Source organism: Euprymna scolopes, chromosome 24, assembly GCF_053919585.1.
Source record: "Euprymna scolopes isolate OS-2025 chromosome 24, ASM5391958v1, whole genome shotgun sequence".
In the NCBI taxonomy this organism is placed as follows: Eukaryota; Metazoa; Mollusca; class Cephalopoda; order Sepiida; family Sepiolidae; genus Euprymna; species Euprymna scolopes.
The window spans coordinates 207,360-317,106 of record NC_136505.1 but is presented as its reverse complement, the minus strand read 5'-3'; the positions used below and the strand labels follow the sequence as shown (position 1 = coordinate 317,106).

Genomic DNA, 109,747 nt, shown 5'->3' with positions numbered 1-109,747 from the left:
GGTACATCAGCGGCGGAGACGCGGGGTGATTTGGTGTGATACCAGCAGTCTGGCATTGGGCATTGCATTAGAGATGGAAGGTGTAACTGTGGAAGATGCGGCGTGGTTAAGGAAGAAAACGACTATTCCCATATCAACGTAGCCAAACTGGAGGCCACTATGAAAGGAATCAATCTGGCCCTGAAGTGGAGATTGAAAACGATTGAAATCAAATCCGATTCGGCAATGGTAGTTTCATGGATCAGTTCAGCAGTGACGCAATAAGAGAGTTAGGACCAGAGTTGCTGCAGAAATGCTGATCAAGCGCAGGCTTGGAGCACTTGCAGATTTGATATAAGAATTCCAGTTGAAGGTATCTGTAGTGCTGATCCCATCAGAAAAGAACAAGGTGGATTCAATGACACGGGTAAAGAAGGCCTGGCTGCAAGAGAGAAAGGAGGTTTCCTCAGTATACTGTGCAGGGGAGGAAGTTAAAAAGTTACATGAAATGCACCACTTTGGTCGAGAACGGAGGTTATTCTGGGCAAGAGAGGTAGTGGAGCACTGTTAGGAGTGGCAATCGATAGACCCCGGACCATCTAGACATGAAGTAGGAGAGTTACACATTGCAGAGGACTGGAAGTGATTGGCCATTGATGTGATCCATTATCGCCATAAGCTGTATCTGTCGATGGTCAACTGTGGACCGGGGAAGTTTGTTATATGGAGATAGATCAGGGCAGAAGCTGCATGGATGATCGGAGGGGTCATCGAAGAAATATTTTTGGAAAGAGAGCCGGTTGAGAACTGTTAATGGACAATGGCCCCACTTTCCGATCAGAAGCCTTTAAAGAGGTGTGTGATAGGTGGGGAGTAAGGCAATTTTTTAGGGCAGCGTATCAGCCGAGTGGAAATCATCGCACCATCAAGGCTGCTGCGGAAAAAAGCAACATTTCACCCATGGAGGCGGTGTTTTGGTACAACATCTCACCAAAAACCAGACAAGATGAGACAACTGTGCCTCATAGAACCATCTTTGCATATAAGTGGCGGTATCCGTGCAACAAAACGGTAGGAATTGAGGGTGAAGAAGCTACCATTAAAGTGGGTGAAGAGGTGTGGGTAAAGCTCCCCAATGCAAAATGTACCACTCACTGGGGGAGGGAGGTCGTAAAAGGAACGCAGTCAAAAAACAACGTGATGGTGAATGGCGTTCCCCGGCATATCCTAGACCTGCATCTTGTAACCCTGCTGGTGCGAAGTGATGGCAGTGAAGAGGAGGAAGTCGATATCCGCCAAGAAGCTAATGATGCACCCCAATTCGTCTTACCCCCACATTGTGGTTCTTTACAACTGGACGAGTATGTCTGTAGTGAACCTGAAAACGTCAACCCTGAACCTGAAAACGTCAAGTTGTCCCCCATTGGCCTCAACTTGAGAGGAGGAGGCCTGCTTGGATGAAGGATTATGAAGTGTCTTATTGATCTCAAAGATAAGGGTGGCGTGTGGGGTATATGGTTAGAAAAGAAAAAAAAAAAAAAAAAGAAACGTACCGGGCGTATCGCTCTTTGGGAAAGAAGAAGGAAAGGATGGCCAGTGCATTTCTCTGCACTGAACCACGATCCTACATTGTGGAATCCTCAATAGGACAGGTTCTTTGCAGAAACCACAAGCACCTCAACCTGACACGGCATTTCTGCAAAATACACACCCCGCATAACACACAGCTCACACAACCTCATATTCCAAACATACATCCTGCAGAAGTTTCCTACACACACACACACACACCAGAATCTGCGCTCCCTCTACAGAAACACACAAATCTGCACATGAAACAGTCCAGCAACAGCAAGCCAGGTGGTATAGTTACGAGATCAGGTCGTGTTGTACCCCCCCCCCCAAAGTATGACCTATAGGTAAGGTTCATACCTGAAGCTCGTTCCAGTGAACGCTAACTGATCGTTCATTTCTTTTATGAAGGAAGGATGTCAACGTATGGATTATCTTCCCTTGTTGGTTGTAATTCTTGCTGTTCGAGTTACGTCCCTTAAGAAAATAAACATGTCTTCCTTTCGTCTCAATATAACACATTCGTACTAATAATATTACAAAAAGGTACAATGGCACATGTTGCGAGGCCATATAAAGCATGTTCACGACATAGTAATAAAGAAAACTATCTTATCGGTACATATATAATAACCTACCCCTCTTCTCGGGGGGGGGGGGTCGGGCCGCATCCGTCGCTATCCTGGTTCACGGGAGCATACTTATGATGTACTGCTGGCCGTGTTCGTCGCTCCCAGCTCACAGGACCATAGATGCAACCCAGCAGGGCTACATTCTTACTTGTCTAGTGGTGGACCCCTCAAGGGTGACCAGACTCTCACTGATTCAGTTGTTTCGAGACAAAGGTCGACAGTGAACTGATTGAATTCAAAATTCGACATTTTTTATAATAACTTTTGAAGCTTCTGATTGGTTGATTGTTATAACTGTGGTTATAAAAATGATCATCGAAATCATTAAAGTCATACCCTCATTAGAAGCCCAAAACATTTTAACACATTTTAACTCTACTAAATACGTCACAATAAGTTTTCTTCTTCAGCTTGTTTGTACATGTGTTTTTAAACTTGATGCGTACAGTAATCATAAGCCAAAGACGTAAGGCTTCTTTTTCATGTTTATTTAAATTATTTTTTGTAAATGAAATCTTGATGCCATTTATTTTGTATTTTCTATCGATTTCATATATAACTAAGATAAGCCTTTTGTTTTGATCCATCGCTCTATGAAAGAATTAGTGATTATAGTTAATAAAATATACAATAGCAACATAGATAAACCTATAACAGATTTTTACATTAAATATTTGAAACAGTATCACGAAACCCATTAATTTATTAATAATATGCATATATGGGACATATGCCAGTTATAACAATCAACCAATCAGAAGCTTCAAAAGTTATTATAAAAAATGTCGAATTTTGGATTCAATCAGTTCACCGTCGACCTCTGTCTCGAAACGACTGAATCGTGACTGCATTGATTCTTCGCTGCCATCTTTGTTACTAGGAATTACTTGATACTCAGATCCAGACTGTATAGATTCTTCGCCGCCATCTTTGTTACCAAGAATTACTCAACACTCAAAATCCTGACTGCAGTGATTCTTCGTCGATTTGATTTACTGCCGCCATCTTTGTTCCACATAATGTCTCAACACTTAACAGGTTATTGGCCCAGCCATTGTCTTTTATTTGACCAATCAGATCTAAATTCGAATTGTGGCAGGTGAAACTGCTGGGGTATTTAAGGATACGAAAACTACACAAAGTTATACAATCTCCACCACAGAATCCTAACAACTCTGAATTTCTCAAAAAGAGCACGACTGTTTTTGCAGAACTTTTTTTCTAGACCTTTTTCAATCCACTTCCCCTGAGCTATGCTCATGTTCCGTTCTATCTCCTCTGGGATCCTCCAACCACTGCGTCGTATCAGTTAAGATGAAAATGAAATATGATAAATCTACAGACGTACCTCTCCACCGTATTGTATACCGATACTCAATGGCGGACTGGGATAGCTTCCGTACATTCATATCTGATCTTCCTCTCCATTCCATGTTTAAAAAGGATGTGTCCTTTATAGTATCAGACCTGACCGAATGGTTACTTGTAGACATAGACCAATTCATACCATCTAAAAAATTCCAACAAAAACCTAACAGCCAGCCATGGTTCTCCCCTGAATGTGCTGCTGCCATCGCACACAGAAATCACTTTTTCCGTAGTTACCAACATAATAGATGCACTGAGACTAAAGCTGCTTTCAGGACCGCCAGCAACCACTGTAAAAGAGTAATAAAAAATGCAAGAGAACTATATGCTCAATCCGTTAAATCCAAAGTAGCTGAGCAGTGGCTTGGTTCCGACCAGTTCTGACAAAGAGCTAATAGGATCCTGAACAGAAACGTGCATTCTATCTCAACCATTATCAATGGACCAGAGGTCATCTCGGCAGCATCCGACAAGGCCAAACTATTTGCCAAAAACTTTGCGGCAAATTCTACCCTGTGCGACGAAGGCCATCAACTCCCCATATTCCCTCCTATAACAGACAACACGCTATGCAACATACAAATATCTGTGCGTGAGGTCGCTAAGCTAATCAAGAACCTTGACCCCAGTAAAGCAACTGGTCCTGACGATATTCCAATTATAGTGTTAAAAAAATCACAACCAGAACTTGCCCCCATACTTACCAAACTGTTTAAGCATTGCCTTAAGGAGAAGTGCTTCCCAACACCCTGGAAAACCTCATCAGTATAGTATATGTATTTAAGAATTCAGGTGATAAGTCATCCCCCTCTTATTACAGACCAATAAGTCTCCTGTGTGTCATGAGTAAGTTACTGGAATCCACAATAAATAGAGAAGTAGTCAACTACCTCAGCAGAAATAACCTTCTTAGCGATACGCAATATGGTTTCCATTCTGCTAGATCTACAGCAGATGTGCTAACGGTTATATCTCATAGGATTAGCGAATCCCTCGACAAAGGCGTCATTTCTAGGGCAATTGCTCTCGACATATCAAACGCCTTTGATAAGGTTTGGCATAAAGGCCTACTACACAAGATTTCCAACTACGGTATAACTGGAAATGTTTTCTCAATCATTAAATCATTTCTCTCAGATAGGCTCATAAGAGTAGTTGTTGATGTGCAGAAATCAGAGGCCCACAGTATTAATGCTGGAGTCCCTCATGGATCCATACTGGGCCCAACTCTCTTCCTGATCTACATATATCAATGATCTCCCAAAACACATGATTGATGCACTATAATGTGAATAAAGTAAACTAAATTTAACAAAAGCTATAAATTTTATGCATTAACCTAACCTATTCTATTACTTTCGTAAATTGGTGCAAAAATGATCGGATGATAAAAAAAGAAAAATACAAAGGTTCAAAATTGAAATAGAAAAAAATTTTTTTTTTATTTTTCAGAAAGAAAGTGATCAGGTCGTAAACTGAGAGTAACATTCTCCACTTGGAGATAGACTTTGAATAAAAAATAAATATAAAGGATATAGAAAATATGATAAATGAAAAAAATTAACAAGTGGAAAAATGGAAGTTTGGGTTATTGCTCATATTTCGTGTTGTCGCATTTTGTTGCTTAAAAGAAGAAAAATATAGACTGTTTTTATGTTTAAATGAGACATAAAAAGGTTTATGTTTATGTATTTGTTGTCTGTTGTGGGTGATAATATGTGTTATTGTATTTAATTACATGTGTTAGATGCCTTAATTATCTAAATTTTGTGTGCTGTATATGTTTGAAAAATGTGAAGATATCTGCTCCTCCTGGCGATGAGCATGTAGTCTTTTGTTTGTATGGTACTTCTTTATTTTAGTGTCATCATTTTTCAAAACATTGTTTTTTATTCAAGCCCAGAAGGGTAATATGAAGAGTGCGTATTTTTGCATTTAAACTTTGATAAGGGTACATGTGGAAAGGGAGAGAAACATTTGAAACAATGGTCAGGTACTTTTAAGTGAAACTTTTTTCCTTTGTTTACAGCCTTGTGAGCTTTTGTTCATAGAAAAGTTTTTCTTCATTGGACTTGAATATTTTTATTATGATTGAGATGTAACTGTATTTCGTATTATTGTATATCTTTTTTATACAGGACAGAACCTGTGCCAAGTTATATTTTACTTTTTATGGAAATCACTCAAGACAAGGCAAGGAGTTAACAAGAATTAAAGATAATTATTGCAAAAATAGAAGATTCCAATTGACGATGGTCTTGAAAAGACCAAGGAATTTATTTTACCTTTCGAGAGTTAATTGAGAAAAACACTAAATTTCGAAATAATTTAAGAATAATCGTTGGAAATGAAGAGGTCAATTAGAGGTGTTTAGTGTGATTTGATTATATATGTCGGTTATTATTACTGGCGGTTATTATTTTTTTTCCTGGATTTTTAATGAGTTTTATTGAGATTGAATTTGGTTTCATGGAAACCCAAACAGTGGGCTTGTAGTAGAAAATCTTTTTCCATAAAAGTCCATAGGAGCAACTTTGCAGAGCTATCAAGCATTATGTTGTCTGTCAAGCATGAAGCTCTTGAAGCTTGGTTGTGGTTACAGAGTTAGAGAAGATAAATCTTATACAGACACTAAGTTACTCTATACATGTGTGGGATAACTCTAGTTGTGCATTCTGAATTATTCCGGTCTGAATATTCAAAACGATTGCTCACCTCTGGCAATGGGAATTGTAGTTAAGGCTTTACCCGCAGGGGCACTGTTGGTATGAGCGCAATGGTTTATATCTCCATTACATTTGGCTCACCTTTTATGTTTTTCCAGTATGTTTTCGCATGTGTAGTTTTAAGGTTGATTTAACTGAAAATGATGAGCAACACACGTCACAAGCATAAGGCTTTTCTCCAGTGTGTGTGCGTATGTGTATTTCCAAGCTTGATGTATCTGAAAAAGATGAACCACACACTTCACATGAATAAGGTTTATCTCCAGTGTGTATTCTCATGATGTGTATTTTTAAACTGGATTTCTGTGAAAATACCGATCCACATACGTCACAAGAATAAGGTTTTTCTCCAGTGTGTGTTCGCATGTGTTTTTGTAAACTTGATGTTTGTGAAAATGATAAACCACACACTTGACAAGGATAAGGTTTTTCTCCAGTGTGTGTTAGCATATGCCTTTTTAATTTGTATTTGTCAGATGAGGAAGCGCCACACACTTCACAAGAATATGGTTTCTCTCCAGTATGGATACGCATATGAATTTTTACTTTTGATTTTTCTGAAAATGCTAAACTACATATATCACAAGAATAAGGTTTTTCTCCAGTATGAGTTCGCATGTGTGTTTTTACACTTGATTTTTGTGAAAAGGATGACCCACATACTTGACAAGAGTATGGTTTTAATCCACTGTGTAGTTTCATATGCCTACGTAAATTTGATCTATCTGCAAATGATGAATCGCATATTTGACAAGAATATGGTTTTTCACCAGTGTGGGTTCGTATGTGAATTTTTAATGTTGATTTCTCTGAAAATGCTGATCCACAAACTTGACAAGAATATGGTTTTTCGCCAGTGTGTGTTAACATGTGGATTTTTAAATTGAATTTAGTTGAAAAGGTTGAAGTGCACTCTTTACAAGGATAAGGTGCTTCAACTACTGTTTCCATATTATTTTTAATTGTGCTCTACTAAATACTTTACAATAATAATTTTTTAAAATTATTTTTGTAAAGTAAATCTTGATGTCATTTATTTTCTATTTCCTTTTGATTTCGTATATAACCTTTTGTTTTGATCCATCGCCCTGTGAAAGAATTAGTGATTATAGTTAATTAAATATACAATAGCAACATATGTATAGCTATAACAGATTTTTGCTTTAAATATTTGAAATCATGAAACCCATTTATTAATAATATGCATACATGGAACATATGTAAGTTCTTCGATACATTGATAACAATAAATACAATCTCATTACAATGAACAAATGTAAAGTCTGAAGAAAAATCATATTTTTCTATTTCTTGAATATTTGATAAGAACAGCATGACCTTTCGATATGATTTCAATTTCAAGAACAGGATGTTATATAATTTATTACGAATATCAATGTGACCAAATGAGACTGGTTGGTTAATAGTTTAGTATAAATCAATTATGAAAGAATAATTAAGATACAAATTGTTATGCAACACTTAGTTAATATTTTGATGATGACATAAGCAGTGAACAATAAAATAAATTTTGTTTTCAAATTAAATATTGACCACTCAAAAGAATTGTACTGAAACCTAATTTAATTAAAGCAAAAATGTTGTTTCATCTGAGGCAACCGAAGTGTTTTAAATAATATAAACAGAAGAAAACAACAAAGAAGTTGCTTAACACAAACGGGACTCAAATGAGAGAATACAGAAAAACTTGATATACGAGTTTAAGATGAAAATAGATATACAGAAAACATCAACTTGGATGAACATGATTATTGTCAAATTAAGATAAGTGGAGGAGACAAGCATTTAAACACCTACCATCATCATGACTACAGGAATGCATCGCATCAGTGGATGCATCATCAGTCGGTTTGCGATTAAACTGTTTTGTTCATGCATATATCTTCTTGATAAAGCTGTTAAAGAGAAAAAGCAATAATCTCTTTATATATATATATGAAACAATATATTGTTAAATTGTAAAGATATCATATTGTGTTGATTTTTAAATACATGTCCAATTAGAGTATCAGTGTTAACTACTGATATGAGGCTAAAATAAAACATTTTACAAAAAATAATACTGATCAAAAATGAAATAATAGTTAATTTGAACGAAGCTAAGACAAAAAAAACACTGCACTTGAGTGAATTTTAGTTTTATTCCTCAAATAATGTACACCATAACACATGACTAAACCATTTAAATCATTGTACGAAGATGAGGTGATATTAAAGCAGTTACATTTCAAAGAGTTTGCCACATTTTATCGATATTCTTATCTATTTTCTTCCAGATGACAGACCGAATTAATCCGCCATGCAAAGAAAACGATGCCTTTGTGGATTATTTATTTATTTTTAAAAGTTTTATTTCGCAAATAAATAAATATTAATTTCTTTCCTGAGTTTTTGGAGTATTTGCTAATATTAATTTTTTTACTGATTTTTGCAAGTTTTTTTTTTAATTTGTATAGAGTTTTTTTTAGAGGTAGCAAATATTAAATTAAAATAAATCACAGAAACATATTTTTATGTGGTTTATTCCAAAGATTAATGTTTGTCATTTATAATTTAAATACAATTTCGGGTATATAGCAATACAGATCGAGCATATATTGCACAATTTAGGGGTCCAATTTTCACAAACTCTACACATTCAATTAGGTAGTATTTTGGCAATAATGTATCGAATGTTGTTTTCCAAGTAGTTTATTGTGTCTTATTGTGCCACTTAAACCTATATTTGTGTGTAGGAGGAGGAGATGCTTTACATCTAGTTTTAGGATTAATGGTTGGATTAAAGAAGGGTATATTTTGTTTTATATGAAAAACAATAAAATTAGAGTATTCATAAAAATTAATTTTAAACATAATAAAAATTAAATATAATGATAATTGTGTGTCCAATAAATCAAACTACCAAGGCTGGTACAATATTAATAGAAGCCTAATACATAATTATTAATGTTAATTTCCATTCAAATATAGAGACAAAAATAAAATTATTAAATATCTCCTCCCTGACTAATTGTAACGCCCTGATTACAATTTGAAAGTAGTACATGTCAATAATTTAGATGATTCACTTATCTGCTCTGTCTCTGTCACAAAAGCACAACAGATGCCGATAAAATATGGCAGCATCTTTAGGAGCTATCCACTTAAATATAGTTTATTTTGTTATCATAAATCACATTTTTCTTCATTCTACATTATGTAAATTCTTGAAATTAAATAAGTTGTAAATACATAAAAAATTATTTTGTTATCTACAATTCATCTAAATTAAATTTAAAAAATAAATTAATTTTTAATTATACTTTTCAAATGTTCGTTATATATAAGTTCCAAGTGCTTTTTTTTAGTTTTTTATTTCATGTTTCAGCTGATCGTATTTCTAGACAATGCCCTGAAAATGCTTCTAATTAAGATTTACCAGTTTTAAAACAAACAAATCACCTTGGCTACTTTTTAGAATAACTAAATATTTTTAAAGTGGTAAGGGTACTTTCCAGAGCATTAATCAAAGAAAAATAGTCAGAACAAACCGAGAGTAAAAAAAGCAAAATAAAACAAAAAAAAAGCATGCAAAATCTGTTGAAACACAAAATGTTGTGGTGTAATCTAAATATAAGCAACTTTGGGCAATTCTGTTTACATTTAATGGTGTAGCATGGCACCACAGTGCCTTCTTTTGAATCAAATAAGTAAATTCAACATTTTGTGAGAAATTCCGCGCGCATTCGTCATTTTGTTTTGGCCGCCTAACATGCTTTGCTAGCCAGTCTGTCATTGGTTCAATTTGAAGGCGCCAGTCTGGCGCTAATTTTGTATACATATGTGTTACATTTTCAGTCTGTAAATGGAACACTGTTAGAGCTGACTCAACAGTGGAGCTCTGATCCAGAGCGCCAGGATTTTACCTTCATTGGACACCATGCAGTGGGTGGACAAAGGACATTTCTCTAAATACAGAGACAACAAAATTGCTGAAGTAATTACCCAATGAGGATATTCTACAGTGCTAGGCCTGATATATTTGATTATAGGAAATTATTCCTATTTCTTTCAGAGACCATGAGGTCCCAAATATGCCCTACTTGGGTGCATACCTTCACACCATGTTCACCATGTACAACATGAACCTCCTTCTAAGGAAACCCTGAACTAATATTCCCACAGAGGAATCGAACTAAAGGCTCCATGCATATGGATAGCAAATTCAGCCACTGTTTTTGCAAGGACTTATCGCGAACTAAAGAACTTTCATTTACTGATACATCATGAATAAAATTTAAGTTTTAAAGGTATAGCTTTGTTTGTGGAAATTCATTTGCTTTCTGCTGGGAGGAAAATTGGGTTGTGGGAAATAAATTTTTTATAATTTAATTGGTCCAGAAAAATAGAAATAAAACATTTTTAGATTAAATTTAGCTATTATGAACCAATTAAAGGGAAAATTAAAGCCTAAAATACTTATTTTCACTATAATTTTCATTTGAAATAGTTTAACTAAAACCCTCACATATGATCAAACAGTAGGTACATGCAAAATGAATAGCCATTGCTCAAAATGTATAAACATTTTGACCCATGCCTTTACTTAAAAATTCACCAAAAATCAGGATATTAACTAATTTTAAGGAATTTTCTGTATTTATCCAATAATAACCACAGAATATAATGAATTATCCGATTTTTAACCGACCAAGAGTGGCGCGGACGTTTAAGCAACTCAAAATATTAAACCCAAACTCGACATGAAAGGAAACAACAATGAAATTCTCACTGTGTGTGGTAGATACTACACAGTTTTTCTGGGTAAACAGGAGTTGCAACAAATTGCCTCATTGCTTACAATGACAACTCGTCCTTGTAATAGTAACAAAGAAAGGTACAAATGGACTAAACAAATAGACCAACCAACAGATGGACTATAGGGGTGTTTTTATAATCTGCTAGTCGATCCTATGTAAATGTTGCCACAACTTATCTACATGAGTGGACAACAACATTCAGTCGATCAAACATTTGCAAATTTCTTGCTTGAATGATTGCCACACAGAATTTCATCACTTAACCACTTCAGACTGAGTTCTGGTAAGTAAGAATTACCACAGAACCCATTATTTTTATTTGAATCTGAGTAGAAATGTATTATTTTGTTAAAACAAAAAACGCCTTTAATAACGCGATGATTTTCAGTAGTAAAAAAAGAAAGCAATTAATTTATTTTTGATTTATTTATGAAAATAAAGCACCTTAATTTGTAACAATAAAAAAGAAAAAAAATTCATTTTTTAAGGAACATTATGAAAAAAGGCCTTAAAGTCTATATTAATGAATTCAATATAACTCGAAGAAAAATTAATTTCTTGAACTATCGATATGATCATTGAATTAAACATTGTTTTTTTTTATATTTTCACACAAAAAATTATATTGCAAAAAATATTTCTACTTTTTGTTTAAGATTACGTGTTTTGCGTAAGATTTTAATATTTTCCTTGCTTGAATGAACGTAAATCTTTCGGTGTAACATAATTTTTATATAATCTTGAAAAATTAAATTATTTTAATTTAAAAGCAGAAAAACAGAAAATAATTACATTAAAAAATGGTAAAAATTATACAAATGTTCACGATAGGAATGTACAGATGCACAGCTAGAGAAAAAAAGAAAAAAAAAACAGTACTCCCTACCTCCCTCCAACTACCTGGCGTCATTTTCAGAAGCCTTTTGACTTTCTGGGCTAGAATTCATGCTTAGTTTGTTTTGTTTGAGCGAAGCCAGCATTTCTCGCTTTTGGGGGTTAATAAAGTGATTTTTTTGTACAAAGAAGGTGTGTTTTTTTTTTTTATTTAATTCAATATCTTAGGACTTGACTTTACTAATTACCTTTGAAATAAACACAGAAAACTTATGTTTATCATTCAAAGGATTTTTAAATGGATTTATTTAACTTCAAAATTTAGCTGAATTTGTCAGCTTCTGAATGTTGCAGTGAAAACATTTTTCATTACAATTTTTTTTTTCATGTGCACAAATATATATATATTTTTTTCGTTTTGGAAATAAACTATAGGCTTTATCTTTAAAATACAATCAAATAGTAGTTGGAAACCTACAAAAAATATGATAAACCGGCTTTCAAAACTATGTCCCCCTATCTTCTCCGCTATTATTGCCTGTACATTTCGAATGTGATTATATAACTATTGGATAAATTTTTAGTTTACCGACCCCTCGGCATTCACCTTTAATTTGTCGACTTATTGAGGTTTTCAGATATGCTTAGAACGAATATCCCATTTATTTTTTATGCCAGCAAGTAGTTATCCATGTTTGAAACATTCAGTTTCCAACGTCATCACTATAGTTTTTAATGGTGGCCATCTTCTTTTCCAATAACGAAAAAACGCCAAAAAAGGCCACATATGCTACATGTAACTGGAATCTCCCCTCCCTACTACCGGCGTTGGCGCAAAAAAAGTAAGGTTTATTGGAGGGGAAGGGGAAATTCCAAGAGATCTTGAATGGAAAGAAAGAATGTAAAGAAAAGACCACAAATTAAAACAGTATTTAGAGTAATATTTATTAAAATAAATTAAAAGATAAATATTCACAAGCGGTTTCCAAAAACATATTTTTATGCTTTCCATTCTGTTTTTGGAGGTGGGTAGGTGTCCAATCATAGAACTTGTGTAGTTTAACAGGTGCTTCTGCAGTTTAATTTACCGTTTTTCTGTAAGTAACGCGCCAACATTTACAGAGTAGGATGTTATGGCGACCGTTGTCACAACACATCTACTCTCACCCTCTCCAGCGCCCTCCCCCAAATGTAAACACAGAATTTCTGTGAAATGTTAAATGGTGTTCTACTTGGTATACGTCGGCATATTATTTAAGTAAAAACGGTTAATTAAACTGCAGAAACACCTGTTAAACTACACAAGTTAAATGATTGAATACTCACCCACCCCCCAAAAAAATAAAAAAACATAACGTTTTTGGAAACCATTCGTGAAAACTTACTGAAAGCATTATTTTTACTATTATATGAGGTGAAAACTTTTTATTTTATGAAAAATATTTGTCATTTAAAATGTCCGCCATGTATTCATGCACCTTGTGAAACATTAAGTAACTACATGCGTGTGCATGCATTTCAGTAAGAAACCGATCATGTGTAGCATAAACGAAGATGGTGAACTTGTGCAAAGGAGTCTTTGGGTCCAAGGGTTCATACCATGCAAATGGGAAATTTGCGACGAGTTTGATTATCAGACACGTTGTCAGCAACCTCAAATACTCATAGAAAATCAAATTAGAGTGGTCAATGTTCTGTTGTAGTGTAAGGTAATATTTATCAATGAAATTAAGAAAGTGAAAAAATGAATATAATTATGAAAGTGAAAAAATGAATAATTAAGAAAGTGAAAAAAGATTATCCGTTTCGATATCGGGAAGCGGAAAAATACTCGGAGAGGTGGGAGTGGGGGTGGGGTCATTTCAGCCTTAAAGCTAAAAAATGTTTTTTTTTTTTTGGGGGGGGACATGTTTTGGCCTCTTTTGGCTCCGTTTGTTTTTTTGGGGGGGCGTTTTTTTCTAAATGGGAAACAAGATGGTCGCCAGTAAAAACTATAGTGATTACATTGGATACTGAACGTCTTCAAATATGGATAACTATTTGTTTGCACAAAAGATAAATGCGATATTCGTTCTCAGCATACCCGAACACTTTTGAAAGTAGACAATTCACAGATGTATGCCGAAGGATCGGTAAATTAAAAAAATACCAAATATTGCTTGTTAGATATCCATCCAAACTTAATAAAATAAAATGTTTTCTAATAATTACAGGTAAATGTTTATTTTAATTGTAACACAACATCGACCATTCCAGTTTGTGTTTTTAGAGGTCATCAGTCTTTTGTTTTTCGTTCTTTTTTGAAGGAGAGTATTAATTATAGAAGTTGTAAATTTTTTAACAGGTGCTTCTGCAGTTTAATTAACCATTTATCCATAAGTAATGCGCCGACATTAACCCAGCAGAAGACTCGTTTAATATTCCACACAAATTCTGTTTACATTGGGGGAGAGGCGATGGGGGCGGCGGTGTTGTAACACGTTATTTATGGTAAAATGATTAATTAAACTGCAGAAGCACCTCTTAAAAATTTACAACGTCTTATGAAAAAACGGTTGATTAAAATGCAGAAGCATCTGTTAAAAACTATGCACGTTATAAAATTTAATATCCCCCTCAAAACTAAGAAAGAAAACATAAAAGTATGTCTGTGTAAACCACTCGTGAAAACTTGAATTTTTAGATCAATTAAAAAGCTTTTAAAACTACTAGGTACGTGCAAAATTAATGCCAATGCTCAAAATGTATAAACATTTTGACCCCTTCTTTTAATTAAAAAAAAAATCACCAAAAATCAGGAAATTAACCAATTTTAATGAAATTTTCAGTATTTATCAAATAATGATCACGGAATATAATGAGCACATTATTTTTATTTAAATCTTAGTAGAAATGTATTATTGTTTAAACAAAAAATACCTTGACTAAAGTTATGGTTTTCAATAGTAAAAAAAATATGAATTAATTTATTTTTTGCTTTTTTATGAAAATAAAGCATCGTAAATTATAACAATAAAGAAAAAATTATTTAATTTTTACAGGAACATTATGAAAAAATCCCCTAAAGTCTGTATTAATGAATTTGATAACTCAAAGAAAAATTAATTTCTCAAACTACGGATATTATCATTGAATTAAGCATTGTTTATTTAATATTTTCACACAAAAAAATTATAATTGCAAAAAATTAATGATTTTTATATGTAAGATGTTAATATTTTCCTTGCTTGCATGAATGTGAAACTTTCGGAGTAACATAATGTATATATATATATATATATATATATATATATATATATATATATATATATATATATATATATATATATATATAAATGGAATGTCTGGTTTGTGCAGTTTGAATAAACTAGAAAACTACAGGTCCGTTTTCTATCATATTTTGCAACAGTGATTGTATCTAATCTAACTGTGTTTTTAAATATTAAAAAATAAAAATATTACCATATTAAAAAAACTTTTATTCGACATCGTTTCTTTTCGGTCAACTATTTTGAAATGATGGAAAATTATGATTCTGAATACACATGCGTATAACACAAACTTTTTAAAGAATTGTTTAAAGAGTAAAACAGAAATTGCTAAATTCAAGAAATAAAGCATAACTAAAAATAAAAATAAGTTGTACTTATGCATTTAATGAACCAGATGTAACTCAGCATTCGACTCGTATTTCTCCGGAACATGATGTCCACAGCTCAGGTTTAGCTGCTGCTTGACGTAACATTGAAACCAGCCAATCACAATGCCATGCGCTGAGAATTCTAATAGCAATTGGAAGAGAGAAAAAAAGAAAGAAAGCTAGAAACAATTTGATTGTTGGATACGTGTTCCTCCCTGGCATAACAAAATAATAAACTACTCGCCGGGATTCTGCAATTAATATATATATATATATATATATATATATATATATATATATATATATATATACAGTGATGATCATATTTATTGGCACGGTAAAATAAAAGTTAAATTTTGTCGAATAAATTCTAAAAAAGGGATTAAATTAAAGAAAATAACAAAGTATATTATGTATTTTTAACTGGCTTTTCCGATGCAGCAATCGGATTTTAGAAAAAATAAATAACAAAGGAACAACAAACATAATTGCAAAAAACCCTTGTTCAAAATTATTGGCACGGCTTTGTTTTTCTTTTAGTATCAGTATAATATCAATCAATTTCCGGTTTACGTGCTTTCTGAACTTTTTAATAGCCATATTATGCTTGTTTAACGCTAATTCAGTGAATAATTTTTTTCAGATAATTTTTAGATAGCGATTTATTTAAACTATTATAAGTGACTAAATTATAATTTTCAATCGCCATGGTTAAAACTAAGGAACACAGCGAAGACGTCAGGAAGCTTGTTGTAGCATGCCATACCAATGGGGAGGGCTATGATAAGATTTCAAAGAAGCTAAACCTTCCCAAATCCACTGTTAGAGCCATAATAAACAAGTTCAAATCGCAAGGCCACGTTATGAGTTTAGAGGGTAGAGGGAGAAAAAGGATTCTTTCCCCAAGAGATGAACGGAAAATTGTTCGACAAGTAAAACAAAACCCAAGGATCTCTGTTGGGGAGATTGTTGATGAACAGAGCACCTCTGGGGTGAATGTATCTCGACATACAGTTGGTAGAGTTTTGAAGAGAGCTGGTTTAAAAACATGTCGTCCGAGAAAGACTCCCTTATTGAAGCCTATGCACCTGAAAGCAAGGCTAGCCTTTGCAAAACGTCATATTGATAAAGATGTTGCATTCTGGAAACGTGTTCTATGGACTGACGAAACGAAAATAGAGTTATTTGGCCATAATAAAGTGTCTTATATTTACAGAAAATCTGGCGAAGCTTTCCTGCCTAAGAACACCATACCCACAGTGAAGCACGGTGGAGGCAGTTTGATGTTTTGGGGATCCTTTGCTGCCTCTGGACCAGGGCGACTTGTTAAGGTCACAGGTAGCATGAAAAAGGAAGATTATGTTAAAATATTGGATGAAAACCTGAAAGACTCTGCTAAAGAGCTCTCACTTGGTCGTCGTTGGTGGTTCATGCAAGATAATGACCCAAAGCATTCGGCTAAACTGACTAAGAAATGGCTTGAGGACAATCATATTAATGTTTTGGAGTGGCCATCACAAAGCCCAGACCTTAATCCAATTGAAAATTTATGGAGAACATTAAAATTGAGGGTAATGCAAAGGAAGCCTAAGAATCTTATTCAATTGGAGGATTATTGTCAGGAAGAGTGGGCTAAAATTACTACTGAAGAGTGCAACAACTTGATTGTAAACTATGAAAAGCGACTGAGGAAGGTAATCAAGGCCAAAGGCTATACAATTGATTATTAAATAAATCGTGCCAATAATTTTGAACAAGGGTTTTTTGCAATTATGTTTGTTGTTCCTTTGTTATTTATTTTTTCTAAAATCCGATTGCTGCATCGGAAAGGCCAGTTAAAAATACATAATATACTTTGTTATTTTCTTTAATTTAATCCCTTTTTTTAGAATTTATTCGACAAAATTTAACTTTTATTTTACCGTGCCAATAAATATGATCATCACTGTATATATATATATATATATATATATATATATATATATATATATATATATATATACAAAGCAATTTTGTTTGTTGTTTACATAAATACTTGCAAAAAAAAATAGACCAAAAAAATTTCACCTTTTCTAAACTACAAGAAAATACTTTAATAAGAAAGTTGCTGTTTAATTTTTACGACTTGCTCCAGTGTATTATAAACACACTAACCTCCCCATGTTAAAAACAGCTTTTAGATCTCCCCCCCCCCAAAAAAAAACCCCTCGAAAACCATTCTAAACATGGAGAGGTGTAGGTGGGTTATTCTGAAAGTCGTTTTTAACATGAGGATGTGGGGGGAGGTGTTTATAATACACTGAGGCAAGTTGTAGAAATTAACAGAGTTGCTATTATTGCAAAAATTGTTTAAAATATATTTGACAAAAAAAAAATGACATTTTCTACAAACATTTTATAAGAAATACAAACGAACGGTAGGTTTGTTTTTTTTTAAATTTGACTTTACTTTTCCTAGCATGGTTATTATTTCATTGGCAACGCTCGGTTTTATCCAGCTGTTGACATCATGAAAGCCGAGCCAAACGCTGAGAAAATAATTACACAACACTTAAAATTTAATTCATTGTGGATTTATTCAAATAGTCCTGTGGAAAATAAATATTTAAAATCTTATGCACTTATGTTATCGTGCTATTTTTAAAATAGTATTTTTGTGTTAAATTCAAGTTTTACAATATCTTTTTGTTTATTAAATTGTTAGGTGAAAGTACAGATAACCCGGTTGGTTTCTAATGTGTGATTGGTTTCTAGTTTGTGGGAAATCTAGCTCCCGAAAAAAGGGTACTCTGGATAGTAACAAAAATTAAAATTGCCCCAGTCTCAAAGGATTTCTCCTTTACTGATTGAGAAAAAAACCCGGTGAAGTGTTGTTCACCCTGTTTCTCTCTTCCTCTCTTAATATCTCTCTCCATCCATCTCTCTCTCTCTCTCTTAATCTATCTTTCTCTCTATATCACCCTCTCCATCTCTCTTTGAGCCCATTTCTCTCTCTCCCCTTCTCTCCTTTCCTTTCTCGCTTCCTCTCTGTTTCTAACTCTCTCCCTCTCTCTGTCTATCTCTCAATATCTCTATTTCTCTCTATCTCCTTCTCTTTCTCTATTTCCCTCTCACTTTCTCTTTTCTATCTATATATCTTCCTCTCTATCTGTCCATCTTTAATCCCTCATCCTATTTTAATCTCTTAAATTAATTACAGTGAATAAGGGATTGTCAAAACATGGATAAATCTTATTTCAGTCACTTAATTTACTTACTATGAGATTAGAAGTTATTTGGAAATTACTGCTATTTTGAACAGCATCAGGAGTAACTGGTAAAATCTTTCTAATCAAATTGATTTTGGCAGCCATACTGTGACAAAATGACATAGCCTTAGCCCTTGCTGCATGTGGAATACCTGCGACCTTGCTACCAAGTGGAAAAACTACTTATTCTACTTTGAAACATTCAATTTTTCAAAAATCTCATGTTCAACATATCCAAAACATCCAGTAGGTGGAAAAATATTGCAGAAATGCAAACTTATGGTTTGCGATGAATGCACAATGGTATGTAAAAAATAACTTGAGGCTCTTGGTTGATCCTTGCAAGATTTGTGTAGCTATGTCAGACCATTTGGGAATGCAGTGATATTGCTTGCAGATTTCAGATAAATGTTACCTGTAATTCCTCAATCAACACTAGCAGATGAAATAAATGCTTGCTTCAAATACTCTACTTTTTGGTGCCATGTGAAGACATTAAACTTAACTCAAAATATGCGTGCCCAGTTGCAGACTTCTCAATCGGCACAACGGGAAATTGGGTACAGAAAAGTGTCAGCTGATCTGGGTTAAGGGCGAAATTCTTTGACTTTTAACTTCTGCAATTTTATTACATCAAAAGAAGAGTTGGTTTAAAAGTTTTTTTTCCAGATATTCAAATTAATTAGATGAATTCCACTTGACTGAGTGAACGAGCTATTCTTGCTGCTCAATACAAGGACGTTCATGAACTTAATGCTATTATTCAATGTAAAATTCCAAGTAAGGTAGTCAAATACAAATCCATCGACACTGTTGTGGAAGCAAATAAAGTAGTTAATTATCCAACAGCTAGATTCGCCAGGGATGCCACTGCATGTACTGCAACTAAAAATTGGCATACTAATTATCATGTTGTGAAATATAAACTAATCCAAGCTTTGCAATGGCACATGGCTTGTAGTAAAAAAATTAACAAACAATATCATAGAAACAACAATCTTAACAGGACCTTTCACAGGTGAATATATCTTTATTCCACACATTCCTATGATTCTACCGGATACACCATTACACTTTAGGAAATTGCACTTTCTAATTTTATTGTCGTTTGCAATAATCATCAACAAAGCTCAGGGAAGAATCTTTACAATTGTGTGGCTTACAGTTACACACTGACTGTTTTTTCACATAGACAATTTATGTTACTTGTTCAAGAGTCACCAAACCAGAAAATCTCTATATCAGCTAAGTAAATGGAACAACAGAAACTGTCTACCCATACAAAATAGGAAATTAAACCTATAAGAAATATGCTTTTTCTCATTTTGGAACTTTTTCCATTGCGCCAATTTGACCACAGCAACGCATGGCAGGGTACAGCTAGTTTTTATATAATCTTGAATAATGATTAAAAAATAAATAATTTAAAAACAGGAACATAGAAAAATAATCTAATTAAAAAATGGTATAAATGATACAAACGTCCAGGATAGGAATGTATGGGTACACGTCTGGGGAAAAAAACGAAAACTAACACCCCCTCCCTCCGTTTTAATTATATGCCGTCATTTTCAAACAGCCTTTCGACTGGCTGAAATTTTGTGTTTACAAACTTCTGTTTGTTGCGATTTTGTGAGAGACCGATTGCCTCGGTTTTTGAGCTAATTAAGCTATTTTTTTTTATTCAATTCAATATCTTAGGACTTTGCTTTACTAATTATTTTTGAAATAGACCCAGAAAACTAATATTTATGTGGTTAAAAGTAAAGAACCTTCCTCATGCATCGTGTGGCTCGTGTTAGGAAAGAAAAAAAAGAGAAAATAAAAATGGCCACCTCCTGATATTTATGGACTGAAAATCACGTGATGTGACAACAGGGGGTAGGAGGTATACAAATAAGATGTGGTTGGGTCTCTCTATAAAAGAGCTGTCTTCTTTATTTTGGGCGTCAGTGTGGAAAGCGCAGAGAGAAGAGAATAGTTGGATTTGAGTTTGAGACTTTTGATCTGAGGTTGAGTTCAAATTTAACGTCAAGCTATTTCGGCACAGTGACAAAAATGGGTGACCGAGTAAGATTGAGCAGCGATATCCTGAGGCTATTTACTGGAGAAAGTGACTTGGTTGTGTGGCTTAACAAGCTGAAGTTGGTGGCAAGGCTGCAGAAGATCGAGGATGTAGCCACGTTAATACCAATGTATTTGGAAGGAAGTGTTCTAGTGGTCTATCTAGACATGGGAGAGATGGATCAGGCCATTGCTGAGAGCATTGAAAACCGGTTAAAGACCGCATTTTCCAAGAGCGCGTTTGAGGCTTACAACAAGCTCAAAAGAGTCACCTGGACTGGGAAGTCTGTGAACGTGTATGTGGCAGAGATAAGGCGACTAGCAGGATTGGCTGGATATGGGGGGCGCAGCCTTGAGAAGACTGTAAAGCTGGCGCTTGTAACTGGTTTCCTTGATCACATCTCCATGGAACTGCAATGACTTACTGATATTGAAACCATGGAGGTGGAGGAGGATCTAAGGCATGCTAGAGTTTTGGCAAAACAGCCCAGTGAGCTGGGGGCAGTCGTGGCTGCTGTGGCAAGCAGAAAGGAGCGACCAGTGATGAAGCAAGGCCGTGGATTTACCGGTAAATGCTTTCGATGTCAAAGACCACACCTGATGAGAGACTGTAGGGAGCCACGGCCAGACATTATCTGTTTTCGGTGTGGCCAAGTAGGGCACATTAGTAGGAATTGCCCTTCGCTTCCGGGAAACGAGTAAAGGGGTACTATTGCACCAGTAGTCACCCCTTTTATACTGAACAGGCATATGAGAGTTTGTTGCCACAGTTAGTGATCACAATCAATGGAAAGAGGGCTAGAGCTCTTGTTGATACTGGATGCACAACAACACTTATTACTACGAGCGTCGCCAACTCTTGGAATGGAACCAGCAATGTTAGAGCGGTGGATGGCAGAGAAGTGGAATGCTGTAAGGAGGCCGATGCAGAGATTGTAGTAAGGAATATGCTATTGCGACTAAGAGTGATCGTGCTGGATAGACTGGTTGCAGAAATTGATGTGGTGCTGGGCTTGGACGCGATAGACTGACTGGGAGAAGCTACTATTGCTAAAGGTCAGGTAAAATTTGGCAATCAGAGTGCACTGGGAATAACAGGAAGTGTAACCAGGGGTGATACCAACCAACCGACCGTCGAAACCCCGACCATGTCTGATTGAGGATGATGACTTTAGAGCCTACTTCGATGGCGAAAAATGGATGGTAGAATGGCGATGGACCGCAGAGCCACCTGTATTGACGAATCGGGTTAGCTGCTACAACAGCACACTGAAAGGAGCTGTGGAGCCGCAGTTTGAAAAAGTTGAGAGATAGATAGATGAAGGAATATAATTGCCGTGGTCAGGGAAAGTTGAAGGAATTTTGCCACTCATGGCTGTGATCCAACCTATTTAGAAGAAAGTTAGGCCAGTGTTGGATTTCCGTGAGCTGAACAAATTTGTTGCTTGTCACACAAAGGACGGAATTGACATGTGTGAAGAAATCGTAAGAAAATGGAGGAGGATGAAGCAAGCAACTAAAATTGTGGACCTGAAGTCAGCCTACCTCCAACTTCATGTGGATGAGAAATTATGGAAATATCAATTGGTAGGGTACAAAGGTCAAGTTTATTGTCTGACCAGATTAGGATTTGGTCTGAACTCCGCACCAAAGATAATGACGGCAGTTCTTAAGACAGTGTTGGCCAAAGACAATGCAGTGAAGAGAGGCACCTGCTCTTACATTGACGATGTATTAGTGGACGAAACAGAGGTGACTGCAGAAAGGATGAGAGAGCATATCAAAGCATATGGATTGTCGACAAAACCGCCTGAGTCATTGGAAAATGGAATTGCTTTGGGATTTCGACTACAGAACAATAAGGCAGGAAAATTGATGTTTGGGCGAGGAAATGAGATCCCTGAAGCTAAGGTTGACCTAGCCAAGAGAGAGCTTTTCTCTATATGTGGAAAGCTGGTTGGCCACTACCCAATAGCTGGATGGCTGCGAACTGTGTGCAGTTTTATTGAAAGGCAGACTGGGACAGACAGTTGGGAAGATGCAGTTGATAAAGAAGTGCTTCTCATGATACAAGAAGTCATTGCAGAAGTGAAAAAAGTGGACCCTGTGGGAGCAGAATAGCATGTAAAGGAGGGCTATGAAGGAGTGATATCGACTGATGCTAGCAGTGTAGCATTAGGGGTATTATTGGAAATAAAAGTGGCTGTTGAAGATGCTGCTTGGCTACGCAAAAAGGATGATAGCGCCCATATCAATGCTGCGGAACTCGATGCTGTGATGAAAGGCATCAATCTGCTCTAAAATGGGGGCTACAGATAGTGAATGTTAAAACAGACTCTGCAACAGTGGTGTCGTGGATTAAATCGGAGCTGTCTGGTGATAAGTGGATCAAAACAAAAGGAGCAGCGGAGATGCTTATCAAGCATAGACTTGGAGCGCTGGGAGACTTGGTTCGAATTAAAGGTAACTATTACCTTAGTTCCGTCACAAAAAAATAAAGCAGATGGGCTGACAAGAGTCAAGACAGCCTGGCTACGCAAGGAAAGAGACGGGGCTCCAGCATGTTGTGCAGTAGAGAATTTAAAAGGCCTGCATAACCTGCATCATTTTGGAAAGGAATGGACCCTTTACCTGGCAAGAAAAGTAAACCCACACGTCACAATGCAAGACGTCCAAAAGGTGGTGGAACAATGTAGGTAATGCCAATCAATCGACCCTGCACTGGCTAGACATGAAAAAGGGGAACTGCATATTGAAGAGAATTGGCGGGGATTGGCGATTGACATCGCACATTATCAACATGAACCGCATGTAACTATGATTGATTGTGAGCCTGGGGGAGTAGCGATATGGCGGAAAATCAAGAATGAAACAGCAGAAGAGGTAAAGAGAGTTGTCGAGGAGGTTTTTATGGAAAGGGGGCCAGTAGAAGAGGTGTTCGTGGATAATGGTATGTCTTTCCGCTCAGAAGTTTTTAGAGACTTATGTGGAATGTGGGGCTATATTTTAGAGCTGCATACCGTCCAAGTGGAAATGGAATTATAGAAAGGCACCATCGCACTATAAAATCTGTGGCATCAAGAAGCCAGATTTTGCCCCAAGAAGCAGTTTTTTGGTACAATATGACGCCGAAGGCTGGTCAAGATGAAAATTCAGTGCCGCACCGGTCTATTTTTTCTTATGAATGGCGACATCCATTGGCTGTAACACAAAGAGAACAGGCCTGCGTGGACATCGCAGTTGGTGAAGAGGTGTGGGTGAAACCACCCAATTCTCGTTGCACGACTCGTTGGGGAAAAGGTATGGTGACTGAAGTGCTCTCCAAAAGCAAGGTAGCGATTGACAGAATGCCTCATCACATTTTAGATATATGGAAAAGTCTCCTTGCCATCAGAGGAAGGGGAGGTTGATGCTGATGTTGAAGTGTCTGAATAAGAGCCTCTTCAACAATCACACCGTGAATGAAGACGCTCAGCGTGGATGGCAGACTATGATACTAATTATTAATCTTAGAGATCAAGGGAGCGTGTGGTTAAAAGTAAAGAACCTTACCTCATGCATCGTGTGGCTCGTGTTAGGAAAGAACAAAAAGAGAAAATAAAAATGGCCGCCTCCTGGTATTTATGGACTGAAAATCACGTGATGTGACGACAGGGGGTAGGGGGTATGCAAATGAGATATGGTTGGGTCTCTCTATAAAAGAGCTGTCTTCTTTATTTTGGGCGACAGTGTGGAAAGTGCTTTTGACTCTTGTCTCGTGCGTTATTCTATCAGCGATTTCTACCCTTTTATTTTTATTACCATCGGATTTTTTTTTCTACACGACGCCTTTTTTTTTCTTTGTCTTACTGTTATTTTTAACAGTTTTTTTTTTTTGGACTTTCTTTTAACCGTTTTTTTTAAGGGTTTGGCTATGGCTGCTTCTGCGAGCCAGACGCCTATTGTCGTCGACATTTTTGAAGCGGAAAACGGCACTACTTCTACGCCAAACACCTGAACCAAACCTCCGAAAGTGGATATTAATGTTAATGAATTCATTGAAAAGGCAAAACAATGCCTGGAACTTGTCACCAACAAAGGATTAATTGTCAACGTGCCAAGGTTGGAGGAAATCCAAAAAAAGTGTCTGACAATATTTGTAGTCGACAGAAAGTTAAAAAAAAGTCATAAGAGCAAGTGCAGATATCGTCACCAACCTTTTGGCTACAGCAGGTTTTAGACCTTTACGCATCGTTAAGTGTAAGGGCTACAACACATGGAGCGTACTTTTTAACTCCCCAGAAGATTGCCTAACTATCTCACAAAAAGAGATAATCACCCAGCACTTTATACTAAGATCAGAACATATGGGAAAACGTCAGACTACGGTGTCCGTTTTTAATGTACCTCACAACATTGAAGGAGAACACATCGGCGCCTTCCTTCTAAAATATGGCGAAATGGTTTCGGTGCAGGTGGACGAGTTCCATGGCATATGGTCATATGACATCCTCCTCGATAAGGTAAACTTCGATGCGATCCCTTTCTTCCTCGAGGCAAAGAAAAACTACCTATAATAGTAACTGGCAGAAGACCGACCTGCTGGAATTGCAGCGAAATTAGCCACCTTACGTGAGAGTGCCCCTTAAAGAAACCTCCACCAAACACCAAAAAATCCATCGGACAACACTTGGGATCCACATCAAAAAGCGTTCCCAAGCCTCCTACCAATGAAACAAACGAAACAAACTCAGACGAAATCCTCAGAGGAGAACCCTGGCAGATCGCCCCTGGGAGAAAAACCCCTGGATGCCTGAGCCTTGACCAAATGAAAGAACAGGCAATGCTGCAAAACGACCCCGGAAAAGAGAAATACCTGGAAATTGTTAAACTAAAAAAGAAATTAGACGCTCAACGCCCATCACCCAAATCCCCATGTAAACCCACTTCTCCGAAACCAAGCCCCAAATCTTTAACCAACCCTATCACCCAGTCTCCTACAAAGCCAAAAACTCCTTCCCCCTTCAAAATGCCTCCTCCAGTCACAACTCCGGTCCCTCATAAACAGCCTAAACTAATACCCTTAAGCCCTTCAAAAAAAACACAAACCCTCCTCTCCCATTCCATTCACCTCTGCAACCACTCACAACACTCCCTTTGCATCTCCTTCTAAAACATTTTCTAACACACATTCTGCTATGGACATTACTCCCTCGCCTGAACACAAGAAAAAGACTCTCTACCTCCATGGCAAAGACATTTGCATACTAAACCAAGCCGCCATTAACAATCATAAGAACTTCAAAGGAACTGACCTCACAAAACTAATTGAGTTCAAGGAGGTGGGGGGGGGGGAAACTAGTAGATACCCCTGTTAATTTTCCAAATGCTAAAAGAATCCTAACCGTCGTTCGGAAAAAAGAAGAGGCCAAGAACCTTTGGCAAATGTTAGAAGAGGCAAATAAAGCCTTCAACCTTCCCACTCTCCTTGTTGTGTTTAAAGATTCTGACATACAAAACCTTAAAAAATGTTGTGTTGGGAGGGTCCCGGTAAAAATACACCCCTCCCTATATAGGATAGCAAAACTAACCCATCCTTTGCATGTCGGTGGTATCTCTCGCGACGGCCTCATCGATACTACGATGGGTACCTATTCCCTCACGAGAGCCGTTGGCATGCTCACGACCGCGATGTTCGTTCCTGGTTCCCAACCCTAAGGCACCACCATGGATCTCAAGCTTGCTAGTTTAAATGTCCGAGGGCTACGGGCCGACTCGCGCAAATGGCGCTTGAGTTTGGACCTGCAGCACCTCGGAGTGGATATCTGTTGTGTGGAGGAAACCCACCTTATTCCTGGTGACCATTTGCGTGCACTGTCTACGACCTTTGAGGCTTACTCAGCGCACTATAATTCTCGCTCGAGAGGGGTTTCCTGGCTAGTTAAAAGGTCTCTAGATGCGTCGTGTGACCCGTATTACTTGGATCCGGAGGGAAGACTATGTGTTTTGGATGTTACCATAAAGGGTAGGGCATTACGGCTTATTGGGGTTTATGCGCCCAATAGCCATACTGGGCTGGCTGGCTTTTTTCGGCAGATCGAGCAGTTCATAGATGTTTCCAGAACGGTTATCTTAGCGGGAGACTGGAACGCCGTCCTGGATCCCGAGTTAGATCGATTTGGGTTAACATCTAGGGGAACTAACAGAGATCGGGATGCTGTTTTATTTCGTGAATTTGTGGATAAGTTTGATCTTATCAACAAATTCCGAAATGAAAAGCCCGTGACTTAGTGTGGACTTGGACAGGTAGAGGCGGCTCCGATTCAATACAGCTCTCGAGCTATATCGACCGGTTCTTAGTTAGGCGAGTCGACGTAGGAGTATTGGATTGTCCAAGTTTCCACAATATAGTTTACTCGGATCACAGACTTGTTCGTGTACGGGTAAACTTAGATAGACCTAAGCCTAGATTAGCCGGTTACTGGAAGCTCAACACGTTGTTGTTCGATGTGAAGGGCTTCCGTGACGGGCTATTACTAAGCCTACAGCGGGAATTGACGGGGGCAATTATTGGGAATAAGTGGTGGGTAAAAATTAAGGAAGCCATTAGGTCCTTTGGTGCTGACTCTAGCAAAAGACTCAAACTAGATTCTAGGGCAGCTAAAGTGACACTAGAGTCTAGACTAGATCGGGCGGTGGAGGAGGGGGATAGTGCTAGCGTTAATATAATTAGGGCTTGGCTTGTCTCCCTTGCTGAAAAGGAGCACCAAGCTTTAGTGATTAGGGCTAGGTTAAAAAGAATGCCCCAGGAAGCAACAAACATAGCCGCTGAACTGCGTGCAGAGGAGCTTAGGCAAGCGGCTGATAGGCACATTGCTCGTGTCACATTGCCGGACGGGCGTACTGTGACCACAAACCAGGGTGTGCTGGAGGCGTTTAGATCTCATTTCCAGGAGCTTTTTTCCATGGAACCCGGTCTGTCATTAGAACAGTTCGACACCTATTTTGCTGACTTTTCTCGTCTTTTGACGACCGAAGCGGCTAGGTGCGAAGGTGGCATAACGGAGGATGAAGTCATTGAAGCCTTAAAGCGGGTAGGCCTTAATAAGTCACCAGGGATCGATGGTCTTCCCTACGAAGTATATTTGAGGTTGTCGCACATCTTTGTCCCTTTACTGACGGTTTTGTTTAACTCATGGTTTAGGAACGGCTCAATCCCCAAGTACTTTACCATGGGTGTGAAAAAACTTGTTCGTAAAATCAAAGACGGTGGGGATGGGTTAGGTAATTTCAGGCCCTTAATGATGCTTAACGCTGAGTTAAAGATTTTGGCCAAGATTCTCGCAAATCGTCTGCAGCTTGTCCTGGATCGTCTTATTAGCCCCGAGCAAACGTGTGCCGTGAAGGGCAGGACAATCCAGGATAACTTGCACTCGATACGCCTGATGATAGAAAAAGTCGACGCTGAGGCCGCGCTGATCAATTTAGATCAGTCCAAAGCCTTCGATAGGGTTGACCATCGGTACTTGGGGGCTGTTTTATCGGCGGCCGGTTTTGGCCCGCAATTTCGCTCTTGGGTTCATCTTCTCTATGCTAACCCCGCGGTGATGGTAGAAGTAAATGGGAAGAGGTTGAGACCCTTCAGTTTGTCACGTTCCATTCGTCAAAGGTGCCCGTTATCACCCATGCTATATGTGCTTGCGATCGAGCCATTTTTGCGCAGGCTAAGGGTGAATCCGGTCCTACACGGAATCACTTTGCCATGTGCGGATGCCCAGGCGAAGTTCTCCGCCTATGCCGACGACATAACTGTGCTTGTAACGAGCAGTGCTGAGATTAGTGTCGTCGGTGTAGAAATCAGATTGTATGAAATGGTAACAGGGGCCAAAATTAACTGCGACAAGTCTTCGGGTTTGCGCATTGGTGCCTGGAGGGGTATGCCCCTTCAGGGGCCCTTTAGTTGGAGCGATGGGCCTTGCAAGATACTCGGCGTCTGGTTTGGTCCTGACCTCCAGCTGAAGAAAAATTGGTTGGAGGTTCTGAAAGCGGTACGGTCTGCAGCTTCACGGTGGATCAGTAGAAACCTTTCATTAAAGGGGCGAGCGGAGGTGTGTAATACTCACATCTATCCAATCACTATTTATCATCTATCAGTGCTTCCAATCCCGTCAGATACAATGTTATATTTGCAGAGGGCTCTTTTCAACTTCTTATGGCTTGGAAAGGCCCCTAAGGTCTGTCGCGATGTCTGCTACCTACATCCTTCTGAAGGCGGTCTAGGTATGCCAAACGTGGAGATTCGGCTACACACGCTATGGCTCTACTACCTAGATCGGATGTGCACACAAGATAGGGAAAATGGTGGCCTCTGGATGGAGGACACCAAGAAAGCCTTCCCGACTTTGAGAGGGGTCCACGACTCCGAGGGGGAGGCACACAGGTTGCCTCGAGGTGAATGTCCCTTCTATCACGAGTGTCGGCGCGCACTGAAGTCCCTCTTAAGAGTGAAGGAAAGCCTCTCTAACACTCTGCTGTTGTCCCAAAAGGCATTATATCGGGTTTTAGTGAGGGGATCCATAACGGATGTCATCGGTGAGAGGCTCCCTTTGACAATCTGGCCTTGGGCGCCTGGGTCAGGATGCCTCACTAACGACGAGGCTTCTTTGACCTGGCTGGTAATTCGGGATGCTCTCTGGGTCGGTAAGAGACTCCACTCAGCTGGCTTGGTAGACTCGCCTATTTGTAAACGGTGCGGCGATGAAGACGAGACTTTATGTCACGCCTTCGTTTATTGTCGCATCGTGGCGCCGCTGATTGAATTTTTTACAGGTCTCATGGTCCGCATACTGAATACATCCTCATTAACCTTGGTTCCTATCAATGTCTGTAACAATTGGGCTCCGACACCGGATAGGCTCAGAAAAGAATTGTTTAACCTTGCTAGCAGTGATGAGAGGTGTTATCTGGAACACACGTATGAAAGTGGTCTATGGATCTGAGGACTTCGCTCCCCTCGACCTTATACGATTCTTCCGTCATTATTTGAAGGATCGTATCAAGGCCGAGAGAGATAGACTCTCTTCGTCAGACTTTGTTGAAAGGTGGGTGTCAGTTGCGCGTGTGTGTCGGGTGAGAGAAGCAAGTCTTGACTGGTTCTTGGATGTTCCTTAAGAAAAAGAATTTTGGGTAACAGAAACGAACATCAGCTCTGATGCGTTTTTAGTCCAGAGTAGGTCACGATATAGGAAAGAGTAGGACCATTATTTAGGCTTCTGTGTTCATAACCTAGCTAGTGTGTGATAGCGTTCATTAGGCCCCTTTTTAAGTTTGTCCCTGTTTTTTTTTTCTTTTTTTTTTTAACCCCACTCCCCTCCCCAATTAGGTGACAGATCGCTTGATTCGCCAGAGATGCGGGTTCCCTTTCGAAGTTTTCGTAAGAGGTGTTTTAAATAAAGCGTTCGGACCCGCATCACCCTTTCGACTGGCGAATCGGTGTATCTGCCATAGTTTAACAACGGGGGGGGGGTCTTTTGTTACTAACATTGTAAATATTTCATTTTTATTTTATATATAAAATTTTTATCTTCCCAAACACCCCTTTCTTATGGGTTTTAATTAGGTTATCATGGTATGATGTTCTTATGGTGATTGATGAAGGATGTATACGCTGATGGATGTATAGTACGAATGTGGTATTATGGTGTAAGTAGAGTGAAAGTAGGAACTATTTAGGTTAGATTAGTTAGCACTAGTCAGAGAAGATCGTCCTTTCCCCTCCCCCATCTTCGGCCTTGTGCCAAATTTTTCTGATTTTTTACCTTGTAAATTTTCTGAAAATAAATATCAGTGTGGAAAGTGCAGAGAGAAGAGAACAGTTGGATTTGAGTTTGAGACTTTTGATCTGAGGTTGAGTTCAAATTCAACGCCAATTTAATTTTTTTTTTTAAAGGATTTTTATAATAGTTTTATTTAACTTCAAAATTTAGCTGAAGTGAGAACATTTTTCATAACTTTTTTTTTTTTCACAGGTAAAAATATTTTTTTCCTTTTGGAAATTAACTTTAGTCTTTAATCTTTCAAATACAATCAAAAAGTAATCGGAACACCACAAAAAGAAATATGATAAATCGGCTTTCAAAACTAGGTCACCCTATCTTTATTCATCTATTTTTGCCCGTACATAAAAACTATTTAACAATGCAAAAAACTGAACACTTTTTTTATTTTTTGAAAACTTATTATTTCAAATCTTAGCAAAAGATTCCTTCACAATGCGAATATGAGAAGTCACTTGTGCAATGTGCATGCGCGAACGCATGTTAGAAAAGCGTTAATAAAAGTGATGAAATGGCGCAAAATAGTCCTAGGCTCGAGGGGTTAATACCATGCAAACGGTAAATTTGTGATGGGTTTAAATGCCAGATTCGTTTTCAGCGGCTTCAAATAACCCCTAAAAACACCAACTAGAATGGTGGGCGTTATGTTACAGTTAAAATAAACATTTACCTAATTACATATAATAAAAGTTGAAAAGTGTTGCTATTTTAAGATGTATATTTTTATTTAGTGATCTGATTTTCGGCGCTATTTGTATTTCGCGTATTAATTTACTTGAAATTAAATAAGTCGTGAATACGGAAATAAAGTAATACTATGATCAAAGAATCTACCTTAAAATATCTTTAAATACTTTTGGAAAGTTAATAAAAACACATTTATAAATAAGCAAGCAAATTAAAATTACATTATACTTACTTATCTTCTTTCGTTTATTTGTTTTAAATAATCAAGCGACCAAAGAATATTTCAAGTTACTGTTGTGATAATTTAAGCCAATCCCGCAGTTAAAATTCAAAATGGCGACTTTTAAAATTGGTTATCCTCAAGCCTGTCGGTAACCGGTGAAAACTTTGAAAAATCCCCTCTGTTTTTTTTTCTTTTTTTTTTTTTTTTTTAGATAAAACTAACTAGGTGTTTTGATTAAAATGTTTGTATGTAAATGTTTCCCTATTTAAATAACAAAAAACAAAAAAATTATTTAATTTCAAGTAAAACAAATGGTACCTACGTAATTATCACGCCGCAAATAGTAACACATTCACAATTTACGGAAAACAAGGTAGAAAATTAATTAATGATAAAAAAGACATTTGTAAAATCTAGCGATTTGGTTTCAAAGTATTATGATTCGAATTGGAGAGTTAACACAGGAGGTAATTAAGTTTTCGATTTATCGGAAATCTAATGCCAAAATTCAATCAAAAAGAATAAAATCCAAACAGTAAAAAAATATTTTTTTTTTTTTTGCATTCGTAAATTATGTGGTAATTACGCATAAAAGGAGACCCTAACGTTCAAACACCTCGCCAGGTGGCGCTCGCATCTATCAATTGAGGTATGGAAGCTCAAAATGCAATACTTCCGCTATTCGTTGCTTATGCATTGTGTGGAGAAATGCGTGACTTACCTGGATAGACCACGTGCGGGTCGGTCACCAAAAATAAATAAAAAGAAAGAAAAGAAATGGTCAAGACTCTTATTTATAGAGTAGTGATCACGTGAGTTAGAAGAATATGCAAATAGAGGTGAACGATTTTGCGATATAAAAAGCCTGTGTTGTTAAGAGGAGGGGCAGACTGTTGGCAGAAGTCAGTGCTGTCAGACGTGCTTTAGAGTTTTGTTATTATATGCTGTGTTCGATTGTTGGGAGAGAGAAAAGAGAAGAGGAGGAACCAAGAAGACATTCTGCAGATACTTGATTTTGTGTTGGTTTTAAGCTATTTCGGCGCTTGGTGTGCGGTTACTAACAATGGACAGATTCGACATTCGCTTAATACCCGAGTTCGACGGATCTACCACTGGACCGGCTGTCGTTGAATGGATTGAAAAGGCAGAGAAAATCTGTAAACTGTGCAAAATTAAAGAACCAGCCACAGTTATCCCTTTGAGGCTAACCGGAGGGGCCTATGCAGTCTACCAACAACTCGGGGATGAACCAGACTGGGATGAAATCAAGCAGAGCCTGTATACAGCGTTTGGTACAGATCCATTTGTTGCGTGGCAACAGTTCACGAGTCGGACACTTCAACCCAAGGAAACAGTCGACGTGTACCTAGCCGACCTGCAAAAATTATCTGTACTGTTTGGTGGGGTCAACGATAAAATATTAAGCTGTGCTTTTTTGGTAGGCCTACCCGAGGAGGTCAGTAAACTGTTGCGGGCATCATCAAGAATCGATGAATTGTCAACTGATGAGTTATTGGCCCGAGCTCGAAACATCTGTAAGGAACAGGAACCAATTGTAGCAGCAGCTCGTTTTCGACATGGAGGCAATGTGGACTCTCTTCCAGATAGTAATAAGCATGCCACCCCAGTGTGCTATAAATGTGGGGAGGCCAATCATTTTGCTAAAGAGTGCCGGAGTGATAGGAGAGGTGTATATCCACAATCAAAGAGACCAGTGCAATGCTATCGCTGCAATAAGTTTGGGCACATATCTCGCAACTGTTCGGGAAACGAAGTTGGGGGCAAGGTACTATCGCTACCCTTGCCCCCTGCCAACCAATAAACACAGGATTGCCTGTCATTAGCGTTAAACTTGATGATGTGCAGTGTTCAGCACTTATAGACACGAGGTGTTCCCGGTCTATAGTTAGTGCCCATTGCTGTCCGGTGTGGCGGAGGAACCCAGTTGGCGTTATGACCATCAATGGCTTATCACGGGTATGTTGTGGTGAAGGGACAGTCACAATCTGCACTGAGAAGGGTGACACAGCTAAAGTTGACGTTCTGGTGATGCAGGAGAAACCCCTTGGCTACGACATGTTGCTTGGAATTGATGCAATACAAGCACTAGGAGGCGTTACAATCACAGCAGCTAGAGGTATCAGGCTTGGAGAAGGGAAAGACGTCTGTGCAGCCATGTCGATTGAAGAAAACAGCAATGAGGAAGTGCTTCTTCGAAGGAGTACCCGCCAACGACGATTGCCCGCATGTCCTGTTTGTGATCATGAGATCAGGGGGGAGTGTGGAGAAATGCGTGACTTACCTGGATAGACCACGTGCGGGTCGGTCACCAAAAATAAATAAAAAGAAAGAAAAGAAATGGTCAAGACTCTTATTTATAGAGTAGTGATCACGTGAGTTAGAAGAATATGCAAATAGAGGTGAACGATTTTGCGATATAAAAAGCCTGTGTTGTTAAGAGGAGGGGCAGACTGTTGGCAGAAGTCAGTGCTGTCAGACGTGCTTTAGAGTTTTGTTATTATATGCTGTGTTCGATTGTTGGGAGAGAGAAAAGAGAAGAGGAGGAACCAAGAAGACATTCTGCAGATACTTGATTTTGTGTTGGTTTTACATTGTACAGTCTTTTATGGTGCATTTGTAAATAAAGCGAGAGTGAACGGCCATTTTGTTTTGGCATGTGCTAACAGATCATTCAGGTACAATGTTAATCTTGTGCGTTTTTATTCATGTTGATATTTATTAATGTTGATATACTTTAATTGGCGATGATGAGGAACTGTAGGGAAACACGTGACTTATCTAACTAGCACGTGTGCATAATTCAACGGGTTGGTCGTGGAATGAAATGAATGAAGAAGAAAGAAACAAAAATGGCTGCCTTATCTCTTTATATGCCTGCAATGTGACCACTCGATATGCAAATGCGATGCTCCTAGTTGGAGATAAAAGAGCGTTCATTTTGAAGTGGGATTTCGAAGAAGTAAGTTAGATTGGCAAAAGTGCGTTTGGAGTTGAGAGAAGGTGCGTTACTGCGTTACGTATACAGAAGTTTGGAAGTTTGAAATTCGGACAACAGTGTCAAACTTACCCAGGAAATTATTGGTGTGACGGGCAGAAGAAATAACACTCAAGTTATTGAATTTTAAGCTATTTCGGCTCTCGGTGTGTGGTGACTCAAAGGGGCGAAAATGGACAGATTCGACTTTCACTTGATACCTAAGTTTGACAGATCTACCACTGGACCGTCTGTCATCGAATGGGTTGAAAAGGCTGAGAAGATCTGTACACTATGCATAATTAAAGAACCAGCCACAGTCATTCCTCTGAAGTTAACCGGAGGAGCCTATGCAGTCTACCAGCAACTCGGGATGAACCAGACTGAGATGCAATCAAGCAAAGCCTGTATACAGCGTTTGGTACAGATCCGTTGTTGCATGGCAACAGTTCATGAGCCGGCGACTTCACCCCAAGGAAACGGTTGACATGTACCTAGCCGACCTACAAAAGTTATCGGTACCATTTGGTGGGGTCGACGACAAGATATTAAGATATGCCTTTTTAGTAGACTTACCTGAGGAGATCAACAAACTGTTGCGGGCATCGTCACGAATTGATGAATTGACAACAGACGAGTTATTAGCCCGAACTCGAAACATCTGTAAGGAACAGGAGCCAATTGCAGCAGCAACTAGTATTCAACATGCAGCAGTCGAATCGCATGGAAGCAATGTAGATTCTCTCCCAGGTAGTAATAAGCATGTAGGCCCAGTGTGCTATAAATGTTGGGAGGCCAATCATTTTGCTAAGGAGTGCCAGAGTGATAGGAGGTGTGTATATCCACGAGCACAGAGAACAGTACAATGCTCTCGCTGCAATAAGTTTGGGCACATATCTCGCAACTGTTCAGGAAATGACATTGGGGGCAAGGTACTATCGCCACTCTTGCCCATTGCCAACCAAAAACACAGCATCACTGATCATTGGCATTAAAATTGACAATGTGCAGTGTTCAGCACTCATAGACACGGGGTGTTCCCGGTCTATAGTTAATGCACATCACTGTCAGATGTGGCAGTCGGTATTATGACAATCAATGGCTTGTCCCGAACATATTGTTAGTGGATTCCATGAACAAAGCTTCTTTCTTAGAACTGCACACCCGTGGAACTCTGTTCCGTCTGCCTGCTTCCCACCAGACTACAACTTGGATGCCTTCAAGTCCAACGTTAACAAATTCCTAATGAACCGCCCCCTTAAGTAAACACTTCATCAAATCTCCACACTAACGTAATGTACTTGCAATAACCCTTATCCCTGAGTAGCTTCCGGGCCTTGATAAGTGGTGATCACTGTAAAAAAAAAAAAAAGGGACAATCACGACCTGTACTGAGAAGGGTGACACAGCCAAAGTTGATGTTCTGGTGATGCAAGAAAAACCCCTTGGCTATGATATGTTGATTGGAATTGATGCAACGCAAGCACTAAGAGGCGTCATAATCACAGCGACTGGAGGTGTAATGCTTAGAGAAGGGAAAGAAGTCTGTGCAGCCATGTCTATTGAAGAAAAGGACTTCTGTGCTACGTTTGACAACAACGAAAAGGCGTGGACTGCAAAGTGGAAATGGACTATGAGCCAGACACCAGATCGGTTGTGCAACACCATTCCAGAGTATGCAGTTTCCACGAAGAATAGGGCCGCATATGAAGAACTTCAGATGTGGATTAATAACACATGGTTAATACCGTACCCACAGGAACGTCTGGGACCACCCAAAGGATTAATTCCGCTCATGGCTGTTGAACAACCTACTAAAGACAAAATTTGGCCCGTAATGGATTACCGAGAATTGAATCAACATGTTGATGCTTTCACTGGAAACGCAGATGTGTGTGCTGCTAAACTAAGAGAGTGGCGTCAGAAAGGGAGTAATGTAGCAGTCACTGCTGGATTTGAAGAGAGCCTACCTGCAGATACGTGTCCATGAGTCATTTCAGACTGTGATAATCAAGGGAAAGCGATATTGTTTGACATGTTTAGGTTTTGGCCTAAACGTAGCACCCTTAATAATGACAACTATTATTAAAACTGTTTTGATGCAGGAGGAGACCACAGCAAAAGCTGCTTCAGCCTACATTGAAGACATCTACATTAATGAGAATATAATGTCTGCAGATGCGGTTCGAATAAAACTGGAATCATCTGGGTTAATAAGCAAAGACCCTAAGCGCCTAAAAGATGGGGTGCCCATGTTGGGCCTAGAGGTCTGGGAGGAGGGCAATACTTTGCGATGGAAGTGAGGGAGCGTGATTCCAGAGTTACTCAGTGTATTGACAAGATGCATTGTGTTTCGTATTTGTGGTAAATTAGTAGTACATCTACCTGTCTGTGGATGGCTCTGATCGTCAACAGGAGTGTTAAAAAGACGAGTAACTGCAGTAACTAAAGGATGGGACGACATGATGGATAAGAAAATTCGTTTATTGAGCATGAAAGCTAGGCCGGTAAGGTTACATTCGGGCCTATAAAAGGGAGGTAATTGGTTTAGTGCATTACTACAACATCCCCTGTTTAGTTTATTGTGTGTATTTGTGTGTGTGTGCGTGTGTGTGTGTGTGTGTGTGTTTTGTTTTATTTTTGTGTCATTGGTTTGTGGAGTGAGGTCAGTCATTGTATCGTGAGGTTGTTCTCATAGTTCTGCCAGATTTGGTTTGGAGTGGGCCATACTTGCTTTTGTCCCGTGGGGGTGTGTTGCTGTTGGTTTCGTTGGTTTTGTTCTCAGCCTTTGTTTCCTCTGGCTTGGTCATATCATGTGGGGTATCAGGTTCAGGGATTTGAAAACGCACTTTCTTAGTTGCTGGGAAAGGTATGCCAGGCAGGTGGGAGTCTTGCGCCATTAGGCGTTTCGACTATATAACTACTGGGTCCCTCATAATTTTTGAGGATGGTCCCCTTGACTTGACTATGTCTCACATGTCTTTCCACAAAACCATTGCTTCTGGCATAGTGGAGTGAGCTTGTCACATGTCTTATGCCCCAGGATTTTATGAAGTTTTGGAACACATGTCCAGAGTACTAGGGGCCATTGTCAGTCATAATTTCGCCCGAGCGACCAAAAAGTGCGGCATAGTATTTGATCTTGTCTGCCACTACTTTGCTGGTTATAGGCAATGTCATTTCATCGACGATGGGATATTTAGAGTATCTGTTGACAGTGAGTAGATATTGTTGTCCATCAATTTCAAATATGTCGGATGCAAGGAGCTTCCAAGGCTGGGATGGAATGTTGTGTGGGAGCAGTGGTTCGCGCTTGTGCGCATCCTGGTACTCTTGGCATAGTGTGCACGACCTGCACATCCTTTCAATGTCCTTATTGATATTGATCCAGTACACGCATTCTCTGGCAAATCGGTGGGTTTTTTCAATGCCTTGGTAGGCTTGGTGGAGCTGGTGGAGAATGTCTTCTCTCATGGTTTCTGGGATGAGAACTTGTCTGCCTTTAAATAAAATTCCCGATTCGACAGCAAGTGCATCGTGGAAAGACCAGTATGGCAGATCCCTGTAGGTAAATCGCGGATGTTGTCAGGCCATCCTTGGTGTATGACCTCCTTGAGGAGATTCATAGTTGGTTCTCTGACAGTTTCCATCCATAGCATCTTCTACTTTTCCAGTGAGAAGTTGATGGTTGACATGGTTTGATCTTTGTTGACCTCTGCGGTTAGGTTGTCAACCATCTCATCCAGCTCAATTGATTTGTTGTTGTCAGGGTTAGGTAGCCAGCTTAGGGTATCAGCGAATATCACTTCACTGCCCGGTCTATACATGATGTTGTAGCTGTACCCCTAGATATTTAGCAGCATGCACTGTAACCGGTATGGTGCTGAATGCAGTTGCTTGGTGCAGATTGTTACCAGTGGCTTATGGTTCGTGATGACAGAAAAGGCTTTTCCGTGGAGGTATGTATGGTACCGTTGAATACCATGCATCACGGCCAACATTTCCCTTCAATGTTGCTGTACCGGGTTTGTGCATTGGTAAGCGTCTTCGATCCAAATGCAATTGGTTTGCCATTCTGGATCAGGGCTACTCCAAGGCCCTTCTGCGAAGCATCCACCTTGAGCGTTATAGGCTTGGCCTGATCGTAGTACGACAGACATGTGTCCTGGGAGATCATCTCTTTAAGCTGGTCGTAGCATCTTTGGTATCCAAGGTCCTTGTGTGCTTGGGATTTAAGAAGACAGCGTAGTTGGTGTGCCTTCTCAGCATAGTTGGGAATGTATAGGGACAGGTAGTTCAACATACCCAAGAAGCGTTGCAGTTCCCCTTTGTTTTGTGGGTTTGGCATCTTCTTTATATCACGTACCTTGTCCGGGTCTGGCTTTATTCCATCAGGGGTGTAGATGTTCCCCCAAAAAGATATGGTGGGCAGTTTTATGAAGCGTTTCTGGCTGTTAAAAACAAGACCCGTTTCGGCTGCTCGGGTCATGAGCTTGCGTAGATTGATGTGATCTTCGTCGTTTTGGCCAAATACTGCCACATCATCAGCAATACTGGCCACACCATCTAGGCCTTCTAGGATTTGGCCCATTTTTGCTTGGAAAATATCCTGGGAGACGTTAAGGCCAAATGGTAAGCGTCCGAAAGGTGTCCTGCAGGTTGTCAAGAGCTGTGACTCTTCATCCAGACGTATTGACCAGTATCCAGCCTTGGCATCGAGTTTGCTGAATACTTTGGCTTTTGCAAAAGCTAGGTTCAGTTCCTCCAAGGTGGGTATTTTGTGTCGGCATCTCTTGAGGCTTGCGTTAAGGTTCTGTGGATCCACGCATATTTGAGCCGACTCATCTTTCTTTGTGCTGTACACGAGGCTGGAACACCAACCTGTGTGTTCTTCGACCTTCATGAGCACATCTTCCTCAATGAGCCTATTGATCTCCTCCTTTATTTTATCCTTGAGGTGGATGCTGCATTTCGGTGGAGGGCCAATGAAAGGCTCGGCACCTTCCTTCAGTAGGAGTTTGGCAGTCCCACTAAAAGTTCCTATCCTGTCAAACTGATTTGGGAAATCAGACATCAGTTGGGTGATGGACATGATGGGTGCAGCTGGGCATCTTTTGAGGGTGTCGATATGAATTGTGATAAACCTCAGCCTTTCACATTTTGGGAGCCCCACGACTGCCGGTTCTAGTACTTCTACAATGTAGAATAATGTGTTCGTCCACTCCAAGTCCTTGTGTTAACATGGGAAGCTAATAGTTCCCAGGCATCGGATGCACTCGCCTCCATATGAGGTCAGTTTAACGTGTGGACAGGGTTTTAAGATGGACAGGGCTTTTTGAGATTTGCCATACATCTGCTGGAAAGTTCGCAGTGGCAGAGTGTTGCCTGATGCCCCAGAGTCAATTTTCATTTGTAAGGTGTGGTGCGTTAAGGTGGGGTGGGGTGGCTTGATGTTCAGGGTTGTGTAGGCCTGATCCCTAGGTCTCTTAGTAATGCTGTCCATGCATTTTGCACTGATGGTCATGGAGTGGAAGTGCTGCAGGTAAGTGTCCTCATCACTGCCGGTCTCTATATGATAAAAACTTTTCCCATGTGTCCTGCCTTCGGTTCTCTTTGGGGTTTGCTTTCGGTGTCGGTGCTTGCCTTTTCTTCTGTGGTCTTTGGTTTTTGCCTTTCTGCAATATCTGGCCCAGTGTCCCTTGCTTCCACATGTAGAACACTCATCATTACATGCTGGGATTGTCTGGGCTTGTGGTTGGTATTGCAGTTCCCACATTTCCTGCCTCGGTTGATGTTGTCGATTCTTTCAGTTTTTGGCATTCCGAGCTGGTTTAGTTGCTCATGCCCAGCAGTGAGGGCTTTGTATTTCCGATCCTTGGTTAGCATGTTGGCTATGCTATACACCTTTGGTTTGCTATAGAGCTAATTTCTGAAGGCTTCGTATGGTGTTGAGAAAATAATGGGTTCTATTAATCTCTCGCTCAGCTCCTCGTCTGTAAAATCACATTTGTGTAACGAAGTTGTCCAGCGTCTCGTTTTGTTTCTGACGATACTGCATCAGGTGAAGTCTGTGGATTTGGAAGTTTACATTCACCCGGAGTCGACTTTCGAAGAAGTTCCACAGGTGTTCCAGTGACTTCTTTTCCTCGTCAGTGAGCCCACTCCACTGGCGTTTAAGGGCTTGGTCGCCTATACCGCGGCATATTTTCCTAGCTTGCTTTGTGCGTTCAATAATTTCTTTATCTCTATATAGAGGTTCATTTTCTGTTAGAACAGGGACATAGCTTCGCTGATGTCTGGGTCTGACCAGTTCATAGTCGGTAGGAGGTGTGCCATAATTTATTGCTTGTTGATGTTCTTTTGATGGCAAATAATAATATTATCATTGTTATTGTTTGTGTTTTTTTAAAATTATTTTTTATTATTTTTATTTATTTGTTTATTATTTATTTATTTATTATTAAGCTCTAAGGGGTGTATATAATACGTACTCACGCTTTTTTTCCAATATGGAGTCATTCGTATCCCCATGTGGTCACTGGCCGACTGTGCGTACGCGAGTTTTTTTTTTTTTTTTTTTGTCTGTTATTTTCTTTTCTTTGTTGCCGTCGTAGTGTTGTTCTTTCTGAATATATTTATTCATGACTATTTCATCCCACCGCTAGCCACCATGAAGTGTTACTTATTGGAGTGCTATTTATAGGAAATAGTGCCGAACAGAGGGGCGATTAAATTGACGTTTATTGAGCATGAAAGCTAGACCGGTAAGATTACATTTGGGCCTATACAAAGGAAGGTAATTGGTTTAGTGCATTACTACAACAGATAAGGGCGGATTAAAATTAAAGAAAAGTAAGTGCAAGTTTCTCCTTCCTGAAGTAACATATTTGGGTTTCAGGATTAGTAAGGAAAGCACAGCGCCTCTTCCAGACAAAGTAGCCACCATAACAGAGGTACCTCTGCCACAAAACATCATGAAATTAAGAGCCTACCTCGAGGCACTTAACTATTATCATAGTCATTTGCCGAATTTATGAACAATACTGGAACCGCTTCATAGCTTAATGAGGAAGGGTGATCTCTGGGTATGGGGTACTGGACAAACAAGGCCTTTGAAGAAACAAAGAAGATGCTGTGTTCTGCACCTCTTTTAACTCATTTTGACCCATCTAAACCTATTCTAGTGTAAGTAGATGCTTTTCCCTATGGACTGGGAGCTGTAATGGCTCACAAAATGGAAGATGTAAGGGAGATAACCCTGTCCAATATATTACAAAGTTATGAAAATTTTGGAGAAATACCGTTGACAAGTCATGGAGATGTTTCAGGAATACCGTCATTAAGTTATGGAAATTTTTCAGAAATACCGTTGTCAATTTATGGAGATTTTGTGAGAAGTTTTGGAGAACAGTAAAGTACAATTTGAGTCGGATTTTCTTTTTAAGTCATCGCTTTTAAAAGAACTTAAAATGCTATTCGGCTGACTTGTATGTTAAAAGTCGTCGCTTTAAAATGAGGAATTTAAAATTAAATTCGGCTGTATTTGATGAAAAGAAAAACAGTTTTCGCTTTTGGACGAGGAGGTTGAAATGGGTGTTGTGTTAATTAAGTCCCTTGGACAAATTGGAAGTTAGGAAAGCGTCATTTCCCTTTGACACTTACTGTCATGGCTTCTTTTGTAAATAAAGCCTGTGTTCTTAAGCTCTCGTTCTTTCTTACCTATTTTGTACCACAAAAATCCTATCAGATTAACCCACAGCATAACATGATGTCAAGAGGGAGGACTTTTTTTTTCAAAAACAAATCGAATTAAAAATAATGAATAAGTGGTAACATTTGTTTTTCCACACGAGTTAAAAAGAATAATAAAAAACGACCACGTGCGTAGCCGCTAAACACGAAAGTTAAGACAATTATATCAAATCGATATTATTTGGCATAGCAGCTTTATCCCAAGTTCCCCTACAAACAATAAATTGGTCCAGCGCAAACCTCGCCAAACCGATGGACAGATTTATTCGGCAAGTCAAACTTCATTTTGAAGGCCTGATGCACAATGTTAACGACGATATTGTAGTAGTCTAGGTATAGAAGGAAATGCGTGTTCATCTCACGTCGGGTCACTAATTTGTTGTGGTGGTGCAAAATAGGAAAATTGAATTGCTTTGAGAAAGAAACCAACAACGCGCTTATTTGAATTAAAACGAACTAGAATTTATTTCATGAAGAAACAAATTAAATAGAAGGGTACAGCACGTGTTTAGCTGGTGAGAGGGAAAGTCTATTGTTGTAGAGAGAGAGAGAGAGAGAGAGAGAGAGAAAGTCAATCCAGTTTGGTGTGCGTCTCTCGCTGTTAGCTGGTGAGAGGGAAAGTCTATTGTTGTAGAGAGAGAGAGAAAGAGAGAGAGAAAGTCAATCCAGGTTATGGAGATAGAAAACGTGTAAGGTGTACGTACTGTCTGTTGACTGTTGTCCCACACAGTAGCAGATGGTGTGAGGCGTGTGCGGGCGCACGCACCCTGAAAGCGAAGCGGCTGGTCAGCGACCGCTTAGGTCAGAAGGCGACTTGAAAAAGGAAGGAAACGGCTTGTCTCTTGCTTTTATAGTTGTTTCCGGTGGTCTTTTGCACATGTGTGGATTTCCTTCAAAGGGGAAGTGACGTTGCCCATGTGTGTATACGTGCGCGTATATGTGAGTACATAAATATGCAGTGTATATATCTATTATCTTTTAAATATGCAGTGTATATATCTATTATCTTTTTTTTTTAGTAATGTTTTGGGCAGTTTACTGTTCGTCCTGTTTTTTTGCTATTGGTGTTGTTGTTTAAAAAAACGTCAAAAAACGGAGCGTGTTCATACAAAAAAAAGTATTTACTTACGCGTGGAAAAGGCGTTTACTCTTTTTTTAGGCTGACATTTGTTTTGTTTTGTTTTTTGTGTGTGCTGACATGGGCAAAGAGTTGCTTGGATAGTGAAGTGAATTGTTCGTTTAGAAGGAAAATTTTTTGTTTCGTGTTGACATGGTGTGTCAAGTTGACGGTGTCCTCACAAGTGAGTCTGCAGTAGTGTGTGTATATTGCTTGTACGGGCGCTTGTTGCACATTCGTTCATGTTAAACGGTGAGTGTGGTTGCCGGCTGTCAATGAAGCTTCCAGTTGTAAGTATCAGTGTGTGTGGTGTATCTCAACTCGTATCGTTGATTCAACTTCTTCCTATGTGTTGATAGGGATGTCCTGTAATTTTTTCTTTGTTGTTGCGTCTGCTATGCGGAAGAGAATGTGTATAGGCCTATGTGATTTTGATCCTCGTGTTTAAACCGTGAAAAATGTTTGTCGAGCTCAAACTTTTCTTTATATTCGGTATGAAGTTGACAGCTCCGTGTTTATTTTTCTGCCAAGTCTGACGAGGGGTTTCGTCATTGTAGTTCACTTGTTTTTCTTTGTGGAAATGTTCGTTTTTTTTATCAAATAAAAGCACGTCTCGCTCAAAACAATTAATTCCAAAAAGGTAGAGTCACAATGCGTGTTCGTTTCACGTCAGTCGGTCGCCAGTTTGTGGTCTTGTGGCATAAAAGGGAAAATGCGTGTTCATCTCACGTTCGGGTGTCACCAATTTGTAGTGGTGGCGCAAAATAGGAAAAATGAATTGTTTTGAGGAAGGAATGAACGATGTGCATGTATGTGAGTACATGTGTGTACGTTAGCGTGTGTGTGTCTGCACATGAATGTGAGTGTATGTACGCAAACGTGAATATATCTACGTGTGTGTATGTGTGCGCATATGTTTGTGTGCGCGTATGTGTATGACAAGAAAAATGGCTTGAGATGTGAACGCATGTTTTTGTGCGAGACTAGAAAAGGCTCGCACAATATCAAGGTGAGATTTTTAAAAATTCAATTTTCACCCCAAACAAAGCACAGTGCCACTTTGAAATAGTGGGCTACAATCGGGGACATAAGTTGCAGGGGTATTATGAAGGGAGATGAGTAGCAAGATGTTTTTTCACATTACACTTGAACTTCTGCATGTCAGTACAGTTGTGAAAGCAGAATCCCGGAAGGGAGTTCCAAAGTCTAGCAGTTCTGTGGAAGAAACTGTTGGAGTAGAAGGCTTTCTCACAACTAGGGATATCTACTGTAAAAGGGTGGGATTTAGCTGCTTGTCGGGTTTGTCAAGGGTATTCACATCGAGGGATACAAGTGCTTGTAGTTCATCAGAGCATTCACCTTGTAAAACAGGCAGAGGGATGCAACACTTCGTCGATGGGACAGAGGCTGAAGCTTAGATGACAGTTCAGGACCTATTAGGTTGGCGACTCTCTTTTGAACCCTGTCCAGGAGTGAGAGACAAGTAGCAGATGCACCAGCTCAAATGTGGCAACAGTACTCCACACATGAGCGAATGGTGGCCTTGTAAAGGTACAGGATACTTTCAAGCGTAAATAGAAAACTAAAGCCGACAGATGCGATTTCGATAACAACAAAGACGAGTGCATCCTGGAACAAATAATAAAAAGGCTTAGGAGTGCAGACGAAAGAAGAAACCTGATAGCTAAACCAGAATTGACTCTCAAATCAGCCATAGAAAGCATCAGGGCGTACGAAGCCACCACAAAAGACAATTTGCGGTACAAAGATGCCAACGAAGGGAAACACGAAGAATACCACGAGGTATCTCTAAAAAACAAACCCAGCTGCACGAGATGTGGAAAGATTTACAAAAGAAAGAAAGAACAATGTTATGCCTTCAACAAAACACACAGGAGATGTAATGGGTTACACCACTTTGAACAGTACTGTTTAACGAAACTACAAGGTCGGAAGAACAAAAAAAAAATACTCCCAAATCAAGACAGGAGAATAGCTCATACAGAGCCAGGCAGCAAACTCACCCAAATGGATTTAACACGCAACAAAGCTACAGAAAGAAAAAATAAACTTAGCAATCAAAGAAAGCGACGAATCTGACCAAAACGACGATGACATATACTTATACATAGTAAATGGAGACAATGACAAACGCGAAGAAAATTTTGCCAATATAGACTGCGAAGACGCAGAAAATAAAAGACATAAAATACGAATGAAAGTCGACACAGGGGCAAACGGAAATATCCTGTAGGGGAATAAATAAGAGCACCGGATTACCGGTGTAGGGTAAGGAGTGAGGTCCCTTGAAAAAAGAAGAGGAGAGTCCGTACACATAAGGCACGGACGCAAAAAGTTATTCTCCTTAGAATACAGTCCTCACTCCTCCTGTAAACCCCACTATTGAAGTGAGTAATCTTTTTACCTTAATGTTCTGAATTGCAGTGTTGTCATGTTTTCATGTTTGTTAATAAATTCTTGTCGTTTATACTTGTTGTACGTTTCGTAATTATTAAAGCTGGTTGGTAGTTTTGGGACTTGGAAGAACCTAAACCCGTACCAACAATCCTACCTGTCAGAATATATAATAAAATATACCCACAAAATGGCTACCGGAAACCGGACAAAATAAAAAATGGACTAAGGGAGATAACCCCTACCTACTCAAAACAAGAGTTAACTACCTTGTGGGTCGCTAATGGGACACAAATAACGCACTATGGTTCTATAATACTAAAAATAAGACACAAGGATTCAGCAACCATCAAAGCTAATTTTTTTTATATGTGACAGTGACACCACAATACTGGGTCTAAGACCATGCATACGACTTGACCTAGTAACTGTCAACTGCAGGCAGCATCACTAAAGAGAACATTTACGAAAGCCAAACAATCAAAATTGGATTGTCAAATGGTTCTTCTATGCCTCAAATTGTCAAATGGTTCTTCTATGCTTCAGAACAATCTCACTTGACCGCCATCTGCCATCCCCGGCAGAAATCCTATACAATAGGAAAATAAAATCAAGACTCCTAACCCTGTTAAACACGGACACTCCAAAAGATAATGAGATCAGGGAACGACTGTGGGCCAAAAGCAAAAAACAACGACACTACAACAAGAGTGCAAAAGACCTCCCTGAATTAATCATTGGTAGTAAAGTGTCTGTCATACAGGAAAATGACACCTGTCGACAGTGGTCGAGAAATGCACCGAACCATGCAGCTACATCGTCAAAATGCGCAATGACGGAAGATTGCTGAGACGCAACAGACGACACCTACAAAAGCTATATAATCCCCGGAGACAAACCATGTGTAACACACCCACGCAACAGAACAGTTGAGATAATATAACACCACCGTCCCAACAGCACCCTGACACATTGGAGGCCAGAGCTCCATCTAACATCAACAATGGATACATCCCATCAGACAATCCAAGTCAACCAATTGAACCGAACCAACAGCCAGAAATAACGATCCAGGGCCGACCCAAATGAACACGGCGAACCCCCCAGAAATACAAGGACTGTATACTATTCAAATAGACAATAAATGATATATATATATATATATATATATATATATATATATATATATATATATATATATGGTAATAAACACCTTTTCTCAACGAAGAGGATGTAACAGTAGGATAACTCTGTAAATTATTAGAGTTACCTCCCTTGTATTGAGTCGTAGAGGTGGTGGTTGTTCCTCCAAGATAGCTGAATAAAGCAGTTACTCGTAACCTTGTGTCTTAAGTGTATTCATTAAAATTATATACGTAACGTCGTATTTCAAATACCATCGTGCCATTCCCTGTCAAAAGCCTTAGATATATCTAGAGCTACCGCTCTGCCCTCCCTGTTTTTGTGAATGGTATATACGTTTAGTGATTACAGTTAGGATATCTGCTGTGGAACGGGCTTGCCTAAATCTATATTGATTGTCGGTCAGAGGTTTAGCAGCTGTAAGATGATGGATAGAGCTTGATTAATTAAGGACTCAAATATTTTGGCGAAAAGCGAGAGAAGGCTAATGGGACGATAATTTAAAGATATCTTTTGTTGTGGGCTAGTACCAAAGGACAAAAAATAAGTGATACATTCATCTTTCGGCATGAAGACAGTCGAAAACTACATAAAATACTTTAGACAATATACGAACCCAAAGTCACATTTTTGCATAGCAAGACACGAACTGCTGCAGTGCAGGCAAAACTTAGATGAATCAGCACACTAATTTTTGAAACGGCTGCGTCAAATAGTCAAACAGTGTGAATACGACCAAATAGTGAAGGATACCTTTATAGTCAATCTCTTCATATTTGGAATTTATCTAAAGTCAGCACAGATATCCTTAATCAAAGAAGGTAATGATTTGACAATAGTGAGAGCGCTACGCACAATAGAGACAAAGGAGGTGACTTGCAAGCAAGTTGAAGCACTACGCACCCCAGTGGAAGAGAGCAGTACACTTTCTATTCAGGCTAGGAATAGTAAAAAGCCAACATGGTGGGGATATTGTGGAAAAGGACATCCTCGAGGAGAATGCCAAGCAAAAGGAAAATCACGCATGATATGTACAAAATAGAACACTTTGCCAACGTTTGCTGCTCCAAGATGGGTGATAAAAAACGAGCACAGAAAAGAACGACATAACCACAGTAATATAAAAACAAGCGAACCCACATGGTGACAAGATGAAAATAACAGTAGTAGTTCAAAAGAAGACATTCATTTCCACTCCATTCAGCAGTTGCCATCATCCACTACTGAAGCATAAGCTAAATTAAAAATTGGCAATAGTCAAAGGCAAATAGACATCGATGATCGATATAGGTGCTACAGCAACCTTTTACCTAAGGAAATATACAAAAAACTACATGGAGTACCACTCAAAGCAAAAGCTATACAGTTAATTACTTCGGTGGAAGAATGATTGACCAAGAAGGAACATGCCAGCTAGGGGTAATATTCCACAACAAATTTGTCGGTACATTGCATGTTGGGAATTCAAAAGGGCCCATATTGATAGGGTTACAAAAATCACGGGAGTAAGGGCTAGTGACCCTAAACTTAGCTGCACACAGTTTAAAATCATCAGGTGCAAACAAAAATAGAAAAACCCGTTCCAATGCCAAGATTGAGTTGGAAAGAGAATTTAAATGAAAGAAAAAAAATCATTCAGGAATTTTCTGACATATTTGATGCTATTGGTTGTCTACCTAGTGAATATACTATTCATATGGACCCTGAAGTACCGACAGTTGTACACACACCACGACGAATCCCGATAGCTCTCAAAAAGAAGTTCGAAATGGAATTAGACTCCTTAGTGGCACAAGGCATATCTCCAATGATTGAATCAACATCATGGGTGAACTCATTTGTGTGCGTGACTAAAAACGACGGTTCAGTCAGACTATGTCTATACCCTCGGGACTTAAAGCAGTGTGCAGACCACATTATGCAACTTCAACGTTTGAGGATGTAACTGCTGATCTAAATGGCGCAAGATGGTTCACAACCATCGACATTAAATCTGGGTACTGGCATTTAAAAATGAACGAGAATTCCATACAACTTACGACATTTATAACACCATATGGTTGATACATGTTCAACAGGTTTCCCATGAGAGGAAAATGTGCCCAGGATGAATTTAAGAGGGCCATGCAAAAGAATTTCGGTGATCTGAAAAAGTACTTTCTGTATGTGATGACATAATTATATATGGATTCGAAGAAGATGGTAGTGATCACGATGAAGCGTTTAAACAACTAATGCTTAGGGAAAGAGAAAAAAACTGCAAATTCAACTCAGAAAAAATTGTGGTAAAACATCCGAAATACCCTTTTTTGGTCACATCATTTCGAAACAGTTCCCGATGATTACATAACGAAGGCCGACAGCGAACTCGGGAACGCTGATCATGCAGTGATAGTGGTTGAAATCGCCCTAAACTCTAGAGCCAAAACTGAAGAGCCAGTGCTCAAAACAACGAGATATTATAAAATTGCTGACTGGGAAGCCATCAGGTAACTAATCAGAGATGCCCCATGGGGAAATATTTTTTCTCTCCCTGCTAAAGTGTGCAAACGAGAAAACTGACTGGTTCAAAACTGCAATCGAAGCACATGTTCCCATGCGGAAATTTTATAGTAAGCCCTACTCTCCCCAATGGATTACTTCGACTTGCGCAACTGCCATTGCTCAAAAGCAGCATGCATACCGCAGATTTAACCGACATAAGTCCAGTTCAAACAGACTGAAGTATATAGAAGCTAGAAATAACGTTAAGAAAGAAATAGCGACAGCTAAGAGAGAATTTACGGAAACCACTAAAAAACGTATCGAAGCACAAAAAACTAGGAACTCGAGACTTCTGGAAAATCTACAACAGTGTAGTAAATAATGGACAATCAATAATTTCCCCACTAACCAACAATCACGAGGTTGTCTCCTCAGCCACCGAGAAGGCTAACATGCTTGTCAGTCGGTTTGCCTCAAACTCCACACTGGACCCTTCCAACCACCCCCTACCTGACTTTCCTATGTGGACAGACGCCACGCTAGACGATCTGAAAATCGCCCCGGCTCAGGTGCATGCTATCATAAAAAACCTTGACACTTATAAATCATGTGGACCCGATCTCATCCCAGCTGTGCTATTAAAAAATGCTCAGCCGAAGTAGCTCCAGTTCTCTCCAAACTCTACAACAAATGCCTTAATGAAGCTTGCTATCCGGGCTGTTGGAAAACTGCTTCTGTTATACCAGTATTCAAGAATTCTGGCGAAAGGACCGACCCATTAAATTATCGCCCCATTAGCCTCCTCCCACTTTTTGCCAAAATATTTGAGACCTTAATTAACCACGCTCTAGTCCATAACCTTACAGATGCTAAACTTCTGACTGACCAACAATATGGATTTAGACAAGCCCGTTCCACAGCAGACACCCTAACTGTAATCTCTGAACGCATATACCATTCACTGGACAAAGCGGGAGAGTGCAGAGCGGTAGCTCTAGATATATCTAAGGCTTTTGACAGGGTATGGCATGAGTATCTCCTCAGGAAAATTAGATCATACGGTATCACTGGTAGAATACTTAACATAATTAAATCCTTCTTAGATAAGAGAAAAACCCAGGTTGTCCTCGACGGTCGTACATCTAAACAATATGATATAAATGCGGGAGTGCCCCAGGGGTCTATCCTTGGACCTCTATTGTTCCTGATATTCATAAATGACCTCCCCGACAAAATTGCCTCTGAGATGGGTATATATGCTGATGACACTACACTCTATAACAGGCACGATAGGAAGACGAATGAACACATTTCTAAAGAAATGGCAGAGACACTAGAGGAAGACCTCCAATCTGTAGTGGAATGGAGACAAAAATGGTTGGTCACGTTCAATGCCGCCAAGGCTAAACTAGTTTCCTTCAATAATTACAAGAAACCTTCTCTATCACCTATAGCAATGGCCAACGACTCTTTATCTGAGAGTACAGCTTTCAAACTGCTTGGCCTAAGGTTCACAGGAAACATGAGTTGGAACAATTACATTGAAGGCATTGCCAGAGCCGCTGCAAGAAAAGTGGGCTCTCTCTACCGTACTAGAGAACTACTAACACCCGAAAGTTTCCTGTACCTCTATAAGGCCACCATTCGCCCATGTATGGAGTATTGCTGTCACATTTGGGCTGGTGCATCTGCTACTAGTCTCTCGCTCCTTGATAAGGTTCAAAAGAGAGTCGCAAACCTGATAGGCCCTGAACTGGCATCTAAGCTTCAGCCTCTGTCCCATCGACGAAATGTTGCATCCCTCTGTCTGTTCTAGAAGTATTTTAGTGGTGAATGCTCTGACGAACTGCAAGCACTTGTGCCCCCACAACGTGAGTACCCCTGACAAACCCGACAGGCTGCTAAATCCCACCCCACACTCTAGAGATCTCTAGATGTAAAAGATCTTTCTACTTTAATAGTTTCTTCCACAGAACCGCTAGACTTTGGAATTCCATTCCAGGTCCCTGCTTCCCCAACATTACTGACGTGCAGAAGTTCAAGTGTAACGTGAACTGATATCTTACTGCTCAAATCCCTACATAGTACCCCAGTAGTTGTTGCCCCTGATAGTAGCCCCTACATCAAAGTGGCAATTTGCCTTGTTTGGGGTGAAAATGTAAAAAAAAACAAAAAACAAAAACAGGATATAAAACCTGATCCTTAGGAAGTAAAGGCGATTATGCAAATACAACCATCTGAGGATGTAAAACAACTCACCATTTTTCTAAGATTGGTTAATTACCTGAACAAATTTCACCATGACTCGCAACTGTAGTGAAAATTGAATGTGACTGCAGTCACGGAGGTGGGCTGCAATAGCTCGAAACCTGAGCGATGGAAGACGAGAAGGCGACGAATCAGCAGGTTCCAATGCGCATTAATTTGCATAAATGAGATTATATAAGGCCGGGAGTTAAGATGGTTGGGAGAGTCAAGCTGTTGAGTTCTCAAGAACCGGATGAAACCTGGTTAGAGCGGAGAGTGTCGCTGAGAATCGAGTTTCAGGTTTGTTTGTTTTTCGATTAGGAGCTATTTCGGCGTTAAATATGGAACCAATGCGGCCGAGATGAAATGGGAAATGTTAAATGATTCGCGTCGAACCTGGAAAATTAAAAAGCGTTGTCAAAGAGAGAATTGAATGAGTCGTGTCAAACTGCAAAGGTTGAAGATATGAAGTTGTAATAAACTCACAAGATGAAAGGTAGATTTAAACTCGTTTTATTAGTCGTTGTTTAGACGATGATACTTCTGTAATGGTGTTTTCACATGCGTAGTGAAACCCGGATGTTAGTTGGTTTCTTAGTTCAAGGGACACTACTCTGTCTGCACATGTTACATACATTATCCCTCCACCCATAGTTCCGAATTACTTGTTTATGTGACATAGTCTTTCAAGTGCTTCGGTTTGTTTTTTGTTCTTTCACTACATCTAATGGTTTCTCTTACTGGGGCCTCCTACTGTGTATTCCCCACTCCATTTGTTGTTTCCTGGCCCGGATTGAAGCTACCTGGACTACTGGTGCCTGAGGTCAGTGGGATCCCCCAGTCTGTATCCAAATTTTGATTTCTATTTTGTGGACTTGTTCTTCCTATTTCCGAAGCTCTATCTGCGTCCAGCTCCATCTGTTTTTTTACATGGTCCACCTGTCTCCTTACCACTGTCCCCGACTCCAGTTTAATTTCATATGACACTGGACCTGTCCGTCTCTTGACCACTCCCTTTTTCCATCTTGGTCCTGTATAGAAATTTTTGGCCCAGACTAATTCACCTTCTCTAAATTCTCGTATGCTCCGAGAGTTGTTATGATATTTCTTTTGAATTTCCTGGTGTTTTCTCATACGCTCCCTCACTGTAGTTTTCTGCGGAATGATCCAATCCAAAACTGTCTTTATTTTCCGGTTCATTAATAATTCTGCTGGTGATATGCCAGTGACCGTTTCTGGTGTGGAGTTATATGACAACAAGAAACGGCTCAGTTTTGAACTTAGGGAGCCTTTCTCATGACTCATTTTTTTTCATTCCTTCCTTAAAAATCCGCACATATCTTTCAGCCAATCCATTTGAAGAGGGGTGTTTTGGTGCTGTTGTGATATGTTGGATTCCTTGTCTTGACATAAATGCTTGGAATTCTTCATCTACAAAAACGGCTGCATTATCCGTTACAATTTTTTGGGGCAACCTGTGAGTTGCAAAACATCTTTGTAGGTGTTCCAGGGTGGCGTTTGTGGTGGATGAGTTTGACATGTAGACGTCTAACCATTTGCTGAAAGCATCCACTATTAACAGAAACATGTGACCTTTAAATGGGCCTGCATAATCTATGTGAAGTCTGGACCACTCCTCTTCAGGGATTTCCCAAGGATGTAAAGGTATGGTTACTGGCATTTGATTGGTTTGTTGACACTCATAGCAATTCCTCACCTTAAATTCTATTTCCTGGTCTAATTTTCGCCACCAGAAATAGCGTCTGCTCAGCCCTTTCATTTTTACAATTCCTGGATGTCCCTCATGGAGTGCCTCTAAGAGTTCTTTCCGCCCTTGTATTGGTACTACTACTCGCTTTCCCCACAGTAAGCATTCTTCCACAATTCCCAATTCATGTCTTCTATTAAAATAAGGGTGCCAATCTTCTGTAGTAGGACACTTCTCTGGCCACCCATTTTTTACATAGTCCAGCACCTGTTTTAGGGGTTTATTCTTTTTTGTCCACCTGGCGATTTCTTGATGTGTAACAGGAGCTTGATCCAGGTAGTCTAGCAGCATAATGTTCTCTGGTATGGGCATTTCTCCCAGTGTTGTAGATCTTGGCAACCTACTCAACCCATCGGCATTTCCATTTTTTCTTCCTTCCCGATATTCTAGCTGGTATGAATATGCAGATAGGATTACTGCTCAACGTTGAATTCTCGCCGAACTGATCTCTGGGATTTTCTTATTTTCTTTAAAATATCCCAAGAGCGGCTTATGATCAGTATATAATGTGAATTGCCTTCCATACAGATACTGGTGAAATTTTTTCACCCCAAAAACTACTGCCAATGCCTCCTTATCAATTTGGGCTTAATTCTTTTCTGCTGGTGTGAGGTGTGGAGAAATGCGTGACTTACCTGGATAGACCACGTGCGGGTCGGTCACCAAAAATAAATAAAAAAGAAAAGAAACGGTCAAGACTCTTATTTATAGAGTAGTGATCACGTGAGTTAGAAGAATATGCAAATAGAGGTGAACGATTTTGCGATATAAAAAGCCTGCGTTGTTAAGAGGAGGGGCAGACTGTTGGCAGAAGTCAGTGCTGTCAGACGTGCTTTAGAGTTTTGTTATTATATGCTGTGTTCGATTGTTGGGAGAGAGAAAAGAGAAGAGGAGGAACCAAGAAGACATTCTGCAGATACTTGACTTTGTGTTGGTTTTAAGCTATTTCGGCGCTTGGTGTGCGGTTACTAACAATGGACAGATTCGACATTCGCTTAATACCCGAGTTCGACGGATCTACCACTGGACCGGCTGTCGTTGAATGGATTGAAAAGGCAGAGAAAATCTGTAAACTGTGCAAAATTAAAGAACCAGCCACAGTTATCCCTTTGAGGCTAACCGGAGGGGCCTATGCAGTCTACCAACAACTCGGGGATGAACCAGACTGGGATGAAATCAAGCAGAGCCTGTATACAGCGTTTGGTACAGATCCATTTGTTGCGTGGCAACAGTTCACGAGCCGGACACTTCAACCCAAGGAAACAGTCGACGTGTACCTAGCCGACCTGCGAAAATTATCTGTACCGTTTGGTGGGGTCAACGATAAAATATTAAGCTGTGCTTTTTTGGTAGGCCTACCCGAGGAGGTCAGTAAACTGTTGCGGGCATCATCAAGAATCGATGAATTGTCAACTGATGAGTTATTGGCCCGAGCTCGAAACATCTGTAAGGAACAGGAACCAATTGCAGCAGCAGCTCGTTTTCGACATGGAGGCAATGTGGACTCTCTTCCAGATAGTAATAAGCATGCGACCCAAGTGTGCTATAAATGTGGGGAGGCCAATCATTTTGCTAAAGAGTGCCGGAGTGATAGGAGAGGTGTATATCCACAATCAAAGAGACCAGTGCAATGCTATCGCTGCAATAAGTTTGGGCACATATCTCGCAACTGTTCGGGAAACGAAGTTGGGGGCAAGGTACTATCGCTACCCTTGCCCCCTGCCAACCAATAAACACAGGATTGCCTGTCATTAGCGTTAAACTTGATGATGTGCAGTGTTCAGCACTTATAGACACGGGGTGTTCCCGGTCTATAGTTAGTGCCCATTGCTGTCCGGTGTGGCGGAGGAACCCAGTCGGCGTTATGACCATCAATGGCTTATCACGGGTATGTTGTGGTGAAGGGACAGTCACAATCTGCACTGAGAAGGGTGACACAGCTAAAGTTGACGTTCTGGTGATGCAGGAGAAACCCCTTGGCTACGACATGTTGCTTGGAATTGATGCAATACAAGCACTAGGAGGCGTTACAATCACAGCAGCTAGAGGTATCAGGCTTGGAGAAGGGAAAGATGTCTGTGCAGCCATGTCGATTGAAGAAAAGGACTTCTGTGCTACATTTGATGACAACGAAAGGGTGTGGACTGCAAAGTGGAAATGGGCCATGGGCCAGGAACCAGATCGGCTGTGCAACACGATTCCAGAGTATGCAGTTTCTACCAAGAATAGGGCCGCATATGAAGAAGAACTTCAGATGTGGATTGACAACGGTTGGTTAATACCATACCCACAGGAACGTCTGGGACCACCCAAGGGATTAATTCCGCTCATGGCTGTTGAACAACCTACCAAAGAAAAAATTCGTCCCGTAATGGATTACCGAGAGTTGAATCGGCATGTTGATGCATTTACCGGAAACGCAGATGTGTGCGCTGCTAAACTGAGAGAGTGGCGTCAAAAAGGGAGCAATGTAGCACTTCTGGATCTAAAGAGGGCCTACCTGCAGATACGTGTCCATGAGTCATTATGGCCGTTTCAGACAGTACTACTCAAGGGAAAACTATATTGTTTGACACGTTTGGGTTTTGGCCTAAACGTAGCACCCTTGATTATGACAACCATTATTAAAACTGTTTTGATGCAAGATGAGACCACAGCAAAAGCTGCTTCAGCCTACATAGATGACATCTATGTTAATGAGGACATAATGTCTGCGGATGCAGTTCGAATAAAACTGAAAGCGTTTGGGTTAATAAGCAAAGACCCTAAGCGCCTAAAGGATGGAGTGCCCGTGCTAGGCCTCGAGGTCTGGGAGGAGGGCAATACGTTGCGATGGAAACGAGGGAGCCCACTTCCAAAGTTACCCAATGTATTAACAAGACGTACTGTGTTTTCTATCTGTGGTAAATTGGTAGGACATCTACCTGTCTGTGGATGGCTCCGATCGGCAACAGGAGTGGTGACTACAGTAACAAAAGGATGGGACGATGTTGCGGATGATGATTCTCTCCAACAAATGATGGCTGAAATGTTGTCCAGAGTGCATAGGAATGACCCTGCCCGGGGTGAGTGGCAAGTGTCTGGAAACGAACTAAATGCATGGGTTGACGCAAGTTCGTTGGCTACAGGTGTCGTGTTGGAGCAACTAGGTGTTGTTGTGGAAGATGCATGCTGGCTTCGTCCGAAAAATGATGCCCAACATATAAATTTGGCAGAACTTGATGCCACGTTAAAAGGTCTTAATCTCGCATTGCAATGGCAGACTAATGTTGTGCATCTCCACACTGACTCATTGTGTGTTTACCATTGGTTAACCGACACCTTGACTGGAAAGGCTCGAGTTAAGACTAGAGCTGCAAGTGAAATGCTAGTACGAAGGAGACTAGCAATAATTAAGCGTCTAGTTGACGAATACAGCTTGCAGGTAGACATTACGTTAGTCTCGTCGATGCAGAATTTGGCTGATAGCTTGACTCGAGTACCAAAGAGGTGGATCGATGCAATGAGGCAGGGATCCGATCTTCAACAACAAACATGCGCGACTGTAACGGATCAATTAACACCTGACCAGATCCGTATGATACACCAGCAGATTGGACATCCTGGAATTCAGAGGACTGCATATTTTGTCCGAAGAGTATGCCCTGCAACTACAAAAGCATCAGTGAAAGCAGCCATACGTTCGTGTGAAGAGTGTCAGAGAATTGATCCGGCACCATCCCAATGGCAAAAAGGGAAGCTCGAGGTGGAGGGCAACTGGCAGCGAGTAGGGATGGACATAACACATTATGGGGACAAACATTTTTTGACCATGACGGATTGTGGCCCGACGCGTTTCACAATATGGCGCCTGTTGACACGACAGGATGCAGCCAGCATTATACAACAGTTGAGAGCCGTCTTTTTTGAACGTGGTGCCCCGATTGAAATTCTGACTGATAATGCCGCCACATTTCGATGTCAAGAATTTCAGAAATTCGTGCACGAATGGGGGATTAAAATGCATTATCGGTGTGCATATTATCCCGAGGGTAATGGTATAGCAGAACGGTGTCACCGCACCATCAAAAGAATTGCAGCCAGGACGCAGTGCTCTATTCCAGAAGCTGTGTACTGGTATAATATAACACCCAAGGACAATGCAACACCAGCAACTGCACCAGCCAATGGGATTTACCAATATGAACAGCGTGTGAAAGGAGTTGATGCCATACCATCAGTGGTGAGTGTTGTCAATACACCATATCAGGTGGGAGACCTTGTTTGGATAAAACCCCCAAATGCTGGGTGCACTACGAAATTTTTCCGGGGAAAAATAGACGAAATCATAAGTCCTCAGACCATGTTGATTGGTGGCATACCACGTCACGTAAAAGATATCCGCCCTTGTTATACCTCTTCTGATTCTGAGGACGATGAGGAGGATCACACACCGTTCAGAGATGATCCTGATCACTTACTGCCCCTTCAGGTGAGCATAGAAACACCACCAACAGAACCAGATGAGGGAATGATGGGACATACTGATGACAATAGTGAGGAGAGCGATGGACACAAGGAAGTAATGCCTCATCGAAATACTCGACAGAGACGAATACTGCCCACCCCCCGTGATTGCGAAACCCCGCGAGAAGGGATGATGGAGCATACCGAGGAGATGACGCCTCCGATTCTTCGGAGAAGTACCCGACAAAGACGGATACTGCCCCCCTGCCCTGATTGTGAGACACCGCCTATGGAACCACGAGACGGGATAATGGAACAGACTGGTAGTAATGATGGTGGTAATGAAGAAAACAGCAATGAGGAAGTGCTGCCCCCAATTCTTCGAAGGAGTACCCGCCAACGACGATTGCCCGCATGTCCTGTTTGTGATCATGAGATAAGGGGGGAGTGTGGAGAAATGCGTGACTTACCTGGATAGACCACGTGCAGGTCGGTCACCAAAAATAAATAAAAAAGAAAAGAAACGGTCAAGACTCTTATTTATAGAGTAGTGATCACGTGAGTTAGAAGAATATGCAAATAGAGGTGAACGATTTTGCGATATAAAAAGCCTGTGTTGTTAAGAGGAGGGGCAGACTGTTGGCAGAAGTCAGTGCTGTCAGACGTGCTTTAGAGTTTTGTTATTATATGCTGTGTTCGATTGTTGGGAGAGAGAAAAGAGAAGAGGAGGAACCAAGAAGACATTCTGCAGATACTTGACTTTGTGTTGGTCCGTGATACAAAAGCTATTGGTCTTTCGGAGCCATCCTCCATGATGTGAGATAGTACAGCACCCACCCCATATGGGGAAGCATCAGATGCCACTGTCACGGCTTTGTTTGGGTCGAAATGTACCAACACTTTTGAGGAACTTAATTGTTCTTTTGCTTCTTCCCATGCTCTTTCTTGTTTTGACGTCCACTCCCATATTGAATCCTTCTTCAATAACTGATGCAAAGGAGCTAGAATGTTTGAAATGCTCGGAATGTACTGGGCATAATAATTTATCGTCCCCAGAAAAGCTTGTAGCTCCTTTACCGATGTTGGGCGTGGTGCCTGCTTGATCGATTTCACTTTTTCTTCTGCAGGTTTTATGCCTTCCCTGTTTACTATGTGGCCTAGATATAATACCTCGGGCACTAAAAATTGGCATTTTTCCCGGTTTAATTTAATTCCACTTTTTTCTAACCTGTTTAAAACTTCCTCCAGGGTCTCTAAGTGTTTTTTCCTGGTGTTGCCTGTCAGTAGAATGTCGTCAATTCTAACAATTACATTTTCAATGCCCTGCAAAATGTTTTCCATAGTTCTCTGAAATATTCCTGGGGCTGATTTCAATCCATAGCATAGTCGGTTGTACACGAAAAGGCCTTTATGAGTATTGATAGTTGTTAATTTTCTAGATTTTTCATCCATCAGTAATTTCTGGTAAGCTTGGCTTAAATCTAGCTTGGTATAGGCTTCACCTCCACCCAATGTCGCATACAGATCTTCTGTTTTTGGTATTGGATAATTATCCAATTTAGTGACTGGATTGATTGTCACTTTATAGTCCCCACAAATACGTACAGACTGATCCGCTTTTAAAATGGGTACTATTGGTGTAGCCCATTCAGAGAATTCAACTGGTGAAATTGTTCCTTCTTTTTGCAGTCTTCCTAATTCCTCTTCTATTTTCTTCTTCAGCATATAGGGTACTGACCTTGGTTTGAAATGCCTGGGTTTTGCCTCTGGGTCTATATACAAACTGGCATGGGTTCCTTTCACTTGACCTAACTTCCCATCGAACACAGCCTCATGCTTTGCTAATATTTCTTTCAATTTGTCTTGGTCCGTCTCCTTTATTGTCTGCACCTTAAAAATCTCCTTCCATGGCAACCTCACATGGTTGCAGCCAGTTTCTTGCCAGGAGTGTGGGTGAATCCCCCGCTACCACAATTAACGGTAATTCCACCCGACGACTGTCCAACTGCACTGGAACTTTTGTTTGTCCAATCACCTGGATGCAATTTCCCGTATAAGACCTAAGACGCACTTTTGTGGCCTCCAGCAACTTTTTGTTGTTTATTTTTTTCCACGTTTTTAGTCCCATTATCGTTACAGATGCTCCTGTATCTATCTCCATAGAAACCCTCTTGTCACAAATGTTGATGTCTACACAATAGGGGTCTACTTTTTCCAGTGGCACTCTGATCCTATTTATGGTATAAACTTCCTCGGAATTATCCGAGTCTGTGGCTTCCACTTCTATTTGCCTCACTGAATTTTTTTTCTTTTCTAACCTATTGGGGGGTTTCTTTTTCATGTTTAATTTAAAACATTTCTCTGCTATGTGCCCTTGTCTTTTACAGTAGTGACACATGGCATATCTAAAAGGACACTTACTTGTTTCGTGTGTTGCTCCACAACGAGTACACTCTTCTTCCGACCTTTCATTCAATCTGGTCTATTTTATTTTTTCGGTCTGCCTCCGTGGTGGTGTGAAAATTTTGTTTACTTCTATTTTTTTTTGTTTGAATATCTCGTAAATGTTTGGAGGCAGATTCGATGTTGACCGCTATTTTGAAAGCTTCGTTAAAAGTTATTGTGTCTTTCTCTGCCAGTAGTCTCCTGTGTAGAGAGCGCTAGCTGTGTCTAGCAGGAGTGTAGAGAGCGCTAGCTGTGTCTAGCAGGAGTGTAGAGAGCGCTAGCTGTGTCTAGCAGGAGTGTAGAGAGCGCTAGCTGTGTCTAACAGGAGTGTATAGAGCGCTAGCTGTGTCTAGCAAAAACGGATACTACTTCACTACCCAGTTTATGATCATGAGACCGTGTAGTGAAAATTGAATGTGACTGCAGTCACAGAGGTGGGCTGCATGTGCGAACTCGAAACCCGAGGGATGGAAGACGAGAAGGCGACGAATCAGCAGGTTCCAATGCGCATTAATTTGCATAAATGAGATTATATAAGGCCGGGAGTTAAGATGGTTGGGAGAGTCGAGCCGTTGAGTTCTCGAGAACCAGATGGAACCTGGTTAGAGCGGAGAGTATCACTGAGAATTAAGTTTCAAGTTTTTTTTTCGATTAGGAAAAAAACTGCAACTTCAACTCAGAAAAATTTGTGGTAAAACATCCGAAATACCCTTTTTTGGTCATATCATTTTGAAACAGGATATAAAACCTGATCCTAAGAAAGTAGAGGTGATTATGCAAATACAACCATCTGAGGATGTAAAACAACTCACAAGTTTTCTAAGATTGGTTAATTACCTGAACAAATTTCACCATGACTTGCAACCTTGACTAAACCCCTTCATGAATGGAAATAAAAAAGAAATAAATTCACATGGTCATCCCAGCAACAAAAGATATTTAAGATCGGAAGAAATACAACGCTCAGATATTTTGACCCAAAGGAATCCATTGTTACAGGTGGATGCATCAACTGCAGGTATAGGTGCAGCTCTGCTACAACAGGGGATGCTAGTTGTATTCGCAAGCAAGACACTGTCAGGCCCAGTGACTCAATGCTCAAACATCGAGAGAGAAATATTAGCCATCGTTTTTGGCTTGGGGAGATTTCACCATCATATATGGGGGTCACAAAATAATGATCCACAATTCATAAGCCATTGGAATTGATAGTGCTGAAAAAACATGCGCACCCCCAAGACTTGCAAGGATGCTACTGAAAATGGAAGGATACGATTTCATTATGAATTCTACTCCATGAAAAACAATACTAATTGCGGACTGCCTATCACGAGTATCACGTAGACCAAGCACATTAAAGGAATTGACCTTGACGTCCACAGTATGGTGGACTATCTTAAGTTTTCACCAGCCAGAACAGAGAACACAAGGGTTGAGACATTGCAAGACCCATTACTAAAAGAACTTGCAAATATGGTAATGTCCGGCTGGCCTATAAATCGAACTGACTGCCCAAGCTGTTTATTACCGTTTTGGAACTTTAGGTTTAAGATTGAGGTTCAGGATGGTATTTTGCTATAGAGCAATCAAATACTAATACCAGCCTCCCTACAAATAAGTATATTGAAAAAACCTCATGCATCACATCGAGGAGTTTTGAGAAGTAGATTAAGAGCACGGTCAGTTATATACTGGGTAGGGATGAATAAAGACCTAGAACATAGTGTTTAATTGTCACAAAAATATCAGGCAAGTATCCCTACCGAATCGATTCACCAGCATGAAAGCCTAGCTACCCTTGTCAATATGTCAGCAGCACGGATTTGTTTTCTATGGCTGGAAGGAAATATCTACTTGTAGCATACCAGTACAGTCGAAATCCATTCATATGATGCCTTCACTCCACCTCAGTGGCAGCTGTCATTAGAATATAAAGGCAATATTTGAGGAACAAGGTGTAGCAGAAATTTTTTATTCAATAGCCCACAGTTCACAAGCAAGAAAGGGTCTTTTCCAGATTACACAACTTTCTGCTGAAGACATCGTCTCCATATTACAAAAATCTAACGGATTTTCCGAGAGTATGATCAGAATATGCAAGAAAGCACTACTAAAAGCACAAGAAACCGGACAAGACATTTGTCTAGCAAAGATGATATACAGAGCCACATCGATGTCTGCAAACATCAAATCTCCATCAGAATTGATCAATGTCAGACAAATACAGACACTACTAGTATCCAAGCAGCAACTTGGTGATGAGCAAACAAGAACAGCACTTCAGCAATACAAAGAGGGATCAAAGAACTGTTATGACAAGCAGCTTAACAGACAACACCCACCACTACATGTGGGGTAGAAAATTTTGGTCCAGCAGGAGAAAACAAAGCTATGGGAGACCAGAATCATTCAGCATTCTGCTGCAGAACCAAGATCATACAAAGTCGAATATAAAAGTGGTAACATCTACCGAAGGAACAGACCAGCTAAAAGAATCTCAATGTTTGAGGGCTGATCTGACCAATCGTATGCATCTGAAGTAAGTGCATCACATAGGGAACCGCACATTAGCAGTATCCCAACACTACACACACCTCAGAGCAAATCAGCCCCAGACTTTAGCCGGAGGAAAGGGTCTAACGGTCAGGTATCACCTACGCATACAATGCAGCCAACTAGTTAAGTACATGCCAAAGTATCCTGTATATCTACTTTTGAGCCGAGATCCCACAGATGCATAAAGGCTCCACAGAAACTAGACCTATAGAGCCACCACACTATTACACCAGTAATACTATATATTTATATATTATATAAGAATAATAAAAAATAACTACTTAGAAATTTATGATTATATCCCAGTCCTTTTTCGGCAAAAATATCAATAATTTCTACTTCGGTCATCTACATTTTTATAATAATTATTTCTTTCCAGGTTCTATTGAATCTAATCATTTACTGTATGCCACGAAAGGAGAGAAGAAACCAGGACCAGGGACGGAATAGATAAGATATATATATTTTTTATTACATTTTCACTTCAAACAAGGCACATTGCCACTTTGGTGTAGGGGGGCTACAATCAGGGGCAACAACTACTGAGGTACTATGTAGGGATTTGGGCAGCAAGATGTCGGTTCACGTTGCACTTGAACTTTTGCACGTCAGTACAGTTGGGGAAGCAGGGACCTGGAATGGAATTCCAAAGTTTAGCGGTTCTGGGGAAGAAACTACTGGAGTAGAAAGATCTTTTACATCTAGGAATCTCTACAGTGTGGGGTGGGATTTAGCAGCCTGTCAGGTTTGTCGAGGGTGTTCACGTCATGGGGGCACAAGTGCTTGCAGTTCGTCAGAGCATTCACCATAAAGTTAGCAGACCTCTTTATGGTTGGATGAAGCCTAGAGTGGCAACTTCAACATCAAAGCAAGTTGAGAGCTCAAAGGACTGAGACTCAGAAAATTGAAGAGTCCGAAGCTGAAGATATGGAAGCAGTCGACAAGCAAGATGAAGCAAATAATGTAGATGACCTTGAGCAATAACTTGCTCCACAGAAACCCCAGATTCATGTGAAGGCAGAAGTGCCGGAAGTTGAAGAGCCATATTTTATGCTACCTTAGTTACAGTATTAAAATGAGCCTGCCCATGTTGTTACTTATAAGATACATATTAGTGACTCTTTCATCAGACTCTACAATAATTATGGTACATATCAACCAGTAATTTCATATCCCAGAAAAAATGGTATGTGTAGTGAAAATTGAGTGTGACTGCAGGTGGGCTGCATGTGCGAACTCGAAACCCGAGCGAATGGAGACGAGAAGGCAACAAATCAGCAGGTTTGATTGCGCATTAATTTGCATAAATGAGATAATATAAGGCCGGGAGTTAACATGTTTGAGAGTGTTGAGCTGTTGAGTTCTCGAGAACCGGATGGAACCTGGTTAGAGCGGAGAGTGACGCTGAGAATCGAGTCCAGGTTTTTTTTTCGATTAGAGTATGAAAGGAACTCTTGGTTAGAGTATTCAGCTCAGAAAATGCTATGTTTTGCTTCATCTGTCATTTTTTTCCTTGAACAAAGGAAAGTACATTGGCCGAGCAGATTGGAAATCAGAAGGTATAAGCCGTTGGAAGATAATTTTAGAGAAAATAAAGGAGCACGCTACTTCAGAATCTAAAATTATTGGTATGGTTCGATGAAAAGGCTTTTAAAGTTAAGCATTAGGTATTACTTTAAAAGCGGTTGATCATAAATTAAAAGTTTCTAGAGACAAAGAGAAGCAAAGACAGCAAGAAATTTTATGTAGATTATTTCTATCACTATACCTTGGCAAGACAAGATTTGCCATCTTGAACTTATCATAGATGTAATAAGGGTTATCTTCTGAATTGTATTCACTTAACTTAGAGGCTGGAAACCCTTCTTTACAATAACAAACTTTACTACATATTTCTGTCTAGTTACAGGGTTTCTCATTGTGACGCTACACTCCCATAATGCATAGATTTTTGTCCCATTCAACATAACATAGGTCTTGTTTGAGTACTCAAGTGCTTTCCCATCACATGCTTTTCATTCAATATATTGATCATGCTTCACTATCAAACTAAAAAATAATTGACTTTCCTTTCACCATCATCTCTGCCTTTACTACCGCTTGGCTTACAGAATTCATACTTTCATTTGTTGTGACACTGTCTATATATCTATAGTCTGAACCATCTTGTCTTTCGACTGTGTAAATATTCATTTTCTCAAGGATTTGCACTTCAAAGCAAAGTGGTTCTTCCTATCAAATTTAGAACATGTCTTCTCAGATGCAGGAAAAAACTATTTACTCGGTTCATGCTGCAATTTACATGCCCTACATTTGTGCTGATCGCTTGCTCTTTGGTTCAAAGTTGACTCTATTTATCCTCTCAAGTCTCAGGATTCTGATTTGTATCATAGTTTTCTGACAGTTTAGATATATCTATGCATATGTATAAACTTAATTGATTTATTTTTAGTAATTTCACTTGTCTCTAAGGATTAAGTATTCTAAAAATTATCTGATCTTGCAATATTAACGACACAAGTGTCACAAAATTACAAATTTTTATCAACATACAAAGCGACATGATAAATGCTTCAAAGGTTTCTGATTCTCCCTTTTCTTTGTATGGAAGACAACATTCATACGATGTATGTTAAGTTTATTTCCCCTATAGCATATTTATCGAAGGTCTAAATTATGTCATAAGGTGCTCTTTCATCTTCAGATATAAAAAATTGAAACCAATAATACTTTTAATGCCATTTCTCCCAGTGCATGAAAAAAAGCACTGTTTGGTATTGTACTGGCTGTCTTGCCATATATGAAAAGCTTGATTTGTGTGTATGACAACACAAGAAAAGCATGAATAGAAACTCTATTTACCACAAGAAAAAATATGAGCATTTAAGGTTTGAAACACATGTATCATCAACAAATAGCTAGATTGCACGTGCGTATTAAGAAAAGTTAATTTTTATGTGTCGTCAGCTTTCAAAATAGCACAAAGTTAGGTATTATGTTATATTCGCATATCCCTCAATATTCACATGAATAAACCAGAAAAGCAGCAGCAGCTGCGATGGCAACAACAATGACGATAAGAAAAATCCATTCGTCGATGCAATACAAATGAACTCTATAAATGCACACAACAATTTCAAAGCCCATTCTCTCAAATATACACATCAATAGAATAGCTCGCACATCACTTCAACCAAGAAAACCGCTAGATAAGGCTGCACAACAAAAGAGAAAACCAAAATTAAAACACAAGCATCACAGCAAACGCAACTTAGATACCATATTAATGCAAATAAATATTACACAAAACATTGCAACAATTCAACACCAACTAGGTTACATTCACAACTTTTTCAGCTTTAAATCAATATAACACATGCATACGTACACCAAACAGACGATTCCCTACATCGGATTAAGACACAATAAAGAAACACAATTAAAATAGCAAAATATAAGCTAATTATCAATTTGCCCTACGTCTGCAATACCACTATAAAACCAGTAGCTGTCGCGACAAAAAAGTTAGTCGCTCAAAGTCACAGCAAATCTACAGCATGAGATAATCATCGGCCCCGACCCCGACATTAAACCCACTTTCACGCACATCATCCATCAATTTCTCCACGTGGAAACACCAACAGAAAGAATAACATATTCACTTCTTATTTCATCACAATTTCATATTAGCGCTCGACTTTTCTCTAAGAAGCACAAACATTAACCTTACGACGAAACTCTTCTTTCCTGAATATTCTCACATCCTTACGAACTTGAAACACTTTGTTTACTTTACATTCTCATTAAGTTTAATTTTATAAATAAACGATTGAGAAATCAATCATTTAAAATTTTACATATTGTTTGTCTGGTTCCTTCTCGCCACCATACGCTTATTCATAATATAACAATTAGAATAAACGGGAAAAAGAATGGCGAATGTTCTTAAAAAGTACTTATTCCTTGTTTCTTTTTGTTGGTTGAGTAGTGTCACAAAGAGAAGTGTTTGCTGATCTCAACAGCGAAAGCAGACAAACTTCTCACCTGTGTGTTGTCTCCTTGGTGCCTGGTTTACTTTTATCTGGTTTACTGGGCTTTTATCACTTTTTGTCAGCTCCCATAGACACATTAGTTGTTAAATATATTTTTATCAGGCCCCATTCCTACTGGATAATTATTCTCATTATTTTTCTCTTTTTGACGGGGTGGGTGCGTCAAGCCCATGCATAATGGTGTGTTTGCACACTTTGTCTGCGACAGCCAACAGGTAAAATCTGGTTGGGAGTTTATTACTTTTTTCATGAATCCCCACATATGTGATAAAATTATAATTATGCCATTTCAGTTCAATAAGCTTCCAATTTATTGACAAATTATTTTCTATATAAATGGGTTGTGAAGATCTTATGTTAGTCACATGTCTGTTTTTGCAAGCTGTGTTATGCCATTTTTAAAATTTCTCTTGTGAAAAAATTAAAACAAAACGTTACATATCAGAGTTCATCATCCTAAAGTAAATTTCGAATTCCTCCTCCTTGCTTGGAAATTCTTTAGATATAAATTAAAAAAATTTAAGTACATATCTGAAGGCATATTTCTATTATAGAAATATGCACATAAAATTAAATAAAAAATGCATGTAAAGGAAAAATAAACATTTTTACATAATTATTGTTTAAATTTTGAGTATCCTTTATGGCATAGAAAAAAGTTGTCCTCTCTGAAGGTTGAGAATATCATTTAATAAATCTTGGACCTTATTAATTGTTGTGATGACTACCTAGTGAATGATAATAAATTTTTATACTTACAATAAAGACTGGAAAATACATCTCAAGGCATTATGTACACGCCATGTACATTTGCCAACCATAGTAATGTAGACTCACTTCTGTCTATTTGTTAAATTTGCTTTTTTTAAAAAATAATTTTCCATAAAATACTGACAACTATAATGTATGGACTTTCATATGTGTTTTCAAAGAGGAACTTTGTGAGAATGCCGATTCACAAATTTTACAAGAATATGGTTTTTCTCCAGTGTGCGTTCTCGTGTGTTTTTTCAATGAGTCATTAACAGAAAATGAAGCCCCACAAACATTACAATAAAAAAGGTTTCTCTCCTGTGTGTCGTCGCACATGTTTTATCAATGTGAACTTCCTTGAAAATGCAGAGCCACAAACATTGCATACATATGGTTTTTCTCCAGTGTGAATTCGCATGTGCGATTTCAACTGAGAATTCTGTGAAAACGATGACCCACAAATCTTACAACAATATGGTCGCTCTCCAGTGTGTGTTCGCATGTGTGATTTCAACACAGAATTTAGTGAAAATGATGACGGGCAAATCTTACAAGAGTATGGTTTCTCTCCCGTGTGTGTTCGCATGTGGTTATTTAAGCCACATCTAAGAGCAAAAGACAGTCCACATACAAGACAATGATATGGTTTTTCTCCAGTGTGTGTTCTAAGATGACATTGTAAAGCAGAATTTCTTGGAAACGCAGATTTACAAAATTTACAAGAATATGGTTTCTCACCTGTGTGTATCCGTATATGACATTTCAGAGTAGAACTTTCTGAAAATGAATTTCCACAAAATTTACAAGAATATGGTTTCTCACCTGTGTGAACTCTCATGTGTTTTTGCAAGCTGGCATTCTGTGAAAAGGCAGCTCCGCAAACTTGACAAGAATATGCTTTCTCCCCTTCATGTATTCGCATGTGCGTGTCTAGACGTGACTTTAGTGGAAATCGTGCACTACAGATATTACAGGCATATGGCTGGTGTCCCAAGTGTATTAGCACGTGATTTTTCAAACTTAAATTTGTCGCAAATGAAGATGTGCATATTTTACAAGAATATGGCTTCTCTCCTGTATGTGAGCGGATATGGTTTTTCAAATGGTGCTTTTGTGTGAATGCTTTTCCACAAATTGTACAGGAAAATTGTTTTTCACCTGTGTGTGTTCTCGTGTGAGTTTTCAAACTTGAGCTTTCAGAGAATGAACTCTCACAAATTTTACAAGTATAAGGTTTCTCACCTGTATGTGTTCGCAGATGCTTTTGCAAGTTACCTTTAAATGAGAACATGGAACCACAGATTTGACAACAATATGGTTTCTCCCCTGTGTGTACACGTATGTGATTTTTCAAAGTTGACTTTGATGCAAACACAGAATCACAGATTTTACAAGAAAATGGTTTCTCGCCTGTATGTGTTCTCATATGGGCTTTTAAATTTCCATTTAGTGTGAATGCTGTTCCACAAATTTTACAAGAATATGGTTTCTCTCCTTTGTGTATTCGCATGTGGATTTTCAAATTGCCATTAAGTGTAAATGCAGAACCACAAATTTCACAAGAAAATGGTTTCTCTTTTGTCTGCAATTTCGGTTTGGTTTTATAACGATTCATATTTGAAAATGTATGTTCATAATATTCACATGAAGGAGGTTTATTTTCTGTGGACATTTCTATGTTCGTTTTCAGATTAAAATTGTAGAATACAGTTCAGGAAAAATTAAAAATATATGATGAGACTCTGTACTTATGTGGCATTTTTCAAAGATGGCTTCTCTGAAAATTGTACATCTCGGTCTTATCTGCTTTCTAAAGTGGATTTTGAAAATAAAGTTTCTAAAATATATATTTCCTTTTCTGAGTGTATTCACATTTATTATAGTAAATTATTTCTAAGTATTATGGAAGTAATTGATCAAGATTTCTTCATAGGTTTTAAAAGGACTTCTGATATTAAATCTAGTTTTAAAAAAACTTACATAAATATGCATTATTAAAAAGATTAGTTTTTGTTTGTTAACAAGATAAGTTATTTACATTCTTCACATAAAATAATAATCCTCAGCAATACTCGCCACATCTTCTCGAGTATTTTTCTTTTATAATCAGGACTTCTATAAAAGGATTGATCAAGTAACAAATGTCTTAATCTTTTCTTCATTCTCAGTCGACGTTTAAAGATTGTTCATTTCTATAATCTGCAAATTAAAAAGAAATTATATTAGCACAAATACAATGATTTTATGGTATTTAGCCTCAGTATATATTTCATGAAACAGAAGTATATGTTATTTATGATGAGCAAGAAAATAATGTTAACGTTCAACAATCTTTACTCTATAGAATAATAGCATGGCTTCTAACTCTACCAGGCATCCTTAATCTACACAATATTAGGACTTTTAATCTATATAATATTAGCAGTAATCTTAATCTATGTAATAATAGCAGAACTTTAATCTATAGAATCTTAGGATTTAATTATCTATTGAATATAAACATGATTTTTAATTTATAGTATATTAGTATTATTTTTTGTCTACAGAAGATAAGTATGACTTTTTAATCTACAGAATATTAGCAAGACTTTTAGGACATTATAAGAACTCTTTAATCGATATAATATTAGCATAACTCTTTAATCTATTAAATATTAACAACATTCTTTAATCAATTGAATATTGGCATGACTTGTTAACAGTAGTAACACTCTTTAATCAATAAAATATTTGAAGGATTTTTTATCTTTAAAAAGTTAGCAAAATTCATTAATCAATAGAACGTTACCAGGACTCGTTAATCCATAGAATGTTAGTAGGATTCAGTACTCAATAGAATGTAAGCAGGACCTGTTAATATATTTAATATAAGGACTCTTTAACCTATTGAATATTAGGAAGACATTTTTATCTAAAGATTATTTGCAGGACTTCAATATCTTCAATATTAGCATAACTTCTTCATCTATTAAATATAAGCAAGGCTATTATTGAATATGTAAAGGACTCTTTAATCTATAGAATATTAAAAGGACCATTAATAACAGAAACACTTTAATCCATAAACTCTGTGTGACACTATAATTCATAATGTTAGTAGGACTTGTCAATCGATAAAACATTAGCAAAATCTATTAATCTATCGAATATTAGCAGGGCTCGTTAATCCAGAGAATATTAGCAGAAATATATATAGAATATTAGGACTCTTTAATCGATAGATTATAGGTAGGACTCTTCAATCCATTAAATATTTTCATAGTTCTTCACTCTATAGATTAGTAGCAGGTTCCGTTAATCCATCGAACATTAGTAAAACTCTTTAAGCGATAGATTATTAGCATAACTCAACTTTATTGAATACTAGCAAAACACCTAAATCTATTGAAAACTAGCAATAAAGTTAACTCTATGGAATATTAACAGAACTCTTTAATAGATTCTTAGCAAGACATTTTAATCTATAGATTATTAACAGGAATTATTATTGAATATTAGATTAACTTTTTAATCTACAGATTAGCAAGACTCTTTAATGTATAAAATATTACCAGGACTCATTGATCTATAGAATATTAACAGAAACTGTACATCTACAGGTGTGAGGAAAATAGAAACGGACATACAAACGGCCTACATGTGAAGTGCCCACATGTCTGCCTGTCATGCGCATTGGACAGGAAAAAGAGAAACCAAGATGGCGTCTGCAATATTTAACAGAAACAGTCTCATGTGATCTCATGAGATTCACATGGGTGAATGTAATATAAAGCAGGTCACTTGGAAGAGTGAGGGAGTTTTTTTTTGTTTGCTATACAGACGGTGAACAGGTGACATTACACAACAGACGGTTACTCAGTGCATTGGAACGAGTGAAGGAGGTTTCATTTCTACATACGATATTAGCATGACCCTTTAATTTATAGAATATTAGCATGACCTTTTAATCTATAAAATATTATCAGGTTTCTTCAATCTATAAAATGGTTCTTTAATTAAATATCTCTGTCAACTATATATAATGTGAATATAAATAAGTTGATCATATTAAACATTTTAAGAAAAATACAGAAATCAATCTATCATTATAGAAACGAGAAATCAAAACCTCTTATATAAATATTCTCAGATATATCTTATTGATATTTTTTCCAAATTTGAATGCTAATCCTTTAATTCACAGATAATATAATTGCAGTGAATTTATCATATTCCTCCAAGAAATAACTTTCAATATGGGGAACAAGCGTTCTAGTTTTGGGTTTTAGTTGCTATAATATGGCTCCAACTATTATTGCAAAAGTAATAATGTATTTTTCCAAAAACTAGAAGCAAAACTTCTGAAAAATGAAAAAGAAAAAATCAGTGTTAATAAAATCACATTTAATACAAGTACTTATATCTTAAACGTACTCCACAATTGAAAACAAAAAATATGCAAAATATTAAATAATTAAACAAAACTAATAAATACAAAAATACAAAATAAATCAATAGATTCAATTAAACGTCTTTCCCCCTTTTCCTCTTGCCTTACAAAAATATTAAAGAAAAAATTATGAAAATTACAATAAAAACAAACAAACACAGAATGGAGAACTGTACAAACCTGCATAGAATTTTAAAAATGAAATTCATAAAATTACGATACAATTTTCTCATTCCTAATAAAACGAAGTATTTCTAGGTCTGTAGGGAGTTAAATAAGCCCTGTATAAACGATGATTATACAATAAAACAAGAAATGGTAAGATATTTTCATAAGTTCTAAACTGGTATCCAAAATGTGTAGTAATAACGTGAATAATAAGCAGTGTTATGGAATAAGAATATAAGTGAGTGAAGAGATGGCAATGTTAGTATCATGTATTTTTGCATATATAGTGACTGTCACTTCATGACGGACCATTTTTCTTTTTCTTTATTGTTGACTATTTTTTATTTTCATTTATACTTTGTTCCTTTGTTACACTTTTATGTATATGCGGAGATATGATAGACAGCAATTCTATCTTTTGTCGGAATGAAGGAGACACTTCAAACCAGCCTTGCTTTTACACAGTTTGTTGCAGAGATAACACTCAAGCTGAGGTGGAAGTATGCCAACTGGTACTCTCTCACTGTAGACATTCATGTGACACTTTAGACCCCCACTTGATTTGCAGACCTTATAGCAAGTAAGACATATGTGCACCTCAGATTTTTCCCTGTTTAAAAAAAGACTGATTTTTATGTGATCGCTTATGTCTAGCTCAATCGGATTTAGATAAATGAATTTTACCGTATACTTCATAAACATGGTTCAACTCAAAAGTGGCTATACCTGACATTGATAGACAGGGGTCTCAGCTGTTCTGCCATTTGCAACACCCTACATACAATGTATAGAAGACTATTTAAAACAACTGTACCATATTAAATATAGATTATTTGGTGCTGTAATATCAGACATTTTCGCAAAACAGGGTTCAAAATGACGAAAATAGAAAAAATAAAGGTTTTTATGAAAGAGAATAGAATCACAAAGGAAGGAAATAGCACCAAACTAAGGCAAGAAGAAATATCTTGAAGAAAGAAAAAAGAATTGCACTGGTCTGTGAGTAATATTGTTTGTTTTATTTTTTTTCTGCTTTATTTTCGAATTTTGCTTCTGTTTTGTCGACAATATTTTATTTCGGCAAGGGGATTTTGTGAGGACCTTGGTTCACCATCAATATTATCTTTGATATTAAAGACATAACTTTTGTTATAGAATATAATAGAGAAAATAATTTATGCACAGTTGATGTACCAAGTAGCTTATTCGTTTTTAAATAGGAATTTACAATTAAACATTTAGAAATTAACATATATGCATATTCTTGTAATTTTCTATTTGGGCTGTTCAAGTGATGTCAAACTCCCACTTGAGAATACTAAATATCCCCATCTTTTTTATATTATTGATTACTAAAGTTTTAAAATAAAAAAAGGCATTTTCAATTCTTAGCACAAGATATGCTAAGTTACTTATTTATTTTATCTATTGGTAAGCTTTTAAACTGTGTCTGAGGTTTATCTTTTATGAAGAAAGTAGGTTAGTGGAAAGTATAAATAGTAAGTGAATAAACAGTGCTCACGTTAGATAGGAGGCCTGTTGAAAATAAATAAGGTCAAACTGTATTGCGACAAAAAGAGGAAAATGCAATAATTGTCACATAATATGTTGATAGTCGATTAAGTCAAGGGCACAGATAATATCTTTGACCTTTCGACTCAGGTGTCAAACGTCAATTGTCTCAAATAATCTTGCTAAAAGGGGCTGAGTAGTTGAGAGACAAAATGAGTTGTCTTGAATTATTTTGACAAAAGGAGCTGAGCAGCTAAGAGACAAAATGGGTTATAAGATTAAACAAGAGGTTAGATTAACTAGTGTTGCCAGAAATAATCTTTCCAGTTAATTGCTGAGCAGTTAGGTTGACAAGAAGGTGCTTGCAGAATTTTAAATTTTGATTTCAAATGATGTATTTTAAAATAAGTTTTAAATATAATACCTTTATTTTATCTTCATTTTAAAGAGAGGCTTTTGCTCTATCTAATCGTTTAAATTACAATCGTCTTAAAGCAATTATGTGTTCTTTTTAGAACATTGAATACAAGAGGGAAATAAGCAAATCTGTATAATTTTCTTATTTCAATTCAAGCAAGGCCAAAAAGCTGTTGAAACAGCTTGCGATACCAATGAAGCTTTGGCCCAGAAACCACTACTGAAAGCATAGCAAAACGGTGGTTTAAGAAAATTTTGTGGCAACGAGAAGTCTTGAAAATTATAAGCATAGTAGTCGGCCATTGGATGTTGACAACGATCAATTAAGAGCCTTAGTTAAAGCCAATCCATACACAACTGTTTGAGAACTGAGTTAGATGTAATCTATATGATGATTTTCAATAACTTAAGAGAGATTGGAAAGACAAAAGTACTCGATAAATGGGTGCCTCATGAATTGAATGACAACCAAAAGAAATGCCGTTATTAAGTGTTATCTTCCCTTCTTTGACACAACAAGAATAATACATTTCTCGACCAGGTTGTGACTTGTGATGAAAAGTGGGTTCATTGCAACAACCAGCAATGCTCAGCTCGGTGGTTAGATGCAGACGAAGATCCACAACACTTCCTGAAGCCAGAGTTGCACCAAAAGAGGGTCATGCTGACTGTTTGGTGATCTGCGACTGGTATCATTCATTAGTTTTTTGAATGCAGGTGAAACCATTATGGCGGGGAAGTACTATCAACAAATGGATGAGGTGTATCAGAAATTTCGACAACACACAGTATTAGTCAACAGAAAAGGTCCAATTCTCCTTCACAATAATTCCTAACTGCATGTTACTAAACTGACCCTGCAAAAGTTGGATAAATTGGGCTACTAAACTCTGTATCATGCACATACTCTTAAGACCTCTCACCTATAGGCTACCATTTTTCAAGCATTTCAAAAACTTTCTGTGTGAGAAATCTTTAAATGCACTAAGTGATACTAAAAACGCCTTCAATGACTTCGTTGCCATCATAATGTAAGATTTTTACATTACTGACATAAATATACTTGTTTTGCATTGGCAAAATGTGTTGATTCTGATAGTGCTTATTTCAATCAATAAATCTTTGTTTGAGCTGAGATATGTTCATCTGAATTTAAAAGTTAAAAACCGCAATAACTTTCTTGTAAACTGGACAGGTCATAGGACTAGGCAAAAGATTATGCTAATTAGTTTGGTCATTAATTTTGGAGAGAAAGTTTTTACCAAAAGAAAACTAATTGGGCAGTCAGTGTGGAAATCTTTTGGGCACAAGGCAAGAAAGATTAATGTTATGACTGATGTGATAAGTTAGAAAGAATCGAAGGTTGTGCAGGAAAATGAGAAAAGAATGCATTAGAAAAACTCACACGACCAGAAAAAGTAACAAACAAATCTTTAAATCCATTTAACAGTATTACATATATATTATGAAGACTGTTAATAAGCAATAAACTGACTTTATTATTAAAAGAAAACATACCTTCATTTAAGTTTGAGGGAGTTACCAATGCAGAACCAACAATGATCAAAGACTGTTCAATAGAACTCAGATATATTATTGCCTCGATTTAACTGGCTTTGTAACATATTTTTAACATTCAAAACTTTAATCTTGATTAACAAAGCTGAAACTTTTTGGCTCTTAAGTAATTTCTAAAGGCACAGAAATCTATAGTCCAGCTAATTAGACAGTCAACTGAGTTTTCTTCCCCCTTTAAATATATTAAACGTTGTCTTTAAATATTTAGAAATATTTATTGGAATTCCTTTTTTTACCAGAGAAACAAGTAGACAAAATAAATAAAGGAAGGAATTTCTGACGGGGAAAAGAACAAAAAGTAAAATGAAAAGATTGAACAAACTACACACTAAGGCATTTTATTTGAATTTATTTATTCATGTTTTTTTTTTGTTTGAACTTTTGAGTATTTTTCTTTTCTTCTATTAGCTCAATGCAGGTTTTAATAAATTCTTGTAAAGAATTTTTTAGTGTGGGGAGGTATATAATGAAGCTGTTGACACATAATGTAGCAGCAGCATCTTGACATATGCATCATCATATCTTTACATCATCAACGCTCTGATCCCCATCTGGCATCAATTGAAATGGATGGCTCTTGACAAGCTTCCGGGTTTGACCTTTACTCCGGATCTGAAATGGAACATGTACATCAAATCTGTTGCCAGGGATGCTGGGAAAATGGTGGGATCCTTCTACCGCTCCAGAAGATATCTCACTACTGATGCAATTCTCTATCTGTATAAAAGCCAAGTACGTCCAAGGATGGAGTACTGCTGCCACATCTGGGCAGGAGCTGCTAAAAACAGCCTATCCTGCCTTGACAGAGTACAAAATAGACTTCGTGGTTTAGTGGGGGATGGCCTTTTCTCTTCCCTGCAACCTCTCTCCCACAGAAGAGACGTTGCAAGCCTGTCTTTGTTTTATCGTTATTTCTATGGCAGGTGTTCATCTGAGCTCCAATCCCTCGTCCCCCCCCCCTCGCCAATCTTTCACAAGAAACACCTGTCTGGGTGAAACTACTGTCAATAATTTTCCCCACTCTTTATCTGTGCCTAAATCCAAATGTAGATTCCATGAGCAAAGCTTCTTTCTTAGAACTGCACGTCAGTGGAACTCTTTGCCGCTTGCCTGTTTCCCACCTGACTACAACTTGGACGTCTTCAAGTCCAACATAAACAAACTCCTGACAAACCGCCCCCTGAAGTAAGACACTCTATCTAAACACCCAATACTAATGATTACTACAATACTATCTCATTGATTACTGTACATGCAATAACCCTTATCCCTGAGTGGCCTTCGGGCCTTGATAAGTGGTGAACCCCATGTAAAAAAAAAAAAATGATCAAGCTGTGACATGACATGAGATCAACAAGAAGCATGTGCTAGCAAGATTTGAAAATCCTGTGTGGTGGCAACTGGACCTGGGCAAATGTGTAGATGCAAGAGGAGAAAAAGCATGTTTGACACGGCAGAGTTTGGTTAACCATAAGGTGCACGAAGAGACTTGTAAAACCAAGATACAGGTATACTTTGGAACGTACCATGAATAAATGCCTTTTATTTCAACTAAAACAAAGCTGAGATGAATTTTCTTTTTGTTCCATTTGCGAGACTTTCATAAACAATGCCGGGTCAGTGTTAACATGTAACTACTACGTTACATGGCAAATTGCTTTACTAGGAGTTAGTGTGATGAATTGTGTATCAAAAGTTGATGTGGCGAATTGAATTGCAGAGTTAGCAAGAAAAAAATTTCAAGAGTTTTTTCGTTATTGTTTTTTGCCTAATAAACAATATTTTAACTTCAAATAATTTCTATTGAAAATATTTCCTTAAAGAAAATAAAAATGAAATTTTATTTTCATTTGTCATTCATTTGAAATTCATTCTAACCATTTCTTTAATATTTGATTTTACAATTAAAATGTTTAATCATTTTCAAATAATTCATATTATAAAATGATTTGTCAAATAACCTGATTATAAAACGAAACTGTTTTACATTTAATTTTCAGTTTCTTTTAAGCAAATATCACACTTTATTCTCGATCGGTTTTGTTTGCGAATAAAGTCTAATATGTTTTTAAAGTTCATAATAAATTCTTTAGAGAATGCTGAAATAAAAGGAATTTCAGTGATATTATACTTACGTTAATTTAATATTCTGTCGCATAGCCCCTTCTTAAAGAAATAATAACAAAACGACTATAAGATCTGAAAAATAAAAGTTGAGTTATTTTTTCGCTGTGCTGTTGAAGTCAGCATTTAAGATGGCGACGAAAAAACAGCTTCGCAGAAAATTAAAGATTTCAAAAGCAAGCAGAATGACAATGTCGATCGATGCCACATTTAAAAGCTAAATTATTTCAATTTTATTTCTTTTAATATTTTACTATTTTAATGGAAGACGACGTGAAAGATATTATCGCGCATTCATATTAATTGAATACAATAAAGAAACACAAAGAATATCTTGAATTAAATCACGTGGGACATAAAAACTTCTCCACTAATTTCCGAAAATTCATTTGTTATTAAAGTTACGATTCAGCCCTGAATTTCATTTCCGTTTGCTGCCAGGCAGACAGGTAGGCGGTGTTAATCTCAGTGTTGCCTATTTAGCGGGTTTCCCGCTAGATCTGGTGATTTCGTGTGCAATCATCCGGGTTAAATTTTCATCTAGCGGCTAGCGTTCTTTTTCTCTAGAAATATTTGACACCCACACACCCGCAATTTTAAATTAAACAAACAAAGAAAAGAAAGTGTTATATTTTCATTTAAATTGTTTTATTCTTACCGTTTAAAATATTTTCATTTAAATTGTTTTGTTCTTACTATATATATATATATATATATATATATATATATATATATATATATATATAAATGATATGCAAATTAAGTTTCTTGCCACGTGATTTGTCACGTGTTTCTTTTTCTTTAAAAGGCTGAGTTCTTTCTCTCTTGCTTTATAGCTGTAAATTTTGTTCAATAGGGACTGCCAAACGATTGTGAAGATTGGACCGCATGTTTCCGTGACGTCAGATTTGTACTAACTACACGAACTATGGAAAAGCAGAAGCGACTTAATGATTTTTTAAAACCTTTGTTTATCTTCTCCAAACTGCGCCACTGCTTAGTGACCATTCGGCGTAGGAATATGTATCCTGCTGAGATGCTCTCTCCGGTTACATACGAACTACATACTTATATAAGGCCATCAACACTACAGCACTACAGCAGTACAGCACTACAGCAGTGAGTGTTTTATCGAGTCTGCTAACTATTCGGCGCTTTGTCTCTGACAGGATCGTTTTCTCACGTGGATTATTGTTGTCATCTGCTTTTCCCAGAAAAGGCGAGGCGCCTTAAAGCCACAGCCACACACGTGGTAGCAGCAGCGGCAAGCATTCAAAAGAATTCAGCCTTCGACGATAATACGTTCTACAAATAAAAACAGCCGTACTCATTGATACGCAAAAATGTTCCCGGAATTATTAAGTTAAAAGTACGAGTATTACAAGTCGCGTTATATTGCATGTCGGAAAGTGAAACTTGTACTCTGAAAGAATTACGACAAATACCACATCGTAATTTAAGATTTCGAGTCGCTACAAAAAACGACGAGAAGAGACAATTTTCAAAAAATAACTGATAAGAAAAAAAAAAAAAAGAAAAAGAAAAAAAGTGATAAATGAACATCGTACTCCAACTCTCTAACTACGAGTGGAGACGGCTTAAGCCAGAAATAAATGCGAGGGGTGAAAACATTATACGCACGTACGTCGCACCTCCAAGAAAAAAAAAGAAGGTAAATATTACCTTACGCTACGACAGAACACCGATCATTCTAATTTGTTTTTTTAGAGGTATTCGAGGTCGCTGACAACGAATCTGATACTCAAATCCGCCGCAAATTTACTGTTTGCGTGGTATTAACCCCTAAACCGTGGGCTATTTTGTGCCATTTCACCGCCTTCAGTAGTGTTTTCTTACATGATACGTTTGCGTGCAAACGGGAGTAGTGGGACGTCTTATCACATCGTGTATCTTGGCATGCCGGAATCTTTAAGCAGTCATTTCAAAGAAAGTTTGTTTGTTTGTTTGTTTGTTTGTTTGTTATAAAGTGGTTTATTTATTTATTTTGTTTTATGTAGTTTTAATGCTTTTTAATTGATCTGGAAAAAAGTTTTCACAAGAGGTTTACAAAAACATAACCACCAAACATATTTTTATGTTTTTCATTCTTTTTTGGGGAGAGGGGTGTATTCAATTATCGGACTTGTGTCGTTTAACAAGTGCTTCTGCAGTTTAATTAACCGTTTTTCCGTAAGTAACTCGCCGACATGATAATAGTCGGCGAGTTACTTACGGAAAAACGGTTAATTAAACTGCAGAAGCACCTGTTAATGGAATACCCCCCCCCCCGAAAAAAAAAACAAGAATAAAAAACATAAAAATGTGTTTGGTGCTTATGTTTTTGCAAACCACTCACGAAAAACTTTATTTTTTGATCAATAAAAAAACCTTTTTATTTAAAAGATTTCTGCGCAATGTGAAAAGACTTCACTATGCCCGTTCGCACGTGAACGTATCATGTAAGAAAAACACTACCAAAGGCAGTGAATTGGCACCAAATAGTCCCAAGGTCTAGAGGTTCATACCATGCATATGGTAAATTTGCGACAGGTTTGATTATCAGATTCGTTGTCAGCGACCTCGAATACCCCTCAAAAACCAAATTAGAGTGGTCGGTGTTCTGTTGTAGCATAAGGTAACATTTATCAAAAAAAAGTACTAAATATATTATTCACTTATGCAAACAACGCAGTAAAAAAAAAATCACTTGCTTGTGAGAGCCACGTAGTAAGTTGCAAACAAACATTATATTCAAATCAGAAAACAATGTGAACGTGGTGGATTGTTGTAATGAAAGAACAAACGATATAAAATATTTGAATTATAGCCATCAATATCGCCAGAATAAAATGTAAATGTACTTTATTCTACTTAAAAAGAGAATCATTTGTTCCTTTTCTTGCTACTTTAGAAGTAAGAAACTGTATGCAGGTTAGACCAACATTTTCCTTTGAAAGTGACAATATAACCAGTTTTCTGAAGTCGTTTTACTGCGATACAGGGACACGACAATCGCATGACATAATTTTATATTAGTACATTTATGTGTATTCTCGTATCTATGTGGCACACATCAGTTTGTTTTAATCTATTATTGAAATTAACATACTGCTACAGAATCTGAACCGACCAAATAAACCTTTACTGAAGTAAAAAAAATAAAATAAAATACTTACGGGAACCATGCAGTAAGTGAAAACAAATATATCTTATAAGTTTTTCCTCCAAAACAATTAATCTATTTAAGCAAACATGTCTGCCTTCAGTACTAAACAGAGAATCCTCATTGAACAAGAATTGAGAGGTTCCCTCGAAGCGTGGTGTGAACAATTAATCTATCATATCTCAAATGAAAATAAATTTGAACGTTATTTGGAGAACCTCAAAACCTGGAGTAGTGTAGCAAGTGGCACACCAAATAGAGACTTCATTGCTGATGAGGAAGAATTCAATGGAAAAACATTCTCAGCAGAAAAAAAGGCCATTAACTTAAAAGTGCTACTTGGCTTCATAAACATTCATGCTCCATTTATTAGTAGTGCCTTCATTAAAGAAGAGGCACATAGTATAGATGAAATAATATTTGACAGACTCCGACAGTACTATGATTATCGCAAGTCTGGAACGAATATCATGAATATGTTCAGTTTCAAATGTGGCGCCACTGACACACGAGAGGCTCTCTGGGAAAGGTACTACTCGTTCATGGAAGATAATAAAATTATGAAAGCTTCAGCTATCAAACATTGTGGAGCAAAGCTAGAGAATGATGAATGCCTAACTCCAACTTTACAGAATATCACGGTATTGATTTGGCTTGATGCAATCCACCAAGACCTACCCTCCATTGTTAAGCAAAGATTTGCCATCACCTTAAGAGATTCTACACTATATTCCATTAGGACGGAAATCAGTGATGCAATACCATCCCTGTTACAAGAAATAGGTGATAGAGAGGGCAACATATCATACTCTAGTTTCAGCTATAGAAGGAAAGGACTGAAACCAGGAAATCTGAGAAGTCGCCTGGGAGACAGGCCTAAATGTTGCCTCTGCGATGCTGCCAATAGACCAGGAGCAGAAACTCACGATTTCCAAAACTGCTCTTTTATGCCACTCTCAGACAGAAAATTCCTTCAGTCTAAAATTAGAGATATCGAAATCCTATCAGAAACTGAGGAAGATGAAGACTTAGAGTGTTATAGTTCCGATAATAGGATAATTCAAATCAAAAGACCAAAGAGTTCCAAAATCAACAGAGTAGACATCATATCGTCACCGTGTATGGAAGTAGAAGTAAACAAATAGGATGCGGACGTTACACTAGACACCGCTGCACAAAGTAACCTAATTAGAAAGAGTGAAGTAAGACGTCTCAAACTGAATATCTTACCTACCACCCACAAAGCCAACATGGCAGATGGTGTCTCCCCTATGGAAATAACAGGTGAGGTTCACTTTAATGTTTCCAGAAAATGTCCAATCACAAAACAAACACACTCCTTTTGTTTCGATGGGCTTATGGTAAAGGATTTAAATTGTGTGATTTTGGGCGGTATGCCATTCATGGACAGAAATTATATTTATCTTCGTGCAAACACAAATTGTGTATACCTTGGAGACTGCTGCAATTTCAAATACATAAGCATAAAAAGATGTGCTAATGTTAGAGCAGCAACCATATTACATGTTCCACGTCAAACCTGCTTATTACCTGGCTCAGATATAGCTTTAACAATACCACCAGAATACCGAAGTGAAACAATTTCGGTGGAGGCCAGACACACTGATAACCATAATGATTAGATCCAATGTAAAATAACCAAGCCAAAATATGACAAAATAACCCTCACAAACAATTTAACCACACTTGTACTTATCAAGCAGCATGAACAAATATGCCAGATACACTATACTACTCAGATGCCTCTCACACATGATATGCCAAAGCCACCTCCACTGATTCTGGCCTCTGAGCAATCAGACAGATCAGCAGAAATTTCTGTGGACCCCTCAAACATCCTCAATTAAGATGAAAAGTCCACCTTCCACGAGACAAATAAAAATTACAGCCAAGTGTTTTCACCATCACCAGAATGGTACAATGGGAAATCAGGTAAATTTCAACATAAAATTAATGAGTGCATCACTACCACCACCACAAAAAAAGGGACACATCCCTATGTACAACCGAGCGAACCTAGAACTCCTCCAAACGAAAATTGATGAACTATATGAGCAAGGTATCTCCAGAAGATATAAACATTACTGCAGAATATGTAAGTCCTTCATTCCTCATTGCGAAATTTTCAGGAGGCTATCGACTAGTAACTGCATTTACCGAATTGGGCCAATATATCAAACCGCAACCTGCTCTCATGCCTAAACTTGACAATATCATTAAACATATCGCTCAGTTCAAATACATCATCAAAATTGATTTGAAACAAGCATATTTTCAGATACCCTTGGCCAAATCATCAATGAAATATGTAGGTATTTGCACACCATTCCGTGGAGTATATGTCTATACAAGAATGGTAATGGGTCTCCCAGGCTCCGAATCCGCTTTAGAACAATTAATGTCCAAAGTATTTGGCGACTTGATGATTAAAGGCTCGATGATAAAATTGGCCAATGACCTATATGTCGGCACCAATACACCCATGGAGCTTAACAGTGTATGGGAAGAAGTGTTACTAACACTACATGAGAATAATTTAAGATTGTCCCCATCAAAAAGCATATGCTGTCTGGTATCAACAGAAATCCTAGGTTGGCAATGGACCAGGGGAACGTTCAAAGCTACAAGCCATCGTCTGAATACTTTGGCTATCTGTGATCCCCCTGAAACCATCAAAAACATGAGATCATTCATAGGATCCTACAAGTTCCTGAGTAAAGTCATGCCTAAGCACCCGGATTTTTTAGAACCTCTAGATAAAGTGTGTGCAACAGGTTCATCAAATGACAGGATCCAATGGACGTCAGACCTGGAGGAGGCATTCTTCAAAGCAAAAGAACATCTTAAGCAAGCAAAAATCCTGACCTTACCTAGAAGAGAGGACCAACTACAAATAATTACAGATGCATCCACGACTTCTGCTGGCTTAGCAGCATCCCTTTTCATCTTGAGAGGAGATTCATCTCGCAGGTTTATTCAATGCTCGTAAAACATCTAACCAAGCAGGTTGGCTAGCTTGTGAGTTGGAAGCTCTGGGGATTGCTTCAGCTATCAAGCACTTCAGTCCATATATAATTCAATCGGAACACATTACCAAAGTGCTCACAGATAGCCGCCCCTGTGTACAATCATATGAGAAACTTCAACATGGTGCATTCTCTGCGAGCTCTAGAGTCACAACGTTCCTGAGTGTTATCTCTCAATATTCTGTTAAATTATCCCACATATCATGGAAAAATAATATAGCAGATTATGCTAGCAAGAACGCTATTCATTGCAAGGAAAAATGCCAAATTTGTAAATTTATCAATGTCCTGAGGACATCAGTAATTAGATAAATCACTGTAAAAGATATATTAGCTGGTCATTGTCCGATCCCATACATGACTCATAACGCATGGATCCAGGCTCAACAAGACTGTCCGGACTTACAATGAGTGTATAGACTATTACGCGATGGCAGAACTCCATCTAAGAAGAAGAAATGTTGGACGAAGTAAAGAATAGATACCCTGTAGCAGACGACGACGCCTGGCGGTGCCAGGCGCACAATTCAACTAACACCGGTGATTCGACCTTGACATTGGCACAAGCACACGGCGTCGGTTGTTTGTAAACACGTCAAATAGCAAACATGCTAGAATATTCACCAGCATTTTTTTAAAAATATATTTACAAAACCTTTGAAGATTTAAAAGAAAAAGTATATATTTACAAAACATTTTTTTTTAAATAAGTAACAAAACGAACGTATTTAAATAAAAGATATTTGGACGAAGTAAAGAATAGATACCCTGTAGCAGACGACGACGCCTGGCGGTGCCAGGCGCACAATTCAACTAACACCGGTGATTCGACCTTGACATTGGCACAAGCACACGGCGTCGGTTGTTTGTAAACACGTCAAATAGCAAACATGCTAGAATATTCACCAGCATTTTTTTAAAAATATATTTACAAAACCTTTGAAGATTTAAAAGAAAAAGTATATATTTACAAAACATTTTTTTTTAAATAAGTAACAAAACGAACGTATTTAAATAAAAGATATTTAAATAAACGGGTGTCTCTTTCTGTTTCGGATTTTTGCGACCAAGATTGATTTTTATGTGCCGTGTTTTTTTTTTTGGGGGGGGGGGTTCTGTGTGCGTTTTTAAGACAATTCAATATTTATTCTTTAAAACATTAACTTTAGCGACAATTAATATATTTTCAAAATAATACTTTTAAATATTACATTTTTACGAATATTCGCAAGCAAGATTTAAAAAAAAAAAAAAGACGAGGTGTTTTTTTTTTTTTCAATTAAATTATAAACTTTATTTGAACTTTCAACAAACTTTTACAGACATAAAAATAGACTTTATGGATATTTTATAATAATTTTTTAAAAATATATTTAACGAAAAGTTTTTTTTTTATCATTTCATTGTTGAATAAAATTTCAAAGTAATAAATGGTGAAAAAAAATATCTCGAAAAGAAAAAACACCTTGTCTTTTTTTTTGTTTTAAATAAAACTTTAATTTTAAAATTTCGATGTTTGAAAAACAGTCCATAATATATATTTCATTATAAAAGTTCTATTTTTGTTTGATAAAAAGAATAAAACAGTTAATAAATAATAAAAAAAAAAACAACAGTCCATTAAGTTCAAATAAAGACTGTTTGAATAAAACTTATAAAAAAAGGTTCATTCTATACGGTTTTGGCCATTTCTTTTTTGTGCATTTTTGATACAATTCAATATTTATTTACAGTGCGATGTATGTCGGTGGTCAGTGAAGGAGAAATCCTTTTAGGCCGAGGCAATTTTTATGCATAATAAAATCACAAGTATAAACAATTGAGATAAAAAAAAATATATTATTTTATTCACATCTTTTTATAACTTTTATTTTTATAAAGATGAAATGTAGTATCACAAGATAGAAATCTTTTTATAATTTTTATTTAAAAAAAAACTGTCTGTAAAAGTTTGTTGAAAGTTCAAATAAAGTTTATAATTTAATTGAAAAAAAAAAAAAACACCTCGTCTTTTTTTTTTTTAAATCTTGCTCGCGAATATTCGTAAAAATGTAATATTTAAAAATATTATTTTGAAAATATATTGTCACTGAAGTTAATGTTTTAAAGAATAAATATTGAATTGTCTTAAAAACGCACACAGAACCCCCCAAAACACGGCACATAAAAATCAATCTTGGTTGCAAAAATCCAAAACAGAAAGAGACACCCGTTTATTTAAATATCTTTTATTTAAATACGTTCGTTTTGTTACTTATTTTAAAAAAATGTTTTGTAAATATATACTTTTTCTTTTAAATCTTCAAAGGTTTTGTAAATATATTTTTTAAAAAATGCTGGTGAATATTCTAGCATGTTTGCTATTTGACGTGTTTACAAACAACCGACGCCGTGTGCTTGTGCCAATGTCAAGGTCGAATCACCGGTGTTAGTTGAATTGTGCACCTGGCACCGCCAGGCGGTGTCGTCTGCTACAGGGTATCTATTCTTTACTTCGTCCGAAATGTTTAACCACTATTAAAAGGTATTTACAACATTGTAAACTCTCATCAACCCCGGCAGATGAGTTACACAGGAGAAAGCCTTGTGCTCAGCTAGACAGAGAATCCTCATTTCCCAAGGAGTATTAGACAGACTTTTAGTCGCTCTACACTTACAACTTCAACCATGCCAGTAAACACCAGCTAAAGCAGATTTTTAATATGGGATTCTATGCACTGGATGTGGGCAAGGCCATCAGTCGTACCATAGATAGTTGCCACACCTGCATGTCACTAAAGCAGATACCAAGCCAATTCAAGAAACAATCCTCAACAAAGCCACCAGATAAAATTGGGAGGTGGTACGCTGGTGATGTCGTAAAACGTGAATGACAACTAGTATTATTGGTTCGATAAAATGTTTCTGCCCTAACACATGCAACATTACTATTATAAGAAAGCAGCCAATCTCTAAGAGATGGTTTAATCACAACCATATCGAGGTTCCGTCCCCCGTCGGGTGATGAAGTAAAGATCAGGGTTGATGGCACTTCTGGATTTCAAGCCATACTCACAGACAGTTTACTGGGATCGTTCCATATTAAAATAGAGATTGGAGAGATAAAGAACTGTAACAAAAATCCAATTAGTGAACGCTCAGTATCAGAATTTCATATGGAATTATGCAAATTAAAACCATCTTGCGGTAAGATAACGGATACTGAGTTGGCTGTGATAATATCTAATATGAATAGTAGAGTTAGAGAAAACGGCTACTCTTCTCTAGAAGTTTGGACAATGAGAGACCAAACCACTGGAGAGAAACTACTGATAGAAGACAAACACCTGATTAAAGAAAATACCAAAATAGGTTAAAAAGTCATGAGGCATCAGCTAAATATAAAGGCCGAGGAAAACTACTGAGATAAAGATCGACATCAAAGTTGGGGAGATTGTCTATCTATACCAAAGATAGGGTGAAAACTAACGCCTGCAGTAGATATATGGTGATGGAAGTTTGAGATCATTATTGTACTGTGCAGAAGTTTACAGATAGACAGTTTAAGGGGAAAAGATACTAAGTGAAGAAATGTGATATTATCAAAGTTGAACAACACCCTAACCATTACACCACCGATGAAAATGAAATAAATATCCCTAAATATATCGAACCCGGTTCATCATTCAATGAACAATCGGACTCTACTAAACGTAGACACACAAAGCATGCAAGATGATAGTACAAATTGTATGGACCCGACAGAAGAAAGCCCCCAGAGTATAGTTCCTGATGAAATTAGTGTTCTGCGTTGCTCTTCACGAATCCAAAGACTATAATGTCGGGGGTTCCCGTCTCGCGGGTATCAAACAATACGGAAGAATAACAACGCAGGCATTAACATGTTAACAACAGCTCGGTCGCAGTCAGACTGACGGCCAAAACATAATTTATTGAAGAGCGCACATAACTAAGGGTAGACAACTCCTAGAGTTATGTCCCTTGATTGGGGACATCACATCCCTCCCCATCTTGGTTGGACAACTTGTCTTATTTTAATTTTTTTTTTTTTTTTTTTTACTAATTTTTTATTTTTATTATTTCTTTTTATTTATTTATTTATCTCACATTATGAAGTCTTTGAATCTGGCTAGGGGCAGTCTTTTCCGAGATGGATTTCGTCTCGGTAACTGGTCAGCTATTTGTGTTTCGGGTATTTCCAGGTCTTCTGAGGTGTGTGGATTGTACTCACTTTCCCAGTCGGAATCAGAGTCAGCAAAGAAGAGTTTCTAGTCATTTTGTGATTTCCTCTCTGCACCGTTTGTAATGGTATATGGTTTAGGATTGTATGGTGTTGACAGTTTGTTTTGTCTCTTTTGTCTGATCAAAACCATATCACCCAGGCAGAGAGTTGTTGTTTTTGCCTTTCTATCAGCGTACCCCATCTTCTCTTTTCCTTTGGAGTCATTTTCTTTCATTCTTTTATGTATCGGCCCTGTTACTGGGCTTTCGATACCATTTGGTATGCTGATGTTCATTTTTCGGCCCGTACAAGCTTCAAATGGTGATATTTTAGTGGTGGTATGGGGGGGGGTGGCTCTATATTGCCTTAGGAAATGTGGTAAGTGGGTCTTCCAGTTGTGGCGTTTCACTGTGACTGCAAGAATGTATTTTTTTAAGGTGCGCATAAAACGCTCTACTTCAGCATTTGCCTCCGGCCATAGAGGTATAATGCGTCTATGTTTGAAACCTGCTTGTGCCGCTAAGTCTTTAAAGTCTTGTCCTTTAAATGGTGGACCGTTATCAGATTTTAGAATGGTTGGATATCCTTGTCTAGCAAAGATCATGTTTAAACAGGGGATAACTGTACACGCAGCTATTGAGGGTATTACCTCCACCTCAGGGAATCGGCTGTAATCGTCGATTATGACTAACACATAGTCACCTGATGGGAACGGACCTGCAAAATCGACTGAGATTTCAGTCCATGGTGCAACTGGTAGTAGTGAGGAGTGTATGGGTTCGCGGCTCGTGTGCCTTGGGTCTGAGGCTTGGCAGGGAATGCATCCGTGTATTGCTTCTTTCACCAGTCTATCGATTCCTTGGAACCACACCTTTTTCCTTATTAGTTGCTTGGTTTTGACCATGCCCTGGTGAGATTGATGGGCTAAATCGACGGATCTCTTCCTCAATTTTGAAGGAATTACAAGCCGGTGTTCTCGAAGGACAAGACCATTGTGTGTTGAAATTTCATCCTTGAATAGGGAAAAACTTGACAGCTGGGGGTCATTCCATCGTCCATCTTTAACAGCACCCTTGACCTTTTGTAACTGGGGGTCCTGTTCTGTGGCTTGTTTGACTTCCTCAAGAGTTAAAGATTTTGGTATTATATTCTTAGCTATATACCTTATGTAGGCTTCTGCTGCATTGTCTTTAGATGGTATGTGTTGTGGGTGATGACTCAGATAGTCCGCAGGGTTTTGGTAATCTTTCCCGGAACGGTATACCAGGTTGTACTGGTAGGGCATGAGACGAAGACGCCAGCGTTCATTTCTTGTTGTTGTCAGTTTGAGACTTTTCACAATCCCAAGAAGAGGTCGATGGTCGGTGTTGATTTTGAATCTTGCTCCATATAAATAGAGATGAAAATGTTCAGCTGCATATACCATGGCTAACATCTCTCTCAGTTTGAGAGTAGCGTTGTTCTACATCTGTGAGGGCACGACTGGCATAACATAGCACCCTCCCATCTTGTGTCAGAACTGCACCCAACCCAACTGGGCTTGCATCTACTAGGATGTTGGTGTCTTTCTTCGGGTCGAAATACGCCATCACCTCAGCTCCAGTCAAAGCTTCCTTTAACTTGTTCGCAGCTGCTTCTTCTTCCTCTGTCCATCTCCAATTAGTATCTTTTTTTGTGATCCGTCTCAGTGGTTCACTAATAGTGGCATAATGTGGAATAAATCGAGCCACATACTGTGTCATGCCCAAGAATGATCTGACTTCACTAATGTTCATTGGAGATTTGCATTTTGTAATAGCAGAAATTTTCTCTGGGTCAGGGGACACTCCATTCTCACTGAAAATGTGTCCGAAGAAAGTCAGTTTCCAAACAGAAAAAAGGCATTTTTCTTTGTTCAGCTTGGCTCCTATTTCTTGTAGACGTTTCAGGGTGTTCCTCAAGCTGATGTCATGAGATGACTGGTCACGTGCATATATTATTATGTCGTCTGATAAGTTTTTCACTCCAGGGATGTCTCCAAGGAGGTTTGATATAGCTTTTTGAAATAGTTCAGAGGCTGCATTCACACCAAAACTTAGTCGCTTGTAACGAAATAAACCTGCATGTGTGGCAAATGTCGTTATATATCTGCTGGGCTCTTCCAGTTCTAGTTGATGATACGCATTGGAGAGGTCTAGTTTGCTGAAAACTGTACACCCATTAAAGTCTGCTATTAAGTCGTCTACGGTTGGCATTGGATGTTTAATCCATTGAATGACTTCATTTGCCTTTCTCATGTCGACGCAAATTCGTACACTACCATTTTTCTTGGGAACTACGACAATCGGGCTAACCCATGGGGTAGGTTCCGTGACTTCCTCAATCACATCCATTTCTGTGAGACGTTTGAGTTCTGTCTTCACATCTTTTCTCACATGGAAAGGTATCCTGCGGTGTCGCTGAGTTACGGGGAAAACTGATGAGTCAATGTGGAGCTTAATGGTAACTCTAGAAATTTTTCCCATCTTTCCATCAAACAGTGCATGGAACTCGTCTTGAATTGGGACCGTCACATGGAACGTGAAGTTAAACGTTATCATTCCCAATGCTTCAGCAGAATTATCGCTCAAGAGGTTCTGCAGTCCAACTAAAGGATTTTCGCTGTCAACCACCAATATTTTAGCCTTACAGGATTTATCACGAAATTTTATGCTCGCATTGATAAATCCTCGGATGGGTATGGCATGTTTCAACCTGTACGCAAATATCCGGGTTGTTGTTTTGTTTATACGCGGTTTGTGTTTTAAACCATCATATATGTGTCCAGCAATTATGTTTACGCTAGCACCCGTGTCTACCACAAACATTACAGGGGAATTATTTACAAGGGCGGTAACTTTTGGTGTCTTTTTTTTTATTTATTTTTTTTTTATTACATTTTCACCCCAAACAAGGCAAATTGCCACTTTGGTGTAGGGGGCTACTATCAGGGGCAACAACTACTGGGGTACTATGTAGGGATTTGGGCAGCAAGGTGTCGGTTCACGTTACACTTGAACTTCTGCACGTCAGTACTGTTGGGGAAGCAGGGACCTGGAATGGAATTCCAGAGTCTAGCGGTTCTGGGGAAGAAACTATTGGAGTAAAAAGATCTTTTACATCTAGGGATCTCTACAGTGTGGGGGTGGGATTTAGCAGCCTGTCGGGTTTGTCGAGGGTGCACACGTCGTGGGGGCACAAGTGATTGCAGTTCGTCAGAGCATTCACCACTAAAATACTTGTAGAAAAGGCAGAGGGATGCAACATTTCGTCGATGGGACAGAGGCTGAAGCTTAGATGCCAGTTCAGGGCCTATCAGGTTTGCGACTCTCTTTTGAACCTTGTCAAGGAGCGAGAGACTAGTAGCAGATGCACCAGCCCAGATGTGGTAGCAATACTCCATACATGAGCGAATGGTGGCCTTATAGAGGTACAGGATATTTTCGGGTGTTAGTAGTTTTCTAGCACGGTAGAGAGAGCCCACCTTTCTTGCAGCGGCCCTGGCAATGCCTTCAATGTAATTGTTCCAACTCATGTTTCCTGTGAACGTTAGGCCAAGCAGTTTGAAAGATGGACTCTCAGATAAAGAGTCGTTGGCCATTGCTATGGGTGGTAGAGAGGGTTTCTTGTAATTATTGAATGAAACTAGTTTAGTCTTGGCAGCATTGAACGCGACCAACCACTTTTGTCCCCATTCCACTACAGATTGGAGGTCTTCCTCTAGTGTTTCTGCCATTTCTTTAGAAATGTGTTCATTAGTCTTCCTGTCGTGCCTGCCATAGAGTGTAGTGTCATCAGCAATATATACCCATCTCAGAGGCAATTTTGTCGGGGAGGTCATTTATGAATATCAGGAACAATAGAGGTCCAAGGATAGAACCCTGGGGCACCCCCGCATTTATATCATATTGTTTAGATGTACGACCGTCGAGGACAACCTGGATTTTTCTCTTATCTAAGAAGGATTTATGTTAAGTATTCTTATTTGACGGTGTTAATTTCATCGAGTATACAGACTCGTCACTGGATGTAGAGGGAGATATCGGATTATTGACAAGGGCGGTAACTTTTGGTGTCTTAATCGGATTATTGACAAGGGCGGTAACTCTTGGTGTCTTAATTGACGGTGTAAATTTTACTGAGTAAATAGATTCGTCACTGGACGTAGAGGGAGATATCAGAGGAGGATTGGTGAAACGAATTACTCTTACCGGCTTTGCTTTGCATGCTCTTGCAAAGTGGTTTTTCTTATGGAAATTCATGCATTCTTTTCCTCGGGCTGGACAAGTCGGGTGTGTAGCAGAATATCCACAATAGTGACATGTTTGCTGTCTGCCATCTTTTTTTTGTCCCCCTCGTGGTCTGTTCTTCGAGGTGTTATGGCGACTATTTTGCCATGCTTTCCACCATCTTTTTTTTGTTCACCTCGTGGTCTGTTCTTCGAGATGTCATGGCGACTCTTTTTCTGTGAGTGTCCACAACAACTGTCTTTACTGTCGTTGACGTTGAAATTTTCATTATTTCTACGTGTGAGATGCGTGCGATTCTCGTTGCTGTAAAGAGCATGTAATTCATTTCGTTCCATGTCTGCAGCATGCGTATCAGCCAGCTCTATTGCCCTAGCTTCGTCCAGGACTTGTTTCAGCGTAGAGTTGTCTCTTAGCGCCTTCCTTCTGACTTTAGAGGATGTGCACCCCTGCAAAATTTGGGCTAGGATCTCTCCGTCTTTATCTTCAAACTCGCACGTAGTAGCTAGAGTCCGTAATCGTGCATGGTACTGGTCTAAACTTTCGTCCATGTTTTGCATAGCCCGTCGAAATTTGAAAAGTTCATATGATGTGTTTTTCTGCGGCGTGAAATGATCCGTTAGTGATTTCTTCATAGTTTCATACTCGCCCGAAACTATATTTGCTGTCGTCCAAAATGTTTGTTGCGCCTATGCCCTTTTGCTGGTCCGTGAATAAAATGGAAAATATCAAAGACTTCGTCTCCTGCATAGTGAAGAAGTGTTGCTTCCTTATTTTCGTCGTCGCAAATGTCCATAGCAACAAATAAATTTTCTAACCTGTCTATCCATTTTTTCCAGCGAACGGTAGTCGTGTTTTGGTCTGCATGTACGCTGAAACTTGGAAAAACTGGTAATCCACCGCTGGCCATTTTTTTTTTTTTTTGTATTAATTCCGGAAAAAAAAAAAGAAGATTTTTTTTTGTATTAAATTCCGAAATGTAGCGTGAGCTCGTCACGAAAAATTCTCGTCGCCAGATATAATGTTGGGGGTTCCCGTCTCACGGGTATCAAACAATACGGAAGAATAACAACGCAGGCATTAACATGTTAACAACAGCTCGGTCGCAGTCAGACTGACGGCCAAAACATAATTTATTGAAGAGCGCACATAACTAAGGGTAGACAACTCCTAGAGTTATGTCCCTTGATTTGGGGACATCATAAAAACGTCCAAGATTTTTAGAAGAGAACTATGTGATGTATAGTAACTCTGATTAAGTTCTATTCAGAAATCGTACCCACACAACTTGGGGAGGGGAAGAAAATGGAAAAAAAGGGAGCTCATTCGGCGTAGGCATATGTATCCTGTTGAGATGCTCTCCGGTTATATACAAATTACATACTTATATAAGGCCATCAACACTACATACGAGCAGTGTTTTATTCAAGTCTGCTAACTATTCGGCGCTTTGTCTCTGACAGGATCGTTTTCTCACGTGGATTATTGTTGTCATCTGCTTTTCCCAGAAAAGGCACCTTAAAGCCACACACGTTGCAATTAATAATTAATCTTTGTTATAATTTTCTTAGGTTTTAAGATTTACACAGTTTAATGATTAATAATATTATAAACATTTGTATATTAAATATGAAATACGGTTTTACTGAATGTTCATTTGGTTACCTACTACGGAGTTCCATATTTTGTTTGATAAAATAGACAAACAAAATATGAGGGGGGCCCTACAAAATGCTTAATATTTGTGCAATAATATTTTCAGATTGGTTTTAATCTGGCGATAAAATAGCTGACAAGAGTCATGTTTATATTAAAACTTAATATTTAAAAACAAATTTAAACACAATTAATTAAAAAATCTATGTTGTAACGGAACATTTTTAAATAATGGAATTTTAATCTTTTGAATCTTTTAAAAATTAATTAATGTTTACGAAGTTCCTTTTTCTTGGCAATTCAACTGATTACCGTATATATTAATTTGAAAAAAACTGTTTAAAAAACATAATAATATTAAGTCTATACCAATTTTTTAATTGCAACTTCAAGGTAAATTTTTGTTCAATATGTGTATTTAAATTTTTAAAAAATAAATATTTTTTACTTATTTGAACTCTTATGTTTCATAATAAATAGACATTTCGATAGAACATATTTCTCCTCGTATATTTTACGAAAACTGCATTTTATATGTAATTTCATTCTAAAATGGATAAGTATAAAAAATTTCACGAAAATCAAACCATTAGTTGATTTTTGCTAGATTTATTAAATACGGGTATTTTTCACGTTCGGAATATCTACTACATGGGAACGTTATTTTAAAGCGCCAATTATGTAAACACGATTTTCGTCTCGCAATTTCATTATTTTTGTTCGATGAAAAAATTTTTCTTAAATTATTACTGGTTTATTTTGCCCTTCTTCTTTTAAATGGTACAAAAGTTATCCTGATAATATTAATTTATAATAAAGTTACATCGTGTTACATATAAGGTGGGGTAATTTTGTGGTGACCTTTGGCAGTCCCTATTGTTCAATAAAGTCTTGGAAAGAGGTTTTGTTTTACATCTTCATTTACTTACAACTACAATTTATTGAACAAAAATTTTATTTCCCTCATGGACAAGATCATTCGTCTGGACAAATTTGACGTGTCCTCGGCAGACCCTCAGGCTAGCAAGCTTTGGAGGTTGTGGTTGTTGCATGAGGGACTGAACAAGAGTTTTCACCGGCTGGAGTTACGCCCCCTTACCGGTGTGGCGGTGTACTCATGTTTGTCAGATGTAAATAAAGACGCCATTTATAAAGAAGCTGATCGGTCTTTATGTCTTATTCAATCTATTCACATCCTCGATAATGACACATGGTGGCCGCGAGTGGGATAAAGATATGTCTAAGTAAGATGTACAAAAGGATAAGAAGCGGAAAGTTATTTGCAGAAACAGATAAGTAACTTTGTTGTTCTTGTTTAAAATTGTAATTCGTACGTACGTCACGTGGAAGAAAAAAAAATGTCGGATGGAAGCATGGAAGAAACAAACAGACCAGTGGCTGGCATAAGACCACCAGCGCCCTTATGTATGGAAGATAATTTATCGGCGAACTGGAAGTTGTTTAAACTGAAATGGCATAACTACGCCATTATTACGTGTTTGACGAGACAGTCATTACAGTATCAAACGGCACTTTTGCTTCACACGTTGGGAGATGACGCATTGAAAGTTTATTACGGATTTCAATTTCTAACACCTGAGGATGAAAGAACACCCACCGAAATTATTCAGGCATTCGATAAATACGCTATAGGGGAAACGAATGAAACCTACGAGCGTTACGTATTTCATTCTAGAAAGCAAGGAGAATCAGAGACTGTGGAATCCTTTATTACGGCACTACGGACGTTAGTAAAAACGTGCAATTTTTGTGACAATTGCGTTTCATCAGTAGTCAGAGATCAGGTAGTGCTGGGAATACACAACCCACAGACACAAGCTGAATTATTGAAAATAAGACAGTTAGACTTACAAAAATGTATTGACATTTGTAAGCTGTCTGAAAATGCCACGGTCCAGTCCAGAATCCTAAGGCCTGAAGGAGTGAATAAGGTTGATTTTAAACCGAGGAGAAAGACATTGGCTCAAACTGACAGAGATTGCTGGTCGTGTGCACTGCGACATGGACCGAGAAAAGAGTTATGTCCTGCATTTGGCAAGACCTGTTATCAATGTAATGGGAAAAACCACTTTGCCGCGAAATGCAAAGTATCAAGGAAAAAGAAGGTGCAGGCTGTCAAAACCCAATATGAGGACCAGGAAAACGACAGTAGTAGTTCAGACTATGGACAGGTAGACAACATAACGATCAAGGAAAAGGTGAATGCTGTGAGTCAAGAGGTGATAAAGGCGGAAATGATGGTGAAAGGAAAACCAATTGCTTTTCAGCTCGATAGTGGAGCGTCCGTGAACATATTGAATGTGAAACACGTGATGGGAAAAACACTGGAACATTCAAATAAGACCCTTGTCATGTGGAATGGAGCAGAAGTGAAGCCGTTAGGAGAGTGTCGAGTTAAAATGATAAACCCCAAAACTGGACAGAAATATGCAGTTAAGTTTGTCATTGTGAAAGAGGATTTCCATCCTTTACTGGGAGCAAATGCAATCCAGAAAACGGAACTCGTCACAATCAATAACGACAAATTCAAAATGGTCGCCAAAGTTTCCCAAATGAATGAATCCAGCACCCAGTACTTGGACAGCATTATCAATGACTTCAGAGATGTATTCAAGGAAGAATTGGGTCAATTACCAGGAGAGGTACATTTGCAGGTGGATCCAGGAGTAACACCAAATGTTGCAGCAACACGGAGAATACCAGTGGCACTTAAAGACAAGCTAAAAGTCGAGTTGGGAAAACTGGTTAAGAAGAATGTTATTGAACCAGTGGGCGACCCAACACCATGGGTAAGTGCGTTAGCACTGGTAACTAAGAAAAATGGAAGCCTGCGGATATGTATAGACCCAAGACCACTGAATAAGGCTCTGAAGAGGGAACATTTTCAGTTACCTACACTGGACGATTTACTACCAGAACTGGCTGATAGCAAGGTATTTTCTACCCTAGATCTACGAGATGGATTCTGGCATGTAAAATTAGACGAAGTCAGCAGTCGCTTAACAACATTTGCTACACCATACGGTAGGTTCCGGTGGAAGGTTTTACCTTTCGGTATTTCTCCAGCTCCAGAGATATTTCAAAAGACCCTTTTTAACAATGTGTCCGATTTGGAGGGGGTGGTTAACAAAGCGGATGATCTTCTGGTGATTGGGAAGGGTAAAACGATGGAAGAAGCAACAATTGATCATGACCTAAAACTCAGGAAACTGTTGCAGAGATGTGATCGCGGGATGCGATTGAATGCTGGAAAATTGAACTTACGACAAACGTCTATATCTTTCCTGGGACACATAATAACCAGTGATGGTTTACTTCCTGATCCTGGGAAGGTAAGAGCCATAAAAGAGATGCCGTGTCCAACAGATGTGAAAGGAGTGCAACGATTGGTTGGATTTGTGAATTACCTGGCAAAATTTCTACCACACATATCTGATGTGATGGCCCCAATTCGAAATTTAGTGAAGGCAGATGTGCCATGGACATGGTCCCAAATCCATGAAGAGGCTTTTGGGAAAATTAAAGAGTTAGTGAGTGAGGCACCAGTGTTGAGGTACTATGACCCCAACAAATCTTTGGTCATCCAATGCGATGCAAGTGAGAAGGGCATGGGGGCTGCACTACTACAAGAAAGTCAACCCCTAGCCTATACCAGCCGTGCACTGACCGACACAGAAACTCGGTATGCACAGATTGAAAAGGAACTACTAGCAGTAGTCTACGCATGTGAACGGTTTCATCAATATACGTTTGGTCGACAGATAACAGTGCTAACCGATCATAAGCCACTGGAGGCGATTATGAAAAAAGAATTGGTGAAATGCCCAAAACGACTTCAAAACATACTGATGCGACTACAGGCTTACGATGCTACAGTTCTGTACCATCCAGGTAAGAAAATGTTCCTTGCAGACATGCTATCAAGAGCATACATTTATGCATTGAGCAGTGAAGATATGGACGATGAAGATGATGTCAAGGAAGCAGAATATATTCCTGTAACAGAGAGAAGGCTGCTTGAACTGCGCTCAGCCACGAAGGAAGACAGAAGCATGCAGCAGTTACAGCAAGTAATTCTGGAAGGATGGCCAGAAGAAAAAATACATCTTGACCCAGAGGGGAGACCATATTTTAACATGCGGAATGAAATGACGGTGCAAGATGGTTTAATTTTCAGAGGAAACCGGGTAGTGGTTCCACTGACACAGCGGGCGGTGTTGAAAGAAAAGCTGTATTCCACACACCTGGGAGTAGAAGGATGTTGCAGAAGAGCAAGAGAATGCTTATATTGGCCAAATATGAACAGTGACATCAAAGACTATGTGTCAAAGTGCCCCACATGTAGAAAATATGAAGTGGCCAACCCGGCAGAACCATTAATGGTCCATGAAGTTCCTGACAGACCCTGGGCGAAAGTGGGAGTAGATCTCTTTAAGTTTTCAGATAGAGACTATCTGTGCACAGTTGATTATATGAGCAACTTCTGGGAAATCGATCATCTCAATACACAAGCAAAGACAGTGATAACTAAACTTAAACACCATTTTGCACGACATGGAATACCAGACCAGGTCGTAACTGATAATGGGCCTCAGTTTAGTAGCCAGGAATTTTCTACCTTTGCAAAAAAGTGGTGTTTTACACATACACCTGTCAGTCCATACAATAGCAAGGCAAATGGCAAAGTGGAATCTGCGGTAAAGATGGCAAAGAACCTTTTCCGGAAAGCGATGGACGATAAGGCTGATCCATACCTAGCAATGTTGGATCACAGGAATACGCCAGCCAAAGGTCTCTTATCACCAGCTCAGAAGCTGATGTCAAGGAGAACAAAAACACTTCTCCCAACCAGGGAGGATTTACTCAAGCCAGAATTGCCCAAAAATCTGAGAAAATCAGTGAAGCAAGACCGCAGGAGGCAAGAACATGCTTTCAACCACAAAGTAAAACCACTTAAACCATTGTATCCTGGAGATGTAGTACGGATGAAACCACACATAAATGGTCAAAAAGAGTGGAGGAAAGCTGTTGTATGGAGGAGACTGGATGAGCGATCATACCATGTAAAAGTGGATGGGGACTTATATCGACGGAATAGAGTAGATTTGAAGAAAACTGCAGAGACACCCCCACTCACATCACGAATACACCAGCCATATGAAGTGCAGAGCGAGTTACCCAAGAATACAGGGCAGAGTACAGAAGAGATATGTAACTCAGAACCACCTCAATATGAAGGTGAAATAAGAGAAAACCTCAACCCGACCCCATCCCCAACAAAACCAACTCCGGAAAGGTTGCGGACAACACGGTCAGGAAGAATAATAAGAGATCCTGTGAGATTCAAGGATTTCACAACATAAGTGAAAGGGCAGAATAATCCCTGTTAGGTAGGAGGGTAGTCAGCCTAAGGAATGCCTAGATCACTGTGTTTTGTAGACTGTTTTAATTCTTATCAGACTTTTTGTTGTGTTTGTTTTGTTTTTTTTGTTTTGTTTATCTTTATCTTTTGTTTTTATTATTGAGAAAAGGGAAGATGTTGCATGAGGGACTGAACAAGAGTTTTCACCGGCTGGAGTTACGCCCCCTTACCGGTGTACTCATGTTTGTCAGATGTAAATAAAGACGCCATTTATATAGAAGCTGATCGGTCGTTATGTCTTATTCAATCTATTCACATCCTCGATAATGACACAGTGGTATCGTAACTTTAATTACTATTTATCAACTATTGCTTCGTTAAACCCTGATAAACTTGAAGTTCTTTATTTAAACATCAGTCCCACCGTTGCTGACGTTATCGAGGGTTGTTCAGGATTTACTGAAAAGGTGTTTACGACAAGTTTCCAAGCGTTATTCATGCTAGACATCTGTTTTCCACGCGTCTGCAACAAGAAAACGAGTCTGTCGACCAATATCTTCAGGTCTTGAATCAACTTGCCGCTGACTGTTATTTTAAAGACGTTACTGCTACTACTTACTAGGATGAATCCGTGATGAAAAAGAATTGGCGACTCAAAATCCGCAGCAAACAATGTCAGATAAAAAATCAGAATTATACTTAATTTTTCTTTTGCCAAAAATAATAAATAAAATGGCGCTTATGGAGTGTGAGACAATAATCCAAAGGGAAGAACTAGCATGCGACCCAGCCAGCTGTGATGGTTGAAAATTGCCCTAGAAGGAAGGCTGGTGAAAGCTGAATTATAGCTTTTTATTTAGGTGACAATCCTGGAGATTGCCGGGTAACCCTGCTGGTTAAAATGAGAAAACGACTTGATCGCTAATATTAAATACACAAGGAGAAAGAAAAACCATTTCGAGACCATTGGTAATATTGTTGTGAATATTATTTTGAGTAACCATTCATGTTTTGTCTAGAAGTGACCTTGGGAGTCAAGGCCGAAGTCGGCCAGTGTATGAGAAAATAGTTGATGGGAAAGGTTGGGTTGCTGATGGAAATTCACCTAATGAATAGATGATGTGACTAATTATCCAATCAGGGCAAAACATTATGGCGTAATAAATAAGGATTGGTCGAATGAGAAACTCAGGGGCGCCCAGACTTCGCCCACCCTTCCATTTCTAAGGCTCTGCAGAGCAAGGAAAAATCACTTGTTGTCGAGCTTTCTTGTTGGTCACTGATGTCGACATCCCGCGTTACTGTCCACTGTCCCTTCTGTGTAAAAACACTTATTCTCTGGCCGACTGATAAGCACGAAAAAATCGCTAATTGTTAAAAACAAAAGGCCCCAATTTGAATGATTATCGAGAAACTACCAAAACAAAACAAAAAATAATTTATATTTTACTTTAAGAACAATACATAATTATCATTTTCTTGTTTGTACTCAGACTAGATAATGTAAGGTTTGCGTTTTAAGCAAGCTGGTTTTCTAATCCGACAGCGTGTCGCCGTGAACGAGTGTAAATAAATAATGGCGATTCGCCTGTCCTTTTATAAGGGGGATAACTCCACTTATGCAAAGTCTGAGCGAAAGGGGGATAACTCCTTTCTGGCCTCTACATGCCCCTCCCCCTCGTGACCACAAAAGCAAGTTGTTGTGGTCATCTTTTATGTGGAGAAATACTCGTGCGATTTCCCCTGCATTTGCGGCGACAAACCCCTTGGGTCTCTCGTCCTCCGCCTTGACGGTTCCCTTAACAGAGGAGGACTGTATTTTTGGGTATCTCCTCCCGTGGTATCTTCCACTTCCATTTCTTCCTCATGCTCGCTTGGAGATTCCATGTCGGCATGTTGTTCCACCTCCATTGCCTCCTCCGGAGGTTGTGCCTGTGGGGTCTCCACATTTATAGGTGGGTTCGGGATTTCTTGTCTGATGTTACGAGGGCCATCCACTACCGGGTGTATTCTGTGGAGAAACCGACGGTTGCGCAATGTCACTCGATTGCTTCCATCGGCCCGGACTTGGTACTGTCGGTACCCCTGGGTCTCCACGATTCTCCCCGTCTTTGTCCATCGATGTGGGTGGTTCCCGTCCTGGTTCTGGATCTTGGCGTAATCTCCTACCTGGAGTTCCTGGAGTGGGTGACAATGTTGGTTGTAATACTGCTCGTTCCTCATGTGTCTTTTGGCCATTGCCACTTCCCTTAGTTTGCCTATTCCTGTCCACTGTTTTCGAACCTGGTATTTGTCCCGCAGGACAGGAAGGTGGTCTTTAATGACCCGACCATACAGCATCATCGCTGGGGACATGTCCAGATCTTGGAAAGGCGTGTTCCTATGGGTCAGTAGTGCTCGGGCCACCCAATCATGGCACAGGCGTCCATAACTGTCCGTATTGTCCGCCAGTATACGTCTCGCGGTTTTGACGGCTAACTCTGCGCGGCCGTTGCCTTGGCCATAATGCGCTGATGAGGTACGTTTTCGTATGCCCCAATTCCTCAAAAAGGAGTCATATTCCTGGGATTCAAATGGTGGTCCACCATCCGACGAAATTTCTTCTGGTACGCCGTAGGTACAGAACCAAGTCCTCAAGGTATCACATACCGTCTTGGCTCTTCCTGACATCATTGGGGCCACTTCAACCCATCCCGTATACCTGTCTGCGTATACCATAAAGTGTCTACCCTGCATCTGGACGAAGTCAACCACCACTTGTTGGAATGGAAATTCCGGGTCTGCTGGGGACATCAAGGGTTCCCTGGGCTGAGATGGTGCGATTTCATTGCACGTGCAGCACTGGGCTCTTGTTTGCCTGATGTTAGCATCCAACCCTGGCCAGAATAATCGTTGTCTCGCCTTTTCCAGCATTCCGTTCACACCCTGATGAGCAGAATGAAGAGATTCCAATACCTCTGCGTGGAGTTGTTGAGGTATTAGGATTTTGTTCCCCTTGATGATCACTCCTTCCAGGCAATATAACTCCTCACGCATAGGCCAGAAGACTCGAACTACGGTTGGGATATTGTTACGTGACTGGGGGAAGCCATTTTGAATCAGTTCTTTCAAAGTCCTGCATTCTTCATCTGTGGCTGCCGCAGCCACAATCCTTCCCCATGTGATGGCTCTTAACGTAGTATCATTCTCGTACATCGATGTTAGGGCGGCTTTGACTACGGTGTCAATGGATTGGTCCTGGTCTCTTGGTGGGGTGCCCGCTGGGTACCGAGATGCACAGTCAGGGGCCAAGTTGAGTTTCCCTGGTCGATGTTTTATCCGGAATTTATACATGAGTGACTTTTCCTTGAAATTTCACAGGCGTGGGTTTTTTATATTCTCCAGGGCTCGGTCTGAAAATATCTTTATGAGTGGTAAGTGATCCACTGTAATCACCAAGTCTGGGCATCCGAGTATGAACATGCGGCATGATTCCAACCTATAGATCAGAGCCAAGGCTTCACCTTCCACTAGTGCATACCGTGATTCCGCGTCGTTGGTAAAACGGGATCCTGCCAGGATGAGTTTCCAATGGCCATCCCCACAACTCATGTTTAATTCCCCCTCACATCTACAGTGCTTTTGAAACAGAAAATACGATATCCCTCTTTTGCTGTAGTCTGTCGCGAGTCCTGTTGCTCTGTTCATTTCGAACGTTTGGATGCCTTTTTCAATTCTTTTCACTATTATTTTTTTCGATTCTTGGAATATCTGTTCCAATGTCTCATCCCAATAAAATTTCCTGTCCTTTGTTTTCAGCAACTCTCGGAATGGGGCCATAACTTCCGCTTGTGAGAATGCATAGGAGACTTGGTTTACAAGTCCGAACCAGGACCTAACCCCAGTAATATTTGTCGGGGTGGGGAAGCTCAGGATGGCTTAAGTCATTCTTCTTGTGGGTTTGACCCCGTTCGCTGTTACTTGAAACCCTGCGAACTCCACTTCCATGTCAGCAAACGAAACTTGTCTGGGTTAAACACAATCCCTCTATCGGCGCAGTGGTTTATACAGTGGCGTATCTAGGGTATGGCAGGCATGGCCCGTGCCATGGGCGCCACTCTGACATGGGCGCTTAAAGCAAGAATAACCATATAATTACTTTATTAAAACATTCATTTCATGGTTTGTCTTTCGTTAAAATTGTGCCTGTATTATAATATTATGTAGGTTAGGTATATCTAAGGTATAAATTATTAAGAAGGGGCGCACATTCAAACTTTGCCATGGGCGCCATTTTACATAGGTACGCCACTGGGTTTATATATTCAATTGTGTGCCAGAATGAGGATTCCATTGAGTTGTCCCACAGGAGACTGTCATCTATACACCGAGTTTTTCGAGCCATGTCCATGGTGATATCATCAAATCGACAGGTGTAGCCATCTCCTGATCCATGGAATCCTTGAGGGGCTCGACAGTACCTGTATCGACCCCATTCAGTTATGAACGTGGTGGCGTTTTGTGCAGCTGGAGACAGCGGTAAAATGTGGTAACCATTCCACGCATCGAGTACAGTCTTCCTGGTATGTGCAGGTATTACCGAGACCTGATTGAATGGGGACGAAGTGTAGTGCGTCTCCCTCATGGTCGCCTCGTTCAACTTTTGTAAGCCCACCGTCCGCCTTGGGGACCCATCCTTTTTTGGTGTGACCACCATTCTCGAGCACCAAGTAGTTGGTGTGCCTACCGGTACGGGTTCGATTATCCCCAGTGCCACGTCACGGTCTATATCTTGTTTCACCTTTTCCTTCCAATGATGGGGGACAGGTATTAGTGTGTGGATTGCCGTCGGTGTCGCATCTGGGAGGAATTTTATTTCTAAGGGTTTACCCTTCATTACTTGGAGTGGTTGGTGTGGACAGGTATTGAATGCGCTGGCCTTGAAATGTTCCTTTAGCCATTGCTCCAATTTTTCTCTGTTAATGTCGGTTGGCTCCAATGGGATTGCTGCTGGTTTCTTCGGAGCCGGTGCTCTGCATGGACACCCGCAAGGGGCCGTCTCTTCTGTTTCCGCTGAGCTGCTTTGCGATAATGATGTAGGAAAATTGGATGGCAATAATTTCAGCTCCTTAAGTGCCGTTTGTGATAAGTAGAGCCCGGATGTGTTGTCAGACACATACACTGCCTGTCGTGTTTCTCTTGATCCCACCTTAATATGTAAAAACAGGACCCCCTTGATGTGTAACTGGCTATTTGTTATACCCCTTATCCGATGGGTAGTTGGAACCAAGTACCCATTTGGGTACCTGAGGAGTCTTTGAATCTCGGGGCCAACAGAGCAAGTTTGGGCTCCTGTGTCCGCGAAGGCTTGGATGGCGTGGGTGCTCACTTTCATCGGCTTCTTTGGCACCCTTCCAAAGGTCGCATGGCACTTGTTCATTACAGTTACATCTGCTGTAACTGAGGGGGGCGGTTCTGGGGCGCCCACCTGGAACTGTTTCCCATTCCACTCAAGGTGAGGAATGTTTGCCGGTTGTCTCTCATTGTGTCTGTGAGTAGGGGCTTTATCCATGGTGCAAAACATGAACGACTCCCCGCTTTTTATAGCCTCCATTTTGGATCTATTAATTTTCCGGCACACCTTTTTAATGTGCCCTACTATTCCACAAAAGTGGCACTTGAGTCCCACTGCTGGGCAATCTTTCCGTGGGGTCGACAGAGCCTTTGCCTCATGCATTTGTTGTACTTGATTCGACCTTTGTACCCCAGACATTGCGAGAGGTTGTGTGGTATCGGAAAAGTGTGGAGTTGCCTCATCTGTTGCCTCCAGGCAAACCAACCGTGAAAACTTTAGATCCAAGGTAGGAAGTGTAGCTGCCTCTTCCAGTACCCTTCTCTGGTGTTCGATATTTCTTAACCCTGCCATCATTTGCCCGGCAACCATATCGTCTGAGTAATTAACATGCTGCCAGCAAGTGGGTTCGTTCGGACACTGAATACGAAATTCACAAAATTTCGCCTGGCCACGTAACCTCGATAAAAAATGGGTAACTGACTCACCCTCATTTTGCTTCATGGAGTGAAACGTTTGTCGGCGGACTTCCTTGTGTAAGCCTCGAACGGCCACCAGTCGTATTTGATGAAGAAGGTACTCCTCTGCCGCATTGTTGAGTCGTACTGGTCCAATGAGCTCAAACAGTAACCTGTTCGTTTCCGGTGTGCATGCTTCTCGCAGTTCGTTTCGAATTGCAGCTGGATTTTCGAGTCTGCACATCTCCTTGTACTGTGACCAGGTGTCTAAAAAGAGTGTCCATTCGCTATCTGTTGAGTCCAGACCTATAGAAGGTCGCTGCATTCTTTTTGTTTGCGACGTGTTCGCTCGTCCGTGTAAGATGTCCTTCCGTAATTCGATGTTTTCTTTTTGTAACTCGACTAGTTTACGTAATAAGAGAACGTTTTCTTGTTCCATAGTGTAACGATATCTTTAGTTCAATGCTGCGATATAAGTATTTCACATTTTAAAGTGACAATATGTTCGTAGCGCCATGTAAGGTTTGCGTTTTAAGCAAGCTGGTTTTCTAATCCAACAGCGTGTCGCCGTGAACGAGTGTACATAAATAATGGCGATTGGCCTGTCCTTTTATAAGGGGGATAACTCCACTTATCCAAAGTCTGGGCGAAAGGGGGATAACTCCTTTCTGGCCTCTGCAGTTAATAATTAATATTTACAACGAAAACCAAAACTTGAGTCATAGTCGATTATTCAGCATTTGTCAACTTGTGAATAACTACAGAGGCGTGAAACCATATTGAAGTAATCTTTTTCAGCAAACAGCGAGCAAGAAAGTTGATTAACACCATACCGCACCCAGCATCCGGCCGGCAGCATTGCATAATACCACAAACAGTTGTGCATTGCAATTATTTTTTCTTGTTTATTTCAGCTTGACTTAAATTCTGAATATTTTAATTGTACTCAGTTTGTAGTTTTTAAATATTTTTCTTGTTAAATGTGCTCCTATTATTCCTGTTATTCTTTGTCTTTTAAATATCTACAATTAAAAATCTTCCACCCATGAAAACGGGAGAAGTTCCAAATTGAAATTGCACCGGTGTTGTAACTAAAAAAAACAACAACAAAAAAAACGCCTTTCTGTTGCAGTATACATTATTCTTAACTAGTTTAAACTTAATTCTTAACCCAGTCTCTGTATTTTAATATTGTATTTGTAAACATAACACTGAGTTATGTATGTACCCTTAACCCGAGCTCTCCAGGAAGGAGAGAGAAAAAGGGAATTTCATGGCGGACCCAATAAAGGTACACATGTACGTAGCTTATCGAGGCTAACTACTGTGTCTTGTTGTCTTTCCCTTATGAGTGAAGTCCTTCCCTCTTAATTATACATGGTGTCAGGAGTCGGATAAAAACAGAAATAACGAAACAAAGGAAAAATACAACGACCCATCCTAAAAATAAAACATGAAAATACGTATGAACGATGAAGGACACACCCTCACCACGTGGTAAACTTTTTTCGTTTCTTTGTTTGTTTTGTTTTTAATATCCAGTCAGTATAGATATTCAATACTTTTTGACACTCTAGTTAAACACAAATATGTCAAACCCAAACGAAGCTTCACCAAAACATGCCGAAATCGACCCAATTTCTTTCATGTTACAAATGCAACAACAACAACTCACCATGCAAGAACAGATGACGAACCTCATGGCACGCCTTCTGCCCACCGGGCAACACGCCCCCCACCCCATTGTCGCGCCATTCATGGGTGAAGCCCGAGCGACCAGTAATAGAACCTGACTCGTCAGACAATAAATGGATCATTTTTAAGGATGCATGGCTTCTTTATTAGGAGATGACACAACGACCCCACAGAAATCCGGAATGAGTTACGATCTGCATGCAATTCATCTGTCAATGAGATGTTATTCAATTTTATTGGTCCGGATGCCCTGCATAATGCTACAGAGGAGCAGCTGCTGGAATATATTAAATCCGTTGCCGTGAAAACCGTCCATCCCGAGGTATACCGTCAGCAGTTCTTTGTAATGAGGCAAAGTGATGGGGAGACTATCACATCCTTTATTTCCCGGTTGAAATCACAAGCGATGCTCTGCGCTTTCAATTGTGGCAACCAGCAATGTACAATGTCATTTTCCGAAGACATGATCAAATCTCAAATCATTGCCAGATTACGGGACACCTCCCACCAGAGCAAAATTTTAGCAGAGATTACGTCCCTGCCAACTCTAAATGACTTAACTAGACGTCTCTTGACTCTAGAATCTACCGCCAGAGCTTCAAATCACTTCCGACCAGCAGAGATCACACAAGTGGCCCAATTTAAATCTGCGTCATCAAGAAAGTTTCCACCACCAGACAAGACGCCAGGATCTCCACAGTATGCAACATCTTACGCAGGTATTTTGTGAATTATGGTGTGCCGGAGGAAATTGCTTGTGACGGTGGACCCCCATACAACTCTGATGAGTGGAGGACATTTCTCAAAACATGGGGCATATCCCTCCGAGTCTCGTCGGCATATTATCCACAAAGCAATGGCAGAGCTGAGGCAGCTGTCAAGCATATGAAGAGGATATTAACAACAAATGTTAGCCCCAATGGTTCATGGGATACGGATGAAGTGGCAAAAGCACTGCTACTCCATCGCAACACACCACCACCTGACATAGGTGCGTCACCATCAGAACTTCTATTCGCTCGTCCTCTGAATGACCACTTACTAAACCCCACAAAATTTCGCCGTGAATGGTTGGAACTCGCCGACATGCACGAGAGGGCCACTAACCAGCGTTTCCTCAACAACATGAAACACACTGAAAACAGGCAACAACTCAATCCACTAAGAATTGGGGAACATGTGTCAATTCAAAACCAACATGGACACAAACCACTGCGCTGGGATAACACCGGCACGATTGTTGAAACTCTCCCCCACAGACAATACCGTGTATTAGTTGATGGCAGCAGAAGAACCACACTCCGAAACCGCCGTTACCTTCGCAAAATAAGCACGGATAGCCGCAACCTGGCTCATGATGACACCCTACCAGATGACCTACCAAACAGAATCAGGATCCATTCCCCACAGTCACCTACAAACTCAAACCCAGTACGCCCAGACAGCCAACAACACCCTCAAATACAAATAACACCAACCCCACCTTCCACACCAGGTACTCAAATAAAGGATGAACCCCTGAAAATGACAGATACAGGGCAGAATGAAAGATCTGAAGCTAGGTCTAGACCTATCCGTAACAGACGATTACCGTCTAGATTTAAGGACTTCCAGCTTGGATGATAATAATAATAGTAGTGGTTATAATAATAATGATAATAAAAAAAAAAGACTTAAAAAAAAACATAAATAAATAAATAAAAATAACATGTAAACATAACACTGAGTTATGTACCCTTAACCCGAGCTCTCCAGGAAGGAGAGAGAAAAAGGGACTGTCATGGCGGACCCAATAAAGGTACACATGTACGTCGCTTATCGAGGCTAACTACTGTGTCTTGCTGTCTTTCCCTTATGAGTGAAGTCCTTCCCTCTTAATTATACAGCATTAATATTGTATTTTTATTAATTTTTAACCAGTTTCAAAGAAGTAATTCTAATCCAAATTAAGACAAATTAGTACGACTGCTCCCATTGACACAAAATTAAGTTATCGTATTTAATGTAAGGAAGACCTACCCTTTTTTAAACTTTAGAACCGAGAACTTTATTCATGTATGATAGTTGATATCTGAATTCTATATCTTTCTGGATAGAAGACGACATAACTATATTGAAGTATGATACCTATCATATCTCCAACCAAGTGAATGAGCTAATAAGCCTGGTCATGAACCCTGGCGCATGGCTACCGTTTCGTGTTATTGATCTGTAGATCTTGTCAGGTTACCCATCAAGGACAGCGAAGGCTCTTATTGAAACAAAAATGTAGTAGGTGTTACGTGTATAAACAATACC

General features: G+C 39.0%; 1 protein-coding gene across 4 annotated transcripts; it reads right to left on the bottom strand.

Moving 5' to 3' along the window:
- Nucleotides 1-4,961: 4,961 nt before the first annotated feature.
- Nucleotides 4,962-78,145, bottom strand: LOC145246549 (uncharacterized). Of its 4 annotated transcripts, none has more exons than XR_013863128.1 (4): nt 78,021-78,145; nt 15,578-15,713; nt 8,096-8,193; nt 4,962-7,365 (listed from the first exon to the last, which is right to left on the bottom strand). XR_013863128.1 is itself a non-coding variant. In XM_080108148.1 (2 exons), exon 2 carries the CDS (start codon nt 69,451-69,453, stop codon nt 68,077-68,079), a length of 1,377 nt encoding a protein of 458 aa, XP_079964274.1. In that variant the 5' UTR covers nt 69,454-69,980; nt 78,021-78,140; the 3' UTR covers nt 66,943-68,076. The 4 variants fall into 4 exon arrangements, 1 of the variants encoding a protein (XP_079964274.1); XR_013863127.1 differs by lacking the exon at nt 78,021-78,145 and adding an exon at nt 31,618-32,132 and having other exon boundaries at nt 7,224-7,365; XR_013863129.1 differs by lacking the exons at nt 15,578-15,713; nt 78,021-78,145 and adding an exon at nt 31,618-32,325 and having other exon boundaries at nt 7,224-7,365.
- Nucleotides 78,146-109,747: the final 31,602 nt, after the last annotated feature.

Excerpts from the sequence above, each read along its gene's own strand:
- LOC145246549 (XM_080108148.1), bottom strand. The coding sequence starts at position 69,453 with ATGTCCACAGAAAATAAACCTCCTTCATGTGAATATTATGAACATACA.